We start from the raw sequence: 121,896 nt of genomic DNA, 5'->3' as shown, positions 1-121,896 counted from the left end.
AGTGTATGCATACATATATATGTATATGCATATACATATGCATATATGTTTACTTCTATAACATTAACTTTTAATGTGCTTTCTGTGGGGTCATAGCTTGTAGCTATCTTTAAAAAATTTTTTTTCAATGTTTTATTTATTCTTGAGAGAGATGTTTTATTTATTCTTGAGAGAGAGAGAGAGAGAGAGAGGGAGAGCATGAGCGAGGAAGGCACAGAGTGAGAGAGGGACACAGAATCTGAAGCAGACTCCAGACTCTGAGCTGTCAGCACAGAGCCCGAGGTGGGGCTCAATGAGGAGCCGTGAGTTCATGACCCAAGCCAAAGTCGGATGCTCAACCAACTGATCCACCCAGGCGCCTGACTTGTAGCTATCTTTGTGGATATCTTTTACTGGTTCACTTTGTATTTAAAAAGAAAATATGAAATAATAGTTAGAACTGGTTTAGCTGCATAAAATAAACAACTTTGAAATATTTCCAAACAGTATTTGAAACAAGATAAAGGTCGATTTTTCCATTTTTCTATTTTGTAAAAGAAGTTTGGAAGTAGACAGGGTGGAATGGAAGTGTCACAGTCATTAAGGACCTAGACACTATCCATGTTTGTGTTCTACCAATCCTAACGTGTGGCTTCTGTTTTCAAAGTCATGTCACAACTTCAGATAATGGTCCAATATGTCTGTTAGAGTTCCAGCCATCACGTCCACATTTCAGGCTGGAAAAAAGTAGAAAGGAATAAGGGCAAAAGGAGTCTCTGTCCCAAGTGACTCAACCCTTTCTAGAAGTCACCTGACAACTCTGCAGACATTTCACTGGCTACCCCATCAACATATAAGGCTAAGAAGTGATAACTTTTAATTGGGACATTGTGGCTAGAATGAAAAGTTTCATCATCATGCATTGCTGGGCCCACATTTGAGGTGGCCCCTGTCAGCTGAAGTGGCCTTCTTTGGATATAATGTAACTTTCCCATAGAGTAGAAATTAGTCACCAATTGTTTCCATGGTTTCCATTGTTTCAATGGTTGTTTCCATCCCATTCCTCCCACTGAAGACTTAATGGCCTGGTGTGGGACTAGACCTATAGCAATTGACTGTAATATGATATATTAAATGCTATTATAGAAATAAGTACAAGGTGCTATGAAGGAATGAATAAGTAGCTATAGAAGTCTGGTAAGTCTTTATAGGAGTGACGTTTGAGCATGTTTCAAAGGAAAGGGCAAAGAATGAACATAGGTCATTTTAGACAGACGTGGAAACAAGAGAAAGATTTTATATTCATTAAATACAGGGTCTTTAAGTGTGATTGAGAAGAGGCCTGGATTGGAGATAAATTGTGGAGAATAGGTGATGCAACAAATATTTATTAATTCAACAAATATATATGGCAGACACTGTACTGGGCAATGGGGATACAGTGGTGAATCAGACAGACATAGTTGTTACCTTCTGGAGTTCATAATGTAGCAGGGAGGACAGAAATTGAGCACATGGTGAAATGTGGGCATATACTAGGGATAATAGAATAATATCTATTCAATATCTAAATAATAGAATGACATCTACTCTGAGAGGGAGGGAGCAGGTATGCAAGGATGGTAGTAACATTTAAGCTGAGCCCTGAAAGATATATAGGGACTGGAAAAAGGAGGTGGGAAGAGATGGGGAAGAGGCTAGGAGAAAATTCTGTTATAGTGCTGGACATCTGGATATCCACATGGAAAAGAATCAAGTTGGACCTTTATCTCACATCATACATTAAAAACTAACCCCAAATGGATCAATGCCCATATGAATAAAGGAGCTAAAACCATAAAACTCTTAGAAATAAATGTAGGAGCAAATATTCATGACCATGAATTTGGCAATTAATTCTTAGATATGACACGAAAAGCATAAACAATAAAAGAAAAAATAAATTAGATTTCATTAAAATCAAAAGCTTTTGTGCATCAAAGCACAATATCAAGAAAGTGAAAAGAGAGCTACACAATGGGAGAAAATACTTGCAAACATGTATCTGACAAGGGTTTAGCATCCAGTATATATAACCTACTCTTACAAATTAACAAGACAAACACCCCAGTTAAAATATGGGCAAACGATTGAACAGACATTTCTCCAAAGCAGATATACAAACAGGCAATAAGCTTTATATGTTCTGTCTCTCTCTGTGTATATGTATTATACTCAAAACCATTAGTCATTGAGAAATGTAAATCAAAACCACATGAGATACATCTCATACCTACTAGGATGGTTATATCTAAATATCAGATAATAACAAGTGGTGAGGATGTGGAGAAATTTGAACCCTCATACATTGCTGATGGAATGTAAAATGGTTCAGCTGCTATGGAAAACAGTTTAGTGGTTCTTCAAAAAGTTTAGTTAAGCTACAGAGTTACCATATGACTCACAATTTCATGCTTAGATATTTACTCCAAAAGAACTGAAAACAGGTATTCAAAGAAATACATGTACCAGCATGTTTTTAACAGCACTATTCACAATAACCAAAAGATGGAGACAGCCGAAAGGTCCATCAACAGATGAAAGGGTGAACAAATAGTGGTGTATATGCACAATGGAATATTATTCAGCCATAAAAAGTGATGAGGAACAGATACATTCCACAACATGTATAAATCCCCCAAATGTTATGCTAAAATGAGAGAAGCCAGACACAAAGAACTACATAGTATATGGTTGCATTTATATGAAGTATCTAGAATATGCAAGTCCATAGGGACAAAAAGCAGTTTATGTGTGCCAGAAGATAAGGAGAGGTGGGAATGGGGAGAAACTGCTTAACGACTAAAAGGTTTTACTCTGTAGTGATGGAAATGTTCTGCAACAATATAGAAGTGGAGGTTGAACAATATTGTGAATTTACTAAATTCCACTGAATTGTTCACCTTAAGATGATTAAATTTCTTTTATGTGAATTTCACTTCAATAAAGTACAAATTCTGTTATCAGTGGTCTATAAAGTCCAGGGCAATGGAAACAGTATGTGGGAAGGCAGAAAGACCCAAAAGGAATTTGAAGAATTGAAATAAGATAATTGTAGTCAAACATAGTAAACTGGGGCGCCTGGGTGTCTCAGTCGGTTAAGCGTCCGACTTCAGCTCAGGTTACGATCTCACGGTCCGTGAGTTCGAGCCCCGCATGGGGCTCTGGGCTGATGGCCCAGAGCCTGGAGCCTGCTTCCGATTCTGTGTATCCCTCTCTCTCTGCCCCTCCCCCGTTCATGCTCTGTCTCTCTCTGTCTCAAAAATAAATAAACGTTAAAAAAAAAATTTAAAAAAAAAAACATAGTAAACTAAATTGAATCACAAAAATATAGGATGGAGAAGTAGGCAGAAGCCAGCATTAAGGTGATAATAGTAAGAGATGTGTTGATGGGAAGTAAGAGGATGAATGTCCTAATGTAATTCATGTTTGTTTGCTTTTAAAGATCACTCTGAGGGTGCCTGGATGGCTCAGTCAGTTAAGCGTCTGACTCTTGATTTCAGTTCAGGTCATGATCTCACAGTTCATGAAATTGAGCACCATGTCAGGCTCTGCACTGAGCTTGGAGCCTACTTGGGATTCTCTCTCTCCCTCTCCCTCTCCCTCTCCCTCTCCCTCTCCCTCCCTCTGTCCCCTACTTCTCTCTCTCTCTCTCTCTCTCTCACAATAAATAAACTTTAAAAAAGAGATCACTCTGTTTGCTGTGTAGGAAATGGATTTTAGGGGGTCATGGAGCATTCAAGGAGTCTGATTGGAAGGCTATTTTAGAGATCTAAGCAATAGACAATGGTGGTTAGGTCTAGGAGGGAGGCAATGGGAAATAAAAGGACTTGAAGAGATTAAGAGCTTGATGTTTGATTAGATGTAGAGGTAGGATTGCCACATAAAATATAACGTGCTCAGTTAAATTTCAGTATTTGGGAAATATTAACACTGAAAAATTATTCATTGTTTACTTGAAATTAAGATTCAATTGAAGGCCCTGTATTTTTAATTTCTAAATCTGGTAACCCTACATGAAAGGTGAAGGACATCTAGGTTTCTGGCACCAGCATCTGGCAGGTGATATCTCTCTTTTCAGAATTGGGAACATGGGGGGAGGAATCTGTTTTTCTTGGAGGATGGCACGTCACACATTCAATTTGTATTGTAACCATATAGATTGATAGAATCACTCAAGGAATGTTTGCAGAGTGCAAAGAGAAGAATGTACAGGATGATATAGGATTATCTATAATTAAAAGATATTCAGAGAAAAAGAAGCCAGTGTAGGAGACTGAGAAGGTTTTCTAAGACTGGAGGATGGAAACCATGATGGTGGTGGTGTGGAAGCCCAAGTCAGAGAGAGTTTTATGGAGGAAGTACTCTATAAGGTAGAAGTTACAGAGAAGTCAAATCAAATGAAGACTAAAAAAAGACCAGCAATGTTGGCAGTTAGGAGATTTGGGGAGACTGAAACAAGAATTCCTTTGGTGCACCTGGGTGGCTCAGTAAGTTGAGCTTCCAACTTTGGCTCAGGTCATGATCTCATGGCTCACAGGTTTGAGCCCCATGTTAGGCTCTGTGCTGATGGCTCAGAGCCTGGAGCCTGCTTCCAATTCTGTGTCTCCCACTCTCTCTACCCCTCTCCAGCTAGCATTCTGTCTCTCTTTCAAAAATAAGTAAAAAAAAACATTTTAAAAAATTAAAAAACAAAACAAGAACTCTCTTAGTGTGATGTTGTAGGGGGAGGGTTGTGCAGATCTAAATTTCATGGGTTATGGAATGACTAGGTAAGGAAATAGAAGGAACTACACATTTGGTAATTAAGGGAATGGTGCTAGAATAGCTAGTCAGTCATGGCAGTAAAGAACATCAATTCTAAATGCTACATGTTGTCCTCATCTGTTAATTTTTTTCTGAAGAGCACTGAAGCAAAAAAATTAAGAATCCATCTTTAAGACCATAGACAAATACAAAATGAAGGAGTGTGGTTTTTCAAGATATTTCCTTTTGTTTTGCAGAGGAAGACCACAACTCCTTATATCTGACTCAACTATGATATAACTAGTAGCACTATAGCTAGAATCTAGACAAACACAAAATGAGTTTTCTTTTTCCTTTCTTTTCAAGATTTATTTGCTTTTCAGTTCCAGTGATCTAATATAGTTATTCTCTTGAATATCTGGAGGGTTGATTAACTGTACTTATCACTTTATAATATGTAGGGCAGGTGTGTTTGTGGATGTATGAGCCAGAGATAGAAGAGTGCATCTAAATGCTAAGTCAATTAACGTTGATTTGGTATATAGTGAAGCATACCATGTTATAAGAAAAATAAATATAACTTAAAGGCGAAGAAACACTAAACACCCAGTTAATTTATGGTGAAGCATACTTAGTTTATGATTTGGGTACATACTTTAACTAGAACAGTGTTCTGTGCTCATTTTTATTAAATACTGTAGGTGTTTGCTGGGGCATGAGGTAATAACCCAAATACAATTAAAATGACCATAAAATTAGGGTCTCCACATAGGCTCCCAAGGATGGGTCTGTTTGAGGCTTCTAGTCATCAGCATTGGGTGGTCTGCTATTGGTGCATGATACTTAAATAGAGCTTTTTCCCCCTTAGGTCTGTAAGGTGTTAAGGTGTTTTTATAAAACCCCATAAACCCTTGTTAAACACTTTTTTTTTTCATAAAGAAAACTTAAATCTTTATTTCACATGTTTTCTGTGGCACTATTTTGGCATTTTAACAAGTCCTTTAAAGAATCACTCTAATAATTGCATACACCTCTGGGATAGGGGTGGAGGGGTATTTATTCAGGGTTTTTTTTTTTTTTTTTTTTTAATGTCAAACTGCCTGACACACTAAGCAACGAGCACAGCATTTTGGTACATTTTAATTTAATAAGGAAAAAGATCAAAAGATTCTCCAGGTGGAGAAAGTTAGGCTAATTTGGGTATTGTATATTAACTGATTTAAAGGAAGGTTTAACTACTGACTGAATTGACTATGATTCAAATATTGTAAATTATTTACTACAATGAGGGCTTCCCTAACACTAAACACTACAGAAGAAATAGCAGCACTTTTACCTACCCTGACACTCCTCATTCCCTTTTCCCACTTTATATTTTCTCCATAGCATTTACTACCTTTGAACATAATGCATAATTTATTTGTTGTATCTACTATTTTTAGTCTGTCTGAATGTAAACTCCATGAGAAAGAGACTTTGTCTTTTTGTTCACTGTTTTATATCCAGTGTCTAAGACAGTGCTTGTGATATGATGGTATACAATAATTTTGTTTAGTGATGGAGGGAGGGAGGGAGGGAGGGAGGGAGGGAAGGAAGGAAGGAAAGAAGGAAGGAAGGAGGAACGAAGAGAGGGAGGAAGAGAGGGAGAGAGGGAAGGAGGGAGGAAAGGAGGGAGAAAAGGAGAGAGGAAAGAAAGAGAGGGAAGAAAGGGAGGGAGGGAGAAAGGAAGGAAGAAAGAGAGGAATGAAGAAAGGAAGGAAGGAGTGAATGAATATATTACATTTCATTTGTGTTCCAGGATACAGCATGAATTCAGCTCTCTGAGTCCAGATTTCACATGCATGTAAGTTTCTTTTACTTAAGGATCTCATTTCTCTTTCCTTTAACTCCACATCTTGAGTCACAAAATCTTGGCATCATTAAGAATAATATTTAAAAAAAAGAATAATATTTGTATGTTATAGGAATCATGTGATGTCAGACCATGGTTTTTTTATGATGTCATGTGGCAGTATTCTCTATAAATGCATTTGCACTCTAGAATTTCTTCCAAGTAGAAACAGGTGGTTATGTTAACTTTCTTTTTTTTTCTTTCTTTCTTTTTTTACTTTAAAAGAAAGAAAACACTTCAATTCATAGCAATGTTGATATTTGCAGACTCTGTATTTATTGAAAATATTTAGCTGGGGAGGAGGATTCTGGGAAGATGGAGTAGGAAGCATCAGAAATCTTTCTTCTCACCTAGACAATAATCACACTGCAGAATCTCTTCTGTAACTATTTTGGAACCCTGGAGTCTATTGAAGGCTTGCAGATTCTAAACGAAGGCTTGGAAGTTAATTTCAATCAATTTCAACTCTTAGCACAGTGGTAGCCCCCCTATCTTCCACTCCCAGGTCAAGGCAGGCAGCTATGCAGATAATCTTTGAGCAGCTTACATGCAACTTGCAGGAGCCGGGGTGAACATTTGTTTATTTATTTTTAATGTGTATTATTGAGAGAGAGAAAGAGAGAATGTGTGCGTGTGTGTGTGTGTGTGTGTGTGTGTGTGTACATGTGTGTGTGCAAGTGGAGGAGGGGCAGAGAGAGAGGGAGACAGAGAATCTGAAGTAGGCTCCATGTTGTCAGTGGAGAGCCTGATGTGGGGCTTGAACCCACTTTAGATCATGACCTGAGCTGAAGTCGGCCACTCAACTAATTGAACCACCCAGGCACACCAGGACCCTCTCCTTTAAATATTGAATATCTGATATTGAGTTCTGATTGCTGCTTCTAGTCATGTAAGTGCAGACACAGAAGTGGCCACCCATAGTTGCACCCCACCCCCCACTCCATTGCTGTAAGCCTTTCCCTCTCTGGCACAAATGAATGCCAGAGGATTTGATGAGCTTGCACTTTGTTTCATTTATTACCCATAATTTTTATCTTTCTGCCCTTATGAGAGCCACACATTAAAGACTAGGACATTCAAAAGCAGCTGCATAATAAAAGGAAATTAGAAAGTCATTTCACATGCCAAGGGAAAGGTACAGGCTCAGAAAAGGCCTACAAAGACCTTGTTTATATTTCAGGCTGATCCTCAGCAAAGAGATAGCCTACAAGGATCAAAACAAAAATAAAAGATAGCGAACCCTTGAAGGAGAAGAATTTGATTTTGAGAGATACCACATTATTAGATTCAAATGTCCATTTTCAACAAAAATATCTCAAAGCATATAAAGAAACTAAGCAGAAAAAAAACCTTTACCCAAGAAACTAAGCAGTATTGCCCATTCAAAGGAAAGAAGACTTTTATGCACTTCAAAAGAAGAAGAAGAAGAAGAAGAAGATGAAAAGAAAAGAAAAGAAATATACAAACAGAAGCTATTCTTGAGGAAGACCAAAAGACAGATCTACTGGACAAAATAACTATCATAATGATGCTCAAAGAATTAAAGGAAGATGTGGGAAAAGTCCAGAAAAAAAAATGTATGTTCAAAATGGAATATTACCAAAGACAGAAAATTTAAAAAGAAGCCAAAAAGAAATTCTGTAGTTGCAAAGTATAGTAAGTGAAGTAGAAATTTCACTAGAGGCATTCAAAGGCAGATTTGAATCATAAAAGAAAGATTCAGCAAATTTGAAGATAGGACAATTTAAATTATCGAGTGTGAAGAACAGAAAAAAAAAAAATTAGAGAGCCTAAGGAACCTGTGGGACACCATCTAGTGGACCAACTTACACATTGTGGGAGTCCTAGAAAGAAAAGAGAGAAAGGAAGGGAAGGAGAGATCATTTGAAGAAATAATGGCTGAAAACGTCAAAAAATTTGATGGAAGACATGAAGACAAACATCCAAGAAGCTCAATGAATTCCAAGTAGGGTGATCAAAGAGATACACACTAAGACACGTTATAATCAAACTGTCAAAAAGTAAAACAGAATATTGAATGCAGCAAGAGGAAAACAAATGGTTACACACAAGAGATCCTCAGTAAGATTTTTTGCAGATTTATCATCAGAAACATTGGAAGTCAGAAGGCAGTGGGCTGATATATTCAAAGTATTAAAAGAAAGAATCTGTCAACCAACAATCTTATATCCAGCAAAACTTTTCTCAGAAGTGAGGGAGAAATTAATACATTCCTAAATAAACAAAATCTGAGGGAGTTCTTTATCACTAGATCTTCCCTGCAAGAAATATTAAAGGGAGTCCTGAAGATTGAAATAAAAGGATGTTAGATAATAACTTGAAGCTGTGTGAAGAAATAAAGATTTCAACAGTGTATAACTCCACTTTTTATTTTCCACATGACTTAAAAGACCAATACATTTTTAAAATTTATTGGTCTAAAAGCTAGTGTTATTGAGAATTTTACTTGTAACCACACATTTTGTTTCCTACATAATTTTAAGAGACTAGTGCATTTTTAAAAATAATTATTGATTTAAGTTCTTGGACACATAATGTACAAAGACATAATTTTGCGACATTTACTGAAGGGGTGAGGATAGAACTATAAAAAGCAGAACTTTTGTATCTTTTTGGAATTAATCTGATATAAATTCAAATTACAGTGTTATAATTTTATGATGTTAAATGTAATCTCCGTGGTAACCACAAGGAAAATTGTTATAGGATATACATAAAAGAAAATTAGAAGATAATTAAAACATTTCACTCCCCCAAATCAACTAAATACAAAAGATCAAATGCAGGAAATGAAGGATAAGAAAGTTATAAAGCATATAGAAAATAAATAGCTAAGTGACAGAAGTAAATACCTAGTAATCAACAATTACTTATTAGACTCTCTAGTCAAAAGACAGATATTGGCAGACTGGATTAAAACACAGATCCAGGGGCACCTGAGTAGCTCAGTCAGTTAAGCATCTGACTCTTGATTTCAACTCAGGTCATGATCTCACAGTCATGGGATCGAGCCCTCATCCCATGAGCCCGCTGAGCATTGGATTCTCTGCTTGGGATTCTCTCTCTCTCACTCTCTCTCTCAAAATAAGTACATAAACTTAAAAAAAAAAAACAAAAACAGATCCAACTATATGCTGTCTATAAGAGACTAACTTTAGATCCAGATACTCAAATTGGTTGAAAGTGAAAAGGTAGAAAAAGTTATTCTGTGCAAATGTAACCAAAAGAGAGCAGAGGTAGCTAGCTATATTATTATCAGACAAAATAGACTTTAAATTTAAAAAGGTCACAAGAGACAAAGGGAGACATTATATATTAATAAAACATTTTATACGATAAAGATAAAACCATTGTAAATATTTATGCATTCAATAACAGACTATCAAAATATATAAAGCAAAAATTGACAAAATTGAAGGGAGAGAGAAAGACATTTCTACAGTAAGAGTTGGAGACTTCAATACTCAACTCTCAATAATGGATGGAACAACGGCACAGAAGATAAATAAAGAAATAGAGGACTTGAACAACATAATGAATCAATTAGATCTAATATATGTATATATATATGTGTGTGTGTGTGTGTGTGTGTGTGTGTATATATATATAATACTCAACAACATAATACACATTCTTCTCAAGTGAACATGGAAAGGTCTCTGGGGTAGACATATGTTAGGTAACGAATTTTAAATTTAAAACAGATTTTAAAATATAGGTATCACACAAAGTATCTTCTTTGACCACAACACGATGATGTTAGAAATCAATAACAGAAGGAAAAGTGGAAAATTCCACATTTGTGAAAATTAAACAGCCAGTGAGTCAAGAAGAAATTACAAGGGAGTTAGAAAATAGTTAGAGACTGTTAGAGACTGAATGTTTGTGTCCTCCTAAAATTCAGGTCGAAAACCTATCCCCCAGTATGGGTTTATTTGGAGATAGAGGAGCCCTAAGGAAGTAATTAAGGTTAAATGGGGTAAAAAGTGTGTGGCCCTAATCCACCAGGATTAGTCTCCTTATAAGAAAAAACAACAGAGAGGTGCCGCCTCCCCCTGCCTCCCTGTCTCTCTCTCCTCCCACATTCACCAAGGAATGATCATGTGAAGACACACTGAGAAGGTAACCATCTGTAAGCCAAGAAGAGAACTGAAACTAGGAAACTGAACCCTGCTGGACCTTGATGTTTCTAGCCTCCAAAACTGTGAGAAAATAAATTTCTGTTGTTTGAGCCACACGGTATGGTATTTTGTCATAATGGCCTGAGCGGATATATTTGGTGCCATGAAGTAGGCATGCTGATTGTAACAAATACCTAAAGTTGTGGAAGTAGATTTGGAAATGGGTAATGGGTGAAGGTTGGAGGATTTTGGAGATATGTGCCTTTTGTATTGTTTTGTTTTGTTTTTGAGAGAGAGAGAGAGAGAGACAGAGAGATAGAGCACAAGCAGGAGGGGGCAGAGAGAGAGGGAGGCTCAGAATCTGAAGCAGGCTCCAGGCTCTGAGCTGTTGGCATAGAGCCTGTCATGGGGCTTGAACTGGTGAACTGTGAGATCATGACCTGAGCCAAAGTTGGACACTTAACCAACTGAACTACCCAGGTGCCCCAGAGATATGTGCTTTAAAAAGCCTAGATTTCCATGAAGATGCTGTTGGTAGAAAAATGGATGTCAATGGTGATTCTAGTGGGGTCTCTTAAGGAAAAGAGGAGAGCTGGAGAGAAAACCTCCATTTTCTTAAATAATCATGAATAGAATATTGGTAGAAATATGGATTTTAAAGATCACTCTGGTGAAGTCTCAGACGGAAGTGAAGAATAGGTTATTGGAAACTAGAAGAAAGGTGATCCTTGTTACAAACTGGCAAAGAAGTTGGCTGAATTGTGCTCTAGTATTTTGTGGAAGATAGAACTTGTAAACAATGAAATTGGATATTTAGCTGAAGAGATTTCTAAGCAAAATGTTGAAGGCATAAACTGGGCCAGGAGCTGAATGTTATGGACTGAATGTTTGTGTCTCCCCAAAATTCATACGTTGAAGCCCTAACCCCCAGTGTGGCCGAATTTGGCGATGGGACCTTTAAGGAAGCAATTAAGGTTCAATGAGGTAATAAGGGTGGGACCCTGATCCAATAGGATTAGTGTCTTTGTTAGAAGATACACCAGAGAGCTCTGTCTGCCACCACCATCCCCTCCCCCACATGCACAAGAAGAGTTTACATAAGCACACAGTGAGACAGTGGCAGTCTACAACTCAAGGGCAGAGTTCTTACCAGACACCAACTCTTCTGGTACTTTGATCTTTGACTCCCAGTCTCCAGAACTGTGAGCAAAATAAATTGCTGTTGTTTAAGCCACCCAATCTATGATATTTTGTTATGGCATCCCAAGCAGACCAAGACAGAGACAAATGAAAATGACAATATGCCAAAACTTATGCGATGCAGTGAAAGCAGTGCTAAGGGAGAATTTATGGTTGTAAATACTTACACTAAAAAACAGAGAAGATTTCAAATCAACAACCTTTACTAGAAAAAAGAGCAGACTAAACTGAAAGTTAGTAGAAGAAAGGACATAACAAAAATTAGAGCAGAGATAAGTGAAATAGAGAATAGAAAAGCAATAGAGAAAAATCAATGAAACCAAAAATTGTTCCTCAAAATGATCAACAAAATGGATAAATTTTTAGCTAAAAAGACTAAGAAAATAAGAATGAGAAGACTCAAATTACTAAAATCAAAAATGAAAGTAGGGACATTACTGCTGATTTTATAGAATTAAAAGGATATGAGCGTACTATGAATGTATGCCAACAAACTGGATAATTTAGATGGAATGAACAAATTCTTAGAAACACAAAACTATCAAGACTGAATAGTGAAGAATTAGAAAAATCTGAATAAATCTGCAACTAGTAATGAAATTGAATCAGTAATCAAAGATCTCCTAAGAAAAGCTATGGACCTGGTGGTTTCTCTGGTGAATTCTACCAAATATTTAAAAAAGAATTAACGCGAGTTCTTCTCAAACTTTTTCCAAATATTAAAGAGGAAGAAATATTTCCTAACTCATTCTGTAAGGTCAACTTTAGCCTGATAAAGGTAAAATAAAAGAAACAAAAGCCAAATAAAGAAACTACAGGAAACACACACACACACAACACAACATGAAAAAAATGTCTCTAATGAACATTGATGCAAAAATTGTCAGCAAAATACTAGAAAACGGAATTCAAACAGTGTATTAGAAGGATTATACATCATGACCAAGTGGGACTTATTCCTGGAATGAATCATCAATGATCTAAGGATGATTTAATATATGAAAATCAGCCAATGTAACATACCACATTGACAGAATGAAGGGAGAAAAATGTATGAACATCTCAATTGAGGCAGAAGAAACATTTGACAAAATTCAATAACGTTTCATGATAAAAACTCTCAGCAAACTAGGAGCAGAAGGAAACTACCTCAACATAATAAAAACAATATATGAAAACCCACAGAGAACATTATTCTCAGTAGTGAAAGGCTGAACCATTTTTCTTCTAAGATCAGGAACAAAGCCAGCATGCCTGCTTTTACCACTGCTATTCAACATAGTAATAGAAGTCCCAGGCAGAGCAACTAAGCAAGAAAAAGAAATGAAAGGCATCCAAATTTGAAAGGAAGAAGTAAAATGACCTCTGTTCATAGATGGTAAGATCTTATATGTAGACTCTTTTTCTGCCCAAGGCTCTAGGGGGATACACTTTTATTTCTCTAGCTCAGTAAGTAGAATTTCTCTAGTCTCTTTTTATTTACAAAGAAGCCCTCCTAGATTCTTGGCCTTACTCAGGTAGCTCAGTTTTACCTTCCTGTGGCACAAGGTTTATCCGTGAGTTTCCATCATTTCCCAGGCTTAAGACCCTATCTCCTAGCTGGTAAGGCTCCTCACTGGCCCTCTGATTCCCCCAAGGAGCCCCGTATCTCCGGTGTCAGCTGACCCCTGGTGTTAGTTTTCTGGGGCTCCTGTAGCAAAGCACAACAGACTGAGTGGCTTAAACAACAAAAATTTATTATCTCACTGTTTTGGAGATTAGAAATGTGAGATCAAGGTGTCAGCGGGGTTGATTCCTTCCGAGGCCTGTGAGGAAGAATCTGTTTCATGCCTCTCACCTAGTTTTTGGTGTTTTGCTGACAACCTTTGGTATTCCTTGCTGCATGGGATATCCCCCCAATCTCTGCCTTCATTTTCACATGGTGTTCTCCCGCATGTGCGTGTCTGTGTCCAAACTTCCCCTTCTGATAAAGATCCCAGTCATGTTGGATTAGGGGCCCATCCTCCTCCAGCTGACTTTAATCCTAACTTAACTAATTACATCTGCAATGAACCTGTTTCCAAATGAGAATGTATTCTGAGGTCCTGGGGGTTAAGACTCCAATATATAAATTTTTATTTTCTTCATTCTTGTTATGTTCTTAGCTCTCTTTCAGTTGTGCCTAGTAATAAAGAAAAGGTAAATTTTAAAAATAACTGAAAAGAACTTTTAGAAATGAAAAATATAGTCATGCTGACATAACAGTTGTTAGGCACAATTGAAGAAAGAGTAGTAAACTGAAAGAAAGCTGAGAACATAACAAGAATGCAAAAAAATTTAAAAAATGAAAAAAAAGATGAGAAAAAAGGGGGTTTAAAAACACAGATTTTAATATAAAATTAATCTGATTTTTTAAAAGTTTATTTATTTATTTTTGAAGGAGAGAGAGAGTGCAAGTGAGGGAGGGGCAGAGAAAGAGACAGAGAATCCCAAGCAGGCTCTGCACTATCCGTGCAGAGCCCAATGCAGACCTTGAACTCACGAACTATGAGATTATGACCTGAGCTGAAATCAAGAGACAGATACTTACCCATCTGAGCCACCCAAGCACCCCAAAATTAATCTGATTTTAATTTGAAACTTAAAATGAGGAGATGTACTATTTGCTTTCTGAGAAGTTGTAGAAGAGGAGATGGGAGGGACAGAAAGAACTGGTGATTCCTGTAAATGAAGGGAAAATGGGAGAGAAATTTTCAGAAGTGAGAAAGGCATTGATTTAAAAAAAAGATGCTCAGTGTGGTTAATTCCTAATTCTTCGGGAGTTAACACAAAAGAGTCTTGCTTCTTCCTACTGTCTGGGAGGGAAACTCTAAGAAAGATCCTTAATTTTGTGTTGGTATTTCTGGGAAAAAGAGTTGCTGGCCAAGAGGTTGAAACTACTGGCTAGGAGGTAAAAAGACTTGTCTGAAGACTTCTCACATTTTTCTCCACTTCCAAATCACATTATGTTACAATAATACAAACTATGTCCTTTTAGTTGTTGGATGATATATTATCCAAGTAAAATTTAGTGTATTTGTCATACTGAACAGTTTAATGAATTAAATAGTATTATAAATTCAACTACTCATCAAAGAACATTTAGCAAATGTTTAGACTAAAGCTATGTCCATACATATGTAGGGTGTGTTTTATAATGCTTAACTAGTAGGTGGTTCTTATTCTGAATGTAATACTTGTTTTGAAATTTAAATAATAAACAATATTTTATACATATTTTTGCTTAAAAGTCACATTTTGTCATATTTGGCTGCAAAGCATATGGTGGAATCAGCACAGTGCCCATCCAATGGAAATATGAACAGGACCACACAAAATGGTTCCACTGTGTCATTTTGTTCAGTGTGGCTTCACGAAAATAAACTCTTCTCACCACAAAAACTTGCTTGTCATTTCCCACTTTTTAAAATGATCTCTTCTAACTTCATTTCCAGCACCTTATCCCTTTTCTAACCGTTGTCTACTCCAAAGTGACTTGAAGATTTGTTTATTTTGATTTGGAATCCCTCATTCTTCATTTTTTTTTTTTTACCACATTTCTAGCTATAAAATGCATATTATTAAAACATGTTGAGCCTTTGGGATAGTTTGATGTTGGTAATGTAAGATTTTTGGCTCATTCATTTAGAGTTCTGTGGTATTTATATTTTTGGTGTATTTTATATTTTTCTATGTGTTCTAACTCTTAGGTATTTTCTTTTAGCACACAATTGAGAACTGACTGAATTCTCCAAAACATTCAGCTTAAATTTTATTCACATTTCTTTTTTATCCTGTTTATCAGACAGTATATTTGTGAGCATATTTCCTATCCAGGAGTCTTAGCTGTTCTTGATGCTAACCTAAGACACAGAAGTCAACTTCCAAACAGGCATGCATTATTTCCGCATCTTCTAAATAGGTGGGAGACAGGGTAATAACATAATGTTCCTTACATAAGCAGAACAATTTTAGCAGAGTCCATTTTTAATCATTCACAACCTAGATTTTATAAAGGGTAATACCCTAAATAGGATACAATATTCTAATAAGGTTTTGGTACAGAATATTGTTGAGGGGAAACTTTAAATGCCTATTATCATTTATTTTAATACCTTCCTGTATCACATAATTTTTAAAATTTATTAGTTTTTCAACTTCAACAGGATTGAAAATTGGGCCAGATAATTTTTGGTTGTGGTGAACTTTTGTTGTGTACAGGATGTGTACTATATCCCTGGCTTCCATCCACTAGGAGCTAGTAGCACCCTTCATTGTGATGGTGAAACATGTCTCCAGCTGTTGCCAAATGTGTCCAGTGGGACAAAATCATCCCTGGTTGAGAATGACTGACTTAGGACATTAGGTTACCCATTCTACTTATGGTTAAATCTAGCCCCTTATCTTCCAACCTTATCTTCTTTTCTACTTAAGGTTCACCTGTCAAATGTACTTTATTCTGGTGTTAAAATTTACACATTTTTGTGTCTTCATTTTTAATCTCATTTTGTAGGAAATTCACCCATTTCATCAGAGTCATTTAAATTAATTTTTAACAGAGCACAAACCACTACATATTTTTAATTCCTTTATTCTGAATATTAGTAATGATAAGAAATGTAGGGCTGAAACCTATAAAACACAGCTTGGAAGATTTCTCCAAATTGATAATATATCACTGGTGGTTGCCTTCTGAATGTAACTCCCATGTGGATCACTCACTTGTTTAATATACACATGACTCAAAACCTATTTTTCTAAATGTCTTTGTTTTGTAAACAATCAAAATGCCTTAACAAAATCAGGAGAGGTTACACCTCTCTTTGGTAGAAGCATATTAAGTCTCTCAAAGTTTCTTTTTCACACAGTCACATTGGTGGCTTATAGTGATTGAGTGGAATCATGCTTGAATATATACAGCAGAGCACTGTATAGTCGATGCTGTTCTGTGAAAATGGAGTATGCTGAGAATGGCCAGGTCTGTCAATAAATGCCCTTTTTATAAATCACGGATGGTGGGAAGTGGCACTTCTCTTAACAGGTGTAGAAAACCTTTATGGTTGGGCTGTGAATAAGCATTATTACGCATCTTTCCTCCCATATTCCTTCCACACCTTCCTTCCTTCCTTTCTTTCTTTCTTTCTTTCTTTCTTTCTTTCTTTCTTTCTTTCTTTCTTTCTTTCTTTTCATTCATTATGTGTCAGGCATTGAGAGTACAATGATGGAAACAATAGGGACTTTGCCTGCAGTAGCAGGAAGACTGATTTGGGGAGTAAAGGAAGATAAACGAACACGTATTTTATACTAGAATGTGCCAAATGTAGTGATGAAAGGAGCACACCATATTCCCAGGAATATCTAGGAAAGGTGATGCCAGAGAGTGCTTCTCAAAGTGATGTCTAAAGTCAGGATTAAAGGTGGAGTAGGAATTATTCTGGGGAAAAGTGGGAAGGATGTTTAAGGTGGAAGGAGTGGAATGAAAGAAGAATGAGTGGGAAAACTCAAATGGTTCAGTCTAGATGGAAAGTTCTCCTCTATGATCAGGACAAAATCAAGTAGGAGACATTGAATATACTAGAAGACCACCCATGATTTATATAAATACAACATGTGTCCACAGCTCATGACTATTTGTTTATTCCTTCCAGATTTATACTGGTAATGGGAATATCTAAAAATTGCCACATCATTTTTTGAGTGAACATTTCTTAATGGAGACATAGGTAGTTTTTCTAATGGAATATTAGAAAAAAAAAAAAAAAAAAAAAAAAAAAAAAGCTATTGCCTCACATAATGACCTTACTGTCAAGTTGGCATTAATTTATTCTCATATTTCCTTATGCTTTCAATACCACATTATGCTATTTTATACCAATATTTCAAATTAAGTCATACCTAGTGAAAAAAGAAGGCAGCCACTATGTAACCACTGTTTAAATTCCAAGGAAATTAGTGCTCCCTCTCATTTATTTGTAATAGCTCCAGTCTCCTTTCTTCCTAGGTCTCTTTTCTTTTCTAATTTATTCTTCCTTTTTTTTTTTGTTACTTTAGAACTCCTGTCTTCATCTTACTCTATCTTATATATAGTTATATACTAGACTAGACCATATCCACTGTGCTCTAAAGAGGATGAAGAATTACACAAGACAAACAATTCTCATGTCTGTTTCCAGAGGGATAGATCATTTTTGTGTCCATTTTTATAAGTCAAAAGCAAAGACTAATTCTTGTTCATCTTTATTTAGTAATTTGAAAAAACTAAACCAAGACATTGATCACTACCTCAAAATAAGAAGCAATTACTATCATACACTTTGCAGATAAAAAAAGGGGGTAAAAACAAAGAGTAGACTTGTAGTAACTTAAGGGACCTATCAATAAGCAAACTTGGTGCATTGAATTGACTCTGAGTGTTGTTTATCAATAATATATAAAATATTCTTTCAAATGATCCTTCTTATAGTTGAAAAACTGTGATGTATTCTTTTCCATTTCAATGATGACATGGTAGATATTTCTAGAATTTGCACTGGGAAGACATAGTTTGCCATCTAAAGAAATTCCTGTTGGGGTGCCTGGGTGGCTCAGTCAGTTGAGCATCTGACTTTGGCTCAGGTCATAATCTCACAGTTCGTGGGTTCGAGCCCCATGTCAGGCTCTGTGCTGGCAGCTCAAAGCCTGGAGCCTGCCTCAGATTCTGTGTCTCCTCTCTTTATCTGCCCCCCAACCCCCGCCCCGCTTGTGCTCTGTCTCTCACTGTAAAAAATAAATGAACATTACAAAATAAATTTTAAAAAAGTAAAGAAATTCTCTTTGTTATCATAAGTTTGTGCTGCAAAGTCTTTCTTGGGAAGAATTAGTTCATATCATTAGGCATCAGTATCGAGGGTAGCCTGAGAAAAGAAGTGGGATGGCCTAGATTTTGTGATAGGCAGAGTTATGGGCCCCCAAAGATATACATGTCCTAATTTTGAGAACCTGTGAATATGTGATGTTACATGACAAAGAGGAATTAAGATAGAAGACAGATTTAAGGTTCTTAATCAGGTGACCTTAAAATAGGGAGATTATCCTGGATTTGGGAGAGTCTGATGTAATCACAGGGGTCCTTAAAAGTGAAAGTGGGAGGTAGAGGAAGAATCAGTGTCAAAGTATTGTGATAAAAAGAGGACCCCACCAGCCACTGCTGGCTTTGGAGATGGAAAGAGGTCACGAGCCAAGGAATGCAGGCAGCCTGTAGAAGCTCAAAAAGGCAAAACACAGAGTCTCACTTAGAGCCTTCAGAAAGGAATGCAGCCTATTGGCACCTTGATTTTAACCCAGTGAGACCTATATGAGACATTTGACCTCCAGAACTGTAAGATAATGAATCTATATCATTTTAAGCTACCACATTTGCAGTAATTTGTTATCATGGCAACAGGAAACCAATACAGAATTATAGAGAGGAATTTGGGATGAGATGGAAGATTCATCCCAGTGGATTCAATCATTTCACCTATTCTTTTGTAATGTAAGGGGAAAAATGTAAGAATAATTAAAGCATTAATGTATCAAAGAAGACCTCTTCTGCCTAGACATATAGCCTTTGGTAATGGCAAAATCAAACTTGATTTAAACCAAATGCACCTGAGTAAAGGACTTATATTTTGCTAAATTCAGTCAACTATTGTCAAGTATTTGCTGAATTTCTTACAGCCAATTATTATTATTATTACTTCTCTTTCTAGGGGGAAGAAAAATATAACCATACTCAAACCTGTTGATAGCTGATTTTTTTTAAGTTTATTTGTTTTGAGAGAAAGAGAGAGAGAGAGAAAGCATGAGTGGGGGAGAGGCAGAGAGAGGTAGAGAGGGAGAGAATCCCAAGCAGGATCTGCACTGTTAACATGAAACATGATGCAGGGCTTGAACTGTCGAACCACAAAATCAAGACCTGAACTGAAATCAAGAGACGGACACTTAACCGACTAAGCAACTCAGGTGCTCCTTGATAGCTGATTTTTGATGATGTCACAGAAACTACTGGGTCCATCATCACACACACATTATGAGTTTAGTATTTCCTGTTTGGAATTTTTGTCATCTTGAAGTTTTCAGTGCTTTATGGAAATAGTGTTTTCTAGGATTCTGGTTTAGTGGGTAATGTTAGTACTATTTACTATAAAGTTCCCCAAGCTAAGACTTGGAGCCCCCTGCTACTTAATAGAATTGGACATGAACACTGACACAGACATTTAGAATATTCAGTGTCATTTTCCTCAGCTGGTCCATCAGTATTGCTGACATTCAACCCACTAAATATATGTGCAATTCATGACGTCCTGTTCCAATAGCAAAGTGAGAACTTTAAGCTATGTGGAGCAAATTTATTTCCTAACATATTATTTTTCAGAAAAGAAAAGCATTGGAGATTTCTTGTTTGCCACTAGGAAAAAGATATTCTTTTGGCTCTGGACTTGACATGAGGACTCTTTCTGGAATGTCAAGCAGTTACTGATTTCTGCAATTATATGCCATGGTAAAAGATAGCTCCTGGTTTTTCTTTTAACCCCTATTATTTCATTTCATTGCATAAAACTATTAACCTAGGGTCATGACAGTATGGTAAATTGATGGAAAAAATGGCCCCAATTCTCCATCCCTCCCTATAATAATACCCTTTGCAATATAGTTTATTTCCAGCCCGCTGAATCTGGGCTGGCCTTGTGATTTGCTGTAGTCCAAAGAATGAGGTGTAGCACCCGTTATGAGATTTGGCCTTAAGCCAAATAAGCATTTCAGCTGTATCTCTCAGACACCTGTCTCCACAATGAGGATAAGTCTAGGCAAGTTGCTTAAGGAGATAGACCACATGGAACTGAGTCAAAGTGCCCCAGCCTCTAGGAGCCAGCACCCAGAAGCATGAACACCCATAATTGACCTATGGTTCACTAATGAGGTAGGGGGGCACCCAGACAAGACAGAAATGCTCAGCTGAATCCAGCCCAAACTGTTGACTCAAGGAATTTTCAGGTAAATAAGTGTTGTTTAACACTACTACATTTGGGTTGGTTTGTTAATGCAGTCATTCAAAGCTAATTGATGCAATAGGTTTTACGGTGGTCTGTGAACCCTCTGAAATTTTGTGTATAATTTGGTGTGTATGTATGTTTTTCTGGGAAAACCTTTTAGTGTTTAGCAATTCTCAGACAACTGTGGCCCAGAAAATATTTGCAAATTGTTGCCTTACTGGTTTAGTGATAGGGTTAATCACATGCTGGATATCAGACCCATTCACCTATTGAATGAAACTGCTCATATTCTGATGAAGACAGCTTGTTGTTAGATTAAGAATGAAAAACCAAACAGTCATTTTGCATGTGTGTGTGTGTGTGTGTGTGTGTGTGTGCGCACGCACGCCCTTCCACACTTTTGTCAATTGAGCTAGAAATCTTTGGGTCTCTTTTCTAGGTATATGCTAGCGTACCTTGGTATCACCTGAATCTTTTGTGCACTGTTTGTGATTAAATGCTAGAGTATTAGATTAAAAGATCAATTTCAAATGCTAATAACTCCAATCAGATTGCTACTGCAGATTACAAATACGTTCTTCTTTGAAGAATTTGATGTTAAAATACTTTCATAGTCCATGGCTTAGGATAATTTCTTTCAACACTTGCCACTTCCATCCTCACTCTGAGCTAATAGACTCCCCTCTTACTTTATAGAGGAAAGATAAATCATCAGAGGGGGACCTTCTCAACTCTTGTTTAGGACAACGATTATATGAACTAAATAAAACCTATATAACATATGAATAAGTGCTTAGCTAATGTGGCTAATGGAAGCTTTAGCAATTGTTTGTTTTAACATTGAAAAGCTTTTTTTTTTTTTTACTGAATTTTTGTCCCCAGGTTTGTAGGCTATGTCATTTTTGTCTGATGTCTGTGGTGTCCTTTGGTGAGCTGATGAGGCCAACACACAGGGCTTTGCTTGAATGTGTAGTGTTTGCTCTGCACTTATCTACCATGTGCCAAGGCTTGAGAGCTGTGCATTTTCCCCAAACTCAGATCTTCTGGCTCATTGTCAGTCAAGTCATGCCAGAGGTGCTAGCCAACAAAAGCATATAGGGAAAATAAATTTGTCATAGGAAAAGTACAGAAAAGTGATCACTTTCGGGCAGGACTACAGTAAGAACACTGTTAGGCTGCATTTCACTAATGTCAAAAACAAAATTCCTTGCCAAATATCTTTTTTAATTTTTTTTTTTTGGCATGTGTCAATTAAAACACAAATGTTTGGATACTTTCACCATATAGTTAGACCCAAGTTTAGTTATATACATAATACCATAGACATTTGCAAGAGTTACTTATCCAGGAACCATATTTTAACCCTTCCCCCCATATCCTACCCAACTGTGGTTTTGCTAGCCAGCTCCCAGATGTGAGTAGTTGAGAGGTGGGGGGTCTGGGGATGTGGGAGGTTTGAATTTCAGTAAAGCATAGCAGGTGTAATGGTGGTCTCAGAGAAACACCTCCTTTCTTTTGACAGAATAACAGGTCATTTCACTGAGAAAAGACCTGGGTTTTCTCCAGCGCTTGCACCTTACAGCTTCAAATACATACCACATGGAGAGGATTTCCAGAATAATACGGAATGGCTGCTATAAACACCTAGTTGCTGGGAATGGAGGTTTCTATCAGATCTTTGTCTTTTCTCCAAGGTAGAACATAATAGTAATAATGTCTGCCGTCTTTATGGCTGTGAAATTGCGTTGAAATGTATATAAAAAGATAAAAAGGAGGTAAGGGAGCCTACAAAAGATTGATGTCTTAGATATTTAAATACTCTTTTTCAAAGACAACATTGTCTACTGTGCATGCAACTGTCAGCTTATAGGAGGTTTTGTCACCCAAAGAATGTAGAATGGAATAGGAAGAGAAATCTGAGGTGGCCTTCACATGCCATATTTGCCACAAAGATAATTTCTGATGTTGCTATAACAGGAACTTGTCAATGTGGTGGGCTCAAATGCTGATGCTGTGAGAACCAGGTGTCCAAACTTCCTCAGGGAGGTAATGTTAGTGAGCAAAGGAGGTGGTGCCTACCACCCAGTAAAAAATGAAACAAACCACACATAATGTCCATACAATTCATAAGCAGTTATGAGAGTCTCTTTACTGCTTCCATATTCCCTAAGTCACGTGTTCTTTTGTTACATCTACATCCTTCCCACCCCCTCCCCAGCAAAGTAGTCATTAGTGTTCATTTTCACTAGATATTATCTGCATAAACATTTTGGATTTGCAGGATGGGAGATACGCACTGTGTTTTGCCCTGACCCACATGTTAAGAAAGGCTATGTTTATTAGATGTTATCCTCAGAAGATGACCATGATTTAGGGATTGCGGCCGTGCTTATCCTGGGAGGTACATGTTGGAATGAAAAAATCCCACACAAAGAGATTAGGCACAAGTTGAGCTCTGAAGTTGCATGCTCTGTTTCCTTTTATTATTATTTTTTTTAAGAAAATGATCTCAGATTTTCCTCTTGCATCAATCCAAGATAGTCTTTTGAGCAACTTATAAAATTTCAGCTGCCTCCACCCTCTGTTTTTGGATTGCTTTTGTTTTCTAACTCTTGTGGCCACCTAATTATTTACTAGTGGTTCAAGAAGTGTCATAAAGCAGCAAACTTATTTTGTAGTCATGCATGAATAGTGACACACAGATGTGCACTACATAAATTTATCTCTAAATCGATTCTAAGGTGACAGGAAGATAATCTACAGTTGGTGTAATATAGAGAAACTTGTTTTAACTATTTTTCTTTTCAGTAAGAACTTTTAAGAAGTTTCTGTAGCAGATGAACTTTGATAAGTTTTTCTGACTTTTTCCTTTCCTTCCTTCCTTCCTTCCTTCCTCCCTCCCTCCCTCCCTCCCCCCCTCTTTCTTTCTTTCTTTCTTTCTTTCTTTCTTTCTTTCTTTCTTTCATCTTATTTGAGTATAGTTGACACACAATGTTACCTTATTTTCAGGTGTACAACATAGTGAATCAACATGTTTATACATTATGCTGTGTTCACTACAAATATAGCTACTGTCTATACTGTTACATTGCTATTACAGCATCATTGACTATATTCCTTATGCAGTGCCTTTTATTCCCCTGACTTATTCATTCCATAACTGGAAGCCTGTGTATCCCACTGCCCTTCACCCACTTTGCCCACCCCCATCCCCTCCCCTCTGTCAATCATTAGTTTGTTCTCTGTATTTCTAGATCTGATTCTGCTTTGTTTTGTTTTGACTAATGAGTGAAACCATGACCTAATCAGGTCCTGGTGTTCTCTTTCTCAGTATGACTTATTTCACTTAGTGTAATACCCTATGGGTCCATCCATGTAGTCTCAAATGGCACAATCTCATTTTTTTTTAAAGTAAAATATTCCTCTGTGTGTGTGTGTATGTGTGTGTGTGTGTGTGTGTATACACCATATCTTCCTTATCCATTTGTGATTGATGGACACTTAAGTTGCCTCCGTATCTTGGCTATTATAAATAATGCTGCAATAAATATAGGGGCACATATATCTTTTTAAATTAGTTGTTTTGTTTTCTTTGGGAAAATATCCAGTAATAGAATTGCTGGATCATATGGTGTTTTTATTTTAAACTTTTGAGGAGCTTCCGTTCTGTTTTCCACAGTGGCTGCACCAATTTACATTTCCACCAACAGTACATGAAAGTTCCTTTTTCTCCATATCCTCACCAAAACTTGTTATTTCTTGTCTTTTTTATTTTAGCCATTCTAACAGGTATAAGGTGATATCTCATTGTGGTTTTTATTTGCATTTCCCTGATATTGAGTGACATTGAACATGTTGGTCATCTGTATGTCTTCTTTGGAAAAATGTCTATTCAGGTCTTTTGCCCATTTCTTAATTGAATTTTTTTTTTTTTCTTTTTTGGTGTTGAGTTATTTAACTTGCTTATATATTTTGGATATTAACCCCTTGTTGCATACATCACTTGCAAATATCCTCTCCCATTCAGTTGGTTGCCTTTTTGTTTTGTTAATGGTTTCTTTTACTGTGCAAAAGCCTTTTATTTTGATGTAATCCCTTGATAATTTTTTCTTTTTCTTTTGTGCTGTACGAATATAGTCAATTATTTTCTTTTTCTAAAGTAGGCTTCATACAGAGAAAGACAGATACCATATGGTTTCACTCTTAGGTGGATCCTGAGAAACATAACAGAAACCCATGGGGGAGGGGAAGGAAAAAAAAAAAAAAAAAAGAGGCTAGAGTGGGAGAGAGCCAAAGCATAAGAGACTGTTAAAAACTGAGAACAAACTGAGGGTTGATGGGGGGTGGGAGGGAGGGCAGGGTGGGAGGGAGGGCAGGGTGGGTGATGGGTATTGAGGAGGGCACCTTTTGGGATGAGCACTGGGTGTTGTATGGAAACCAATTTGACAGTAAATTTCATATATTAAAAAATAAAAAAAAAAAAAAATAAAGTAGGCTTCATGACAAATGTGGGGCTTGAACTCATGACTCCAAGGTCAAGAGTCATACACCTGACCAATTGAACCAGCCAGGCACCCTATAGTCAACTATTTTTAAAGTTTACCTTATCTTCATCTCAACTCAGGAGTTACAGAAACTGTGGGCTCAACTTTTTTCTCTAATTTTGTTTTTGACAACTGCGTACAACTTAGAAGCAAGAGTGAAGGCAAAGCTTGAGTCTCTAGAACAAATTTAGGTCTCTGAATTGTCACCACTGACTGTAAACTGGATTGCAATCCTGGGATATAAAAATGTTCATATTTATGAAAAGCTGGCAGGATCATATGTTTATAACTTGAGCTGTCTTTTAAATGTCATTGAATTTGATATTGAAAAGAATTCCATTGTGAATCTTGTCTTTTTGTTTTTTGGGTTTTTGGTGGGGGGAAGAATTATCTAGGAATCTCTTTTGGTATAGATGCAGACCATCTTGTATTTTTGGCTTAGGTGATACACACCTTTTATCAAGACTCCCTGGATCCTAGCTAGTAATGTCTGTATTGAGAGTTCCATTTTATTACTTACAAAAAATACTGTACTCTAACATGACTTCTGAAACTTTTCCATTAAATTACCCTCAGTGGTAGAGAACATGAGCACTAACTTTGTCTGCCCTGGGGAAGTCTAGGCCTTGGCATGTTTGAACTTTCTTTGAACATTTTACCTTCAGTATTAATTCTGTATTTATGCTATGATTCATAATAAGTCCTTGCTTATTTTAATTAAAAATATTTTAATTACTTGCCATTGTGTAAAATTGGAACAATAGGAAGACGTGTCATGTTCATTCTGTTCCACTCCAGCACACGCAGCATGGCTTGAGGGCAGGAGACTGGATTCACATTCTTCATCCTCTCATTCATTAATATATTTAGCAAGATTTTTTTTTTGAGTGTTTACTCTCAAAAAAAGTGTGTTCAGCAGTGTGCAAAGTGTTAGGGATAAAGAAGGCAGATTCTTTCTTCAATTATCTAATAGTTTAGTGGGAAGAATAAACATGGAGGCTCGTACGTATAATAAAGTCTGTCAATGCTGTGATTGAACTGTGTACAGAACACAGGGCTCCACTGCACAAGAGAAAGAGTATCAGGAAACTTCATTCTGACAGGTGTGAGGTGGTATCTCATCGTGGTTTTGATTTGTATTTCCCTGATGATGAGTGATGTTGAACATTTTTTCATGTGTTGGTTAGCCATTCCGATATCTTCTTTAGAGAAATTTTTATTCATGTGTTCTGCCCATTTCTTCACTGGGTTGTTTGTTTTTGGGGTGTTGAGTTTGATAAGTTCTTTATAGGTTTTGGATACTAACCCTTTATCAGATATTTCCTTTGCAAATATCTCCTCTCATTCCATAGACTGCCTTTTAGTTTCATTGATTGTTTCCCTCACTGTGAAGAAGCTTTGATCTTGACGAATTCCCAGTAGTTTGCCTTTGTTTCCCTTCTCTCTGGAGACATGTCTAATCAGATGTTAGCAAGGATGCGGAGAGAGGGGAACCCTCTTATATTGTTGGTAGGAATGCAAACTGGGGCAACTACTCTAGAAAACACTATGGAAGTTCCTCAAACGGTTAAAAATAGAACTACCCTATGACCCAGCAATTGCGCTGTTAGATATTTACCCAAAAGATACAAAAATACAGGTTTGAAGGGGTAAATGCACCCTGATGTTTATAGAAGCATTATTAACAATAGTCAAACTGTGGAAAGAGCACAAATGTACATTGACTAATGAATGGATAAAGAAGATGTGGTATATCTGTCTATATCTATATCTATATCTATATCTATATCTATATCTATATATCTATCTATGGTTTTATACACACACACACACACACACACACACACACACACACACATGCACTGGAATATTACTCAGCCATAAAAAGGGATGAATGTTGCTATTTCCAGTGATGTGGATGGAATTAGAGTGTATGATGCTTAGCAACATAAGTCAGAGAAAGACAAATACCATAAGATTTCATTTATATGTGGAGTTTAAGAAACAAAACAGATGAACGTATGGGGGGAAAAAAGAGAGAGAGGGAAGCAAACCCTGAGACTCTCTAACAATAAAGAACAAATTGAGGGTTGATGGAGGGAGGTGGGCAGGGAATGGGATAAAAGGGTGATGGGTACTAAAGAAGGTACTTGTGGTGAGCACTGGATGTTGTATGTAAGTGATGAATCACTAACTTTGACTCCTGCAACCAATATTACACTATATGTTAACTAACTAGAATTTAAATACAAATTTGAAAGATAAAAAAAAAAAAGAAAACTTCATAGAGGAGGTCACATTTGAAGAATATCCTGAAGGAGAGTAAAATGTTCAGCAGGAGAAAAACAAAGGGCATTTTATTTATTAAAAAAATGTTTTTAATGTTTATTTATTTTTGAGAGAGAGAGAGAGAGAGAGATACAGAGTGCGAGCAGAGGAGGGGTAGAGAGAGAGGGAGACACAGAATCTGAAGCAGACTCTAGGCTCTGAGCTATCAGCACAGAGCCTGACATGGGGCTCAAATTCACAGACCATGAGATCATAACCTGAGCCAAAGTCGGACACTTAAATGACTGAGCCACCCAGGTGCCCCAAAAGGGCATTTTAGACAGAGGAAGCAGCATGAGAAAAGGCATGGAGGTGTGAAAGGGCTTGAGTTTTTGGAGGTGTTTCAACAGGACTGGTACTTGGGCATGCAGTATGAGAGGAGAGAGAGAAGGTTAGAGACAGAAGTAGAAGCCAGATTATGTTGGGCTTTATATGTCATGATTCAGCACGGAGTTTATCTTAATAGAGAGTCAGGAATCCCTAAAGAGTTTTAGCAGCACAATGGATAATGAATTGAAGAAAGCAAGATTTGAGGGAAAGAGACAGGTAGGTGACTGTAACAAAAGTCCAGGTGTAAGGTAATGAGAACTTGAATGAAAGCCCTAAAAGTGGGATGAAGTTGAAGGGACATGAATAAGAGATGTTACAGAGATGTAATTGACAGAACTAGATCATCAATTTGATTTTGAAGGGTAGGAGAGAAGACAAAAGGAAGAGAAGAGTTTAAAATGGATTCTGGATTTTTGACTTGGAGGATGGCAAGTAGTGCCTTAACTTAATACACGAGGAAGATCATTTTTTATTTGTTGATTGATCCTGGATGTTTCCTTATGCCCAACAGAAGTGGCACATTCGCTTACCAATGACAGCCTGCGTTGTGGCGGCAGGAAGCACATGTGATGCATATGAGTCAGGTCTCTGTGGTTCACATATTGCAGACAGATTTCTGCTGTGCCTTTGACAGAGAGGAGATGACTTCCTCAGCAATTGAAGTGCCCAAAGATCTCTAGGGTCTGCTACCTCTGCTCTTTGCCAGCCTTCTGTTGAGGTCCTTCTTCTTTTATGTTGCCCAAGTGTCTCCAGCTCCAGCCTTTACTAACCCAGTGCCAAACGTTTTATGCAACATTTTGGGCATTTCCTGTCTCCCTCCCTGTCTCAGCATGTAGCTATCATATGGCCAAGCAACCTCTAAGTGACAGTGACTACTGGTACCTCTACACTTGCTGGCCACGCTTCTGTAAATGCAGTCGATGAGGAAATAATGAGCCAAACAGACTTAGACAGTTGCTTACTCATGGCACGGCATCAGCTCTTCTTATTCCCCAAATTGTGTGGACAATGTAGAGCAGACTCAGTGAATCCTAAGCATATCATCATCTGTCCAAGCTGAGGAATTCTCTATGCAAAGGAACCTCCCGATCTTTTAGAGGGGCTGCTAGCAAAGCTCCCCAATCTTTGCCCACAGGGAAAAATTATCTTCATTTTCCTGGTCAGGAAAAGTGTCTTTATTTTCCTGACCCAGAGCATAACACTTTATCTTTTTTTTTTTTTAATGTTTATTTATTTTTGAGAGAGAGACAGAGTGCAAGTGGGGGAGGAGCAGAGAGAGATGGAGACACTGAATCTGAAGCAGGCTCCAGGCTCTGAGCTGTCAACACAGAGCCTGATGCAGGGCTCAAACCCACGAACTGTGAGATCGTGACCTCAGCTGAAGTCAGACGCTTGACTGACTGAGCCACCCAGGTGCCCCATCACTTTATCTTTATCTTCCAAGGTTGTTTGCTATACCAACACCCTTGAGAAGATGGTCTGAGATGCATGGCTGAAAGTGCCATAGAGAATTGCCTTCCAAGAATGACTCCCATTTTCACCAGCTTCTGATGGTGGATTCAAAGAGTTTAATTTGGGGAATATTCAAAGAGTTTAATTTGGGGATGTGTTCGTGGGGTGTTAAGGTGGATATTCCTTAACATATAGCCAATAAGCAGTTGGCTATATGTACTTAGAGCTTCAGGGAGGGGGTTGTGTCAAGAAATTGATTAGCTTTTTCATCTATATGTGTGGTAGTTAAAGCCATAGAAGAAGATGAAGTTCTCCAGAGAGCAGGTAAATGAGATGAAGGCCAGGAGCAGAAAGAACCTTGGGTATTAGTAATGTTTATGTGACCAGGAAAACAGAAACAACAGAGGAGTTTATGAAGATATCGGGCAGGGGAGAAAGAGAATTAGGAGAGAGTTATACCTTAGAATTCAAGAGAAGGATAATATATTCCAAGAAGAGAGGAGGCAGTAGAATCAAATACAACAGTTAGGTCAAATAAGATGAAAGTTGACAAGAGTTCACTGGCTTTAGCAATTTTGAGAACACAGGTGACCTTTCCAAGAGCATTTTCATTGGAGTGGTAGGTAGAGCAGTTTGACTGCAGCAGTATGAAATATAAGAGGGAACAAACAAGAGGGAATAATGCCTATTTTTGAAGTGTTTATCTGAAAAGGAAACAGAAAGGGGTACAGAGTAAACATAATTAATTAATTAATTAATTAAACATTTTTAAGTTGGGAGAGCATTGCAAGGATGTATGGCTAAGGGAAAAGAGGCAGTAGAAGAAATGAAACTGTAGGAGAAAGAAGAGCTAATCGATACAGCAAGATCTATCCCTGGCAGGGACAGTATGTTAGTGTCCTATGGTTGCCGTAACAAAGTACCAAAAACTTGGTGGCTTAAACAATCAGAAATTTATTTTTTCACAGTTCTGGAAGCCTGAAGTCTAAAGTCAAAGTCTTGGCAGGGCCACCTCTCTCTGGAGCCTAGGGGATTGGGGAGACCCTACCTTGTCTTTTCTAGCTTCTGATGGCTGCTGGCTGTCCTTGGCATTCCTTGACTTGTGACCTCATCACCATAGTCTTTGCCATCATCTTCACCTCAGCTTCTCCCCTGTGTGTTTTTGTCTTCTCCTCTTCTGTTTCAAATCTCTCTTTGCCAGTCTTTGACAAGGACACTTGTTAATTGAGTTTAGGACCCACCTGGGTAATCCAGGATGATCTCCTCATCTTAAGATCCTTAATCACATCTTCAAAAACTCTTTTTTCCAAATAAGGAAACATTTACATTTCCAGGGATTAAGCTCTGGACATATCTTTTTAGGGACTGCCATTCAAGCCACTACAGAAGGGATCAAGAGTAAAGGTAAAGGGTGAGTCTGGAACTGGAAATGGGATATGAAGAGACTGGAAAAGGGAGTTAAGATAAGTATATAGAAATTGGAGTTGGTGGATCAGAAGACAGGAAAGTTCAGACTGGAAAGCCTCAAATTTTTCTGTGAAGCAGGAGTCAAGGTCATCTGTTTGGAGAAAAGGCAGTGGGGATAAGACTCAGTGTAGGAGAAAAGTGAAATATTATAAAAGTGTGGGAGGATAAGTTGACAAAGAACAGGTAAAAGTCAAAGAAGGGGGAGCAAAGGTGTTGGGGACCATATATTTATAGATCTTACATTTGTAGATTTGACCATACATTTACACATCTTTGGTTATATTTTTCATCAATATCATGCAAAAGCAACTACAACAGCAAAAACAGTAAAGTAAAACAAATGCACATGAAAATAAAGCAGCAGCCTGCTAACTCAGTCTAGACTAGCCCAGCAAATTCACTGCTTTCTCATCGTGAAACCTAGGGAAACACTGATGGTGACTAACTCACAGCCAGAATTAATGTGGGAGAGAAGGGAATGAAAGCCTTCAGTCATTGGGAGGTCTATGGGGAGCAGGGCAAATTGAGCTGGATTTTCTTTGGCTTCTGATCTGAAGTTTCTCCAGAAAAGGCTTTTCGAGGAAATGAGAGAAATGCCAAGAAGGGGAGTGTGCTAAATGTGGGGTAGATAAGCCTCTGAACATACTGTACTTCTCTAAATGATCAAACCATAGGAACAAACTTCAGTTTGTAACTTTAGCCTTATTATCACTTAAAAAAAATTAACACCTGCCATGTGTTGGCCTCCATATTGCCCTGAATCCATATTTGGTGGAAATAGTGCCTGCATTTATCTAAATGACTTCAAGAAGTTCTGACCTTTCATCTTTCCACTGTGTACCATCAAACCCATGTCTAAATATCCAGACTGTTTTAATGTGACCGGAAGAGGGGATTATACATTTTTCAGCCATCTTTCAGATATAGGTAGATCAGTGAGTTTAAATGAAATCTTGATATTTGGATTAATGGAACAGAGATAAGGGATGAGCAAGAATTTTCTTTTTAAAAAATGTTTATTTATTTTGAGAGAAAGAAAGAGCACACAAGCAGGGGAGGGGCAGAGAGAGAGAGAAAGAGAGAAAGAGAAAGAGAGAATCCAAGCAGGCTCCATGCTGTCAGGGCAGAGCCTGATGTGGGGGCTTGATCCCATAAACCCTGAGATCATAACCTGAGTGAAAATCATGAATTGGATGCTTCACTAACTGAGCCATCAGGTGCTTCCCCCCACTTTAAATATATAAATAAATATAGATATAGATATAGATATAGATATAGATATAGATATAGATATAGATATAGATATAGAGAGAGAGAGAGAGAAAGGGAAAGGTCCTGGGGTGACTCAGTCAGTTAAGTGTCTGACTTTGGCTCAGGTCATGATCTCACAGTTTATGAGTTTGAGTTCCACATCAGGCTCTTTGCTATCAGCACAGAGCCTGCTTCAGATCCTCTGTCTCCCTCTCTCTCTGCCCCTCCCTGCTCATGCTCTCCTCTCTCTCAAAAATAAATAAACATTAAACATTTTTTTAACATGTTTATTATTTATTTTAAGAGAGAGAAGAATTTTATTTTCAGAGCCCATGATATTAATTTCTTGGTTCCTCAAGTTGCAAGCTAAAATGATGTAGGTTATACTACACTGTAGTTGCTGGATTTCTATTTTGTATAGGATCCCCCAGGCACCGGGAGCCAAAGGAGTAACTACATATACCTTGTGGTAGTGCTTCTCAAACTTTAATGTACATATTCATCTCTTGGAAATCTTGTTAAAATGCAGATTCTGTAGGTTTGAGGTGGGCCTGAGATTTTGCATTTCAAACAAGCTCTCACATGACTCTGATGCTACTGGTCCAAGGAATATATTTTGAGTAGCAAGAGGTTAAGACTATTTAAAAAACTTGTGGAATACTTACATGGGATCCCAAAAGTATGTGGATTGGTAGCTGTAACATCAGAAAAAAATATAGAATACAATAAACTTGCAATGTTTCCCATATCTTTTGAGAAGATCCATAATTTTTTTAGCTTCTCAGCAAGTCTTCATATTGGCCATAAATCCATTCAGCTTTCTCTGTGGTGAATATCCAGCAGTTAAAAGGAGCCAAAATATCTACTCTAAAGATTGTGTGAAATTTCTTAGTTTTGAGGTTGAAAGGGCTGAGTAAATACATCTCTAGGAATGTATAGGGTTTTTCTTTTCTTTTTCCTTTCTTTTCCCTTTTAATAGTAAACCTCATGATGAAACTGGACAATCTCTTGAGAAGGAAGAGCTTTCTAAAGTCAGGATTTCAGTAGTAGTTTGGAGACACTACAATTTATTAAACTATAGTCAACCCTTGAACAATGTCGGGTTTAGGGACCCTGGCCACCTGTACAGTTGAAAACCCCTGTATAACTTTTGACTTTCCCCAGAATTAAACTACTAATACCCTACTGTTGACTGGAAGTCTAATTAATAACATAAACAGTAGATTAACGCATATGTTGCATGTTATATGTATTATATATGCTGTGTTCTTACAATAAGACTGGAATAAAGAAAATGTTTGTGAGAAAATCATATGGAAGAGAAAATACTTTCCAAGTACTATATTGTATTTATCAAAAAAAAAATCCACGTATAATTGGACCTGAGCAATGCAAACCTTTGCTGTTCAAGGGTCAGGTGCACTTGCAGATTTAGCTATCCAGAGAGAATTGTATCAGTTCCTCATTTAGCATCCATTTTCTCTTTTCTTCTTTTCTACTAGAAACCTGCTTTTGTGAAAGTATTGCCCCCCAAGCCCCCCAACACCATGGAGCCATGAACCTAAGGCTTAACTGATGCCTCCCCAGCTCTGACAGTAGGGCTGGGTTTTTTTTAAGGGTAATCTCATTCCTTTTGCCAGTGGTGGTTTAGAAATGAGATGTGAAAGCTTCAAAGAGAGCCTCTAGGATACATTTTCTTGCTCCTAAGAGAGATCCATAGAAAGAAAAAATCTGTCATTTGTATTTTATCAGGATATGAGCCCTGGAACTACTAAAGTCATCTTGTAATAAGCCTGAGAATAAAGCCAACCACAGTGGAGAGAAGGATAGAACTGATAACATTGTTAGCCACTGACTTAGCCAGCCTATTGCCCTCTCTACTTCTGGACCTTTTATTACATAAAATAATTTGTCAGTATTCTGGCTAGTTTGATTTGAGATCTCTATTACTTGTAACTGGAAACATCCTTCTTTTTCTCTTCACACTAAATAAAGTTGAGAAAGATGACAACTGGAGAACAGTCATCTCTGAATCATTGCTTTTGGAATCCCCAAGAGGAGCACAATGCAATGAAACTTTATAACTACCTTATTCAAACCATATAAACTCATTTCTGTCATGTTGAAATAATCAACCACATTGATTCCCCTCAACTAGGTGAATAGATGAATTTCTTTAATTTGAACAAAGTTTTTCAAAAGAGGTGTTATTTAAAAAGTCAACTTTCAAATGACACTGAGCAAATGAGAACTGAGCAGGTTTTTAAAACACTGATTTATTTTTATTTTCTATTTTATGTACTTTGTGTGGCTTCTGATGAGTGGTCCTAGATTATTCATGACTGCTTCTACTGTGGGTAGATATATTTTAAGAAAAACAAGTCACCAGCCACTCTTTCTGCACTTTGAACACACACATTGCCAGAGTGGATACTGTACCAACGTGAAAAATTAGAACTCACATTACAGTTCAGGCTGCTGCAATGCTTTGACACTGGCTTCTCCCTAAAGTAAATAGTCTTAGTCTGTTGATCATTTTTTGTTAAAACTCCATTTGTGAGTGTTGTGAAACATTAAATAACCCGTACATTTGCACCGCTGAGTATGATGCTGTGTGAAGCAAAGGGGTTGAAGAATGACTTCTTTATAATAGCATATGGCAAATCTCTCTAATGAGAGGCCATTTACTGGACAAGTCTCCTACATGTGCTACTTGACAGCAGGTGTCTGGAGAAAATCCTGTGAACATTTTCAAGTATACTGTTACTGGTGATTGGCAAGAAAAGATAAAGATCTGAATGTGGAAGACTGAACCAAAAAGGAGAATAAAATGCAAAACGATAATGAAAGAGAGAGAAAAAAGAAAACCTAAAAACCCCACCTCACCAGCTTGTTTCTGCATTAAGGAAGTGTATAAATAACTCCATTAGAGGGCACTAAACATGACATATTACCTACAGAGAAGAGAAAGGTCTTATTGTACTCAAACCACTAAGTTAGCTAAGGCTCCTTTCTCAATAGAGAATGGATGTTAGTGACTGGCTCACGTCAGTGTGGAGTTTAATTAAACCACTCAACGCTAGTCTGCAGAAGCTGAGAATGAAATTTATTGAGGGAAAATATTCATTTGGACAAGTTTTACATGAGATTTTTGCATCCCATGCTCAATGTCAGGTGCAAGGCTGTCACTCATAATTGTGTTTTTGTGTGCTGAACAAAGGCACCTGGTCCAAGAGGTGAGTGGGGGCTTCAGTCAAAGCCACATTGCACTTGCCAAGTTGAAACCTTGGCTAATGACTACATTTGCTGGGAGAAAATTGCATTTTTTTTTTTCATTACACAAAGCTACTTTCTTTAGTTAAGCCATGTGCTCTCCTTCAGGGGGCATCTTTTACGAATTCACCACATGGGAGGGAGGGAAATTTTTTTTTTAATGGAGTTTTCCTAATTTGTCCACCAAGGGGAGACACCTTTTTCGTCTTTGGCACAAAAGCACATATAAGTTAGCAGCTGCCCTGTTCAAGAAGATTGAGTCTCTCCTCCCAAAACTGGACCATACGAAAAGCATAGAGTGTAGTTGGGCATTTAGCTACTGTTCTGTTATAGATTACTCTAATACTTTGAGAACTTTTATTAGTAAAGGGTAGATGTGGTGTTATGATCTGTGTGCTATTCCAAGAATTGGCCTACTCTGCTCGTGCAAGTTAATAAGCTATAGGAGAGAGGAATAGACTTACGTCCCTAAGAGGTGGAATCTATAATCCTACCCTTCCACTGCCACCCAGTGTCCCTAGTCTCAGCAGTCTTAGGAATGGAAAATGAGCAAAATTAATGGAGACTGTTTTTTCTTTTATTCCATATGACATATTACACTTTATGTGTGACTAGAGAGGGAGCAAAAACAAATCAGTCAAGAGCAAAAGGAAATCACATGCACAGTCTGTTTTTTCTTTTTCTTCTTATCAAAGTTTTAGTGGGGATTTTTGACTCATTTATTAATTCTCTTGCTTGTCAAGATCAAGAGAGAAAAATATATTCCTCCAATAATTCTATTCTTTACCAATATGGTCAATTCGATCTTTTCTTTAATTGTTTGCTTCCCTTTCCTTGTGAGAAGATTGTACATTTTTACCCTGCAGTTCTCACCCACTGAAGAGTATTCTTCCTTGTCCCACCCATTGATAGTGGGTTTCACCATGTGACTTCCTTTGGCCAGTCATATTTGAGTGTATATGATAAATGCCATTAAGTGGTCAGCTATAACATGGTCTTTTGTGTGTCATGAGGGCAGCATGCTGTAAATAGGGGCTGCTTCTCTAGCCTGGGTCTGAGGATGAGAAGCCACGTGAAGTAGAGTCACAACCCACCTTCAGCCTACATGTAACACAAGTACTAAATAAACCTTTATTTTATAAGCCATAGAGATTTGGGGGATCATTCATTATTACAGCAAAGCTGACTGGGTAGCCAGGAGTGAAATGCTGCATAACCAAAATCCTAAAAGATATGACATTGATTTCTGGTGAGTGTGTGACAAGGAAACTTTAAAGATGGGGGGAAAATGGCAATCTTGACATGGAGTGGTGAATGTTTGGTATAATGGCTATCCATAATGATTTGAAGGTAGATAAAACACTTAATATACTTGTGACTTTAGGTTAAGGTGTGGTGAAACTGAATGTCACTAATGTGCTGTGGCTGTTATTAGGTGCATTTGACAACTATAAAGAAGAAATGAAGAGATGAACTAAGTAAACAATGAGAGGATGAGAGGACTCAGGGATAAGAGGAAAGAGAGAATTAGAAGTGTTAGAAGTGTTAGAAGTGTTGAAGTTGCAGGATTGAAATATGTTACTGTTTTTCTTATCTACCAATAAAAGAATTTAGAAATACTTTGAGCAACAGAGGCCAATTAAAATTCAATCTTGGGCAGAAGAATAAATCAAGAGGCATGGCTACCACCTTCCTTGTTAAAATCTGTAAATATTTTAAGGTGCCTCCCTCCCCTTGAAGTAAATCCTTTTAGCTGGACAGGAGAAAAGAGATGGCTCAGAGAAAAGAGGTAAGGGCCTGTCTATGCAATAAAAGATCAATATGCTCAAACCTCTTATGGGGAGAGGCTCTTAAAAAATTATAGTAGCTATTGTCACATGGATCTAACTGAAATCCAATAGGTACAAAGCCAACAGCTGTGTGTGTGTGTGTGTGTGTGTGTGTGTGTGTGTGTGTGTGTGTGTGTTTGCATTTGTGTGTGTGTGTATGTGAGAGAGAGAGAGAGAGAGAGAGAGAGAGAGAGAGAGAGAGAGAGAGATTGAGATTGTCAAAAAAGCTACCACTGGCCTGAATTTGAAAAGAACTTGACTGCAAGATGTAAAAGCAAACTTTTGGGTCCCTGAATGTCTATAGGTAGAAAGCAGGCTGAGAAAGATGCTGACCCTTAAGAGCCTTCTTTCTGACTAGTTCTCCCCTCCCACTCCCATTCTAGAATTCCTTCTATTCTTGATATCTGCTTACCCTAAGTATCTGATTAAATAATTCTTCATCTCTTACTCTTGACATCTGATCACCCTGGCTTGCCTTCAGCAAGAATCCTGTTATGTTTGTTCAACAGCTACCCTTCACACCCTTCTCTTAGTAATTTTCCATCCACCCCTTCATTCTTCTCACTGACTGTAAATCCCCACTTGTGTTGGTTCTATTTGGAGTTAATCCCAATTTCTTTCCCTATTGTGATAGTCTTGGCACCTATTACAATAGTCCTGAAGTCTTCCTTACAGTCTTAACAAGTGTCAGAATAATTTTTTCTTTAACAAATCTCCACCATGAAGGAAGACATATTTTCAGTGACCTCTTAAGATGTGGTCAAGGAGGATAATGAAAGAGTAGAGTCTCTTAGAAGGTAGAATCAAGAGCCATGGAGAAAAATGGACTGAAGAATTACTTTCAGGAACTAAAAGTAGAGCCAAATCTAAGAGCATTTCCTCTCCACAGAGGAAGCCTTTGCAACATTTGCCCAAAGAATTTTAGAATTGCTATTGGTAAGTTACTGCTATGTAGCTCTCATTCTTTCCCTTTCTGAAGAGTATTTGTTACTATTACCTTATTCCTCAGCTACTATTATATCTTACACATATAACTTGTGTTTTAGTCCATATATCTCTGAAGAAAAGGTAGATATGCCCCGATGTGAAGTAGAGACAATCAGGAGATCCTGGACTTCAGATGTGCTTTCATAATTATGTGGGATTTTGCACGTGGAGAGGACGGAAGCAATTCTTCGTGATCCAGAGGGTAAACTGGCAGATTACGTATTGTTTCCCCATCTATTTTTTCTCCCCTTCCCTCAAAGAGGATTATTCATACTCACATATTGCCATGTGATTTGTGGTAACTCTCCCCACCTGACCCTCCCACCATGGGAGGGATATATTTTGTGGAAACAAGCAAAGACCACCCAATTGAGAATAAACAGAGGCTATTTATTCAGATTTTCCTTATAGCAAGGCAGTCAGCCTCCATCACTAGCATTTGGCAGAGATTCAAAGGCAGGCAGGGGAGTAGGAGAGGGATTTTATAGTGAAAGAAGGGGAAGGCTTCAGGTATGCTGATCGGATGTTGTTGGCATGGGGAAGCTGGAGACAGATCGAACTGGAAGTGGGGAATATTATGTGATTGGTTTGGGAGCATATTTGACTTTCTCTGGTTGATCCTGAGTTGGAAGCAGGGGCAAAAATTTCTGTTAGTCATTGACTAAGTCCTGACCATGTGGACCAATTACTACAGACGTTGTGGTTTGGCTTCCTGGACTGTTTGCTGCCCAGGTTATGGGTCAAAGTCTTATTGCATAGGTCTGCTTGTCATTCACTTGTATATTCAGTCTCTCTACTTTGTCTCACTGACATTGAACTTAGCAGTGGGACTTCTTTGGCTAATAAGAGGTGAGTAGGCATCATATATGTCATGTTTGAGCAGAAAGGTTGAGAGTCATTGAATGTTTGACTCTGCCCTAGACTCATGGAGCAGAGCCACAGCCTGCACTGCCTATCGTAGTGGACCTGAAGTCCACATGAAATGCTGGTGAAAAGATAAAGCTTTGTTTTCTAAGCTATTATCAATTGAGATTCATTTTTTTAGGGAACAAAGCTAATTAATACTGTCACCTTCTGGTTTGGATCAGAGAGACTCTGATGGGGGATGGTTCTGCTTTAAGGAATACCTAAATTAAAGGTTAAAGGCATGTTTTTTCTACATACTAAGAAACGGTATGTGTGCACCAACAAATAATAATAACACTGATAATAGTGGCTAATGTAGGCTGGCTGGGTTTGAGGACTCAGAAGGGGGTCCCACAGGACCAGCCAATGGGGCTGTTGGCTTTTTGTAGGGCAGCAATCAAATGCAATCCAAGAGGAAGTGAGAACAGGGTTTATCAAAGACACAGAGAGAGTACAGATACAGACAAAGCATCTGAGAGACTCCGAAAGGAAAGAAGGATGAGTCTTGTCTTTACTTGGGGCCTGGGGTTTTTATTGAAGATTGTGGTCTGGTACACATGTCTTCTCAGGCATCCAGGAACAAAGATGAGTGTTTCAGTATCATCCATAAGTCACTTATGCCCTGGAGCCAGGGGTCTTGGTGAGTCAGTGGACTTGGAGAACATTCATGACGACCCTGCTTGGTCACTCCTCAGGTGTTATCTGTTGTGCTGAAAGACTCCAAAGAAATCACTAACTCCTTGACCTTTATAAGGAGGACATACATTATCTGTTCCATAAGCCATGCATAGGGTAGGGGTGCAGGTCCTAGCAAGAAGAGAAGCAGGAAAAGGAGCAGAAAAAACATTCCTTCATGGTGTCCTTCAGCTTCCCTGTCTCACGATTACCATCTATAGTTAATAATTCTGAAATCTGCATGTGATGATCTGAAGACAATGTTATTCATCAGAATTCCTCTTTTAAAAAAAAGGAGGGCTATCTTTGCTAGAAAAATACTGTGGTGACTCATAAGGTGAGACAGTGAGGATGTTAGGCATGGGCAGAGTCACTTTTAGTGAGAGAAGGAGTGTTTGGGTTGTTGTTGAACCAGAAAGGGAACTAGGAAGCTAGGGAGACAGGAGAAGGAATGAGTGAGGTGATGGGAGACTGCAGCACCCTGAGTTGTCCTCCCTGTGAGGCCTTCCCTCTGCATCCCAAGTGCATTTGTGCAATTTATGCAATATCTGGGTTCAGAAACTTGGTGACATCTTGAAGGTGCCAGCCTTCCCTTCAGATTGATATGCTGAGGAAGCTGGTGGGTGCAGATATATAGAAATGGAGATGATTAATGCACTGAGCCACTGGAAGTTACAGGAAGTTGTAGAAAGGGCTTTTAATCATCATGGGCTGGAGAGTTGGGCTGAATTCAACCAGATTTCTAAGTTTTAGAGGGCTCCTGCTGATAGATAAGTGGTGGTGATGACAAAGTATAAGGCAAGCTGAGGGCCAAGCACAAGCTGGCACAACTGCCAACCCCCAGGTGGGATATGTGTGACAATCCTCAGGTACTCCTGGCTACCCAAGAACAAAGGAAAGGAAAGAAAATAAATGGTTAACTGATAGAGTCTCCATCAGTTTGCAAATATCTTAGTAAAATTACAAGAAAAAGGCAATCTTATCAACAGCCTAATCTCTAGGAACTCCCTACTATCTTAATGATAATGCTTTGCTAGAGGGAAAAACAACCTTAGTTTGACAATCCTTAGGCCTCCAGTGATCTGTGAGTTTTCTTTGGCATATGCAAATCCCTTTAAGAAACTCCTCTTGACTTTATCTCCCCCAGCTCCACAGTATATAACCAATCACTCTTTACAACCCCAGGGCAGCTCTTCCTGCCCATGAGTCCTGTTCCCTTGTTTTAATAAAAATCACCCTTTTGCACCAAAGACGTCTCAAGAATTCTTTCTTGGCCATCGGCTCTGGATGCCCGTCACTACAAAACCCCATCAGTGGTAATAAAAGTCCATAAGTAAATCTAATTCCCATTTCACTGATGAGGAAGTTGAGACACATAACAATGACATAACTTGCTTTGAATCACGCAGTGAGTAGTTCGAACAGTTGCAATGTAAGTATGATATGAATTCTCCAAAGTCTGTGCTCTTTGGTGTCTGTTATTTTGGTTCCATGCTAAATTTAAGTTTTGATGATGAATTTATAGCATTTCAGAAAAATTGTAATAAAGGTAATTATTTGTGGAAATATTTCCATAAATTTTTCCTTTTATTAATGAAATTCTAGCATTGTGCCTTCTTTAATGTATTCAAACATTGTTTTTAAAACCATAAATTGTTCATGCTACTTCTGGCTTGAAATCCTTTGGAGGTGAAGGATCAAGTCCACACTTCTTGCCGAGGCACTTATCTGACCTGGGCCACCAGGCCATGGCTCCAGTTTGAGGTCACACCACACTCTGCCTCTGTCTGAATTCCAGCTGCACTGGCTTCTTCAAAGGCACCCCTGTACTCTTGCATTCTCCCCCATCCCCTTGTCAGAAAAGGAAAAACACCTTTCACAAGACTAAATCCTGCCTATCTTTCAGATTTCATTTTACATATTTCTTCTTCATTGCAACCTTTCCTAACTACCTGCCCACTCCCTCCAGATTAGGTTGTGTTCTCTTGTTACCTATTCTCAGAGCCCCTTGTCCTTCTCCTTTGGAAGTACGGGTCTTTGGTTGTAGCTATAAAGCTGTGTTAATAATATAATTTCTTACTGGTTTAATGAGAGGGAGTGGAGTTGAAGAGGTTACAAGGGAGAGTGATGAAGCCTAGGTTCAAGCCTCAGTAATAATATTTATTAATTGGGAGGGCCTGGCCTGTTTACTTTTACTTAATTGCTCTGTGTCTTGTTTTCCTGTTCTGTGTAATGAGCATGGTACAATAGGATTTACTTCTGGGAAAAAATGGTTTCTCTACAGTCTCACACAGAACACTTCTGATACCAGATGTGTGAATATTTTTTTCCCCACAATGGTACAATTCACTTCTCTGTTAGACATGAACTGGTTATCCTACAATTTAACTCGATTATGACACTAACTGCTTGGAGTTAGACCAAATGTCACACATTGAGGGCTCAGTCCCACAAAACTGCCCCACTTCAGATACCAATAAAACATGATGAGTCCCCAGGTTACCCACAACTTCTGTCAGATTTGACTACAAACAGAGGTTCCCAAAACACCCTTCTCAGGTTTGATATTTTACTAGGATGACATACAAAACCCTAGGAAACATAGGAACTTCTGTCCCTCTGGACTTGGGTGTGTTATTCTCCCAGCACATGGAGGCATTCACCAACCTGGAAGCTCAGAAAATCTCATCTTTCAAAAGTTTTTGTAGAACTTTATTATTCAAGTCCCTAGCCTAACCCTCTTTCTGAAGGTCAGTGGCTGGAGCTGAAATTTCCAACCCTCTAAGCACTTGGTCTTTCTGGTGACCAGCCCTATCATGAAGCTATTTGGGACTCCACCCTAACTCATTAGTATAAGTCAAATGTGATTAAAATTACTTATGGATAACAAAAAACACTTCAATCTCTTAGGAAATTGCAAGGGTTTTAACGAATTATATACAAAAACCAAATATAACAAAGGATGCTCTTATTACCTGTAGTACTCAGGAAATTACAAAAATTTTAGCAGTTCTGTAACAGGAACTGGAGAAGAAGACTGTATCTATATTTCTTTTTTTTTTAAAGTTTTAATTTTAAACAGGTTTTTTTTTATTATTTATTTAAGTAATCTCTGCACCCAACGTGGGGCTTGAACTCATGACCCTGAGATCAAGAGTTGCATGCTCTTCTGACTGAGCCAGCCAGGCACCCCAAGTTTTTATTTTAACCTCTCCATGCTTATCACAAATGTACTCCTTAATCCCTCTCACCTATTTCACCCATCCCCCCACTCACCTCCCCTCTGGTATCAGTTTGTTCTCTATTGTTAAGAGCCTATTTCTTGGTTTTTCTCTCTCTTTCCCCTTTGCTTATTTTTTGTTGTTGTTGTTGTTTATTAAATTCCACATGTGAGTGAAATCATATGGTATTTGCCTTTATCTGACTTATTTCACGTAGCATTATACTCTCTACCTCTATTCATGTCATTGCAAATGGCAAGATTTCGTTCTTTTTTATGGCTGAATAATATTCCAGTGTGTGTGTGTGTGTGTGTGTGTGTGTGTGTGTGTGTGTGTGTGTGTTTTATCTTCATATCTTCAATCTTATATATATCATATCTTCTTTATGCATTCATTAGTTAATGGATAATTTGGCTGCTTCCATATCTTGGCTATTGCAAATAATACTGTTAGGGGGCATGTATCCCTTTAAATTAGTATTTTAGTATTCTTTGGGTAAATACCTAGCAGTGCAATTGCTGGATTATATAGGGTGGTTCAATTTTTAACCTTTTTTTTTTAAGTTTTTTTTTAAGTTTATTTTTGAGAGAGAGAGTGGGAGAGAAAGCAGGAGAGAGGCAGAGAGAGAGAGGGACAGAGGAGACAGAGAATCTGAAGTGGGCTCTGTGCTGACCACAGAGAACCTGACGTAGGGCTCGAACTCACAAACTGTGAGATCATGACCTGAGCTGAAGTTGGATGCTCAACCAACTGAACCACCTAGGCGCTCCCAATTTTTAACTTTTGAGGAATCTCTATACCATTTCCAGAGTGGCTGTACCAGTTTGCATCCCACCAACAGTGCAAGAGGGCTCCTTTTTCTCTGCATCATCACCAATACCTGTTGTTTATTGTGGTTTGGTTTTAGGCATTCTAACCAATGTGAGATGATATCTCATTGTAGTTTTTTTTTTTTTTTTTTTTAGTGTTTATTTATTTTTGAGAGAGAGAGAGAGATTGTGGGGACCGGTCAGAGAGAGGGAGACCCTGGATCAGAAGTGGGCTCTGTTCTGACAGCAGAGAGCCTGATGTGGGGCTCAAACTCATGAACCACAAGATCATGACCTGAGCTGAAGTCGGGCACTTAACAGACTGAGCCACCCAGGTGCCCCTTATTGTAGTTTTGATTTTCATACCCCTGATGATAAATGATGATAAGCAACTTCTCATATGTCTATTGGCCATATGTATGTATTTGGAGAATGTCTGTTCATGTCTTTGATCCATTTTTAATTGGGTTTTTGTTTTTTGGGTGCTGAGTTGTATCAGTTCCTTATGTATTTTGTATACTAACCCTTTATCAGATATGTCATTTGCCAATATCCTCTTCCATTCAGTAAGGTTTCCTTTTAGTTTTGTTGATTGTTTCCTTCACTGTGCAAAACTTTTGTTTTGATGTAGTCCCAATAGTTTATTCTTGCTTTTATTTCCTTTTACTCAGGGGACCTATATAGAAAAAAGTCGCTATGGTCCATGTCAGAGAAATCACTGTCTGTGCTCTCTTTGTAAAATTGTAAATTTTATGGTTTCTGGTCTTACATTTAGGTCTTTAATCTATTTTGAATTTATTTTTGTGTATGGTGTAAGAAAGTGGTGCAGTATGTTGCTGTCCAGTTTTCCCAGCACCATTTGTTGAAGAGACTGTCTTTTCATTTGGATATTCTTTCCTGCCTTGTCAATTGACCATATATAATTTTGGGTTTGTGTCTGGATTGTCTATTCTGTTCTATTGACCTATGTGTCTATTTTTGTGCCAGGACCATACTATTTTGATTACTACAGCTTTATAATGTAACTTGAAGTACAAAATTATAATGCCTCCAGTTTTGTTTCTCTTTTTCAAGTTCACCTTGGCTATTCAGGATCTTTTGTGGTTCCACACAGTTTTTAGGATTCTTTGTTCTAGTTCTGTGAAAAATGCTGTTGGTATTTTGAAAGGGATTACATTAAATGTAGATTGCTTTGGGTGGTATAGACATTATAACAATATTTTTTCTTTAAGAAATTGTTTTTAATGTTTATTTACTTTTGAGAGAAAGAGAAAGAGACAGAGGCATGAGCAGGGGAGGGGTAGAGAGAGAGGGAGACACAGAATCTGAAGCAGGTTCCAGGCTCATGAACTCACAGACTGCAAGATCATGACCTGAGCTGAAGCCAGATGTTTGCTTAACTGACTCAGCCACCCAGCTGCCCCACAATATTTTTTCTTCCAGTCTGTGAGCATGGAATATCTTTCCATTTCTTTGTGTCATCTTCAATTTCTTTCATCAGTGTTTTATAGTTTTCAGAGTATAGATTTTTTACCTCTTTGGTTAGGTTTATTCCAGGTATCTTATTATTTTTGGTACAATTGTAAATGGGATGGTTTTCTTAATTTCTCTTTCTGATGCTTCATTACTGGTGTATAGAAATGCAACAGATTTCTGTATATTGATTTTGTATCCTGTGACTTTACTAAATTTGTTGATTAGTGCTAGTAGGTTTTTTTTTTTGTTGTTGTTGTTTTTGGTAGAGTCTTTCTATATAGAGTATCATGTTATCTGCAAATACTGAAAGTTTGCTTTCTTCCTTGCCAGTTTAGATGCCTTTTATTTCTTTTTGTTGTCTGTTTACTGTGGCTAGGATTTCCAGTACTATGTTGAATAAGTGGTGAGAGTGGACATCCGTGTCTTATTCCTGACCTTAGGAGAATGGCTCTCAGTTTTTCCCCATTAAGAATGATGTTAGCTACAGGTTTTTCATATATGACTGTTATTATGCTGAGGTATGTTCCCTCTAAATCTACCTTGTTGAAGGTTTTTATCATGAATGAATATTGTACTTTGTCAAATACTTTTTCTTTGTCTATTGAAATGATCATATGATTCTTATCCTTTTGATATGATGTATCATGTTGATTGATTTGTAACTATTGGGCCATTTATTCCTTGCAACTCAGGAATAGATCCCACTTGATTGTGGTGATTGATTTTTTAAAATGTATTGTTGGGGGGCGCCTGGGTGGCTCAGTCGGTTAAGCGTCCGACTTCAGCGCAGGTCACGATCTCGTGGTCTGTGAGTTCGAGCCCCGTGTCAGGCTCTGGGCTGATGGCTCAGAGCCTGGAGCCTGCTTCCGATTCTGTGTCTCCCTCTCTCTCTGCCCCTCCCCCGTTCGTGCTCTGTCTCTCTCTGTCTCAAAAATAAATAAACGTTAAAAAAAAATGTATTGTTGGATTCAGTTTGCTAGTATTTTGTTGAATATTTTTGCATCTATGTTCATCAGAAATATTGGCCTGTAGTTCTCTTATTTTATTGTGTCTTTATCTGGTTTTGTGTCAGGGTAATGCTGACCTCATGGAATAAATTTGGAAGTTTTCCTTGTTTTTATATTTTCTGGAATAGTTTAAGAAGAATAGGTATTAACTCTTCTTAAATGTTTGGTAGAATTTGCCTGTGAAACCATCTGGTCCTGGAATTTTGTTTGTTAGGAGTTTTTTGATTACCAATTCAATTTATTTGCTGGTTATCAGTCTGCTCAAATTTTCTGTTTCTTTCTGTTTCAGTTTTGAATGTTTGTATGTTTCTAGGAATTAATCCATTTCTTCCAGGTTATCCAATTTGTTGGCATATGGTTTTTCATAATATTCTTTTTTCTTTATATTTTTTAATGTTTACTTATTTTTGAGAGAGAGAGATTGAGACAGAGTGCGAGTAGGGAGGGGGAGTGTGGGGAGAGGGGGAGACACAGAATCTAAAACAGGCTCCAGGATCAGAGCTGTCAGCACAAAGCCTGTTGTAGGGCTCAAAGCCTTGAACCGTGAGGTCATGACCTTAGCTGAAGTCAGACACTTAACCAACTGAGCCACCCAGGCGCCCCTCATAATATTCTTTTATAATTGTTTGTATTCCTGTGGTGTTGGTTGTTATTTCTCCTCTTTGTTGATTTGGGTTATTTGGGTCCTTTCTATTTTTTTCTTGTTAAATCTGGCTAGAGGTTTATCAATTTTATGGATTTTTTTTCAAAGAACCAGCCCCTGGTTTCATTGATTTGTTCTATTTATTTTTTTAGTTTCTATATCATTTATTTCTGCTCGAATCTTTATTATTTCCTTCTTTCTGCTGGTTTTAGGGTTTTTGTTATTGTTGTTGTTATTGTTCTTTTTGTAGCTCCTTTAAGTGTAAGCTTAGGTTGTTTATATGAGATTTTTCTTGCTTCATGAGGTAAGCCTGTATTGCTACAGACTTACCTCATAGAACTGCTTTTGCTGCATCCCAAAGGTTTTGAATCATTGTATTTTTATTTTCATTTTCATCTGTTTCTATGTACTTTTTAATGTCCTCTTTTATTTCCTGGTTGACACATTCATTGTTTAGTAGAATGTTATTTAACTTCCATGTATTTGTGGTCCTTCTAGATTTTTTCTTGTGGTTGACTTCTAGTTTCATATAGCACTGTGGTCAAAAAAGATGCATGGAATGACTTCGATCTTTTTGAATTTGTCGAGGCTTATTTTGTGGCCTAATATGTGATCTATTCTGGAGAATGTTCCATATGTGCCAATACACTTGAAAAGAATGTGTGTTCTGCTGTTTTAGGGTGGAATGTTCTGACTATATCTGTTAAATCCATCTAGTCCAGAGTGTCATTCAACGCCATTGTTTCCTTCTTGATTTTCTGTTTAGATGATTTGTCCATTGGTGTAAGTGAGGCATTATAGTCTCCTACTATCATTGTATTATTATTAATTAGTTCCTTTATGTTTATTATGAACTGTTTTATGTATTTGAGTGCCTTCATGTTGGATGTGTTAATGTTTACAATTATATCTTCTTGTTGGATTGTCACCTCTATTATTATATTGTGTCCTTCTTTGTATCTTGTTACATTTTACATTTAAAGTATATTTTGTCCAATGTAGGTATTGCCACTCTAGCTTTCTTTTGACATCCATTTGCATAATAAATGTTTCTCCATCCTCTTACTTTCCATCTGCAGGTGTCTTTAGGTCTAAAATGGGTCTCTGGGGTGTCTGGGTGGCTCAGTCAGTTAAGAATCTTACTTCAGCTCAGGTCATGATCTTGCGCTTTGTGAGTTCAAGTCCCGCATTAGGCTCTGTGCTGACAGCTCAGAGCCTGGAGCCTGCTTTGGATTCTGTGTCTCCCTCTCTCTCTGCCCCTCCTCCCACTCTCTCTCTCTCTCTCTCTTTCAAAAATAAATAAACGTTAAAAAAATGTTTTAATGGGTCTTCTTGTAGGCAGTATATAGATGGGTCTTATTTTTTATCCATTCTGTCACCTTGTGTCTTTTGATCAGTGTGTAGTCCATTTACTTTCAAAGTAATTATTAATAGATATGTATTTATTACCATGTTAGTACTTGTTTTGTGGTTGTTTCTGAAGATTTTCTCTAATCATTTCTTGTCTTTCTTTCACGATTTGCTGGTTTTCTTTAGTGATATATTTTGACTTCTTTTTATTTTTAAAAATTTATTTATTTATTTGAGAGAGAAAGTGGTGAGCAGGGGCAGGGAAAAGGAAGAGGGAGAGAGAGAATCCCAAGCAGGCTCCACATTCAGCACAGAGCCTGATATAGGGCTCGATCTCATGACCATGAGATCATGACTTGAGCTGAAATCAACAGTCAGACACTGAACCAATTAAGCCACCCAGGTGCCCCAACTTCTTTCTTTTTATTCTTTGCATATTTTTTAGTGGTTTTTGTTTTGTCGTTACCATTACAGTAGTATATAACATTTCTGCATATAGCAATCTACATTAAGTTGATAGTTGTTTAAGTTTGAACCCATTCTTTACTCCTCTCTTCCTCCACATTTTAGGTATATGGTATCATATTTTACATATTTTTATCTTAGGAAATCCTTGACTGATTTTTTTACAGAAATATTAATTTTTACTGCTTTTGTGCTTCCTACCTTCATACTGTTGTTTTTGACCTTTCCTTTCCACTCAAAGAGTCCCTCTTAATATTTCTTGCAGGGCTGATTCAGTGGTCATGAGCTCCTTTAGTTTTTGTTTGTCTGGCAATCTTCTTATCTCTCCTATTATGAATAATAGCCTTGCTGGATAGAATATTCTTGGCTGCAGTTTTTTCCCATTCAGCATTTTGAGTAAATCCTGCCACTCACTCTGTCTCGGAAAGTTTCCACTGACAAATCTGCTGATAGCCTTATGGGGTTTCCTTTGTATATTTCCTCTTTTGTCTTGCTGCTTTTAATATTTTTTTATCACTATATTTTGCCATTTTAGTGACATATGTACAATATGTCTTGGTGTGGATCTGCTTTTGTTGGTTTTCTTGGGGATTCTCTGTGCCTTCTGGATTTGGATATCTGTTTCCTTCACCAGATTAAGGAAGTTTTCAGCTATATTTCCTCAAGTAAATTCTCCGCCCCCTTTTTTCTCTCTTCTTCTTCTGGGACTCCTATAATATGAATGTTGTTACGTTTGATGGAATCACTGAGTTCCCTAAGTTTAGTCTTATTTTGAATAATTCTTTTTTCTCTCTTTTGTTCAGCTTGATTACTTTCCATTACTCTGTTTTCTATCTCATTGATTTGTTCCTCTGCTTCTTCCATCCTGCTGTTCATTCCATCAAGCATGTTTCTCATTTCATTTATTAAGCCCTTTATCTCTGCTATATTATTTCTTGTTTCTGTGTTAACGGTCTCACTGATGTCCTCCACTCTTTTTTCAAATCCAGTGAGTATCCTTATGATCATTGCTTTAAATTCTCCATCAGGCATTTTACTTTTATCTGTTTGACTTAGATCTCTGGCCATGGCCTTGTCCTATTCTTTCATTTGGGACAAATTTTTCTGTCTTCTCATTTTGTTTAAGTCTCTGTCCTTTTTCTCTGTGTTAGGAAAGTCAGCTACATCTCCTGTTCTTGAGGGTAATGGCTTTATGAAGGAGAGATTCTGTAGTGCCCTGAAGTGTAGTGTTCCCTGTTCCTCAGGGTCTTGTGCTTCTGGGAATGTTTTCAATGTGTGCCACGTGCACTCTGCTGTTGCATCCTGACCACTTTATCCTTCGGGCCAGTAGTCTGCAGAAGCTCTCTTTGACTGTTGTGAGCAGTGTTTGGTCTCTATACTGAATGTGGCTCATTTTAACTATGTGTGCTCTGTTCTGCCCATGAAATGAGACCCATTGCCACTTCCACCAGAACTGAGGCCTTGCAAAACCCCTTGGTTGGGAGACATGGTGTTAGCAGGAGTTTGGGCCAGTATTCTAAAGGAGGGGACTTGTCATACTGAGACCTAAGCAAGCATGACTGGGAACAGCAGTTCTACCAGAGCACAGGAGAGGCTGGGGGTGGCACTCAGTGTAACCAAGTTAGGTAGCAAGTGTTGATGCTGTGCTTATTTATGTAGGTGGCTCTGTGTTTATGCTGATGGGTAGGGGATGGAAATGGCACTGGCCAGTTCCTTTGTTCCTATAAGAGTCTCTCTGTGAACATTGTCTCTCTGGGACACACTCCAAGAAGAGCAAATAGCCTCCCCACTGTGTGCCCCAGCACTCCTCAGATCGCTGTTTCCATGCTGTATGTCTGCTGGGTGTTTGCCCTGCATTTTCTCCAAGAGTAACCACAGTGCTCTCTGAGTCCTCCCAGAGCCAAGCATGCTGACCCTCAAAACTCCAGGCTTTAAGGCCTGCTGCTTGCAAGAACTCAAGAAATTCAGGCTTTTTCGCTTTCCAGGACAATTGCTGTGGGGATTCATTTCACTTGTGCACTACCCTGTATGTCAGTCTGTCTCTCATTCTTGGCTGTGACCATGGCTCCCTCCCCACTGCAGTGGCTATGATCCATTTATCTCCCAAGCCTCATCTCCACACTTCCTACTTTCTTCGATATGGCTTCTTCTCTACTTTTAGTTGGGGGGTTTGTTCTGCCAGTCTTCAGACTGATTTCTGGGGTATTTAGGATGATTTGATAATTATCTAGTTGTGTTCATGGGACGAGGCAAGCCTAGGGTCCTCCTACTCCACCACCATTTTCCTTCCCTAGAATATATTTCTTATTATACACTGCTTCATATGCATGCTGTGAGAAATAAATGAGTCAGTTTTATGGAGTGCTTCGTATAAAGGGGGATCACTCTTAAACTTATGTGAAAAACACTCTCAAAATAGGTTACCTGGGGGAAAGGCAAATTGAAAGATGAACTGGATATACACAAATACATACATGTACACTTCTTTTCAGTACTGAAGGAAATTAGTAGACCCAGAGATAAACAGATTGAAAATATCATTTTGTAATACAGTTTCTTATCTGTGGCTGAATATTATGGTCATTAAAACACAAGTTTAAAAAATGGGTTCTAGGATCCACTGATCTACTTGATGAATTATGTGTAATTATTGCTTTGTTAACCAGTGTGAACAGAAGGTTATTGCAGTTGAAGGTCAAAAACTTAAAATAATAAATTCAGTTCAGGAAAAGCATGTTAATAGAGTCCAGAATGCAGTATTTTATCTGTTTAAAAATGTGAGCCACATGATATACCCTAATCTTTCTGTATTGGCTGACTTTATTTCTTGTAGTCCATAACTATACTATAGCTTCTTGCCTTCCCAGAATAGCTAAAACAATTTTTAACAATGCTGTGAGGCTTACCCTACTAGATGTCAAGGCTTATAAAAATTAAGTCAATGTGGTACTGCTGCAAGTTTAGAAAAATAAGCAATGAAACTAACTAAAGGACCCAGAAAAAGACATGTGCATATGTAGAACCTTGGGATAGGACAGAGGTAGCATTACAATTAGTGGGGTAAGGATGAACCACTTAACAGTTCTGAAATAATTGGTTATCCATATGTAAAACATAAAATCAGACTTCTGTCTCATAGCTAAAAAGATAAATTCCAGTTTTATTACAGATGTAAAAATGAAAAAGTTCAAAACCTAAAAGAAGACATAAGAAAATATCTTTATGTCATATAAGGCAGAGAAAGCATGGATAATGAAAGGAAAACTCGATGTATTTAATACATTAATGTGAAAATTTTTTGTATGGCAAAAATAACATTAGTAAAATGAAAGGACATGCCACTAGCTAGAAGATAGTTGCAATTGCAATGATACAGTGCACATCATATATGAAGAATTCATAAATCAATACAGATAAGCAAGTTAACAGAAAAATGAACAAACCATATTACCTACCAGACAATTCATTAAAAGAGAAAACTGAATTACCAATCAATGTATGAAAAATCTTTAATTGGGGAATTGCAAATTGAACTAAGATCCCTTTTTTGTACCCATCCATATAGCAAAAATTAAAAATGTCACAATCCCAAATTTTGGTGGAATTTTTTATGGGAATGTAAATTGGCACAGAAATTTGTAGACTATTTAGGCAATATTTAGTAAATCTAAAAATGTATGTATATCATGACCCAACAATTACACTCCTGGGTAACTTTCACATATATGCTCTGTATCAGTCTGGGTTTATCTTCGAGGTACAGAGTCTGTTCTAGCTAATTAAGTAAGATGGCATTTATTAGAAGTAGATTAATGGCTTTATAATTATTGAAATGGCTGAAAACTCTAGGTTGTGGTTTCAGGAATGACTCCCCAAGATCACAACCTGGTCAACAAAGGAGCTGCTGCTCCTCTGTGATCAGGAAGCTGCTGGTTCCAAAACCAGATTGCTGCTATCAGGGTCAGTAAGTTGTCACAGGAGGTAACTGTCATAATCAGAAAGCTGCTGCTGTTACTACTGGGTTCAGATCAATGCCATGCCTGTGATGATCCACATCACCAAAACAGATAACTTGCTCTGGCTCTTGACACCTACAAAGCTCATGACTAGCCACTGGGACTCGGCCAACACATAGTCCATGATCACACTTGCCAGTAGAGAGGACAGACACAGCAGAAATGCGGGCTGTGCCTCACTTCTCCCTCCCAAATCTAGAGTTCATCTGATTGGCAGAATAGAAATCACTTCCCGAACCTAGTTGTAGAGGAGAAGGGGAATTGTTTTTATCTGTCTAGTGTCTGCATGTGTGAATCTCAATCTGCAATATACTACATTGCACCTCTGTGGTTATTCAACACACAAAAATGCCCTTCTTCCTTGACTTAGATTTCCAAACAACAGAAAACAAAAGCTTAACTCATTTTTTCTATCACTCATACAAATAAAACTCACTCATCTTCCCCTAATGGGGGAAAACTAAAGTCCCATCAATCTTTGCATGTAATTCTGGGAATTATTCATTCCTTCTTTATTTCAGTTACAATTCTATCTTGACATCCAGTGACATATGAACTAAGTTGTCAGAACTTTGAATTTTTATGAGGTTTATCTTCTATGTACATCTTATCTTCTAGCATACATCTGTCTTACGAAGATATTCAGGGTAACTGTCATCCCTTGTTCATCAGGTCTTATCAGTCTGATGTCATCCATGTAATCACCAGGATGACCTCCTGGGGAAAGTAAGATGATAAAGGATTCTGTGACTAGACCTGGAGAGTTAATTAGCCTTGAGGCAAGATGGTAATGGTACATACCTATCCCTGCCATGTGCAATTGAAGGGCTTCTGTTGTTTTCTGTTTACTGGGATAGGGATAAAGAGTTGCTAGATCTATAGCTGCTAATCAGGTGTTTATCAGAGTCATTTCTAAATTAAGCTTGCCTTATGAACTGAATGTAACCCCCCAATATTTATGTGTTGAAACACTAACCCCCAATGTGATGGTATTAAGAAGTGGGTCTTTGGGGAGTTAGTTAGGTTTAGATGAGGTCATGAAGGTAGAGCCCCATAATGGGATCAGTGCCCTTGTAAGAAGAGGAGGAGACTAGAGGTCTCTCCCCTAATGTGAGGATCCAGCAACAAGGCAGCCCTCGATAAACCAGGAAGAGGGCTCTCACCAGACCCTGAATCCATGGTCACCTTGATCTTGGAATTCCCAACCTCCAGAACTGTGAGAAATAAATGTCTATTGTTAAGCCATCCAGTCTATAATATTTTGATATAGCAGCTCAAGCAGACTAAGCCAGTTTTGGATAATCCACTATTATTTTTTTAAGAATGTCTTTTGCACAACCTAAATAAGAGAGTTAAAGGGGGATGTGATAAGAATCACCATTCTTATATCTTTCAAATCTTTGATGGTAGCATTAATTTCTGTGATTCCTCCTAGAGATTTGGTATTACCTTTTGTTTCCTATTGTGGAAAGGAGCAGTAATTCCAGAAGCTTCGCTTGACTTTCCTACATATATAATACATCACACAGGTCAGGAAGCTATTGTGAGATTTCTTCTAGCTGTCATTTTATTCTTTTTCTTTTTCTTTTTAAGTTTTATTTATTTAAGTAATCTCTACACCCAAAGTGGGGCTTGAACTCACAACTCTAAGATCAAGAGTCATATGCTCTTCTGACGAGCCAGCCAGGCACCCAGTATTGTCGTTTTTTTTAAGTCTGCCTACAGGAATAGGAAAATAACTATAGGATGTCTTCAAGAACATGCTGGGTCCATTGTGAGATGGACTTGAATCAAAATTCCATTTATCACTTGACGCTAATAAGTCCCCTTCTTAATAGTTGACCACAGTGGCAGTATAGGGCCCCAGAAAATAGCATTTACGCAGAGCCAGCATGCAATAATTCCTTAAGATATGAGTAGTTCCCTTTTTCCAGGGTACAATTATACCAGTAAATGTCAACAGAAAGGCTAGGTTCAATATTTATAGGATGGACTTGGGGCACCATCTTGGATTTCTTCCTTAGGTATTCCTGGTTTCTTCAGTCATGGGGTTCTTGTGCTTAGATCTGGGAACTGGGTTAGAAACATTGATTTTCTATAATTTTCACTTAGGTGAAGCCTCCATTTATCAGCCAAAAAAGTTTTTTTGTTTTGGTTTTTGTTTTCATGGGAGATACATAGAATAGATAAAACCATTCTGACTGTCACTGGAGCCCTGCTTTCTATTGAATAGATCTATTCTTTAATCTCAGATCATTACTTACTGCCACATGGTTTCTGCTACTCTGAGATGGCCTTCTCCTTATTTAACTTACGATTCTATTTCTAGGGAAACATCTACTACCTTGATCTCTCGTCTGCAAAAGAATGACACTACAGTGATCGTCAATGTTTTGGTAAAGAGAGGGTCCTCTGAATCCTTTGAAGTCTCACAGGTAATGTGTGGGTAAGTTAGTCATTCATGTTAAATTTTCCCCAACTTTCCTTTCTCCAAAGTCTCTGCCTTGTATCAAGGAATTCTTAGTGCCTAACTTTAGTTAGGCTACCAATACTTTAGTTAAGGCTACCATTGAGTTCAGGTTCAGTTAAATAATTGAGCAAACACTTTAGGTTACTCCCAACTGTGAACTGGAATACTGAATCCAGATTCTCTAGTAAATACATCCCTGTTGATAAATTTAGCTTGAATGATCATTCTCAGAATTCATTCCCACGATTTTCTAGACTTTTATTAATACAATTTAACAAAATCTCCACACTATTTTGTTATCTAAGGTTTCTCTTCCTTAGTCATACTTTGTACATACATAGGATGTGACTCTTTGGAGTGAATAAGGACTAGAAGGGTGGACCATAAGAAGAATTAGCATTTCTTGCAAGGTAATTATGGTAGATGCAGTCACATTTGGTCTTTAAGCATGGCAGATTTATCTGACAGAGGTGGGGGGGTAACTTGCTAGACTGGAAAGTTCAGTGGGGCTTATATGTTCAGATACTCAGACATCTAAATCCATTCAAATGTTCCATTCCAATTCACCATGTACCACTGTTTCCTAATTAATGTGTTTTTATATAAGAGGCTAAATGAGGCTGAATTTAACCTAAGTTGTATTTTAGCAACCCGTCTCATCTGATTTTTAGTTACATCTGTCCTGCAGGTACAAGAGGTAAGGCGTTCATTTAAGGCAGTTGTTCTCGGACTGGTTCCTGGACCAAAAGTATTATCATCACTTTAAAACTTGTCAAAAACGGGGGCGCCTGGGTGGCGCAGTCGGTTAAGCGTCCGACTTCAGCCAGGTCACGATCTCGCGGTCCGTGAGTTCGAGCCCCGCGTCAGGCTCTGGGCTGATGGCTCAGAGCCTGGAGCCTGTTTCCGATTCTGTGTCTCCCTCTCTCTCTGCCCCTCCCCCTTTCATGCTCTGTCTCTCTCTGTCCCAAAAATAAATTAAAAAAAACATTGAAAAAAAAAAAAAAAAAAAAAAACTTGTCAAAAACGGGCATCCTCGGGCTCTGCCTTAAATCAACTGAATCAGAAACTCTAAGGATTTGGATCCAGCAGTCTGTACTTCAACAAGCCTTTCAGGGATGCTTATCCATGTCACAGTTGGAGAACCATTTTTTTAGGGCCCTTGTAAGAGTTCTCTGATCCTTGGTGCACTGAGTTAAGAATTTAAAATATGGAGCTTGTCCTTCTCCTCCTCTGCTTCCTCCTTAACTCTTGAATGCAGTTAGAATTAGTCAACCCACCCCACATTTTGTTTATTTCTCATTCTCACCTAAGGGGCTGTGCAGCAGCCACCTGTCCTGCCAAGCCTTCCCTTTAATAGGTATTTCATTCTTGGCAAGCCTAATTTATCATGTATTGCCAAGGGGATTATCATAGCTTTCAAAGCCATGCAGGTGAGATAACCAACTCCAGCAGTCCATTTCTTAGAAATTCTGTTGCGTGCTGCCATACCTGATACTAATTACCTAATCTTTCAGAATTCTATTGCAGAGGACAGAATCCACTGTAAGTAATTTAAGCAACTGATTTATTACTGACAGAGAAGAATCTAGTTGTTTGGGAGACATGAGTTTCATACAAAACTTGGCAGCTTTTTTAGGAAAAAAAATACAGCATCACAAATACAAGATTTGGTATGAAATTCAAAATTTATTCATAATGAGAAAAGAAATTGCAACAAATTATGAATTGTAAAATTGTAAAAGCTGACATTTACCACAAAGATCACAAAATCCAGTAAAGTAGTATAATATTTTTATCAATCAAATACTTAATGTATTTTTTCTACACTTTTTTGCCTTATACATGCTTTGATTGCCTCTTTATTTAATAATAATTTTGTAGTGTCACTTTTATATAGAGAATAAGAAGATAACTTAGTCCTTCCTTTGTTGTAACTGTAATTTTGTTTTATTATCGATAGTTTAGAAAATGTCTTTTATTGGGGTGCCTGGGTGGCTCAGTCAGTTAAGTGTCCGACTTCAGCTCAGGTCATGATCTCACGGTTCGTGGGTTTGAGCCCTGTGTTGGGCTCTGTGCTGACAGCTTAAAGCCTAGAGCCTGTTTCAAATTCTGTGTCACCCTCTCTCTCTGCCCCTCCCCCACTCACACTCCGACTCTCTCTCTCAAAAATAAATAAACATTAAAATTTTTTTAAAAAAGAAAATTTCTTTCATCCTTACAACTCATTATTGATAATGCCATAAGTTTTTAGAATTATTGTCACAACTGGGAAAACCACTGTCAAATCTCTTTCCTGTATAAACTATAGGATTTGGAAGTTTGCTACAAATTAGCTTCTGGCTCCGTCGGTTTTAAACTTACTCCTTTGCTACTCACTCTTATTATGGTGATAATAAGATCAGTAGGACACTTCCAGACCTCAGTATGATCTCCGGATCTGTCCCCTCCTGTTACAAAGGTACGTCTTTTAACCCAATCTAAATATATGCCCACCTCAATTTCTTCTTAATTGGATCTCAAAAATGCCTAAGGCCATTCCATCAGCTCTAGAAACAAATGTAACTGAGGGGAAGTTTGAGAGGGAAGAGATAATAGCCTTGATTTAGAGTAGTTGAAGTATCTTACTTTTGCAATTTTTATAAAAACACCTACCAGCCAGCCAAGGGCCCCTGTGCAGTGAGGATCTCTGAAGCTTAAGCTTCACGGCAAATCCATCTCTAATGATAGGGTAGTGGATGGAATTATTAGTAAGATGAACAGACTCTTGGTTGAGCTTTCGGGTATGACGTCCAAAGTCTCACTACAGAGCAGATTACTGAGGCCAGCTATTTTCTGATCAGGAAGCTGCCAGCCATAGAACCAAACCACCCACTACCTTGAGCAGGAAACTGCCACAAACAGGAAACTATCGTGTCATCAGGAATCCCTTGCTGCCAGTTCCAGACCCACAGCAGGTCTGTAATGATTCACACTGACAGAATGGATGCACTGTGCCCTGTCTCTGAAACCTCACAAAATGACTATACACTAGGACCCCTGCCATCTCTGTCTATAAAAATCCAATACCTCTATGACCATGCGAGTGAACAGCAGCAGCATAAATGACAGGCATTTAGTGTCTATCTCACTTCCATGCTGAAAACCATTCATGACTCCCTTTGATTAGCCAAATCTAAATCATATGTGGATCTCTTGCTATAAGGAAGGCTGATAAATGTAGCTTCTAGGTATTTAGATACTGATTTACAGAAGGAGACACAAAAAGGAACATTGGGTAGATATTGCTCACTGGTGTACTGAATGAAAAACAAGACATGTAATAATAGCTAACATTTATTGAATACTTACAATGTTCTCATCCAAAAAAAAAAAGGTGGAGGAAAAAAAAACAAACAACTCTGTCAAAAGGAGAATGGATACGGGTTCGTGGGTTGTTCAGTCAGTTGGGCGACCGACTTCGGCTCAGGTCATAATCTCGAAGTTGGTGAGTTCTAGCCCCACATCGGGCTCTGTCCTGACAGCTCAGAGCCTGAAACCTGCTTCAGATTCTATGACTCCCTCTCTCTCTCTCTGCCTCTCCCCTGCTCATGCTGTCTCTCTCTCTCTTGAAAATAAATAAACAGTTTAAGAAAAGGAAAATGGATAAATTGATTATTCATATAATAAAATGCTATTCAAAGTTAAAATGAATGAAGCTACAGGATTCGATAGGAATATCTCCTACAAGTATAATGTTGAGTTTATTTTATTTTTTTAAAGTTTTTGATTATTTATTTTGAGAGGTGGGGGGGGGGAGGGTCAGAGAGAATAGGAGAGAGAGAATCCCAGGCAGGCTCCGTGCTGTCAGCACAGATGCCTATGTGGCCCTTGAACCCACCAACCGTGAGATCATGACCTGAGCCCAAGTTGGACACTTAACTGACTGAGGCACCCAGGCACCCTATAATGTTGAGTTTATAAGAAGCAAGTTACAGAATGATTCATGAGAATGAAAGTGTTCATGTAAAGTCCAAAGCACAGGAAACCTATACAAATAGATATATATATAATAAAAGTATCAAAACAGGAGGGGCTCCTAAGTGGCTCAATGGGTTAAGCATCCAACTCAGGTCATGGTCTCACTGTTTGTGGGCCCAAGCCCTGGGTCAGGGAGGCTGCTTGCAATCCTATCTTCCTGACTATCTCTCTGTCCCTCCTCCACTCTCTCTCTCAAAATAAATAAAGTTTAATATATATATATATATATATATATATATGTGTGTGTGTGTGTGTGTGTGTGTGTGTGTGTATGTATATATGGGAATAATCACCAAATTTGGGCTGGTGGCTTGAGAATGATACATGGAAGTAGTAATTACTAGAGTTACGGGATTGTGTCCAGGTTTGTTGCTGCACAGTTCAATGCCAGGGGACACCCTTCGCTTAGAATACAATGTGTCCACCTCCGTGGGAATCATTCATATTTCACTCTAGGAAGAACAGTGCCTTCTGCATAACAGTTGCTGGGCATGCCAGCCTCCAGTGTACTGGGAATGCTTTATGGTTTTTAAGTTTTGTGAGAAGGGTATACTAGTATTCATTTTAATATCCTCTATAAATTTGTATTTATAAGAAAGTTCTTTAAGAAAATATTCTATGAATTATAATACAAAGTTCTAATTCTGTCTATGAAATGCTGTGTAACCTGATCTGGGAAAAATCATTTTTCAGACCTATGAATTCAATAGTTAAGCTCCACTTTGCAGTTCTTGTTCTCAGGATTTTTTACTGGAAGGCTAGACACATACCATTTTTTCAGTGGTAGTCCTCATTTTAGCAGTTTTTTTGCACTGATGGGCCAAAAGAGGCTAAGAGAGCTAACAATAAGTATGTGATAAGTGATCCAGCTTCTAATGAAAATTTTTAAGAACTGACTCATGGCACATTTACTAAACACTTTGAGGTCATTGATTTTCATTGGCATTGCTGCTTGGACTCAGGATTCTGATAATTGAAAAATAATTTTTTAGTTGAATTTTTGTTCGTATTTTGCACCTTCACCTAAAATACAATGATAATCATTACTAACATTTATTGAGTACTTACTATGTACTAGGCACAGTTCTAAGTGCTTTATATAGACACTTAATCATTTAAAACCGACGCCTATTTTCGGAGATAGGTACGATTATTATCTTCATTTTACAGATGAAGAAGTTGAGTAATAAAGATTAAAGAATGTATCTTAGGTCACATGGCCAAAAAAGCGATAGAGCCGAATCCAGATATAGCTGATCCAAAAGCTTGTAATGTCCTATCTCTAAGACACACTTCCCTAAGTTCTTTCTGACAGCTCCTCACTCAGATGGTGCACTTCCCCCTAACCTCACCTTCCAGATTAATGCACCTTAAATATTTAATATCATAGAAGATATAATTCACATCCAACGAAGAAAGAAGTCATTCTGGAATATCAAGTTGAAGATTTGTCAGTTGATGGAAAGAGAAAATTCTAATGTTATTCTAGAATTCAATAAAATTTATACACACTCACACATGTATTAAATTCTCTTTCAAATGAGGATTTCTGAGTATTAATTTCATATTCACATAGTCTGGTGAATATAGCCTCTTACAAATTTCAAGTCTATCTCTCATTGTGTTTTGCAGTTTGTATAGCTGATTATTTGACTACTTCTGAAATTATTCCCCAAAGCTACATCGAAGAGCCCACCTCAAACATTACCATCTAGTACACTGATCAGAGAGTAAAACTTCTGGCAAGTAGCAAAGGGTGTTCGTGGAAATATTATGTTTTCAAAAAACAAACAAATATAAGCAGTGAGACCTAGGGTCCTAGGTCAAAGCTTTGAGGTATTTTGTGCATCATTTTCATGGGTGTGGGTCAAAGACATTCTATTTTAATCACGCATTTTAGAGACATTAAAAATGATTTCTCTGAATGCTGACAGCAGAGGAAAACTCACAGAGGTCCTTTACACTCAACCTTGGCTGAGCAGCAGTAGCTGGGGGGAGGTGAGAGGTTGCTGTGGCAATGACCTGTATTACATAATGCCTCCCGTCTGTCCACAGATGTGTGAGTTTGCTCACATGTTTTATTAGATTTTTATTACACTTTTATACAACTCCAGCCCATCTGCATTTGCCAGCCGGGCTGCAGTTTCTAAAATACCTAATCCATTAGTTATTCCATATATGCAGATATATATTGACTATGTTCTCTGACCAAGTCTCTAGTGCCATTTGGGCAATACCCACACGTTGTATGGATATAATACAAAGGATTTGTAGGGTAGGCATTGCAGGCCTTTTGATGATGATGATGACGATGATGACGATGATAGTGAGACAACAGTGATGTCTGTCTGGATCAGCTCAGTGCCAAAGGCTTTAAATGAGAGTGAGTGTTCTGTGGTAACTTTAATCCTATTCCAGTCCACTCATGATTGGATCTACAAAGAGGGGAGACAGAAAACACAACAACAACAGCAGCAATAAAAACAAAACAAAGAGTTCACACTAAATTTTAATAGACAGGGTGGCAGAATTGAAGCGTTCTGATGAGAACCTCTTTTGGGCTGCAGACTGCTGACTTCTCCTTGTATGCTCACATGGTGGAAAGCAGGGAGAGGAATGAATCTCTCATGACTCTTAAAAGGGTGCTAATTGCATTCACAGGGACTTAGCCTTCATGACCTCATCTAACCCTAACCACCCCCCACCCCCCAAGGCCCCACCTCCTAATACCACAACATTGGGAAATAGAGTTTCAATGTGAATTGGGGAGGGAGGGGGGACACAAACATTCAGTCCATAGCAAACTCTATATACATTTTTTTTTTTACTCATAAAATTGTTTTAAGCATATTTGTTCTTTGCAGCCCCATCAATAATTTGGCCTTGAGAGAACTGGAACAAGAGTTATGACACCAACGATAATAGCACCTTCATCAATTTGAGATGTCACTACCACTTACAGTTTGGCTAGCCTGGTATTAAAGCGAGACCATTTGTCCTCTACATGAGAAGAGCACTGTGTCTATCTTGCTCACACCCCAGCTCCCAGCATGATGCTGAGTATGTGGTAGGCCTTTAATAAATGTGTCCTGAGTAGATGATGGGACAGATATAGATTTTAATTGGGTGTGTCTTTTCCAGCTGGCTCGTAGTTACTGTGTGCTTGCTGACTGAATAGATTTCTAGTCTCCTGTCAACTTTAAATTTTGTGGTAGAATTTTAGTTAGTCATAACCATCATTCGTCATGAAAATGCAATCTTGGAACTTCTCTGAGAGCCTGAGAAAGCTTCATATTGTATAAGAGATTCTATGCTGGATAATAGTGGCTTTTCTTAGGCTGGATTATTCATATGGTTAGTTGGAAAGATCTGCATACTAAAGCAGGATGATTTTTATCTCTTGATTTCAGGATAGGATTTGTAGGAGACTGATTTTTTTTGTTGTTGGTGGTAGTGGTGGTTTTTACTTAAACTCAGAAAGCTTTTGGGCTTTTAATATCCATTTCTGGCAGCTCTCTCTCTTTCAATAGATGGAGTGTCTCTTCTTTCATAGTCACAGAAGGAATTGTTTCATTCAGATGCCATTTGTGAATATAATACATTTTCACGTTGTTTGTCCCATTTAAAAATGTGTTTCACATATATTGGAAAGTCAAGAAATAATGTCCTCTCTTTTATATTTTAGCATGTGCAAAACTCATCTTGGTGTTTTTTCAGTTTTGTTTAAAAGGAAAACAACAACATCGAAGACATCATGAAATAGCATTCATTTGGCGTGCGGGTCCCTGGCTTTCTAGTTCTGACTCCATGCTTCTCTGTGCCAAATTCAGTCAGAAGGGGAGAAATAGTTTGCAGGTGTCATGGAATTCCAGTGTTTCACTTGCACTGGGTAACCCTGGGGAGGAGAATTTCCATATATGTAGCCAATGTTGATTTGTCTAAAGAAAGCATCCTTGAGTCTCAGGCTGAAAATAAGGTATTTGGTTGTATGAGAGGATGAGCCCAGCAGTTGGTAGCCCAGCAGGAGATTCTTCCCTGAGAAATTGTGATTATTTTCACATGCAAGGAGAGAGACACATGAATATCATTTTCAAACCTCTATCAGACTAAACACGCCAACCAGAAATACATCTACCTACATCATTTTCAAAGAAATCCAGTGGGGGCTTTGACAGCATGTGAGCTATTTCCATTGACCTTCTTTCACTGAATGTTTCTCACACTTATTTGCTCTCTATTTTCATGTTTATAAAACGTGTTCCCAAGCCCTTTAGGATAAAATCAACAATAGTGCCCAGGGCTCCAGCTAGAGATTCCCAGTGGGAGGGTCTGAACCTTTTGTTCCGGGGGATCTAATAGAGTGCGAAGCTGACACAGAAATGGGAGGACCATTCAGTGAAAATTAAAGTCTTTGTCCCTTCATTAGTTGAACTTGAACTTCACATTTCTGAAGTTCTACTAGGTTACTTTCCTCTAAAATTCTGATTTAATCAAGGTGAACAGGGAAGCTCATTAAAATCTTTCTCTTTTAAAGAGATTGCAGAAAAAAATCCCATTTGTCTGGTATAGCTAACATTCCTGATTTTTTAATGAAATTTTTGAGAAATTGATTTGAATCTCAAGTGTACATTATTCTTAATCATTAAGGAAGGTTACAGTTTTTTTTTTTTTGTTTTTGTTTTTTTTTTTTAATTCTGTGAGAGACTTCATTTTATTTATCAGTTTACTGACTTTCTCAGCCTTGTTGGGAAAGGTGGAAGGTCAACAGCTGGGCCTTTATGTGATTAATGAGCTAATGTGATTAAATAAAATTTATTTTCATTACCTTTCATTTGGGGAAAACATGAAGGTGGGAGGAAACTTTTGACAGTAAGTTTTATTATTGATCTCTTGAGTTTCATGTCAGACTTGCTGCGTCTTATTTCTAAAATGAGCTTGTTTCTTGCTTCAGTTGACAGAAAAAGGTGAGAATTATTAAAATGCAGTGATCAAGGGTATGTAGATAGGTGGCTTGGGCATTTCTGTGACCTGGTCATACAACTCTTTTGTGTTTCCAAAATGCAACAAAAACTTATTGTCAAAGCCAGTGAAACTCTGAGATTCTAATAAAACAGATTCTAACCATGACGTAGTATCTTCTTCTTTTCATTGAGAATGGAAATTTCTCTTCTTTCTCCCTCTTTTACTGCTCCAGTCATCGAAACATGATCTCAGTCCTTCCCTATGCAAAGTGAAGAATGGTATCTTTTGATGTTTTATTATATTTTTTACATAACACACAACTCCCTATATTATTTGTCTCTGAATGTGCAATATCTTGCTGCACACGTGCAGGAAGTAATAAAGACTCCATAAGACCCTCCGATTTTAAGTGAATTAGACATGTAATAGGCTGTTACTGTTTTATTACTCTGATCAGAGCAGGTGTTTAACGTAATGGTAGTGAATAGGGGAATGAACTATGAACATGCCATTGGGTAAATTGACATCAAGTTCAGATTTTATTTATTTTTTTTTAATGTTTATTCATTTATTAATTAATTTTTAAATGTTTATTTATTTTTGAGAGAGAGAGACAGAGTATGAGCAGAGAAGAGGCAGAGAGAGAGAGAGACCCAGAATCTGAAGCAGGCTGCAGGCTCCGAGCTGTCAGCACAGAGCCCGACACAGGGCTCAAACCCACAAACCACAAGATCATGACCTGAGCCAAAGTCAGATGCTCAACCTACTGAGCTATCCAGGTGTGCCCAAATTCAGATTTTATTTTATTTATTTATTTTTAATTTTTTTTAAACGTTTATTTATTTTTGAAACAGAGAGAGACAGAGCATAAACGGGGGAGGGTCAGAGAGAGAGGGAGACACAGAATCGGAAGCAGGCTCCAGGCTCTGAGCCATCAGCCCAGAGCCCGACGCGGGGCTCGAACTCACGGAGTGTGAGATTGTGACCTGAGCTTAAGTCGGACGCTTAACCGACTGAGCCACCCAGGCGCCCCCAAATTCAGATTTTAAAAAATGAATTTATATACACTGACTTATCTTAAGCCAAAAAGAAAACAAAAAACAAAAACAAAAAAAAAACCCTGCCAAACCAACAAACAAAAAACTTCAGAAAATGTTTGGGGGAATACCTTTATCTGCCCATGGCAGACTCCTGTGGGAATAAAAAGGGGAATAAAGCGTAAGGTCTGGCTCAAAGAATCTACTTATAATGGAGAAGAGATATTGAGTTATAAGCAGCTGTAGCAGGAGGCAAATTCTTCCATTTCTTATGCCTCTACTCTGATTCTACCCAGAGACCCCCAAATTCAGATGCCTACAAGGAGCATGCAGGTAAAAAAGATTAGTGAAACCAGTGAAAGCGGTAGCTAATTGAAGGACATTGTAAAGGTAGCCATTGCTTTTCAGTTCCCTCTAATTATTGCCAAATGAAAGCATGAGACCAGTGTTGTAATATCTTGTAATTTTTCAAAAGAAGCTGGAAATTGATTTTTTTAGGTTTATTTATTTTTGAGAAAGAGACAGAATGCCAGCGGGAGAGGGGTAGAGACAGAAGAAGACACAGAATCTGAAGCAGGCTCCAGTCTCTGAGCTGTCAGCACAGAGCCTGACGTGGGGTTCCAACTTAAGAACAGTGAGATCATGACCCGAGCTGAAGTTGGAGGCCCAACCGACTAAGCCACCCAGGGGCGCCGGAAATGGATTTTTTTGGATGAAATTTCCCATTTTTTACGTATTGTCAGATAACACTTTTTAAAAACATTGTGTAGGGCAAACAAAGCTCATTTGTTGGCTCAGTCCAAAGCAGGCTGCCATTTGTGATCTCTGCCTTTCTCCCTGTCTTCTGATTGACTTCATCCATTCCCATGGGGTTTATGCCTATCACTTCAAATTAGATATGTTTTGATAGCCATTGGTGCTTGCTGGTCCCACTTGGGTAACTTCTGAGGACATTTCTTGGTCTCTCCACCGTTGTCCTTCCTGCCCTGAGGAGGTGTTGGTTCAAGTAGCATTGATCATTGTTGAGGCTGGTCTGCAAGAAGTGTGTACAGGATGTCGAAGGCATGGAACAGAGACTCACCTCGCCTGCATTTGCAGTCCCAGTGAGAGAACACTGACCTCAAGCCCAGCTTGGGCTCATGGGGCTTGGCTGGGAAGGACACCAGTCTTGCGCCAGGTACTGAGAAAAGGCTTGTGATTCTTTTTTTTTTTTTTTTTTTTTTTGAGAGAGAGAGGGCACAAATGAGTGAGGGCAGAGAGAGAGAGAGAGAGAGAAAGGGAGAGAGAAGTGGGGCTCACCTGAAGGAAGTGGAACTCGTGCTCACCCAAAGCAGGGCTTGAGCTCACCTGAAGCGGGATTCATGCTTTCCCTAATTGGGGTTCACCCAAAGTGGGGCTTGGGTTCACCTGATGCGGGACTTGAACTCATGAGCTGTTAGATCATGACGTGAGCTAAAGTCAGATGCTTAACCAACTGAGTCACCCGGCTGCCTCAAGGCTTGTGATTCTTTAGGCATCCCCTGACCAAGGTATGTATTTCTGATATGGACTGCAGTATTCTCATGGTTAGAACATATACATAACCTTTAATTTTCTCCTCTATGCTAAATTTCCCTCAAATAGACTCCTCAAATTCTGTAACTCAGAAGTTATAGCAAATAATCCCAAATCTTCAGCTTTCACCATTTTTGTAAGCTGTATACCTGGTGCACACATCTGTCATTGAGCATGTCCAAATTAGGATTTTTAAAATCTCTCTCCAACACACTTCTTTGGTGTTCTCTCTTCAGTGAATGTTACTGCCATCTCCATTCATGCAGTTAAGAAGTGTCTTCCCGTATTGTTTTCTCAACTCTGTGCATAATCAATTAGTAGGTCCTGGTGATTTTTTCTTCTACCCTCTCCTTTACATCCTGCACCATGGCCCAAATTCAGATATCCATCATTTCCTGCCTGTAAGATTGCCAGCTTGCACTAGATTTTTTTCTCCAAGCAAGCCATTCTCTTCTCTGCCACCAAAGACTTCTTCTAAGATGCAGTTCTTTCATTATTATTATTCTTTTAATTTTTTTAGCATTTATTCATTTTTGAGAGACAGAGAGAGACAGAGTGTGAGTGGGGGAGGGACAGAGAGAGAGGGAGACACAGAATCTGAAGCAGGGTCCACGCTCTGAGCTGCCAGCACAGAGCCCGATGTGGGGCTCAAACTCACGGACCCACGAGATCAAGATGAGCTGAAGGTGGACACTTAACCAACTGAGCCACCCATGTGCCCCTAAGATGCAGCTCTTATTATGTTTTTCCTTTGCTCAAAACTTTAGGGGTAGATCCTTACAGTTATAAAATTCGAATTTCCTAGCTTGGAACACAAGCCCTTACCATCTTGACTTTAGTTTTCTCCAGTTTTATCTTCCATACCTTGACCGTAACTATGTATCTCACCCTGCAGCTGCACCTATTTGCTTTTCTTTAAATAAATCAGCATTTTTAACATTTCTATGTTGTTGTACCTGCCATTCCACAGCCTGAAAGGCTCTTTCTGTGTGTGGGGCTCCTTCTCACACTGGGAAAGAATAATTTCTTTGAGAAAGCCTCTGAATTCCTCAGGAGACTTAAAAGTTTCCTTCTCTATTGCCATAGTGCCTGGCACATGCTTCCATTATTGGCTCTGATGCATTATATTATAATTTTTTTTTAATAAATGAGTCAATATCTTTCATGACTGTACTGGGTTAACTTCTTGGGAGGGACCAGCTCCTTGGAGAAACTGATGAAAACTATGAGCTTCACTTCTCCCACAGAAAAAACACTTGAAGATACATGCGAAATATCACATGTAATTTCAGAAAAGTCAAGATCTCTTTTAAGTTCCTCAGTGGGCTCCAAATTAAAAAAAATCTTGTCCAAGAAGATAAGTCTTTGAAGGGCAGAAATGACCATTTCCCATCTTTTCATTATAGCTAATAGGTAGTTGTGTTGTTACCTATTGCCACAATACAACTGCCTAACAAACGACCCCAAAACTTAGTTACTTAAAGCAATAGCTATTCACTAGCTCCTCGCTGTGTGAGTTGGCACTTAGTGTGTTTTCAGTTGGGTGTCTCTTCTGCTCTTAGCTCAGTCTGCACAGGCACATGTGGTCAGCCACGTGTAGTTCAGGTGGCTCTGCTTCATCATCTGGAGCACCTCCGCTGTCTTCCATGTGGTCTGTCATCTAGCCTGGCCTTCTCCTGTGGGGTCGTCAGGGTCCCAAGTGACGTAGTACAGGTAGGCAAGACTTGCTAAGGACTAGGCCTAGAACCTCTGCACTATCATCTCTGCTACATTTTATTGGCCAAAGAAAGTCCCAAAGCCAGTCCACGTTCAAGAGGTGGAAAAACAGACTCTCCTCCCTGGTGAAGTGAACTGCAAAGCCACACTGCAAAGAGCAGATAGGCATAGGAAACAGGGCCATTTTTTGTAATCCATCTACCATAATAATACAGTAGTATTCTCAAAAAGTTGTTGAATAAAATTTGTTAGAAATGGACCCCAAAGTACAGAGAAAACAGATAAGATGAAAAGAAGTGAGGAAAGGCATTCTAAATAATGAGAATGATATAACTTTTATGAAACCTTCCCTCTGTGGTAGGAGGGAAGAAGGGAGAAGTCAGATAAAAAGAAAATAATGTAGTGTTTATTTATGTCATTGTTTACTTAGTCCCAGTATATTCCAAAACAGACTTGAGAAAACTTACTTATGAAAGCAGAAGTATATTAAATATTATAAGGGAAAATCTACATGTACAGTGTTATTTCAATATTAAAGTGTTATTGTTGACTGTAGATACATACTTTGAATTCTTTCATGGACACCATTTAATACAAAGAAGAAAAGAGCTACATAGTATTCCTATGAGTAAATGAATTGATCTCTGTACTCTGAGGAGAACAATACCTAAATCATTCTTATGGATGAATTTATCTTGTATTTCCTTGCCTTTACTATAAAGAAAGGGCTTTCTTATCTGTAATCTTGGTCTTCTGTATCAGTTTTAGACCATTTGCTTTTTCTTTCTTTATTTTCTTTCTTTATTTTAATTTTATATTTTTATTTGAGGGAGAGAGAGAGAGAGTGCTCAAGTGGTGGGAGAGGGGCAGGGTGGGGGGAGAGAGAGAGAGAGAGAGAGAGAGAGAGAGAGAGAGAGAGAGAATCTTAAGCAGGCTCCACACTCAGCGTGGAACCCATTGAGGGGCTCGATTCCATGGCCCTAGGATCATGAGTGAAAATCAAGAGTCTGACACTCAGCTAACTGAGCCACCCAGGCACCCCATAGAACATTTGCATTTTAAATGAAGAGCAATACATTTCTTCCTAACTGATTTCCTAGAATTTTTAGGACAGTGTTCTCTAAATTTCTTATCCATATCAGTGCTCACTTTGGCAGCACATATACTAAATTTTATACCTGTTATCACTAAAAATAATTATGTATGAACAAAAGTAATTTATTCATGAATTATATATATATGAATATATATATATGTATATATATATATATACTATTTACTGATATGCACATGATAAAACATAGAATAGAAACTAACATAGGCTTAAATGAGATGAAAAATATTTTAAAACTTATTTTCCTTTGTTTTATTTGTGATACCAAAACCCTTTTCACTCTCATTAGTGAGAGGTGTGTGATTTAATATGCTTCAGTACTTTTTCTAAATCATGGTTTAAAGCCTTGTGATGTAGTGAAACAAAAATCTGGCTCTGTTTTGAATTTTTGACTGTCTTATCTTAAAAAGATGCTTCATAAGTATTTGTAGATCCAAATGAAAAGAACTCTTCGTTGGCTAGGCTTATAAATTATGATACGCATTGTCCTCCTATTTTTCAATTATGCAAATGCTTGTTGAAATCTTAGTAAAAAATTCATCTTTCTTAATGTCAGCCTATTGTTCTTACAAGCTAATTGGAAGTTACTATATATTGTTATTGTTTTACTAATTGTATTCTAAATCATTAAACTCTTTGATATATTATTAAATAGCTGGAATATTAGATTTCTTAAATAATCTTTTTTTAACCTTCTTTCTTTTAAAGTTTATTATTTTATTTTGAGAGAGAGTGTGAGCATGTGAACGGGGAAAGGGCAGAGAGAGAGAGGGAGAGAGAGACAGAATGCTAAGCAGGCTTTGTACTGTAAACACAGAGCCCGATGGAGGGCTTGATCTCAGGAACTACGAGATCATGACGTGAGCCAAAATCAAGAATTGGACTCTTAACTGGTTGAGCCACCCAGGTGCCCCAAATATTAGATTTTTAAGTGTAATTGTTTCATTATAAAAATTTACATAGGGCTACATTTGTATAAGGACTAGGCCTTATACAAATTCATTCAGTGACACATTCACTGCAACAACACATTCAGTGATGGGAAACTTTTAAGTATGTTTCAAAATGTTCCCAATATAGCTTGAGTTTCTTTAAAAAAACAGTTATTATTTTAGCTGTTGTAAAAATATCATTACTTTGGAAACAGATTGTGTGTGTGTGTGTGTGTGTGTGTGTGTGTGTGTGTGTATTCTTTGTTCTTTAAAAAAAAAAGCAAATTTCTCAGTGGTAGAAAATATTTTCATGATTCTTCCATATCTCACTACAAAATTGTGTAAAGACTCCTCTATACCTAAGTCAATTTTAACTGTAATAAAATACATAACACAAAATTTACCATATTACCCATTTTTAAGTGTACAGTTCAATACTGTTAAGTACATTCACATTGTTGTGCAACCTGTCTCCAGAATTCTTTTCATCTTGTAAAACTGAAACTCTATAGTGACTAAATAATGACCTCCCATTCTCCCTTCCCCTAGCCCCTGGCAACCCTGTTCTATCTCTGTCTATATCAGTTTGACTACTCTAGGTACTCATGTAAATGAAATCCTACAGTATTGTCTTTTTATGACTGGTTTATTTCTCTTAGCATAATGTCCTCAAGGTTCATCCATGTTGTAGTATATATCAGAATTTCCTTCCTTTTAGGGCTGAATAATATCCCATTGTATGCATATACTGTATTTTATTTATTCATTCATCTGTCAATGGGTACTTATGTTGCTTCTGCCTTTCTGCTTTTGTGAATGATGCTGCTATGAATATGCGTATACAAATAACTCAAGACACTGCTTTTAATTATTTTGGGTATATACTCAAAAATGGAATTTCTGGGTGATATGGTGGTTCTAGTTTTAATTTTTTTTAAGTTTATTTATTTTGAGAGAGAGAGGGAGAGAGAGAGTGAGAGAGTGGCAGAGAGAGAGAGTGAGAGAGAATCCCAAGCAGGCTCCACACTGTCAGCACAGAGCACTACATGGGGCTGAGTCTCACAAACCACGAGATCATGACCTGAGCTGAAATCAAGAGTCATGCTTAACCAGCCAAGCCACTCAGGCACCCTTCTATTTTTAATTTTTGAGGCACTGCCATACTGCTTTCCATAGTGGCTGCACCACAAACAATGCATAAGGCTTCCAATTTCTCCATACCCTCTTCAACACTTATGGTCTGTTTTTTGATAGTAATCAACCTAATGGGCATGAGATGGCTGACTCCTCCATATTTTAAAGGTCTAGTTTTTATAAAAGTAACCATGTCCATGATATTTTATAGTATTTTCTTTCAGTAGCTTACCTATGAATGGTGGAACAAATACATTTCACTTGTGCTACCTCAGTAAACTTATCCCAGAAACTTACTAAAACATTCCAGTCAATGAAACTGTTTCATCAGTGGATACACTTTCACAGTACAATTTTCTTTTAAAATACTGTTTTTGCTAAGTATACTATTGATACTTTAATGAAAACTCCATGAGGGTAAGAGTGGATGCTTAATAAATACTGGTTGAATGACTGTTGAGAAGATACATTCTCTAATATATATATATATATATATATATATATATATATACACACACACATATATATATATATACATACACATATATATGTATATGTATATGTATGTATATACATATATGTGTATATACATATACACATATATATATGTATATACATATATATGTGTATATACATACACATATATATGTATATACATATATATATATATATATATAGTGGTATATATATATATATATATATATATATATATATATATAGTGGTGCCTGTGCAAGTATGTGCGGATATGCACACACACATACACGCAAATCATTGTACAGTTAGCTTTTGAAACAGGATCTAGCAAGTGCTAGTAGCTGAGATACATAGAAACACCTATATACTCATTCATTTATAAATCAAGTCCCAACTTTCTGTAACATACTTTAATTCTTATTTCTTAAAAATTTAGCAATTTTTTCAGTGTTGACAAAGGGATATACCTTTGTTGTCAGATTGTTTCACATATATCATCTTGCCATTTTAATACAAGGGAAAGAAAAAAGTGAGGGGAACTCAATACTATGTGGCTTTTGTATTTTGTTATTAAATAAGAAATCTCAAAAGAAGCTTCTACACATCTATCAACAAGGTTAAGAAAATTTTTCAAAATAACATATTGGGTATAGTATTACTTTAAAATGTAACATAAAGTTATAGAAGCTTGTCTCCAGTTTATTTTATAATTACTTAAGTATTTTGCCAATTGTGATATGTTCACATTCTTATTAATGATATGGGAAGAACAAGTTCATTATTATAAAAGTGGATATAAATGTGCATTTTAAATAAACAATTTTTGGAAATTTTTCAGTTTGCCTCTTTCCAGAAGTAATTGAATAATTTTTTTTAAGTGTATATGATGCCAAAGCAATCACAGTCTTTTTTTTTTTTTTAAAACCTCACACTATGGCCCACAAAGAGGTAAAAATATAAGAGGCTTTAGTTCCAACACTTTGTTGTTATTGTCTTGGGCTTGGATTATTACTATTATCTTCAATTTGTGACTGCTTGGTAGGAATAGTTTTAAGCCACCTGTTAATTTTGTGAGGTTAACTTTTATTAAACCAGTTAAATCTGTGTAAGGGGAACATGCAGACCAGGACAGGTGGCGATAACTGAACCGATGGGTGCGGCTATAGTGGCGACTGCTGGCTGTTCCCCATGATCATCCGTTTTCCTCTTCTTGGGCCCATAACCATGTTCCATTTCCTGGCCTCCTTTGTGCTTAGGTGTGGTTATGAGACTAAGTTGTAGTCAATGGAAGGGGAGCCGAAATGATGTGTGCTTCTTCTAGTCTGGGCCTTTAAAAAACCTCCTAAGACTGATTCTCCAGGTCCCATCATCCTTCTCCCTCTGGAAGAAATGCAGATGGCTATGCTGACCATAAACAGTAGGCGGAAGTGCCTGTATAACGTGGGCTATCCAGCTGATTTCTTTGATCCCCAAAACTCATTGCTAAGCCAGAAAGAAACTTCTGCTGTGTTGAGATATTACATGTTTGGTCTATTTATTACTGCAGCCCATCCTACCTGAACTGATACAGCACCTGTCATACCATTAACGCTGTTGACCTAAGCTTTCTTTCAGGAAGACTCACAGTCTTCAGGTGCTACGTGACCATCTCTGTCTGTATCAAGTAAGGATACCTAGTGTCATTCTTATGAACTATTAATGAGGCTCGCTTTCTTTCTTACCGTTTAGCTAAAAAGTCAATAGAAATAGAAGTTTTAATATTTCTTCCTGTATTCTGGGATATGACTTTAGTTAGCAAACTATTGCTTTAACTAACTTGAATTTAAATAAAAGATACATGAAAAAAGAAATAAAATTTTAAAAAATATTGAATCACTATGATATACACCTGAAACTAATAAGATAGTGTATGTCAATTATACTTGAATAAAAAAAATTGAGGTGTGTAACATATACACCAGATTTCAAACACTTAATATGAAAAGAAAAGAATGTAAAATATCTTATTAAAATATTTTAAGCTGATGAAAAAAAGCAAAAAGAAACTTGACGGTGTGTTTCACATTTCTTCATTGGGTCAACTTTGTAATTGCTACACAATGACAACCTAGGAAAAAGTTTGGCATTGTTAGGAACGCATTATTCTGTAAGAAGAGGAAAAGAGATCTGACTCTCATTCTGTTGTCCTGGCCATAAAAACAAAAGTGGCATGAAATGGGACTTTGATGTATTTTCCATTGCTCATGTGCCCTTATATGGGATTTCCTGAGTGGTCGTCTTTATTCCATAAGGTCATCTGTCATTAATTTGCCATGTGCGAAGAGCTTTGGTGTTGCTACCACTTTATTTCTTTTTTTCCTTTTCTCTTTTTCTTTTCTTTTTCTTTGGCAAGTGATGGGAAATAGAGCTACACTTGAGTTCCAATCCCATTTGGTGTGAGACTGGGCAGCCTGATCTAGCCTAGATCTCTCTCTCCCTGAGATTAGCTTTTGCTTATGAAAGAAATGTTGCTTCAGTTAGTCCTATCCCCGCCCTCCCACCCATGGAATAAATCACAAATGCAGAGAGCTGCAATCCAGTTGACCCACTGCCACGAAATAGCTTCATCCGATTTTCCTGGCCTCTTCCCCACCTGCCCATCTTCATCTTACATGAATTGGTATTAAGCAAATGTATAACCACCCAAAGCAGACAGCACTTTTAGAATGAATAGGGCAGGCTGAATCTCTACACCCTCTTTGACAGAATTAAAACTGATGAGAAAGTAAAACATTACTTCAAATGTTTGCTTAAGGATCGGGAAGTTGGGCCCAGCCCCTTTGTATTGCCAAATGTTACATGGAGCATCGTAAAATCAAATTCTCACATCTTGTTGTCCTCCCATTAGATCACATTAAACTCTGGCAGCGAGGCCAGCCCGCCTTGGTGGTTTTCTGATTTGTGGTTTGCACTTGGCTCTCCTTGCAGGCTTTAAAAATGATTTTATTTTGCGAACAGTCAGTGATAGTCAGACTCTAGAGTAAACTTGCCTGGGCCAACATTTGCAGTAATAACATTTCACATTATCAAGAGTTTCCTGAAGGACTGCAAAGAATGAAAACAAAGAAGAGCTTTTCTGGTAGTGGTTGTTTTTCTTCAGATGCTGGTAACCTCCCGCGTGGAGAGGCAGTGAATTTAGGCTTTGAAGGGCTTCACATAAGCATCCACAGTTCCTTGCCTTTAAGGTGAAACTAGAGAACTGGAACAGATTTGAGTTTTCTTGTTCCCTGGCTTGTTGAACATGTAACTGATTCTCCCTTTTTCTTTTCTTGGGTGGTTTTTCTGATTATCTCATTCAATCTTTTTGTGGCTTTTTGTGGCGTGGGAGGTGGAGGGTGGTGGGGTGGGGAGAGGTTGCCCTGGGCAAGGGAGGGAATGTGGAGTTTAGGCAAATCCATCTGAATATTCCAAATAAGGACTTTCTTAATGTTCTTAGTGTTTTCCACCAAAAATGTTATGCTGTTTTTATAATGAAATGGAAAACCGTCTTGAGAATAAAGCATACAACTGGTTTTCTAGATGATCTGATGGTGATAGTAATAATGAAAATGACGATTAGGGTTATAATTCATGAATGAAAAATAAATGAGCCTATGAAATTAAAAATGCATGTCAGATAGGAACACATTACCTCGAGGTGTTTGAAGATTCATTTTTTTATGATTTAAATTGTGATAAAATGTACATAACATAAATTTTACCATTTTAACCATGGTTAAAGGTACAGTTCAAGGGGATTTAGTATATTCGTTGTGCGACCATCACCACCATCCACCTCCAGAACTTTTTTCATCTTGCAAAACTGAAACTCTGTACCATAAACAATAACTCCCCATTCCGCCTTCTCCTCTGCCCCTGGCAACCAGCATCCTGCCTTCTGTCGCTATGAATTTGATTATTCTAAGTACCTCATGTAGTATCAGATAGTTGTGTCCTTTTGTGACTGGCTTGTGTCACTTAGCATAATATCCTCAAGCTTTATCCATGTTGTAGCTAGCATGTATCAGAATTCCCTTCCTTTTAAAGACTGAATACTATTCCATTCTATATAAATACCATATTTTGTTTATCTGTTGTTCATCCACTGATAGACACTTGGTTTTGCAGACTCCATTCTATCAGTGGGGTTTGGATAGCAAGGATTGATGTTTTGGCGAGAACTGAATCGTCATCCAAATTATATTGGTTTGAAATTCTTATAAGCCAAGCCAAATGGAGAAAACTGTATCAATAACTTCATCAACATGTATTTACTAGATGTCATAAGTGACCTCTTTCTTTCTGTAAAAAATATAGTCTTTTATTATTACAAAGATATGTCATTAAAAAAAAGCTAGAAGGTACAGAAAAGTATGAAGACAAATATAAAGGACACTTGTAAAACTGTAGCCTTGTTAGCACAGTGAATATTTATATGAAAACTGATATCAATCTAAATATAAGTACTGTGGATATGAATATAAATAGACATTTTGTATTTCTGCAGAACTGGGAACATGTTCACATGCTTGCAAACTGCTTTTCTTAATTCACAATATATTGAAAAAATAAATAAATATGGCCTTACTTGGTAGATTTTAAATAGTTTGTTTTGTTTTTAATTTTTTAATGTTTATTTATATTTGAGAGAGAGAGAGAGAGAGAGAGTGTGTGTGTGTGTATGTGCACGCGTGCGTGAGCATGGGGGAAGGGCAAAGAGAGCCGGAGACAGAATCTGAAGCAGGCTCCACGCTGTGAGCTGCCAGCACAGAACCTGATGCAGGGCTCGAACTCACAAGCAATGAGATCATGACCTGAGCCAAAGTTGGATGCTTAACCTACTGAGCAATCATTCCTCTTTAGTGCTTTTTGGGGCTTTTCTCAGAAACCCTAAGACTCTGTTGTGGGTTGAATTTTAACTTGCAAATGATATTGAAACCCTAACCCCAAAGACCTTATTTGGAAATAGACTTCACAGATGGTCAAGTTAAGATGAGGTCATTCGGGTAGGCCCCAACTCAATATGACTGGTGTCTTTAGCAAAATGGAAAATTTAATCACAGATTTGCACATACGTATAGGGTGAACATCAGGTGAAGATGAAGGCAGAGATCAGGGTGATGCTTTTACAAGCCAAGGGACACCAAAGATTGCCAGCAAACTCAAGGAGCCAGGAGAGAAGCAAGGAAGATATTCTTCCTCACAGCCCTCAGAAGGAATTAACCCTGTGGACACCCTGATCTAAGATTTATAATCTATAAAACTATGAGACAATCCATTTCTGTGGCTCTAAGCCATCCGGTTTTTTGGTACTTTGCCATGGCAGCCCTGGAAAACTAATACAGACTCCTGGAAGCATGATTTGAAAAACACTACTTTATATAATTATTTTATAAGCCCAGAGGTATTCACTGTATGGAAGTACATAATCTACTTAATCATTCCCTTAGTAATGTATGTACATAGTGAGAGACTCCCAATGTTTTAAAGATGAAGCTTTGAAGATCATTTTAGGGGAATCTTTGTGTATCTGCCCTGTTGTTTTCCTCAAAATAATTTGCCAGAGGAGGAGGGATTATTAGGTTAGGTGATAGGAACATTTGAAATTTTGTTACTTATTGCCAACATGCCCACTGGAAAGCTTGTAATAATTTATTCTTTCTCTGTAGTGTCAGAGTATATGTATTTCTCCATGTCTTTACTGGTATAGTCATTCTTGCTTTCTAAAAATCTATATGTGATACACACACACACACACACACACACACACACACACGTGCATGCACACATGCACACACACACACACACACATGCTGGAATATTACACAGCCATAAAAAGAATGAAATCCTGTCATTTGCAACAACATGGATAGACCTAGAGGGTATTATGCTAAGTGAAATAAGTCAGACAAATACCGCATGATTTCACTCATACGTGGAGTCTAAAAACCAAACCAAATGAATAAAAAAATAAAAGGCAAAATTTGGGGCACCTGGGTGGCTCAGTCAGTTGAGCATCTTGACTCCAGGTCAGGTCATGATCTCATGTTTTATGAGTTTGAGCCCTACACTGGGCTCTTCACTGTCAGTGCCGAGCCTGCTTTGGATCCTGTATCCCCATCTCTCTCTCTCTTCCTCTCTGCCACTTGTGCTCTCTCTCTCTCTCTTTCAAAAATAAACATCAAAAAAATAAAAAAGAAAAAAAGAAAAGGCAAAATCAGACCTATAAATACAGAGAACAAACTGATGGTTGCCAGAGGAGAGGGAGTGGGGAGGTGATGGGCAAAATGGGTGAAGAGGAGTAAGAGATACAGGCTTCAGTTATGGAATGAATAAGTCACAGGGATAAAGAGTACAAAATAGAGAATATAGTCAATGGTATTGTAATAGCCTTGCATGGGGACAGGTGGTAGCTGCACTTGTGAGCATTAGAGTTGTTGAATCACTATGTGTACACCTGAAACTAATGTCACATGTGTCAACTATACTCAAATTTTAAAAAATAATAAAGGAATTAAATTTAAATTTTTATCAAAGTAATACATGCAGGTATTTAAATAAGTAATGAGTTTTACAACAAAACCCAGCAGTCCCAGCTGCATCCCCGTCTAGCCCTGCCACTCCCCAGGGGCATTACGTCAATTCTTACAGCTGTTTCCTCTGGTTGTCACATTTATATTTCTAAATAATATGCTTGTGCTACTGCCTGTTTTTTTTTTTTTATTTAATTTAATTTTTTTCATGTTTATTTATTTTGAGAAAGAGAGAGAAAAAGTGCGCTTGAGCGGGGGAGGGGCAGAGAGAGAGGGAGACATAGAATCCAAAGCGGGCTCCAGGCTCCGGGCTGTCAGCACAGAGCCCAATGCGGGGCTCAAACTCAGGACCGGTGAGATCATGACCTGAACTGAAGTCAGTTGCTTAACTGACTGAGCCACCCAGGTGCCCCTATTTTTAAATTTCAGATATTATCTACAACTTCCTATTATGGAAGATAAGGAATTAGCTTTCTTGTATGAATGACCCCTCCCACTACCCCATTCTCCCAGAGAAGTTAGATCACAATTTTGGTTAAATCAACATTCAGAGATTACATTTATGACCGTATATATTATTTGCAGCTGAGTCATATAGTATCCTATAATTCAATTATTTTTCTTAAGTAATTCTCCCTTCCCAGAGTTAATAGTTTAGTCATTTTTTCTTTGCTTAATTTTCTAGGTACTTATTACTAATTCATATGAAAAGTTGTCCTGAAACCTACGCCATCTCTTCTCATTATATTCCAACTATGTTCTATCAGTTTCTTTCTTTGTTTTTTTAATTGGAATTATCCTTCCTGTAGCCATTCAACCTCCTGCTTCTTTACCCTCTAGATCTGCTTCTCATCTGTCTGCCTGGATTTTCACCATAATTTTGGGGCTTTCCTTTGCCTTTCTGCAGTGTCAGATCACCTGTTTCCTGGATCAGAGGTCTTCCTATTCCCGGCTGCCTTGCTCTCCTAGAGTAGTTTCTGCTGAAGAGTGACCAGAGTGGCAGAACTCTTCACTTTAATGGAAATGCTTGCTCTTTATGATTCATTGCAAACATCATTCAGGTTTCTGGTAGTATCTTCTATCAAATTGCTTTGCTTAAGAAGAGGTTTTGTTAGCAGGAATAATTGCTAATTTTGGCAAATGCCTTTTCACATGTACTGAGATAATCGTATCATTTTTCTCTTTTAAGCTCTTAGTGTAGTGAATTACACTGAAAGACAGACTAATGTTAAACCAACCTGGCATTTTTGTGAAAAAGACTTCTAGTTCATGATGTAATTCTCTTTGTAAAATGTTGAGTTAAATTTCCTAATAGATTATTTGGGATTTTTGTCTCTATTTGTCTTTGGGTTTCTTGTTTTGTTTGTGGGTGGTTTCTTCCCCTCTATTTTTATCTGGTTATGATTCAGTGTTATGCTGTATTTGCAGAATGAACTGAAAACTTTCCATCTCTTTCTATGTTCTTTAACAGTGTAAATAGTACAGGAATTATCTGTTCTTTGCAGGTTTAATACAACGTGCCCAGAAGATTGTCTGGGCATTGTGCCCTTTTTAGGGTTTTTATTTCCTCTTAAATTTTTTTTATGGTTATTGGTCTTTTCAGGATTTTGATTCCTTTCTGAGTCAATTTTCCTTACTTAGTTATTCCTACAAAATAATCTATTTCAACGAATTTTCAAATTTATTTGGCATAAATGTGTATTCGATGTGCTCATAATTAAAAAAAAAAATGTTCCACATCTTGTTTCTCAATTCTAATGTTGATTATTTAAGTCTTTTTTTTTTTTTTTTTTTTTTTTTTTTTTTACCATGGTCACATTTGACAGTCTGTTTATTTAATTGCTCTTTTTAAAGAACTCTTATCAAAAAACTAGATTTTCATTTGGTTATACACTTATTTTTGTTTTCTACTATTATGCTTATTAACTTATCTTTTAGTTTATTTGATTCTCCTCCTCTTTTCCCTCCCCTCCCCTCCCCCTCTTCTCTCCCTCCCCTTCCCTTCCCCTTCTCCTCCTCCTCCTCATCTGCCTCCTTCTCTCTCTTTCTTTCCCTCCCTCCCTCTTGCTCTCTCTTTAGCTTCTTGAGTTGATATTTAGTTCATACATTTTTAGGATCTTCCCCTCTGCACCCAAAATGCAAGGTTTTTCAGTATTTGTATCATTTGGTAGATTCTGCAAATCTATCAATGTAATTTATGACAATATCAAAATAGATTATTTCTCTTAATGCTATCTTTTCCTGTTTTTTTTTCCTGATATTAATATTAATACTCAAGCATTATTTTCCTAGCAAATCTTCCTAGCTCTTTACAGTAAATCTTTCTGCATCATTTTCTTTTCTTTCTCTTTTTTTAAATATTTTATTTTTAAGTAATCTCTATACCCAACATGGGGCTCAAACTCACAACCCCGAAGTTGAGTCACATGTGCTACCAACTGAACCAGCCAGGTGCCCCTGCATTATTTTCTTTTACAGTGTGTATCATAATCATCATTTGGCTGGTCCCTGCCTTCTGTCTCTGCAATCTGAATTTTTCTGTCTTTTAATATTATGATTAATGGTATGTTTGGATTTATTGTTTCTTTACATTATATTTACCATGCATTTTTTTCGTTTTTCTTTCTGATTTAATGCCATTGTTTTCCAGCATCCAGTGTTGGTAATGAGGAAGTACATACCAATCTGATATTCATTTATTTGTGAACAATTCACTTATTTTACTCTGGACACTTTTAGGATTTGTACTTTATGCTTGGAGTTCTGCAATTTCACCAAGACCTATTTAGGTATTTTTTCTTCATTAGTTCTGAAACTTTTAAATCTATGGATTCAATACTTTGGGTAATTTCCTTCTTTAATTTTAAATAATCACTTCCAATCTCTGTTTCTTCTGAAATTCCCATTAGAGATAGGTTAGAACTCCTACATCTGTTCTCCATGTCTCCATTTTTCTACTCACATATTTCTGTGCCATAGTACTGTATTTGGGGATAATCTTTCCTCTTAATCTTTCAGCTAAAATATTTGACATTAATTCATGTCCATTTCCCCTATTCAGTCTCTATATTGAATTCTTTAAATCAATAGTTATATCTTAAATTTCCAATTATTTCTAAAACAATTTTAGATTGTTTTTCATATCATACCTGCTTTATCTTATGGATGTAATATTTTCAAATCTCTCTGAGAATATATACGTGTGTGTGTGTGTGTGTGTATGAGTATATATATATACATATATATATGTGTATATATATACATATATATACACATATATATATGTGTGTATATATATATATATATACTCATATATACACATATATATATGTGTGTGTATATATATATATATATATATATATATATATATATATATACTCCAACTCACAACCCTGAAATCAAGTCACATGTGCTACTGACTGAACCATTTAAAAAAAAACATTTAAAAAAATGTGTGTGAGTGTATATATATTCTCAGATATATATATATCTCACAAACACATTTAAAAACTGAGTTTTCTGGGGGCACCTGGGTTGCTCAGTTGGTTAAGCCTCCAACTCCTGAACTTGCCCCACATTGGGCTCTGTGCTGATAGTGCGGAGCCTGCTTAGGATTCTCTCTCTCTCTCTCTCTCTCTCTCTGTCTCAAAATAAATAAATAAACATTAAGAAATAAAGTTTTCTGGGACGCCTGAGTGGCTCGGTCGGTTAAGCATCCGACTTCGGCTCAGGTCATGATCTCACGGTCCGTGAGTTTGAGCCCTGAGTCGGGCTCTGTGCTGACAGCTCAGAGCCTGGAGCCTGTTTCAGATTCTGTGTCTCCCTCTCTCTCTGCCCCTCCCCTGTTCATGCTCTGTCTCTCTCTGTCTCAAAAATAAATAAACGTTAAAAAAAAAATTAAAAAAAAAAAAGAAATAAAGTTTTCTGATGCTTCCCTGAAGCAAGGCATATAGTATAGCATTTTCTACATCTTCCCTGGTGAAAGTCCACCCTGCTGAGCCACACATCACTTCCATCTCTGCTATCAGGGCCAGGGTGTCTGTATGCCTAATGTGCAGGTTCTGGGGTAGCCAGGAAAAGAGGCTGACTGTAATTCACAGAACAGGTTTTGTCCTCTGACATGGTGGGCTTCTCCTAGTTGAGTACCCTTTGGTGAGCATGCAGTGGAAAACAATATTCTCTCCCTCTCTGCCATTTTTGAAGAGGCCATTCACAGGCCTTTTCTCTAGCCCTTCTCATAAAAACAGTTCTCTATTTTTGTCTCTTTTCCATCTATGACCATCTGGCCAAACCATGTTCTGTTGCCTATGGACTGCTCCAGATACACACCTCTCTGTAACTTTCCATTCAGGCAAAGTGGAGAACTAGGTCACAGCTTAAAGTTTTACCCATCAAATATATTTCTCCTTCTGCTGGTCCTCCTGCTGGGCTACTTCTAACTGGGGATTTAATGTACAACAGTCCAGTTTTAGCTGGTGGCAGCAGCAAAGCTATAAACTAGCCTGAAGTTTTTTTCCTTCTGCAGTCCATTGGTTATAAGGAACTCCTCATAAAGCAAAGGCTATTAGTTTGGGAAAGGTTTGCAGTATAGGAGGAGTGGGTGCCATGGGCATCTGAGTCACTTGCTTGCATAATTTCAGTATCTGCTTTCCCCAATGGCCACTCCAGTTCTGCCACTTTATAGTTCTGGCATCAGGTAACACCAGGTCTGATTGGCAGTTCAGATCTTATGTCACTCAGTATTCCAAGAGCAGGCATTTAGTCTAGTCACTACTGGGACCCAGTAACAAGCCAGAGACTATTCCCTGAAATACTTACTTACTGCAGAAGGTATAACGTGCTCCAAAAACTAGGATTTTTCCCATTAAGGCTTGTTGGAGGACTCATCTGCATCTTTAGCAGACATTTTAAATATTATTGGATAACCGGGTCATAAAGCCAGAGCTTCTTGAACTGCAGCCTGGATGAGACATAGAGCCTTCTCTTACTCTAGGCCCTACTCAAAACTGGCAGCTTTAAAATTTACTCAGTTTAGGGGCACCTGGGTAACTCAGTCAGTTAAGCATCCAACTCTTGATTTTGGCTCATGTCCTAATCTCATGGGGTTCGTGAGATCGAGCCCCATGATGGGCTCTGCATTAACAGTGTGTGTGGAACCTGCTTGGGATTCTCTCTCTCTCTGCCTTTCTCTCTCTCTCTCAAAATAAATAAATAAACTTAAAAAAATAAAATTTATTCAGTTTAGCAAATTATTGTTTTAATAGCCCCCAATTAATGACCTGCATATATCCACATACTTTGACTTGTAGCTTTTTAGTCTCTTTCTACTCTGACTCTGGCTTGGCTTGGCTGTAAGATTTGTCATGGTCAATAAAAGGTAACTTGACTCAGGAAGAGGCTAGAAAGGTCCTCCTGTGTTTTTTTCCTCCCCTGAGTCCTCAGGTAGGCTCCGGCAGGTAGGCTGCTGGAAGATTTGAGACCATGTGGAGGAGGGCTGAGTTTTCCCAGCTGAGATCATCCCCGTCCCCAGATGACTGATAAGAAATAATAAATGAGTTTTATTTTTAGCCACTATATCTTGGAGGTGGTTTGTTTTGCAGCATTATTGAGGCTATAGATAGCTGATGCTCTTGGTAAGCAGACAGGAGCAGCACGTTCAAATGTGGCCCCTACATACATTGCCTCTGAAAGTGAAAGAGGCTACCAAATACTGCCTTTTTCATATTTCCAGGGGAGTCAAGGTGCAGTGACTTATTCACTTTGGAGGAGCTCTCCCTCCTCCCTCTGAGGTCTTACTGACCTCAGAAAACTGGACTCGTGAAAGCTTTTCTGAAATGTCCTCCAAATTGTCAGCCATCCTCATCACACAAACCTGGCTTCTGTCTTCCTCCACCTCCCAAGTTTAATGAGAGGACATCTCATTGCTAGAATCTAAATCTAATATAAAACCTTACCTGTAAAGGAGTCTTACAAATATAATATTTAGCTCTCCAGAGCCTGCCATCTGAGGCAGGATACAGAATAGAAAAGTCTGTGAGTAGATACCAAGTGCCAGTAAAAGTATTTAGTACGTTCATAACCTGCATCTTGAGAAAACACGGCTAACTGAATCTACCTTTCCAGCCCTAGCCCTCACTTTTCTTTTCGTATATCCTCTTCCGCAGCCAAACAGGATAGCCGGGGAGTCTATGACCAGTCATTTTCTATACTCATACCAAGCTGTTTCCTCTTTGCAACCTGCCAGTTGAAATCCTGTCGATCTGTCATTGCTGTCTCAAACACCATTTCCTCTAGTTAGACTCTCTGCAGACCTCCAGGAAGAGATGCCTCCTCCTTTCTTTAAAATTCCTTCACCAGGGGCACCTGGGTGGCTCAGTCGGTTGAGCATCTGACTCTTGATTTCTGCTCAGGTAACGATTTCATAGTGAACTCGAGCCCTGAGTTGGGCTCTGTGCTGACCGTGAGGAGGCTACTTGGGATTTCTCTCTCTCTCTCTCTCTCTCTCTCTCTCTCTCTCTGCCCCTTCCCCACTTGTGCACTCTTTCTCTCTCTCAAAATAAACAAAAAAATTTCCTTCATGTTTGGTACTCTCACAACACATGCTTTAATCATCTTCTGCAGTACAAAGACCTTGAGAATTAGGGGTCATTTCTTAATCGTCTTTATAACCTATGGGATACTAATAATGTATTTTGGACAATGTGTCTTCTCAAAAAACATTTGTTGATACAAATTAAAAAACATCCACACTCTGGTAGATACTGTGCTAACTGTTGAAATGCATATGGATGGTGCCCTTCAAGGACAGACTGATGAAATTGGACAATATTTTAGCCCTGTGCCTTTAAAGAGGACAAGATTTATATTTTATTTTATTTTATTTTATTTAAAAAAAATTTTTTTAATGTTTATTTTTGAGACAGAGGGAGACAGAGCATGAGTGGGGGAGGGGCAGAGAGAGAGGGAGACACAGAATCTGAAACAGGCTCCAGGCTCTCAGCTGTCAGCACAGAGCCTGATGTGGGGCTCGAACCCATGAACCGTGAGATCATGACCTGAGCCGAAGTCCGACGCTTAACCAACTGAGCCACCCAGGTGCCCCACGATTTATATTTTAAATGGGGCTACAATTAGTAGGTTAGTTCCTTTCACAACCTACCGGGCGAAATTCAATGCGAGAAGTGTGGAGGAGAAGTAAGGGAACTTATTTCCTTAGAGCTTATTTTAAATGAATAAGGTTTTGCTATAGGAAGTACTTGAACCATAATAAAGAGTTAATAAAATAGTCACACATTTCCTTTACTTCCTAGTCAATCCTAGCTTAATCACTATGAAAAAGAAGTTTTTTTACTATATTAGTTATGATAGGATATATTTATTCTGTCTTCTCTGCAGTTTCTATGTACAATTTCCTGGTGCATGTGATTATCAGGTTCCATGACAAGTAACTGGTTATATCCCTTTCCAGCTCCCTTTTCTCATTCTGATGGAATAGACTCCTGATTGATTATGACTCCAGATGGACCATCTTTAATTGAGTTAGCAGTTGAATTGACAGTCACAGAGTTTTTCCTCTGCCATGTTCTATTAATAGGGGAGAATGGGTGGAGAAGAAACCTCTTGTGCCATATTCTATTCAGCCGCTGGTTGTGCTTTGGGAAATGGAGGAAGCCAAGAAGGAAAGGGAGAGGTACAGTCTGTGGTGACTTTGAGTCCACCGGACTGTGGGTATATAAATTTCTCCTCTCTCTGCTGAGTGAGAGTGATGTTTTGAAGGTTTACAGAAGATGATCTTCCTTATATGAAAACATGCATGTCAAGTGTTGTATTGAGACATGAGTGATGACTGCCCTCTGTTGTTCCCAAATTAGGAAAATGGAGACTCCAAAGCTGGGTGTCAGTGGAAAAATCAGCAAATATAACTGTCACTGAGGAAAGCAGTTCAGTGAGATTTCGTTTTACCCTTTGCCAACCTCAACTCACCAATGTGCAGGCTACATATGTTTAGAATTAGCAAGTAAGGTTTTATCCTTCATTTCCCCATTTCCCATCCCCCACTCTTGAGGTTGCTTGTCCAAAATGGAACTAAGCTCCCAGACTGCTTGGAGGTCCACCCATCTCTCAATACAGGTGCAGTGGAAACCTGTTTACTGAGCTCTCATTAGGTCTGGAGCTGTTTTATGTTCCTAGCTCTCTGGAGGGCTAATGAGCTTTTAAGGAACACTTGCAGCAACTCCAGATTCTACACAGCAACCTAATTTTTCAGAGAATGTTTTCAAGAGTACCTCGTAGGGGGGCAAATTCCTTGCCCGTGTAAATGGAATTGTGAATATGAGAGAAATTAATCCAACATCCACATTTACTTCCTTTTTTTTTTCAACTGATATGCCCAAGCCCTAATGCCTTCATTTCCCTTCATTTGCAGCAGCAAAGCCTCCTTGACCAGAAAAATAAATGTGCAGTTGGCAAGAGCTGAATAGAGACGTCTGCTTAAATGATTTTTAATTTATGTTAAAATGCTAAGAGCAGTTTTCCAGGTCCCTGTTGAATACCTCACAAAATTAAGTTTTTTGAAGCCTACCTTTAAAAAAAGAACTAGGAGATTTAAAAACATTCCTTTTAATTTTAGCTGCCCCAACTATATCTTTTATTCTTGCCCTATTGGGATCCAGCAGTTAGTTAGGAGTTTATACTTAGTTGGTCTTAGAGCTCTGGTCTGGAAGTCAGGGACCTATCTTCTTTTCTTGACTCCAAAACAAAAAGTGGTGTTGGCATGAGCTTATCAAACTGTACCTCTGCTTATCTTCTTATAACAATGAACAGTGATTTAATGTAAAGAATCATAACCATGTCTGGGCGCCTAGGTTGTTAAGTGTCTGACTTCAACCCAGGTCATGATCTCATGGCTCTTGTGAGTTTGAGCCCCACGTTGGGCTCTGTGCTGACAGCTCAGAGTCTGGAGCCTGCTGTCCCCTCTCCTGCTCATGCTTTGTCTCTCTCTCTCTCTCAAAAATAAATAAGCATTAAAAAAAAAAGAATCATAACCATGCCTTTAGAAAATACTTAGTGTTTCTTGGTATTTTTACATTTGCAACATGTACTATCTCTTTTGATTGGTGTCTTCCTGGAACAAAACCACAAAATAGTTGACTATCTAAACTGTGAAGTCTTGGGGCACGTTGGTGGCTCAGCCAGCTAAGTGTCCGACTTTGGCTCAAGTCATGATCTCGTGGTTCATGAGTTGGAGCCTCGGATCGGGTTCTGTGCTGACAGCTTGGAGCCTGGAGCCTGCTTCGGATTCTGTGTCTCCCTCTGTCTCTCTGCCCCTGCCTGTTCACATTGTCTCTCTCTCAAAAATAAATAATTGTGAACCCTTGATACTATTGATTGTTATGGCCTACGTTTTATACCAGGCTGACTTTTCTCTGCCACTCAACATGCATCTAAGTTAAAATTGTAACAATATTTCTTGAACAAAGATACAGTCATGTACATACACACCAGGAGATAAATGCTTAAAAAATAAGAATTATCATAAATGTTGAAACTAAGTAAAAAATGTGCAATTTTAAAGAAAATTTGTAGATGTACTCTCCAAATAAAAAGAAATACCTTTTAAAATGATCTTTACAGAGATACTACGTCATTACTTAGGATACTAGTCACTGATTATTATTCTTCACTGAGGTAGTTAATCATCCATGCATTTTTCAGTTTTTTAATTTAGGTTTTTGCCTATTACTGTGCTAAGTTCCATAGGAGATATTAAAGACATAGAAAGTCTTGTCCTCATGGAATTTATAGTTTAGTTTAAGGGACAAGATTAATGTGCATGGAGGTGTGGGTATAACACAAATGATCAGTGTTAAATGAGGCATGCTAATTCTAAATGCAAGCAGCCCAGAGAAGAAAGGCAACTCAGGAATGTAAATGATCTTGAACATTTAAGACTCTGGCTAGGTAATAGAGGAGAGAGGGGGCATTTTCAGATGTGAAAACAGATGAAAGACACAAGGGAGTTCTATAGCTTGATATTCAATTCTCCACTAGTTGTGTCCATCTAGATGACTCAAATCTAAAAACCAAACTCAACGGAACTTACCATCTTCTCTCTGAAACACTCTCTCCTTTTGTGTTCCACAATTCAGCAGATGACACCGGTATCCACCCAGTTTCTTAGACTAGAAAACTAGGAGCCATCCTAAATACTCCCCTCTCCCTTTCCTCCTACATCAATCCTATCATTCTCTTTCTGTTCTGGGACTGCATTTCCAGAACTCGTTGCCGCAGAACTGAGATTAGTTTAATATTGTTAATAACTCTGCTCCTCCCACTCATTGCAATCTTCTCTTCCATTAGCTCCTTTTAAGAGGTGTATCCTTTTATTTCCATCTTGGCCTAATGCTTTGATTTAGATTGACTATCCAACTCTAATCAGGCACTTCCCTGAGTTAAAGCTTCTGATTTAGTCTCCTAGTGTCCTGACAAGGCAGTCCATCCCTGCCCATCCCAACTAGCCGGGACCCCAGAACTCTGGTTATAATCTCAGCTTTCCTGACCCCCTCTTGTCTAACCCTACTCTGTCTGCCTTAGGTTAGGTGTTCATCATCTTTCTCCTGATGTAGTAGATTGAGTTAATATGTTCAGTAAATATCTACTGTTCTCTTCCTTACTCTATGGGTAGAGATGGAGCGTCCTGTAGACATTGAGCTTGGCCGTGTGACTTTGATGAGTGTGGTGTGGGCATCAGGGATGGTGTGCTAGCTCTGAGCAGGGACTTTAGGAGACACTGATTATTCCTGCCACCTCCCCTGCACTCCTGTCACCCATCAGTAGAAGAGCGTGACCCAGAGAAGCCATTGCTCCTTCATCCTGTGTCCCCAAATGGGAGATCCATGGAGCACACCATGAATGATCTGCCATGTCTTGGAGTCAAGCCAAGCCCCACTCAGCCCTGCACAGCCCCCCTGAATTAAAACCAACCCACAACTGACCAGCAGACCCATGAGTAAGAATTAAATGTACGTTGTTGTAAGATACAAAGGTTTTGGAGGAAATGAGTATTTGTTGTTGTAAGCCACTAAGATTTTGGATTGTGTATTACTGTGGCAAAACCTGACACATATATCTGAATTTCTGCAAAAACCTCCTACCAGTCTCCAATCTTAACCTTCCCCCCGTCTATCCTTTACATTGGATTAAATAAAAATTCTTCAGTTAGCTCCCATGTGCTACAGGATAAAAATCCAAGATTCTTTTTTTTTTTTTCTTTTAATGTTTACTTATTTTGAGAGAGTGCACACAAGCAGGAAGGAGGGGCAGAGAGAGAGGAGACAGAGAATCCCAAGCAGTTTCCATGCTGTCAGTGCAAAGCCAGACTGGCAGGGGGAGAGGTGGGGGAGGGCTTGATCTTACAAATGGTGAGATCATGACCTGAACCGAAATCAGGAGTCAATCAAGAGTCAGATGCTTAACCGACTGAGCCACCCAGGCACCCCTCACCTCCCACTATTCTGGATCTTGCATTTTAAGCTCTAGCCATTCCTAAATACCCACCCAACATTCCTAGAATTCACAGTACTATCTCTCTGTGTTCTCTTTTGCAAATGCTGTCAATTCTGAGCCAAATACTTCTCCCAGACCCCCTCCCTCTGCCACCCTCCATTAAGCCCTTTCACCTGCAAAACTCTTAGGAGGTTGAAATTCCCTGGCTTCCCTAAACTCTCAAAACGATTTGCACAGTTCCATGATTGCACACTATGGTTTGAAATCAATTATTTTGACACATCTCTTTCAGTTAGGTTGTGAACAATCTGCTGATAGGACGTTTGTCTTTTCATGTTTTCACTCTCAGGACTTAACATTGTTCCAGGAATATTTTAGATACTCAATAAATTAAGCAATGAATGTTTAGGTGACTTTGAAGTCAATTCTGCTTAATGTCTTTCTCATCTGGTTGAACCATGTTCACTTAATGTATACCATGAACTTGGATTAGCCCACATCTCTCACCAAGGTGCTACTTCTCAAACTAGACCTGGAACATCAAGTGAACACTTTCATGTAACCAATGACCAGGCCAAGAAATGAAGCATTCCTGGCACCTTCCTTTTTCTTTTACCAATCACTACAGCCTCCTCCCGGATGTAAGCACTGTTCTGACTTCTATCACCATAGATTTGTTTTGTCTATTTTAAAACAATATATAAATGGAATCATAACGTATGTGCACTTTGTGTCTGGCTTCTTGTGCTCAACATTATAATTTGTGAGATTCCTTCAAGCTCTTGTGAACAGCAATATTTCATTTTCACTGCTGTATAGCACCTCATGGTATAAATATAACACAATTTGTTTCTCCATTCCACTGTTAATGGATATTTAGGTTGTTTCCTAAATGAATAAAGATGCTGTGAACATTTTTGTTTATGTCTTTTGGTGTGCATGTATGAATTTCTGTTGAGTATAAATGTAGGAGTGGAATTTCCGGGCCACAGAGTATGTGTGTGTGTGTGTGTGTTCACTTTTGGCAGATGCTTCTACACTCTTCTCAAAAGGGTGCTAATTTATGCTCTCATCAGTGGTGTGTGAGAGTTCCTCTTTTTTTTTTTTAATTTTTTTTAACGTTTATTTATTTTTGAGACAGAGAGAGACAGAGCATGAACGGGGGAGGGGCAGAAAGAGAGGGAGACATAGAATCGGAAGCAGGCTCCAGGCTCTGAGCCATCGGCCCAGAGCCCAACGCGGGGCTTGAACTCACGGAGTGTGAGATCGTGACCTGAGCTGAAGTCGGACGCTTAACCGACTGAGCCACCCAGGCGCCTCAAGAGTTCCTCTTATTTTACATCCTCACCAACTCCTGATATCAACAGTCGTTTTCATTTTAGTAATTCTGGTGGACAAACTGTGGCTTTAATTTGCCTTTCTCTGATGACTGATGATGTTGAACACTTAAAAAATATGTTTACTTACCGTTTGGATATCTTCCGTGAAATTCCATTTTTTCCATCAGATTGTATTTCTCTTATTTATTTATAAGAATTCTCTGAAAGCAATTGCTAGTTTTTGGTGTCGTATACTTTGCTTCTATCTTCACAAGACAGACTGGCTTGTAATTTTCCTTTTTTGTTATATTCTTGTCAGTTCTGAGTGAAGTTTATTTAGTCCCATAAGATAAGTTGGAAAGTGTTCTTTTTCTATTCTCTGGAAAAGTTTAATGTGAGAGTGGTGTTATTTCTAATTTTTTCTTTAAGAATCCATATACATAGTGCTTAAGCATATGAACCTTGGAATCAGATTTCTCGGGGTGAATCTCGGCTTTGCCACTTATTGTGTTAGGAAAGTTACATAACCTCTTCATGCTTCAGCTTTCCCATCTATCAAATGGGGGTGATAAAAGTACTAGCTTCATAAATTCATTGTCAACATCTTATGAGTTTTATATATAAAATTCCTAGGAGCAGGTGTGGTACATAGTAGCAATTTACTGATTATTAGCTATTGTTACTATTTATCCATCTGATCAATGCTTTTGCTCGTGGTGTAGTGTTTTGTAGAACCACACACTGTATTCTCTTAGTGGTGTTAGTTCGGCAATAAGCCATACATAGGTTGGGGAAGGAAGTAGAAACTTTTAAATGGGATGCCAAAATCGAATTCTTCTTCACACTTGGCCTTTTCTCAGGCATATTTTTTCCTCTCCTCTATTTTTCCAAATAGAGAAAACTCTATTTTGTGAAATGTCAGGGAAGAGACATAAGAAGCTTTCTGTGGAAATAGTACCCAGAAAAAGACACGGATCTTAGTCATGGTACTTTCTTGGGGTTTTGGCAATGTCCTAGGTGGGTGTAGTTCCACATGGCAAATATTCCAGTGGTTAGAGGGAGTCAGGACTTTTGATTTGCACTGCCTGGGTAACTGACCTCAGAGATCCTCAGTTTTTCTTTTTAACAAAAGGAAGCCCAGCCTTCCCAGGGTGTGGTTTGAATTCCTGATTTGGTGGTTGTTAGGGGCTCTGGAAATACTGCACAGCTTTAAAGCAATGATAGAGTCATTACTATGCAAATCTTTTTTTTTTTTTTCTTTCAGCCTTTGTGTCACTAAAATACCACTTAAGTGGGATGTCTGTTTTCATCTGGTTTATATCTAAGATTGAAGACACATGGCTCTCTGATTAACTCTGAAACCATTAACACCACATCTTCATCAGAAAAACCACAGAAATTAGGGTTAAATGGGTCCTCCTGTGATTTTCTCTAATCCTTTTCCAGCTTTATTGGCTTCTCTCTCTGCTTCCCCTACGTCTCTCCATCTGCTTTTTACTTGGGAATGAACTGTCTGTCCATCTCAGACCTCCCATACCTACTCCCACCTTGACACACATATTCTTCCTCTTGCCCAGTTCCTGGCTGCAGAAGGCAAGCCATGCCCCTCTCATCCTTCTTTCTGAGCAATGAGAAAATAGAAAGATAACAACTGCCATGGATTCCTCTTGTTGGTAGGTGTCTGGTCTGAAGAGAATAATTCCACCTTGTGCAGCCACAAAAATATTTGCCATTGCAAAAAATAATTTTCATAATTCTGTGCTTCTGCTTCACCTCAGTTGTTTGAACTCCTACTTATTTTCTGTAACGTAGATCAAATAGTGTCTTATTTAGTGATGTTACTCTGACGTCAGAATGAGATGATGGACTTCCTTTGCATTTTGTTTCTACTCAAATTTTAATATTCCTATCTGTCACAGCTGGAATCTCAAGTCAAAATCCTGGAAGTGATGGGGCGCCTGGGTGTCTCAGTCAGTTAAGCATCTGACTTCAGCTCAGGTCATGATCTCACGGTCTGTGTGTTTGAGCCCCACGTCGGGCTCTGTGCTGACAGCTCAGAGCCTGGAGCCTGCCTCAGATTCTGTGTCTTCCTCTCTCTCTGCCCCTCCCCCCCTCATGCTCTGTCTCTCTCCATCTCTCAAAAATGAATAAACGTTAAAAAAAATCAAAATCCTAGATGTGAAAGTAATGTGGAAGCAAATGGTTTTATTTTTTATAACAAGTTTTTACCTTGTTACAGTCCCATCGTTGTTTTCTTCCCCCCCTCTTCCAGTGGCTGCATCTAAGTTTGGATGTGGCAGAGACAGAATTAATGGCCCCAATCCTTTACCATTTCCTTATCATGTAGCTGTGTATTGCCCTCCAATTGTAGACAAGATTATCCACAGCCCTTGACTCTGGGATCTGCTTTAGTCAGTGGGATATTGGCAAGCATGATGTGATCAGAGTCTTGAAACATGTATGTAGAGTTGAGTTTGCTCTCTCTCCGGCCTTCACTGTCAACATTAGGAAAAAAAAAAAAAAAAAAGCCTGGCTTAGCCTACTAATTCCAGGAAAAGTGTGAGAGACATGTATAGCAGAACTTATCCCCAGTTACAGCAGCCTAAGTCAGTGAACTCCCAGCTGACCTGCAAGCATATTAAGTAAATAAATGGTTATTATTCTAAACCACTGAGTTTTGGGATAGTTTGTTATGCAGCATTTTTATAACAAGAGCTAACTGATCCATTAGGTAAATTAGGGTCAAGAGAATGGCATCTTAGTAAGATTCTTTGATACATCCATGTCCCCATCTATTCTTTGATCGTAAATCCATTGAAATCATTGTCATGTTTTTCTCATGTTGACCAAAAGGTCCTTAGAATTCAGATCTTCTCTCTCTCAGCTGCATCTGTGATCTTCTTGTGCCTTACTGGGGCATGGGAAACTCAGGCTATTTGAGGCCGGTTTGCTTGGTTACCCTGGGCCACGTTGAGGCAACTCTGAAGGACATGTTACTTCTCTGGTCTCTACCTGAGATCTAAGGCATGGTTTCCTCTGATATTTAACCCCTTAATATATCTGGGATTTCTGTTATTTTTTCTTTCCCACATAAGACTTAGTAGGTAGAAGTGGAACATGATGAATAGGGTTCCTTATCAGAGAAATAACCTAAGTCCGAGGTCTGTTATTTCTCTAAATTTTTCCACCCCATCCCTCAAACTTTTTATCTTTCCTGGGGCAGCAAAACTAATTGATTGTGTATTCTTCCAAATCTGTTGTTTATTATGCAAAATTTGGATCTTGGAATGTTCAAAGCCTTAACTGGGAAGTCTAGAATTTGACACTTTTGTTCTCTTCATGCAATTAATGTCTTATGGTAAAGTTCTGTTGCTTGAATGAAGGAGGGTTATGGGGTAAAATTGTGAGGGGGGGGAAAGTATATGTTAATGTAGCACAATATTACCCTCCTGTACATTCTGTTATCAATAAAAAATGGAATTGCTAACCCTATTAAGCCCCTCTCCTGAATTTCATATCTATATATCCAGCTGCCTATTTGAGACCGCATCCTAGGTGTCCTGTAGAGATGTCAAGCTCAACATGTCCAAAGTGAATACATCTTCTTGCCTTGATGCAATCACTCTCCAGGTTTTCTTATTTCAGTAACTTGGCATATTTATTCACCCAATTGTTTGGGAAGATCCTTGGGAAACCTTTCTGACTTGTGGCTTTCCTTCAGATGTTACATCCAATCATCAATGTACATCCTGTCCAGACAAATGTCACTCTATTCCTTCTATCCAGACAAATGTCACTGTCATTTCTCACCTGGACTGCCACAGCAACCTCCTAAACTGTCTCTCCACTCCAGCTTCTCCTTTTTTCCTAGTCAATTCTTCACACGGTAGCCATCTTCCCATAATATAAACCAGGTCATGTCAGTCTGTGCTAAAAGTCCATTTATGCATTTCTGTTGCTCATGAGATGGAATTCAAAACTCTTAATCTGGCCTTTAAGGCCCCACTCTATGTGTGTCTCCAGGCTCACTTCTTGTCACTTCTGCCCCAGCTCTCTTTGCTCTTGTCAGTCTTCTGTCAGTATCTTGAATAATTTATGCTTTTTTATGCTTCCAAGCTTTTGCTCAAATTCTTCCTTTTCTGGAGGAGTCTCCCCATTTGAACCTCCCACACATCACACACTCTTCCCTAGCTAATTCTTATAGTTCACCTTAAATATTATGTCCTAGAAGACTCCAGCCCTGATTTCTCTGTACTCCATGATGTACTTGTATATCATCCTGCTATTTTCTAAAACTCTGTTACAATTACTGATTTTTCTTTAAGTAATTTTTTTAGTTGAAGTATACATTATACAAAAATGTGTACTAATCATAGGTGTATATCTTGATGAATTTTTATGAAATAAACACACCCATTTTATTACCCATCCAGACCAAGAAATAGGATGTTAGCAGCACACCAGAAATCCACTTATGCCTTCTTCCGATAACAACTGCCTTCACGGTAACCACTATCTTGACTTCTGCCATCATAGATCACTTTTGTATTTTCTTTAATTTCACATACATAGAATAAATAAATTAGTATGTATTTTTGAGGTCTTCTTTTGCTCAATATTATGTTTGTGAAATTCATGGTTTGTATGGCAATAATCTTCCTTTCCCATCCTTTTCAATGAGTATACCACAATTTATTCTTTAGTTTACTGACATTTGGGTGTTTCCAGTTTTCAGCAGATATGAATGCTACTGCTATGATTAATATTCTTATATCCTTATATCCATTTTTGTTTTTGTCTTTTGCTTTTGAAGATCTATACATTTCTATTCTGCATATATGTAGGAGTGGATTGCAGGGTCATAGGGTAGACATATGTTTAGCTTTAATAGATATTGCCAAACAATTTTCCAATGACATTGTACTTATTTAAACTCCCACAAGAAATGTATGAGAATTGGGGTGCCTGGGTGGCTCAGTTGGTTGGGTGTCCCAGCTCTAAGTTTTGGCTTGGGTCCTGGTCTCGTGGTTTGGAATAGAGCCCCACCTCACAGCCTGCTTGGGATTCTCTCTCTCCTTCTCTCTGCCCCTCCCTGGCTTCTGTGTGCGTGTGTTTGCTCTCTCTCTTTCTCAAAATAAAATTAAAAAAAGAGGAGTGTATGAAAATTTTAGTGACTTTACATTCTTGCTAACATTTGGTACTGTCAGTATTTTTTATTCAGTCATTCTTGTGTGTGCATAATGGTATCTTTATTGTGTTTTATAATTTGCATCTAATGACTAATGAAGTTGAATATCCTTTTGTTGGCCATTTGTATGTACTGTTTTGTGAAATTCTTATTCAAGTCTTTGGGCTACCATTTTTTTTTCTTATTGATATGTGAGGGGTTTTGTGTTTGTATATTTTTTAATATATCTTGCATGTTATCTCCTAGTCCTTGGCTTGTCTTTAAGATTTCTGAGGGTGTCTTCTAAGAACAGATGCTCTTGTTTTTAATGAAGTATAATTTATCAATATTTTTCTTTGTGGATTTTTGTAGCTTATTTAAAAGAAGTATTGCCTACCCTAGAATCATGACTATATTCTCCTGTTTTCATTTTTCTAGAAGCCTATTGTTTTAAATTTAGTTCTACTACCCATATAAAAATAGTTTTTGTGTATGGTGTGAAATATATAATTATAAAAATGAATAAATAAATATATTTTTCATATCCAGTTTATTGAAAAGACCATACTTGTAATGCATTAATTTCATCATACACAAGTGTGGGTTTGTTTCTGAACTCTGTTCTGTTACATGGTTGATTTAATTCTGTTAAATGGTAATTTAAAGTCTCTTCTTCTACTTGGACTACAAGTTCCATGAAGGCAGGAGCTATGTGTATTTCTTATTAAATAGTATATTCCTATTTTTTACAATATTGCCTGGTGCTCTCTACAGTTTTTCTGAATATTGAATGAATTGTCATCTTTCATAAATAGTTTAAATGATAGAATGCATTCACAAACTCATAATCATCTGTGGACTAGTATTAAAATGCTAGCTACTGTTATCTATTCTATGGTTTAAGTTTAATTGTAAGAATGGTGATCTCATGCTCCTCCAGAAGACACATACAGAAATATTTTCATTTTTTGCACATGATCACGTGTACTTAAAATATATTAAATCATTCATTTTGTGGAAATGCTATCAAGCTAAGAATTTATTATTGATGCTAATCTTTTCTTTCTATTGTATTCTGTTCTTTCTACTCATTATTGGTACATAAACTTTTCTTCTATGTGTGTGCTCTACCTACATTTTAAAAATCTTTGGATTACATAAGTATTACCTGGATACATTCATTTTTATAAAAATTAAGACATTATGGAAAACAGTATAGAGTTTCCTCAAAAAGTTAAAAATAGAACTACCCTACGATCTGGCAATTGCATTACTTGGTATTTACCCCCAAACTACAAAAACACTAATTCAAAGGGATACATACACCCCTATGTTTATTGCAACATTATTTACAATAGCCAAATTATGGAAGCAGCCCAGTATCCATCAATAGAGGAATGGATAATGAAGTTGTGGTGTATATATATATATATATATATATATATGTGTGTATATATACATATATATGTATTATTCAGCCATAAAAAGAATGAAATCTTGCCATTTGCAACATGATTGGAGTTAGTGTTGTGCTAAGTGAAGTAAGTCAGTCAGAGAAATACAAATGCTATATGATTTCACTCATGTGGAATTTAAGAAACAAAAGAAATGAGCAAAGGAAAATTAAAGAGAGAGAGAGACAAACCAAGAAACAGACTCTTAACTAGAGAGAACAAATTGGTGGGTATCAGAGGGGAGAGGAGTGGGGGATGGGTGAAATAGGCGATGGGGATTAAAGGGTGCACTTATTGTGATGAGCACCAGTTGTTGTATGGAAGTGTTGCGTCACTATATTATATACCTGAAACTAATATAACACTGTATAACTATACTGGAATTAAATAAAGTTAAAAACATTAAGACATTATAGATAAAACTAAGATCAGCACTTTCAATCTCATATCCTTTTCCTTTTTATCAGTTATGACCATTGTTATATTTAACAATGAACTATTAGATAATATATAATAATATTACTATATTTCCAATAGTATATTGGAATGTTTATATATACTTGAATATATTCCAATACACTATATGTAACATACAGTATAAATAATAATTGTATAATAATTACATATTATATAATATTATATTGTATAATATATATTGTAGTCTACATTGCACATTATACTTTATAACATAGAGGCTTAATGCAAAGATTATCTGGATTCAAATGTAAGTTCTTCCACTTTGGGCGAATTACTTAACCACTCTGTTTCAGTTTTCTCATCTATAAAATGGAGATAATAGTCCCTATATCACTGTTTCTATTTTTGCTGTAAGAAGTCAGTGATCTTCAGAGCACCTGGGTGGCTCATTCGGTTAAGCGTCTGACTCTTGATTTTGGCTCAGGTCATGATCTTGTGATTCATGATTTCAAGCCCTATATCGGGCTCTGTGCAGACAGCACGGACCCTGTTTGGGATTCTGTCTCCCTCTCTCTCTGCCCCTCTCCTGCTCACTATCTCAAAAATAGATAAATAAACGTTAAAAAAAAAAGAGGTCAATCATCTTAGAAAAGTTTATTTATTTATTTTGACAGAGACAGAGAGAGGAGCATAAGCAGGGAGGGGCAGAGAGAGAGAGAGGGTGAGAAAGAATCTGAAGCAGGTTCCATCCTATCAATGTGGAGGTCGACACTGGGCTTGATCCACAAACCGTGAGATCATGACCTGAGCCGAAATCAAGTTTGACGCTCAACCGACTAAGCTACCCAGGTGCCCCATGAAGTCAATGATCTTCTAAAGAAATAGAAAATCAAAGAAAGTATCTTTCATATTTACTTACATATTTACCATTTCTGATGCTGATTACTCCTTCGTGCAGTTACACATTTCTATCAGGTATCTTTTTCTGTTTGAAGAACATCTTTTCTTCTAGTGCATGTGTGCTGGTGATGTATTTTCTAAGCTATGATTTGTCTGCAAAGTATTTTACCTCCATTTTTGAAATATGTTTTGGCTGGCTGTAGAATTCTACATTGATGTTTTTGATTTTGATAGTACTTTATATATGTCATTTCACTATTTTCTAGTTTTATAGTTTCTGACAAAAATCTTTTCCAATTTTTATAGCTTTCTCTGTAATATGTCTATTTTTCTGGCTTATTTAAAAATTTGTCATGACTGTTTTTCAATAATACCATTATAAGGTAGTTGGTGTGGTTTTTCCCTATGTTTATTTTACTTGATGTTTGTTCAGTTTCTTGGACTTTTATGTTTATAATTTTCATTAAATTTAGAAAATATTCATCCAGTAGTTCTTCAGATATTTTCTCTGTCTTTCCATGCCCCCGTATTTTTTCCTACTGATACTCTAATTATTGGCATATTAGTCTGTTTACTGTCCTACAGGTCACTAGGGTTTTATTCATTTTTTTGACAATCCTATTTTTCTTTGTGTGTTCTTTATTCTTTGGATATTTTCTCTTGCTATACCTTTATGTTCACTAATTTTTTCTTCTGTTAATCCCATCCTTTGTATTTTTTTTATCCTTTAAAACTCCATTTAGGTAATTTTTATATCTTTAATTCTTCTCATTATGTTCATTTTTTTCCTTTAAATATTTGAGTATGTAATATTAATTATTGGTATTTTAAAGTCATTGTCTGAAAATTTATCATACTCATCATTTCCTGTTCTTTTCTATAAATGGATTTTTATCGTGGTTATGTGACATTCTTATGCTTCTTTAAATTGTTTTTTAATGTTTATTTATTTTTGAGAGAGAGAGAGACAGAGTGTGAGTGGGGGAGGTGCAGAGAGAGAGGGAGACACAGAAATGGAAGCAGGCTCCAGGCTCTGAGCTGTCAGCACAGACAAACTCACGGACTGTGAGATCATGACCTGAGCCAAAGTCGGAGGCTTAACCGACTGAGCCACCCAGGCGCCCCTCTTACGCTTCTTTAGATGCCTGATTATTTCTGATTTCTCATTGGATTCCACACTCCTGATTTTGTTCTTTCATTGTATTTTGTTCTAGCAAGATCAAATTATGCAGATCCGTTTCAACCTTTTGATTCTTTTAAACTTTGCTCCTGTGGGTTTAAAACAATCTTTACCCTTGGGCTAGGTTAGCCCCACTCTAGAGTCTGACTTTTTTGCCATCTCCACAGAATGCTCTGCGTATTATGAAGTTTCTCCACTCTGACTGGTGAACTGTTCATAGCCCCATTACGGGAATGGTTCACCCTATTCCCAACCTCACAGAGTTTTATTCTATGGTTGTGTAGATCATCACTCTGCCAAAAGAGGACTCCTTTGCAGATCTTTATAGTTGTCTCTTTACAGTTTTCTCATCTCTGGCACTCTGCTCCATAAATGTCATTTTGACTTCTCTGAATTTCAATTTCTGTCTTCTCAACTCAATGAGGATACTGGGCTATGTATAATTCCCTCCTTGAGCTGCCTAGAAACTGCTACCTGGCGGAAAGCCAAGAAAATCATAGGGCTCATCTTGTTTGCTTCATTCTCGGGGATCACAGGTCAATGCTGCCTATTGTCCAATGTCTGAAAAGAGTTGTTTCATTTACTTTGTCCAGTTTTCTAATTATTTACAATGGGAGGATAATTCTCCTAACAGTTCCATGATATTTTATTTTCTACACATTTAAACATTATTTTATTCTTCCTTTCTTTTGGAGCAATTAAGGTGTTTTTGGTTTTTTTGGGTTTTTTTTGTTTGTTTGTTTGTTTTTTTGGTCATTGTGTAATTTTACTATATTGGTTGAGAAAATGTCCATTCTTCTGATGGTTACTCTTGAATTTAGGGAACTTTCAAGAATCTGTGGATCAGGGTTTCCAGACACACTTCACAAGCTGTGCACTGAGCAACTCCAGGGAGAATTATTTACATGTACTTTACAGCTGGTATACAAGAGGATCTTTACATATCTGATCATATTTTTTCTTTACTGTTGGATGATAGTTTGTCTGAATATAGAATTTATGGTCAAAGTTATATCCCTCTAGATCTTGAAAGGTATCACTCCTTTTTAAAAACAGTCACCTATGTTGCTTTTAAAATGCCTGATATAAATTTGATTCTCCTTCTGTTCTAGATGGCCCATTTTTAAGGTAGCTTATAGGATTGTCTAATTATCTTTGATGTCCTGGAGTTTTAGAGACTGTACTCAAAAGTATAGGTTTTAAAACACTTGTTTCTGCTTGGCAGTCTGTTGGGTTTTTCCATTTGAGGCCTCATGATATTTTTAAGCTCTATGATATAGAAACTGTATTAAGGATAGAAAGTGTGTGTGCTTGTGTTTGACATGGGGGAGAAAAGATAGTCAAAGCCTCATCCTCCATTGTCCATTAAGGACATTGAATAGAATAGATATGCCTGCAACTTAGCATAACTATTTTTTAAAATATTTATTTATTTTGAGAGAGAGAGAATGCAAGTGGGGGAGGGACAGAGAGAGAGAGAGAGAATCCCAAACAGGTTCTGCACTGTCAGCACAGAGCCCGGCATGGTGCTTGAACCCACAGACCATGAGATCATGACCTGATCTGACATTAAGAGTTGGACGCTTAACCAATGGCGCCACCCAGGTGACCCTAACTAGGGATAACTATTTTTTTCTTTTGGGTATATACGTAGAAGTGTAATTGCTGAGTGGTGGAGTGGGTAGATAGTTAACTTTAGGAGTCACTGCTAAACAGTTTTCCAAAGGAGTTGTGCCAATTTACACTTCTACCAGCAATCCAGTTGCCAGACATTCTTGTCAACTCTTAGTAAAATTGTCAGTCTTTTCAGCTTTTTTCATTCTGCTGACATGTGATGGTATCTCTTTGTGGCTTAAAATGACTTTCCCTGATGAGTAGTAACTTGGGGCCCATTTCCATATGTTCATTGGTTATTTGTATGTCTTCTTTTACAACATATCTGGTCATTTCTTTTACTCAGTTTAAAACAGTTTTTAAAAGATATATTCCGTATGTGAGTCCTTGTTGGATTTTTGTGCTATAGATATATTCTCCTACTCTCTGACCTGTCTTTTCACTTTCTTATTCTTGTCTTTCGATGAACATAAATTCTTAGGATTAAATAAAATCCAATTTAATAGTATTTTCTTTTATGGTTAGTGCCTTTGCATCCTGCTTAAGAAGTATTTTTCTGCCTGAGGTCATGTATATTTTTTCAAAAGCATTTTTTATATGTTTTCTTCTTTTTATATTTATGTCTATGATGAACTCAAATTGGTTTTTTTGTATGGTAGGAGGTAGGCCTCAAGGTTCGTTTTCTCCATATGGATATCAAATAGTTCCAATACCATTTACTAAAAATTATCATTTTTTTCATTACAGAATTTCAGTGGCAATTTTTTTCGTTGGATTTATATTTAGTCCATATTCTACAAATTTGATTGTATTCATGTGTTGGTTTAAATGCGATTCTTTTTTCCATTCCATTGGTCCAATATCACACTCTCTAAATTACTCTAGCTTTATAATACGTCTTGCCATCTGGTGGTATTGTTTCTCCAAATTTGTTCTATTTCAACATTTGTCTTTCTAAGTTCTTTAAATTTCCATATAATTTTTTCCCCTCCCTGGTATTTAGCTTTCAATTTCACTGGATCTATAGATAAGTTTGAGGAAAATCAAATCTTAATCTTTTTAAAAAAAATTTTTTTTAATCTTTATTTTTGAGAGAGAGAGAGAAAGAGAGAGAGAGAGAGAGAGAGAGAGAGAGAGAGAGAGAGTATGAGTGGGGGAGGGGCAGAGAGAGAGGGAGACACAGAATCAGAAGCAGGCTCCAGGTTCTGAGCTGTCAGCACAGAGCCCAACACGGGGCTCGAACTCATGGACTGCAAGATCATGACCTGAGCTGAAGTCAGATGCTTAACCAACTGAGCCACCCAGGCACCCCCAAATCTTAATCTTAATCTTAAATTCTTAATCTTAATTAAATCTTAATGTTTAATTCCTCCAATCCATTAATATGTTCCATGTCTTGACTTATTTAGGTCTTCTTTACTGTCTCTTTAATATTTCATAGTTTCAGTATAGTGGTCATATACATCTTTTGTTAGGTTCATTTCTAGTTATTTTATTTTTTATGATATTGTATACAGTATTTTTTAAAATTTAGGGGTGCCTGAGTGGCTCAGTTGGTTAAGTGTCCAACTTCGGTTCAGGTCATGATCTCATAGTTTGTGAGTTTGAGTCCCATGTCAGGGTCTGTGCTGACAGCCCAGAGCCTGGAGCCTGCTTCGGATTCTGTGTCTCCCTCTCTCTGTCCCTCCCCTGCTCATGCTCTGTCTCTCTCTCTGTCTCAAAAATAAACATTAAAAAAAAGCTTTTAAAAATAAATAAATAAATACATAAATAAAACATCAAAAAAAAAGTAAGTAAGTAAATAGGTAAAATTTCAATTTCCAGTTGTTTTTTCCTTAGGTCATAGAAACACAGTTACACTTTGTATATTGATTTTGTTTTTAGTGACACTCTAAAATCACTTATTAATTCTAATAGTTTGCAGATCATTTTGAATTTTTTATTTACATAGACATGTCTTCTGCAAATAAAGATAGTGCTTTTTCTGTTTTCCAATATTTTTATCTTTCCCTTCTTTTTCTTTGTCTTTTTCTTTTCTATTGTATTGAATAGGGCTTCCTATACAATGTTGAGAATATGTGATGATGGTGTACGTAGTTGTTTTTAGACATTATTGGCTATCACCACTGAAGATGTGGTGCTACTGTGACCTAGTGGGTACAAGCCAGGGATGCTGCTAAACGTCCAAAATGCACAGGCTATACTCCCACGTCAAAGGATTTTCTAGACCCAAATGACAGTAAGTTGAGAAATCTTGGTGTAAAGGAAAGCAGACTAACATCTCATAGACCTCAGGGAATGGCTACTGATAGTCATAGCCTTGACCCTGAATCATTAGGAAAACATTAGATTATGATCAGTGTGCCCTAAAATATAATGCATTCTAGAAAGATTTATGTAAAAGTGGTTAATATTTGCAACACTTTGGGGCTTTCAGACATGTTTCAACTGTCTAAAGAATTAATTTATTTGAAAGATCTTATTTCCAAATAGTGCCAAATGCAGGAAGTATTACAGAAAGTCAAGACCTCTTTACAATTTTTGTATTGCTCAAGGTAATTTAAAAAAGATTTCTGGCTTACTGGATTGATATTTGCACAAAGAGATTATTTTTTTAAAAAGTTCTAAAACAAACTGTGGTTTGGACTTCAGGGCCCCAGTGACCATTCTTCCTCTCTATAGAGTCTTTTACACAATAGTCAGCCTGGACCTTGGACCTAAGCAACATTTGTCTATCAGCTGGGAGCTCATTCAAAAGGGTTCCTCCTGCAGACCAGTCATTCCTTTCACTTTCCAACCTAGGGCAGACTCATTTGGTGCATGGAAAAGCCAACTAAATTTGGTGTAATTGCAGCAGGTTTCTGGAATTCATCTGAATGGCATGGAGGAGGAGTAGGAAAGTGTCATAGAAGAGAATTATGCAAAAGTTCAGGAAAGGATAAAATGTGCTGGAAATAAAATGAATAAGCAACGACATCTGGAAATTGATTGAAAAAAGGCAACAACTGAAAGTGCATCTGGGGAAGAGAAAACAGGACCCAGATCGCCACAGATCTGGAAACATCAGGAGCCTAGAGAAAGTTCTATTATAAAGAAAACAAAACAAAATCCCTGTGGCCTGGTGACATGCATTCGAAAGCAAGCAAATTTGGGTTGACTTTCTGACCAAGAGATATCTATCTATATTTAAGCATGCTTTGTGAGCTATGAAATATGTGCAGAAATGAAGCCCAGAAGAGTCAGAAATTCCAGGGGTAAGGAAAGATGGCACTGCTGTGGCAAAATACAAAACGGTGCAGGGTTGAGTGGAGATGGTCTTTGTAACTGATAGGTCACATATGAGGCAGCAGTAAACAAATTTCATTGCCTCTTTGATCACTGCATTTATGTCTCACATTCCACCTGTCTCCTTAATGAAATACTTTCTTGAGTCCTGGGTCACAATATCATCAAGATGACACTGGCTTGTGATGTGGCATTAGTGTATTTCTAAGTGTATAATGTAACACTGAATAATAGCCACATTGGCACTGCTGGCCATAAATCATGCTATTATCTGCTGGACCTCAATGTCATCATTTAAGTCACAGAGGAATGAGTGTGTGCTACAATCTTAAGATACAAAGTGAATCTGTCATATCAAATCTCCAGGGATGATGAGGTACAGACCGCCAGAGCTTCTGGCTAGTGATTCTTATGGAGACTCAAAACCAGGACAGAGTGCCTTTCACTGCTGGGATTGTGATGGGACTATTTGTCAAGAACCCAGTCGTGTTATTCAGGAAGCTAACAGATTTTTTCCTGCGGTAGTATTTTGGTGCTTTGCTTTCAATATCTCTTCCCTTTAGTTCTTTTGGTCCACTTTGTAATGCTAAACCTTAAAGTTTAAAGAAAAGATACTATTTTGTAGTGCATATTATACTAATCCGTGGAGAGGAAGACGATAAGGAAATCATCTATTCATAAAGCATTTGCCTGTAAAGGCAAAAATGACACAGTACACAGATACCTCCTGTTATGGGTTGAATGCCCCCTAACTTCATATATTAAAGTTGTAACCCCCAGTATCTCAGAATGTGACAGGATTTAGAGAAGTAATCAAGTAATTAAAGAAGTAATTAAATTAAAATAAGGACATTAGGGTAGGCCCTAATATGACTGGTGTTCTTATAGGAAGACAAGATTCGGATACAGACACACACATAAGCAAGACCATATGAAGATACATGGAGAAGACAGCCATTTACTACCTAAGGAGAGAGGCCTCAGAAGAAACCAGCTCTGCCAAGACCTTAATCTTGGACTTCTAGCCTCCAGAACCGTGAGATAATAAACCTCTGTTGTTTAAGCCACCCAGTTTGTGATACTTTGTTATGGCAGCCCTAGAAAATGAATATATCCACATAGAATTTGATATATTTTTCTGGATAAACAAATATTTTCTTTATGTTTAAGTGGAGTATTAAACAAATACTGAGTGTTGTAAATAAAATGAAGAGATAATACCAAATAGCCTCTACAAATTTTCCTAACATAAAATGGACATAGTATGAATTCACCCTCCATGATACAAACGTTGTCTTAATTTGAATTTTCATAGACTCAGCCCCACAGACTGGGATTGGAGTATATTCGCTATTCGGAAATGACAGCAGGAAATCATGCTCAAGAAGTAGAGAAGTAAAACAGAAAAATTTGGGTTAAAAAGCAGGCTGCCGTCATAGGCAACTGGGGCTCAATCCCACTGAAGACCTCTGGAAGAGAGTATAGAACATGCCTCAGAACTGTTGCTCTTAAAGAGTGAGGCAGGTGCAAACAATAAAATATCTAGTAAAAAACTTAACCAAAGAGATGAAAGACCTATACTCTGAAAACTAAACTACCGTGATGAAAGAAATTCAAGACAATGCAAAGAAGTGGAAAGACATTCCATACTCATGGTATGGAGCCGCGTCAGGCTCTGTGCTGATGGCTCAGAGCCTGGAACCTGCTTCAGATTCTGTGTTTCCCTCTCTCCCTGCCCCTCCCCCACTCACACTCTGTCTCCATCTCTCAAAAATGAATAAATGTTAAAAAAAATTTTTAAATAGGGGCACCTGAGTGGCTCAGTCGGTTGAACATCTGACTTCGGCTCAGGTCATGATCTTGCAGTCTGTGAGTTCGAGCCCTGCGTCGGGCTCTGTGCTGACAGCTCAGAGCCTGGAGCCTGCTTCGGATTCTGTGTCCCCCTCTCTCTGTGTCCCTCCCCAGCTCATGCTCTGTCTCTCTCTCTGTCAAAAATAAATAAACATTAAAAAAAACTTAAAAACAATTTTTTTAAATAAAAATAACTAACCTACAATCCAGTAATTGCACTACTGAGTATTTTCCCCAAAATACAAAAATATTAATTCAAAGGATTATATGCACCCTTGTGTTTATTGCAGCGTTATTTACAATAGCCAAACTGTGGAAGCAGCCCAAGTGTCTATCAATAGATGAATGGATAGAGGTGGTGTATACATACAATGGAATATTATTCAGCCTTAAAAAAGGAATGAAATATTGCCATGTGCAACAATATGGATGGAGTTAGAGAGTATTATGCTAAGTAAATTAAGTCAGTCAGAGAAAGACAAATACTGTATGATTTCACCCAGTTGTGGAATTTAAGAAACAACAACAAAAAAAGAACAAAGGAATAAAAGAGAGATAGAAAAACTAAGAAACAGACTCTTAACTACAGAGAACAAACTGATGGTTACCAGAGGGGAGGTGGATGGGGGAGGTGAAATAGGGGATTAAAGAATACACTTCTCATGATGAAAAAAATTAAGTCATGACATCCATGACTAGCCTAGCCCCATGCCCACTACAGCATAAACAATGGTTGCTCACCATCAATATCATCATCATTAAGATGGCTGTTATTACCCTGGTAGACGGCTGGAGTGCTCTGAAAACCTGGCCCTCCACAGCTCAGTGGTAACAGGTTCTTTTGGGGTGCCTATGATAACCATGTTTTTACCCAATTACAATTTGTTTTCTATCTCCCCTTACAAGAGGTTAATACTGAATCAATTCACTCCAACATAATCTTTAAAAAGAAAAAAATATAGTCTCATCAACCAAAATATCCAAGCCACCTGTCCATATTTCCTGGCTGGGAAGAAGTGTTCAGAAGGTGCTCACTCACATGAAAGACTCCCATCAGAGTCATCTTCCCAGAGTGTGTTAATTATTTTCAGTGTCTCATGGAAGCATGGGTGACATGTCCCAGCTAAAGGCACCAGGGATGAATCAAGGGTTATCAGTCTTCTATGCACTAGCAAGGGGACCTCAGGCTGTTACCTGCCCACAGCTGGGAGTCTATCTTGTAGAAGACATACCAGGCCCAATGAGCCCACCGAAATTAACACTAAAGCTGAGCCTGAAACCCCCAGTGAAAGAGCCTACATGAGCATTTGGGACTTCCGGAAGGGATGTAAGGGCCCAGAGATGGTAGAGTGCTCTCAGGAGATAAATTGGTGATTTGGGGTAGCAGTCATGAAACTTAGTTGTTGAAGCTGACTTCAACTTCAAATCCCGCCTTCATCTCTTATTACCCTTGTGACTTTGGACAAATCTCTTTATACGCTACTTACTCCAGTCCCTTGCCTTTAAGGAACTGGAAGGTAAGTGGGGACATGGGTGAGCAAGGGTGGTAATTGCAAGAGAATGATGTGTACTGTCCTAGAGGTAAACCCAGGAGATAGTGGGAGAAAAGAAAAAAAACAAAACAAAAGAAAAAAATGAGGCAGGTGTAGTATTTATGCATCAAATCCATTTGTCATTGCTTGAAAGCTGCACCTCCCTGGTAGCCCTCCCCTATTCTGCTCAGGCAGCCAGAGTCCTAGGCAGAGGGTCTCAGCTGCCTATAGTGAGTACTCAGGCTTCCATTGAACAATGAGGTTCACGGGGATATGCACAGGGCACTGAAGTGCACTGTACATAGGCTTTCTGTGTGCTAGCGTCTCTTTGGAGGAAGCCTGTGATTCAGGTGGTACTGCTCTAGTGGTAGGCCAGGGGCTTAGGCTTGCTGAGCCTGCCAATCAAGTCATTTCACCCCCACAACCATAGTATTTGGTTCACAAGTCCCAAGCCAGAACACAGAGCTCTCTCCAGGACTTTTGCCAGCAAAGAGGCTCCCTCTTTACACTGAGATTTCTAGCTGCAAAGCTGATGAAGGTGGAAGCTACCAGTAGCTATCTGTAGCTCCAGGTCAGGAGAGCTGGTCTGAGGTTGACATAATCATACCGAAAACTCATCAAGAGATGGTACACAGGATATGCCCCAGGATCCGGGCTTAAGCTTGGGCATCATAGTTACATGAGTCCATCAATTCCCTTTGTTTGCTAAAATTATTTGATTGGGGTTTTTGTTACTTCAAACTAGAAGAGGCTCATCTTTTTTTATTTTTTAATGTTTATCTATTTTTGAGAGGGAGAGAGAGAGAGCGAGGGAGGGGCAGAGGGAGGAGACACAGAATCTGAAGCAAGCTCCAGGCTCTGTGCTGTCAGCACAGAGCCCGACACGGGCCTCAATATATATATATATATATATATATATATATATATATATATATATATATACATACTTTCACTTTTCTTTTTCAGATTTTAACATTTTAGGATACTAATAGTTTTGCTTTAAGTTACGGTAAAATATACTTGACGTAAGATATACTTTTGTTCAGTTAGCTCAGGCTGCTGAGCTAGAATACCATAGACTGAGTGGCTTAAACAAGACAAATATATTTCCACTGTTCTGGAAACTGGGAAGTTTGAGACCAGGGTGCCAGCATGGCCAGGTTTGGATGAAGGGCTTCTTCCTGCTCTCCAGATGGCCACCTTCTTGCACTATACTCACGTGGCCAAAAGAGAGCAAAAGACCTTTCTTGTGTCTCTTTCTATAGGGCCACTAACCCCATTCATGAAGGCTCAACACTCATGGCTTAAATAATTCCCAAATATCTCACCTCCAAATACTATCACATTGGCAATTAGGGCTTCAACATACAATTTTTGGGAGGACACAAATATTCAGTCCATAGTACCATTTTATCCATTTTTAAGTGTCATTAAGTTCCTTCATCACTGATGGTGATGATGGTGTGCAACCATCACCACTCTTCATTTCCAGAACTTTTTCATCACCCCCACCAGAAACTCTGTGCCTATTAAATACTAACTCACCTTGTCCCTTTTCTTGGCCCTTGGAAACCACTGTACTACTTTCTGGCTCCATGAATTTGCCTCTTCTATATTCCTCATAGAAGTGGAATCATACGATATTTTTGTTTTGCATATGACTTATTTCACTTAGCATAATGTTTTCCAGGGTCATCTGTGTTGTACCGTGTGTCAGAATTTCATTCCTTTTTCAGGCTGGCTAATATTCTATTGTATGTGTATACCACATTTTGTTCATCTGTTTATTTTTCTATGGACAGTTGGATTCTTTCCACGTTTTGGCTATTGTGAATAATACCACTGTGGACATTGGCGTATGAGCATATTCTGCCAGCAGGAGCTCAGATCAGTCCTGAGGTGTCATTCAGCAGTGTAAGGTTCTGGGCTCTGGGGTCAGGGCCTGGCTTCCACAGCTTCAACATTGGCGAAGAGCCCCAGTTTCTCACTCTCTCTTATTCCTGCCCGCTGCCTCCTTACTTTTATTTATTTACTTACTTATTTACTTATTTTCTTCCAAGTTTTTATCAAATGCCAGTTAGTTAACATACAGTATATTAGTTTCAGGTGTAGAATTTAGTGCTTCAACACTTCCATACAACACCTGGTGCTCATCACAACAAGCGCAATCCTCAATCCCCATCACCTATTTAATCCATGTCCTCCCCCTCCCCATGCCCTGCCCCGGGCTCCACCCCTGCCCCCCACACCTCTCCTCTGGTAATTGTCAGTTTTTTTCTCTACAGTTAAGAGTCTGTTTCTTGGTTTGTCTCTCTCTCTCTCTCTCTCTTTTTTATCCCTCTATGTTCAACTGTTTTGTTTCTTAAATGTCACATATGAGTGAAGTCATATGGTATTTGTCTTTTCCTGACTGACTTATTTTGATTTTCATTATACTCTCTCACTTCATCCATGTCATTGCCAATAGCTGGATTTCATTCTTTTTTATGGCTGAGTAATATTCTACTGTATATACACATACCACATTTTATATCCATTTATCAGTTGATGGACATTTGCCACTTACTAGCTTTTAATCTTTGGCTAGTTATTTACAATCATAATTATACCTATTAATAATAAATATAATACTTAGTAATATGATAGCCATGATCATGAATCCACACTGTGCGAATAAAGCATTAGAACTATATGTGTATTCCAGCTAGTTGTTATAGTATTAAAGGGTGGTGTGTCAAACGATTCTTTGCAAGCAACAAAATCTAGCTCTGACTAACATAAACAAAACAAAACAAAGGGACATTTATGTGAAAGCTCCTCAGGAGTTCACCAAACTGATGGGGAGACAAGTTTGGAAAAAGCAACATGAAGCCATTAGAGGGTGCTCCTAGAAAGACAGAACCCCAGCTGTTTCCTCTCTCTTTGAGTCATTCCCCTCGATATTCCAAGTTTCAGAAGAGGGAGTCTGATAAGGTTGATCCTATACCAACTCATCCTTGGGTGGGGTCAGGTTGGGCGTGTTGAGAAAAGAGTAGTCAGGGAGGAGGAGGGGGATCAGCAGTAACGGAAAGGATGTTCCCGGATCCCTTTGACTTCTGAAGGCCAATCCAGGGCATCTGAATTTACCATATCACTAACGTGGCACACAGTGGGTGAGATGTAATTCCCCAAAGGAAATTAGAATGTCTTTTGGACTTACCACTTAATTTTTTTCACATACACCCTAAAATGGGAGAATGAAAACTCTTGGATTAGAGTAGTGCTTCTCAAATTTTAATGTGCATAGGAATCACCTGGGGAATCATGTTAAAATGCAGATTCTGATTCAATAGATTTGAGGCAAGCCTGAGATTTTTCAGGTACTAAACTCACAGGTGATACCTTTCGTGCCGACCTATGAACAACACTGTAAGAACAAGGCATTAGAAAATTGTGTGTGTGAGCAATGATTTGATAGTAATAATTCATCTTTTTATTTTTTATGTTACATATAATTTAAAACTTCTTTTACTGAGATACAATTCACATACTGTGGAATTCATCATTTATAGTGTACAGTTCAATGGCCTATAGTATATTCACAAGGTTGGGTGAATATTCATCACCATCTATGGGGCCCCTGGGTGGCTCAGTCGGTAAAGTGTCTAATTCCTGATTTTGGCTCAGATCGTGATCTGGATGTTCATGAAATAAAGCCCTGTGTTGGGCTGTGTGCTGACAGCACGGAGACTGCTTGGGATTCTCTCTCTCCCTCTCTCTCTGCCCCTCCCCTGCATGAGCATGAGTGCTGTCTCTCTCTCAAAAATAAGTAAACATTAAAAAAAAAAATTGAATTTCAGAACATTTTCATCATCCCCCCAAATTTCCCCTATTAGAAGTCACTTGCCATTTCTTCCTTTTCTCAGCTCCTGGCATCCACCAAACTATCCTCTGTCTCCATGGAGTGGCCTATTCTGGACGTTTTATATAAATGAAATAATACAATATGTAATATTTTATGTCTGGGTGCTTTAACTTAACATAATGTTTCCATGGCTCATCCATCCAGTGCAAGCCTGAGACTTCATACATTTTTATGGCTGAATAATATTCCATTGAATGGACATCCCACATTTTATTTATCCTCTCATTAGTCCAGGAACATTTGGGGTTATTTCCATTTGGGGGCTATTATTAATAGTGATGTTGTGCACATTTGTGTGCATGTTTATGTGTTTACATACTCCAGATCTCCTGCGTATATATCTAAGAGTGAAACTCTATGGTTAACTTTTTGAGGAAGTGCCAAACTTTTTCTCACAGAGGCTGCATCACTACACACACACCAACAATAATACTTCACATCCTCATCAACACTTGTTACTATCAGTCTTTGATCACAGTCATTCAAGTAAGTATGAAGTGGTATCTTATTGTGGTTTTTAATTGCATTTCTCTAATGGCTAATTGTGGTAAGCATCTTTTTATGTGCTTATTGGCCACTTATATATTTTCTTTCGTGAGATATCTATTTAAATCTGTTGGCTATTTTTTGCTTGATCTGGTCTTACAGCTTTTTTTGAAGTTTATTTATTTATTTTGAGAGAGAAAGCAAGAGTAGGGGAGGAGCAGAGAAAGAGAGAGAGAATCACAAGCAGGCTCTGCACTGTCAGCATGGAATCCAGTGTGGGGCTCTAACTTACGAACCGCGAGATTATGACCTGAGCCGAAGTTAGATATTTGGCCAACTGAGCCACCCAGATGCCCCTCTTTTGTCCATTTTTAATGGGGCTGTTTGTGTAATTTTATTGTTTAGTTATAAGAATTCTTTAACACTTCTGGATACCATTTGTCCAAAAGACTATTCTTTTTCCCATTAAATGGTGTTGGCACCATGGCACTTGTCTAAATCGACCATAGATGTGTAGGTTTATTTCTGGATCCCCAATTCTATACCATTGATTTATATGTCTGTCCTTAGGCTAGTACCACACAGTCTTGATTACTATAGCTTTATAGTAAATTTGAGTTGGGAAGAGTGAGTTCTCCACCTCTGTTCTTCTGTAAGATTTTTTGGCTATCATGAGTCCTTTACATTTCCATATGAATTTCAAAGTCAGTTTGTTAATTTCATCAAAAAAGGAAACTTTCTTTGGGTTTAGTTTTACCCTCCTAAGATGAAAGGATAGGTTATTAGTTTGAGGCCTTCTTTCTTAATATAGGCATTTTACAGCTATAAATGTCCCTCTAAGTACTGCTATAACTGCATCTCATCAGTCATGGTATGTTGTGTTTTAGGTTTATTCATCTTTAAGCATTTCCTGATTTTCCTGTATTTCTTCTTTGAAGAATTGCTTTTTAAGAAGGTGTTGTGTAATTTTCACATATTTCTGCCGGTTTCAAATTTCCTTCTGTTATTGATTTCCAATTTTATTCTATTGTGGTCAGAGAACATATGACCATGGTACAATTTCAGTCCTTTTAAATTTATTGGTATTTGTTTTATGTATCAGTAAAAGCATATGATCTAACCTGGAAAATATCTCACATGCATTTGAGAAGAATGTGCATTCTCCCATTCTTAACTAGAGATTTTAGGTATAGTTAGCTTAGAATGGTTTTCAAGTCTTCTATTTAATTGTGGAGTTTTTGGTCTCTTGTTCTATCTATTATTAAAAGTAGAGTATTTGAAGTCTCCACTATTATTGTTGAATTGTCTATTTCTCCTTCAAGTTTGTCAGTTGTTGCTTCATGTATTTTGGTGCTCTGTTGTTAGGTGCAATTATCTTTGAGATAGGAGGGAAAAAGATAAGTTCTAAACAAAATTTCATTTATTCTCTTTTATTATTACCCATGTATTTACCTTTACCGACTTTCATTTTTCTTTATGTAGATCTGAGTTGCTGTCTAGTGTCCTTTAATTTCACCTAGAAAGTCTCTCTTTAGTATTTTTGTAGGGCAGGTCTCTGGTTCATTTATTTTTTTCTTGTTTAATTAATTCAGAAAGAAGATGATGTAACCATATGGATGGCTACGAAATCTTCAGAGATAACATAAAATGATAAAACAATAATTAGTCCTTGTTACAAAAAATATTTTGCATTCTTTGGAAATACTGTAGTTCTTTTATTTTGAGCCAGTTCTATAGGTTCTCTTGTTTCTAAAACTGAAAAAAAATTCTTTTTTATAAGAGTGATGGAAAAACCCTTCCTGAATGTAGCAATACTAATAATTAAATTATGAAAAGCACTTCAGTCTTCAGTTATGAAATAAATTCTTTGTGAAATCAAATCTAAGTCTGTAAACAATGGTGTTTGTTTAAAAAACTGAACAAATAATGGAAAGTTTAGATAAAGGCACAGAACATAATTCTTGAATATTGAGTGGTAGGATTGTCTTTCATAACTCCTTCCAAAGTGTTTTATACATATTAATTTAAACCTCACAAGTTTTCACTGGTAGATCATTTATCCACAAGTGTTTGCGAGTAGATCATTTATCCCAGAGATAGAGGATGGAAGTGAAGATACAACTAATGGAGTCTGGAATTATAATTTTCTTACCAGAAGCAAATGTTATTTCAGAATGGCCCTGGACTTTTAGAGAGAACTAGCAGGCTTCTATAGGCATAATAGCAGTTGTATTTAATCATGGACAAGAAGAATCCAAAATAGGCCTTGGCACACAGCAAGTGTATTTAGTGGCCTTGCACCATAGAAACATGTCAATTTGCAATGTACCATAATCCCACACTATTTCTGATCTTGCCCATCACAGACTCTCTTGTTTCTTTGGCCAGGTAGGCAGGGAGGCAAGTGCTCTCCTTCAAGTCACTGAGGAACTGATTGCTGTCATAACACATCTGTTGATATCATTTGGGCCAAGCATGTATTGTCGATCTTACTCAAGAATAGTACTTTGCTCAAAGCCCTTTTAGAGAGTTCCTTCCCAGCATGACTCATCAGGAAGTTTTCTCAGAAACTTAGTGGCTATCTGTGAGGTCCAGCCACTAATGATCTACCTTCCTGTTCAGGCAGGATATTTTCCCTTAGCCAACTAAAGAAATCCTTTTTATAAAGAGTCCTCCTGCTGAGCTTTTGGAGGATTAAGTGCCTAGTTGAGTGCCCTCCACCAGGCAAAGCTGGAATGGATTTGGTTGATTTCTTAATTCTGTGGAATCCATTTTGAAAACTGTCAACCAAAGCAGATTAACAGAATGATTACCTTGGCTATTTGTAGATTCCACCCATGGTTCTGAGGGCTTGATATCAAGTCTTTCCTATCTTGAATGTGATGCACTGAACAAGGAAGAGCAAAACAACCCATTTCGATGAATCTTGATACTTTATGAAAATCAGGTCTAAGACTAACCCAATATGATTTTTCAAGAGAAGTCTTGTTGATAGACAAGGTATTTTTCTCAAGGTCTTTCCATCTAGCTGGTTACCTAAGGTCTAGTTTATTTACTTCTTCCACTAGGTGGCAGGACTTTTAAGCAATGTTGCAAGTGTGACCCAGAAAGTTCTCTTGGAACAGAGAAGTTAGAATTGTCAACATTTGATGCAGGTCAGAAAGTTTAACTGGATTATGCCTCTGGGTTTCTATGATTACCTTGCTTTACATTCCTCCTGTAATGCAGTTTATTTTTCCAGACAAACAATGCATTAAGAATGTGCTTTTGCTTTTGGCATGATGTCTCAGTTGCAGAAATTATTTTAATCACAGATCCGTGACTGCAACATCTGTGGTTTCTTGTTTTCAGGAGGGAAGAAGAGTGCGCCATGGACTCTGAAATGACAAAGGAGATAATCTTTCATTTCCATCTAAAATGTCAAGGGAGGAGGTTGGAGTGTTTGGGCCTGAAAATACATAACAAGAAATAAAAGGTATGATATTTAAGATGTGGAAAATACTACAAATGTATAAGAGAAAGTCAGTTGCTTCTGTGAATTAGTATTTTGTGGATTATTGGGATCAAATTATGTTTTGCTTAAATTTCATTACGAATAATGGCTCCTTTGGCCCATAATTTAAGGTGAGTGGCATTTGGGGTGATCCTGGCTAATTGAGAAATTAGTCAAGATACTCTAGAAATCATGTCATCAAATACAAGGGAAAAATATTTTCCCAGCTTTCTGAAAATAAAGTGGTGAAAAATGAAAAGGTCAAATTGCCATAAGCCCTTTGGCTTTTGTTATGGGCAGTTGTGAATAGCATCACTCACTCTCAGATAACTGGAGCTTGAGTTACATGAAATAAGCCTTTGGAATTAAGTTGATGGGTGGTCTTCACTTTAGTTTGTTACTCTGGCACTTGGGTACCAATACTTAATATTCATGATTAAGTCCAAGGAGGAAAATGCTTGAAATTACAACCTTCTTTTGTGTTTGGAGAAGAATCTAGTTTCAGCCCAACTTTTCATTTAACCAACATGTTTTAACCTTCCCTAACAGAGAAGGGGTAGAGTTCCAAGTACTATTAAATGTTTACCTTTGGTTCACTTGCTGTAGAATGTGACAGGTTTACAGATGTGTTTCCTGTATGAAGACAAGGAACCTGTTTCTTTCTCTCTCCTGCAATGCAAAACCTCACAAAAGCCTATATAATGCGGATACAGCTGTTGGGAAAGTTCAGGCATAGAAACTCCCCAAATGTGTAATCTATTGTCTCCTTGGCTGCTCCTGTGAATATCTGGCTTTCATAGACAGGTGCCCTTATTTATAAACACCTCCCATGAAGACAACCAAAGGCATAAGCGGTGCCTGTCAGGGTGAGTGATGGCTGTAGTAGGAATGAATAAATGGGTGGGATGGTGGTGAGTTGAAACCTGAGCTCTTCTAATCCCTTGGAGCAGGACACCTGGAAGCTCCTCGTGCTACTCCCCCCTCACGGCCCCTGTTTTTTTCAGATATGGGAGGGGGGAGAGAAGTAAATAAACAGTGTGTGTATGTGGGGGAGGGGGATGGGATGAAGAGGTGTTTGGTGTGTTTTCATCCCAGAGAGTGAACTTCAAAAAGCCTCTCATGACTGAAAACAAAGCTATGAGGGGTGGTGCTTTGCTTTTCACTTTGGTGGCCCTTATACTCTACAGGGCATGCCTTTGACCCACTGCCTGCCAGCCAGGCTTCTCTTTCCTGCTTGTTTTGCCTCTTGAAATTCTCGGAGTTGAGGCCAGGGTGAGGTAGGGACGTATTTGAAAGGAACGACCCGTGTGAAATCTTCTTAGTCTGCTGTGTAATCCAGTCCCTTTGGTGACTTTGGAAACATCAGTTGGGTCTTCCACAAGGCTGATACATCATGCATGGGTTTTCAGACTTGTAAAATGAGAATATTCTTTTCTCCTTTATTTTGAATTTATGGCAATGCCCATCAAATCCAATAGTTTGTGCTTGATAGTTTAAATAAACTGTTATAGTAGCATGACTCTGTATGTGGTTAGTCCTGAGAAATGAAGCTTAATTTAAATACCATTAATAAGCTAATTTTTTTCTAAGAGGCAAAGCACAGTATAGACAGTTCCTATGTTGAAGAGGAAAGGCTTTGGAATTAGGCACATTGGGTATAAATTTCTTTTTCAGCATTTATTACTTGTAAATGACCTCGGATGAGTTATTATACTTCCTTGTGCCTTAGTTTTCTTCCTCTGTAAGGTAGAGGTATAATATCTCTCTTTAAATGCTGTGATTGGGTGAGTGAATAATAAACGAGCAGCACTCATTCTGATGTGGAGCGCTGGTTCAGTGCATGCTAACTCCTTCCTTCAAAGATTCTTGGCAGAACCTGTTTTAAAACAAAGATTAATGATGAAACAGTGCCTCTAAGACGTTACCTTCTGGGTTGTTTTGAGTTTTCTGCTGTTTTCACACTCTCCTGGAAGAAACCCTAGGTACAAGAAGCTCAGTTAAAGACAATGTATGATGAATGGGAAAGGAAGGGAACATGAATGGTGTCCTAATCAGGAAGATTTTTTTTTTCTGGTCATAGAACTTTTGCTTGCCCCTATTAATACCCATCTCAAGAGATAAAAGCAGGTGTGTCCCTTTCTCTACCCATGTGACACCACTTTTGAAGAGATTGAAGTACTCTTTCTTGCCTGTTTGATAGAAATCTAACTCCAGGAACAATAAGATAAGAATATTAGAACTGGAAGAAACTACCCTTATTATTGAAACAGAATGTCAGAGGACCCATGACGAGTTTGAGAACCAGAGATGCAACATAGTAAGTTCACAGCGGAGCAAGGATTAAAGTCCAGATTATTTGATTTTGAATCCAATATCCTATATTTCAGAAAGGGTGTTTCATCGTAAGTGTTTTTTTCTTCTCATCAGCTGCTACTCTTGGTTGACTGGAAAGATGAAAGCCAACATTAAAAAGGTGGACTTTTTTTTGCTTGTCTTCAAACAAACCTTTATTGACTTGAAAGAGAGGAGGCAGATGGGTTCAAAGTGGAAAACAAGAAATGATCCAGAATGGTTTTTCCAGGCTGCAATTGCCACAGCATTTTCTGTTCAGGGCAAATATTGTAATATTGAATCATGAGTTTGTCATTGATCCTATTAATGAATGATAAGCACAGACTCACTGATTTGAGGAGCGTTTAATTAATGTAACTTGTAAGAAATCAGAGGGAATATTTATTAAAGACGTATAAGGAACTATCTCACATGGGTTTGTTTTGACTGTTGAACGTAAGTAAATAAATCATAGCGAGATTTCTCAGGCTTTACAACTATGCATTCAAAATTAACAACCAGTTTCTGGCCAAAATCTTCTCTCTAACCTGGGTTCCGTATCTTGTTCCAAGAGCAGTGTACTCGGCCAAGCATACCGGATGGGGCATCTGCAACAAGGATTGGAAAGGAGAATTTTGCCCTGAGTTTGAAGGTGTTATTTTTCCCATGGTTTGATTTGCCTGGCATTCTTTGCCTGGCATTTTTTCCTTTTCCTTTGCAAGGAAAGGGAGAAATGAGGAGTGTTAGTTGCTGACGAAGTCAAGAGGGCGCTGAGGCTGGCTGGGTTTATTACTTTTGGCCGATACACGGTGTGATGTGGTTCTACTTCCTATTTGCAGAGCCTTTCTAGAAACCTGGGCTCTGTTCTTCAGTGAGTCCTCCTTGTCGGCTTACATACATTTAAAAAGGGAGAATGAAGGTCCAAAAGAAGGAAAGGAATTTTAAAAAGCAGTTTCTTAAAGAGAACAGGGAACCCCACGGGAAAGCAGTGGATCAGAAGGGATAGTGCAGAAGATGATTCTCAGCGTGTAAAACGTGCCCATTGTTCCCAGTATAGAATTTGTGGAACGTGTACATGTAATGTCTGTCTCATAGCCCACTGGAGGTAATAATCATGGTGACAACAGCCTCAGACATGACATGTGTGTGGCACATCCCAGTTTATGGATGACTCGCTTGCACATATTATTTCATTTAAAGGATGAAGGGATGGGACACACAGCAGACTTCTTGAGTAGTCATGTGAAAACCCCCCAGGGCTCGGGCCCCAGGACGTCACACCAGTGCAGGATAGAGGAGGAGGCACTGGGCCTGGCATGTAGGTATCTGGTTTTGGCTCTGCTCAGCCGTCAAAGCTTTGAATACAGGATTAGCCCCTCAGCCTGTTTTCTCATCTTTAATGCCATAAAATTATATGAGATGATCTCTAAGAATGCTCCTGGCACTAATATTCAAATTCTGTGATCCAGTTCCCTCGATGGGGAGAAACTTTCATCTTAAAGAAGGCACCTTTTGAATGTAAAAAGGCTGTCTCTGTTCCTGGAGGAAGTTCCATATTGCAGCCAGCAGTTTGTTCTGAGGTTTACACTTGGTTTACGAAACCATTATCTTTTCAGGCATGCAGCAAGCTAAAAAAAAATATTGCTTTCATCACCACCATTTCTATTTTGAAACAGAAAATTCTCTTTGAAAAGATTTAAATGGGAGTGTGTATTTCACATATTGTGTAACTACCCCCCGGTGTAACAAGTCTAACAAAAACAAGGATCACTTATTGGATGCCATAAGCCAAGGCTTTTTGAATGTAATTCTAAGCCAGGAATATCTTCAATCTGCACACATAAATACTTATGTTACTTAAAAAGAAGTTTCTACATGGCCAGGCAAATATAGGAAAATTAAGAGCATATGTGCGTATAGGAAAGGACAAGCTAGCTGTGATTCAACGATGATCTGGGTGTGTGTGTGTGTGTGTGTGTGTGCATTCATGCACGCGTGCGCATGTATGTGTACGTGTGCGAGAGAGGGAGAATTAAGGAAGGTGGCAATGATTGAAAGAACAAGTGTTGTAAATTCAGAGTTAGAAAATAAAATCATAGAAATCTTGCTTCTTTAACTTGGGACTTATGATTCCACTGCATACTTGTTTTTATACACACCTTAAAAGGTGATCTTAAAACCAATGGGAGCGAATTTAAAGTAGCATGGGAGAGAGAGGGAAAAAAGCCAGTGAGATTATTGCCTTTAGTAGAATATCAGTTTCTGGGTTTGGGGTTTTTAATTATATTTCTCCTTAGTTTCGAGAAAACTTTGCTGTTTGTCGTTAGGAGCTATATTCTTTCCCAATGCCAACTATATGCTTCTCTTTTTAGTAGCTTTTTATTATTCATTTTAAGTAGTCTGTGTCACAAACATTTAAAAAATAAACTTATTATTTT

The 121,896-nt window shown here is 38.0% G+C and overlaps 1 long non-coding RNA gene across 2 annotated transcripts; it reads left to right on the top strand.

The window, feature by feature from the left end:
• The first annotated feature begins 1,061 nt into the window (after window positions 1-1,061).
• Window positions 1,062-117,168, top strand: LOC144616028 (uncharacterized). Of its 2 annotated transcripts, none has more exons than XR_013554882.1 (4): window positions 1,062-1,176; window positions 6,563-6,607; window positions 55,388-55,493; window positions 116,986-117,168. It is a non-coding gene; the product is annotated as an uncharacterized LOC144616028 (long non-coding RNA). The 2 variants fall into 2 exon arrangements; XR_013554881.1 differs by having other exon boundaries at window positions 55,388-55,504.
• Window positions 117,169-121,896: the final 4,728 nt, after the last annotated feature.

This window comes from Panthera onca, chromosome B1 (genome assembly GCF_046562875.1).
Source record: "Panthera onca isolate mPanOnc1 chromosome B1, mPanOnc1 haplotype 2, whole genome shotgun sequence".
Taxonomy (NCBI): Eukaryota; Metazoa; Chordata; class Mammalia; order Carnivora; family Felidae; genus Panthera; species Panthera onca.
The sequence above is the reverse complement of the archived record's forward strand: the minus strand, read 5'-3'. Positions and strand labels throughout refer to the sequence as shown.